Below are 126,134 nucleotides of genomic sequence, written 5' to 3'. Positions count from 1 at the left end.
GGTAAACAATGGTGTACATTAGAATGGGGCTGGCACTTGCAAATAGGTTCTGTCTTCATGTCATTTTTAGTTTGGGCTTAAGCCCATAGACTTTGTTAAAACATTGTGAACTTACATTTGAACACAGTTGGGTTGATCGTCGGGCCGAATACAAAATCGTGCTTTTTTTTTTTTGGACCAGCGAACATACAACAAACCAAGTGTGACTTATTGCCCAAAAAAAAAAAAAAAAGAAACCAAGTGTGACCTAAACGGAAAATATTGAGAAAAATTAACATAATGTAATTCGAAAATTAAAATCATGTATCAATTTTTTTTTCATTCTTAATCTTAAGGAAAAATTTCATTGAAACTTTTGACCAATTTTATTTTCAATCAATCCTGTAAAATTTTAAAACATCAGTTTAGTTCCCGTAGATCCCATTTGGGCTAAATTAAAATTAAGTTTTTGAAAGAAATGACATAAATAACTCTAATCCCTTCAAATAAAAATAATTGATGTAAGAAAATAACAACTGATGTAAGAAAAATTTGTAACTTTCATTAATAGTATAACATCAATATGAATAAAAATAAGTGAAACTAGTTGCATGGATAACTAATATAAGAAAAAAGAATAATTAATTTATAAAAAATGAACAAGTAACGTTAGGGGAATTTGGAACTGTAATTAATAACATAACATTGATGTGAATATAAATAAATGAAGTTAGGTGTAAGAACAACTTGTGTAAGGAAAATGAATAAATGTTGTATAGAAAATAAACAATTGATATAAAAAATTGGGGTTATTTGTGTCATTTCTCTCAAAACTTAATTTGAGTTTAGCCCAAATGAAAGTAGAGAGATCAATTGATGATTCGAAATTTCTAAAGGCAGACTGAAATTTGATAGGAGAATTTATGAAATTTTCCCTAATGTCAATAGCAGCTTCTTAATTGAAATATGATAAATGTGTAATTTTTTAGGAAAAGGCATAGCAGGTACACTAGCATTTAGGAAATGCCCACAAAGCATAGTCCAATGTCTTGTTTTTCCAATATCGTATTTCATGATTCGTCTTGTCGCAGCATTTAGGAAATGTCTTTATTGGCTCAGCCAATAAAGATGACAAAATAATATCTATCCACTTGACATCGATGAATTTCTTGTCCATGGTCAGGAAAGTTCCCAGCTAGTTTAATAACATTTTTAAATCATGTGGTTAGGAACTAGTGAGAGTAGCTTGATGTTAATCCAAATAAAGTTATACACTATGGTGCACTCTTTTGAAAACATCCTCTTTTGTTTTGTCCTCCCTTCATATTTTGATAGCTAATTTACATTTTTCTCGTCGTTGTACATAACTGTAATCGATTGCCTTATCGTTAACATCAAAGTCAACTACATCATTTATGAGTTTGTATTTCCACTCCGTCTATGATATGATCATCTAAATGCTGGAGGAATCCCAGAACTTCAGGATATGCGCGCGCGCACACGCACACACATTTATGATTTGTATATGGACATAACTTTAGAATAATAATAATAATAATAATAATAATGCCCATTTTCACCACGTCTGAACGATTTGGACTGGTTGGCTGCATTATGTAACTTTCTCGCAGATGCAGAATACGCATCCTTTTAACTAGGTTTATTTTAGCATCAAAATGCATAACGAAACCGCATCGAGGGGGCAAGGCTCAGTTAATTTCAACGAACACGTCTTCAACTACGTGACATTTTGACTGATTCACTTATTTTAATCCCGTGGATTGATGCAATAGATAGGGTGTGAAGCAGTTGGGATCACAATAGTTTACTAAACATAAACTCGATGCATGCATATGTAAATTACCCAAGTGGAGGGGGGATCTTGACGCAGCGTATTATAAAAATCATATCATGTATTCGATTCACTAGAGACTGTGATGGAGACAAAACTCGCAGTTATCTTTCCAGCATAATTAGAGTTTTGGTGATTCTGATATTGCTGTCTCGTTAGTGTAATTTCAGCGAATTCTACCTCTAGACAATGCATAATTACATATAGATATTAGTGTGGTAAGTTGCAAATGGGTTGGTGGTTGTATAAGATTCCTGAACCGCCCTTGGTGGGACATTTGTATTGGATGCGATCGATCGCAATTTGCTGCCAGAAACGTCTCGCTAATTTAATACTCACCAATACCCTGAAAAATAAATATGAAAGAGGGAGGGAGAGAGAGAGAATCTCATAGTCACGTTTTGATAGATGCGGATATGCGGTTGAAAGGCAAATAGCAAGCAGAGCAAGTGATTTATGTGAGCGTCAACTAATTATGATAGTGGGTTGACTATAAATATACAACTTTATCTATATTCAATTCATAATTATCACTGGAAAATGAAAGCTCGTGAAAAGCATCTTTTCTGGTTAAGCCTGTATCACGGACATGCGCCTCCCTCTTCTCCAATTCATACGGAGCACTATTTCATATACCGCTAAAAGTGATAAGAGTGTGTGTGTGTGTGTGTGTTCGGGGTGTCTCTCACACACACACACACTCTCTCTCTCGCACGTTTACACAGTGATTTTGAAGGCGAGAAGAGCAGGGACAGGGGCATGATCAAGATATAATTTTGACGTTTAAACTCAAGAAATATTGCCTAAACTTGGAATATTTTTTTAGTTGTTTTGTGCGAGGGGCCTTTGGCAACACAGATCCACGCACTTGAAAGTATGGGAGCTTGGATAAATCTGTTACAGGGACGGATAACTATTGTGAATAAGAAATAAAGTAATATATACATGCACAGGATTGAAGTTGTGAAATGTAATTATATTTTCCTGATCACCCAAAAGCGTAAGCACACGCGCGCACATACTTGGCTGCTCTTGGTAAGCCAATTGTGGTGCACATACATAGTTGCAATGTCCAGTGAATCACCTTTGAATTTGAATCTGAACCATCATGGGGGAACGTAACAGACGCCAAGTTAATTGCTACATTTGTGCTGTGTTGTCGATCATTACATGTCTGTCCACGTACCTCTCTGAAAAGTATTGTTCTTGTAATTATTCACCGATACCATTAGATTAATTGATGCATTAGTTGTCTGTATTGTGCATTAATACTGATCTCTTCCAATATATATAAGAAGTGACTGAGCGAGTCTGCATGTGAATCTCTCTTGCTATTTCTTTTTCTTTTTTTTTTTGAAGATTTTGTTAACGGGTGTGTTTTAAGAGTATAAATAGTGTGGCATAAAATTGAAAGTAATATTAATATTTCAAAAAAAAAGTAGAATGCCATTGTTATTTGTTTATATTATATAATCATCATTAATTACTTGGTTAACGAAGTAGCACTATTGAAAGTTAAAAATGATAAATTATAAAAACTAATGAGTTAATATACAATTTGAACCCTAATCTTTTAAAAAATTATATTTTGAATTTCGAATAATTAAAATTTGGATAATTTCATCTACACCATTAAATTTGAACAAACGTTTGTTAGTTTTTTAAAAATTAGGATCTATTTTGTGATTTTACTCAAATGAAGGTTGGAGAGAGAGGGACAGTGAAACTTGATGAAAATCACACATTAGATTTTAATTTTTTTAAAAAATTGATAGATATTTATTTAAATTTAATGGTAGGAATAAAATTGTTATAACTTTAACTATTTAGGATTCAGAACGTACTTTTTAAAAGTTTACAGTTTAAATTGTTCTGTTTAAAATTCAAATTGATATTAATCCAAAACTATTGATCAAACGAGAAAAGTCAAATATTGAAAGTTTGATAAAATTTTGGTTCGATACCTTTAATATGAAGAAGTAATACTGTTATTTTCTACATCTTAACATTAATGATCAGACATCGTTTCTTTCTCGTAATTTATTCTGGATTTAACATATATTTTAATTTAATTTAATGATATATAAACTTCAATACGTGATTTAATGATAACACGTGTGCAATATTATTTTAATTTAATAAAATTTCATTTTGTGAATCTTTTCAAAGAAAGTTTTTTTTTTTAATTTCAATACTCCCTCCCTTGTTGCTATATATAAGTATTTTTTTTTTGAAAAAAATGATAATCCTCTTATAAGTTTGAACAAAAAAGATAAAATTATTAATTATTTTCTTTAAATTTTCTCTTTCACAATTTTTTATGTGTAGAGTAAAAAAAATATGTATGAGTTAGAAAATGCTTTTTTTAAAAATACATTCAACAAAGACAGTTAAATTTTTTTTTACTTATTCTCTTTTATTTCGGTGCAATAGATTTTTCTGACCGACAATGCGCGTCTAAAGTGGAAAGTCTTGCATCTGGCTAACTGGCACACGCTATTTTAAAGGGACATAGGTAGGAGAGGAAGACGGGAAAAAGGGTAGTGTTTGTTGTGGTTGTGGGGGAGGGGGGGGGGGGGGGGGGTTTGACCTTAAATAAATGATGCAGATTAAAAGAGAGTTTTGTTCACGTGGCAATTAAAGCGTATCCATATCATCACGACTTCGTCATGAGATTCTTGGCATGCAGGCACCCTGAATCTATTATAATTAAATTATATTGAAAGAATTTTAATAAAGACTTTCTTGATTACATTCAGTTACATTTAAAATTATTAAGTTTAAAAAATTACATTACAATAGGAATATTAATTTAATATTAAATTTTTGAAAAAAATGACAAAATTACTCTTATTTAAATTAATATATTAAAATGTTTATTCACTGTTTATTATTTATTTTATTTGTTAATTTAATTATTAAATATTATTTAATTATTCTACTTAACTTATTTTTATTTTAAGTGTTTAAAGCATCCTAAGATGATTTATTGATTTCTATCTGTATGTTATTTATTTACTTTTACGTTGTTGTTTATTATCCTATTATCCTATTTCATTTGTTCGTCACCATACTTTACTTGATTTCATTTTAGAAAAATGAATAAGTTAAAGTAGGGTAATTAATAATATTTTATAAGTAAATAAATAAATGAAGTATAACAATTAACAAATGAAGTATGATAGTTGTGATATTATTTTCAATGAGAGCAATTTTATTATTTTTTAAAAAATTTAATATCAAATTAGTATCTCTGAATTACAGTAAATTTAAATATTTAAGGAATTTAAATATAAATAAGTATGGTCAAGAGGTTTTTAATTAAAATTCCCCCCGCTATAAATTAAGATTATTATCAATTGCGAAATGTATATGTTTTGATTTTATTTTACTAAAAAATCCTTCCCAATCGGCAACCCGCACGCATTACAACATCTAATAATTATTTCGAGCTATGACAAAAAAATGGTAGCAAAGTTTGGGTTAATATAACATGGTAAGTAGCAAAGTCAACGGTGCGTTTAAAGTTTTAACATGATCGACAAGAAAGAACGCATTTTGGAGAGCTAGAGACTCAATTCACGAGATTCTTAAAATTTTCATGATATATTAATTGAGTTTTTTGAGAAGTTTGCCAAGCAAGTACGCTTTATGCATGAGGCCACAATTTTAAGTTTAATTTAATCTACACATCTCCTTTTAATCACTAGTATTTTTCGATTCGATCTTCATCATCTCTGAATTATTACTCTTCTGAATGCAACTCATCCTTGTCCCCTGCTTTAAATACCGTGGATCTGCTAAGTCAAACTGCGCGCTACCCGAAGAGAGAAGTGCCACACAAACAATTAAATAATATAAAAACTATTGATAATTGAAAAAAAAAAATGATTTGTTAAGTTATCAATGGACCATATATATTTAAATATATTATATGGTACTTCTATGTAATTCTTTGTAGAAACAATTTCACCTAACTCTATTACTTTCTATCTCAACCTTTTTATGATTTTCCTTGTAGAATTTTTTGCCGACAAAATTACAGATAGAATCATAAAAAAGAATGATATCCAAGATATTGCATTAATATATAAAGCATCTATAATTTTTAACTAACGCTGTTAATTAATAATTAATACACACACGCACACCAGACTTCACTATATAATTAATATTTAAAACTTCAAAGATGATTTTAAAATAATAAACAAAATTGTAATGCTCCCATCATTAAATAATTACGAGGGATTTTTTAAACGTCATTAAATATTCATTGATTGGTGTTGAATAATGCTTATATTTAATATAATAATAAAAAAGTTATCTCATTGTGTTGGATTAATTTTTATTATTATCAATTATATTTGATTGTTTACTTGTATTTTTTTTAAACTATAAACAAATATATTTACCTTAGTCCTTACATTAAGAGCGAGCATTTAATAGGCAGAAAGGTCAAACGGTAGTAAATATGAGCGCAGTGTCAGATGTCGAGTGTTTACTCAGGATAAGAGCTCGAGCAGTAATTAACATCCACCGAAACCATTTCCGAATTCCCACTATCTATATATAGTGCCTTAACGCCTCCATTAATCAAGGGAACTTTTCCGTGCTATTCTGACAAGTCGTCTTCTTCTTCTTCGCCATCTTGAGGCAGAGGTATAACCATGGCGTTCAACATAACCTCCATCAAAACGTCGTCGAATGGAGCCTGGCAAGGCGATAACCCCTTGGACTACGCATTCCCACTCTCATCATCCAAACTACCTTAATCCTCCTAGTCAGCCGCTCCCTCGCCTTCCTCCTCAAGCCCCTTCGCCAGCCCAAAGTCATCGCCGAGATTGTCGTAAGTGTTCTCTCCCGCTCTCAAAGATCGTATCCTCAGAAAATTAATCAGTTACGTTGATCATTTCTTTTATCTTCTTCTACAGGGAGGAATCGTACTAGGCCCCTCGGCTTTTGGAAGGAACAAAACATACATGCACCGTGTATTCCCTTCATGGAGCACTCCCATTCTTGAATCCGTCGCCAGCATAGGCCTTCTTCTTCTTCCTCTTTCTCGTAGGGCTCGAATTGGACTTGAATTCCATCCGCCGCAGTGGTAGGAGAGCTTTTACTATGCAGCCGCCGGAATTTCCCTTCCTTTTGTTTGCGGCTTCGGCGTCGCCGTCGTTCTCCGCAAAACCATCGACGGAGCCGATAAGGTTGGTTTCGCCCAATTTCTCGTCTTCATGGGAGTCGCGCTTTCCATCACCGCATTCCCCGTGCTCGCCCGTATCCTAGCAGAGCTCAAGCTCCTAACCACCCGTGTCGGAGAGACTGCTATGGCCGCCGCAGCATTTAACGACGTCGCCGCGTGGATCTTGCTGCTCTCGCCGTCGCTCTCGCGGGGGACGCCGGAAACCAGAAGAGCCTTTGTATCGGTCTGGGTGTTGCTATCGGGCTTGGTTTTGTGATCTTCATGATGGTCGTGATCCGACCTGTGATGAAACGGGTGGCCGGAGGTGCTCGTCGGAGCATGATGCCGTGGACGAAGCTTATATTTGCTTGACTCTGGCAGGAGTGATGATCTCGGGGTTCATGACGGACCTCATTGGGATCCATTCGATATTCGGGGCCTTCGTGTTCGGGTTAACCATTCCAAAAGGCGGTGATTTTGCTGACAGATTGATAGAGAGGATCGAGGATTTCATTTCTGGTTTGCTTCTTCCGCTTTATTTTGCTTCGAGGGTTGAAGACTGACGTGGAAAATCAGAGGTGCGGAAGCATGGGGCTTCTGGTGCTGGTAATATCGACGGCGTGCACTGGCAAGATACTGGGAACGTTCGCGGTGGCGTTACTGTGTAGGATGCCGGCGAGAGAGGCTCTGACTTTGGGTTTGCTCATGAACACCAAAGGACTGGTGGAGCTCATCGTACTCAACATTGGAAAAGAAAAAAAGGTCAGCTTCCTTATTTCCCCTTTGCTCCATTTTGACGCTTCCTTAGTTACAATTAAAAATATCTGGTATCATCATAATTGAGCACTCCAATTAAAATATATATTCGTTTCGCTTAAATTATAAAATATTTTTAAATAAAATTTTACATATTAATAAATTTTATTAAATAGATTTAATAATTTATTTTTTAAAATAAAATACTTTAAATTATATATTAAAAAAGTGATAAAAATTAATTAAAGAAAAAATAATAATATTAAATTAATGTATTTAATAAAATATTAATTTATTTAAAATGTCTTGTATTGTAAGATGAATTTTTTTAAAGTGTCACATAATTTAAATTAGTGAGAGTATTAATTACTTAGTAGTATGAATATGCTTAATTCAGTATTTGTGTCTGTGCTGCGCTGGCCGAATGGTCGATTGCCATGCTCTAGCCAGTTACAACTTGATTGGCCGCTGTGTCGTGGCCGAGAAACACGCCTGTTTCCCTTCAATTTAATCAACATCTACCAAGTACTAGCACCTTTTTTTCCCCCAATAACCTTGTCTATGATTTGAGAATAGTATCATTTACTACTGCTATGTTACAATAATGAATTCATATATTAATTATTTAAAAATTTATAAATTATGAGTTGAAAATATCAACAGTGCTGTAGTATTGTTTTGAATTTCATTGGCTTGAAATATTTTTACTAGTAGTGAAAATACAAAACTTCAAGTCCTCTTCATGCATTACACAAAACTTCAAAATAAATGTACCTAATCTTACTTATGATTTGTAACGAGGCATATCAATTTTAATTATATTTATATATATTGATATATTGAAAATTGGTAGTTTGTGACTGATTTGATGAATATAGTGGATTGAATTTGATGACGGGAGAAATTATAGGCTAACACGATGTGATCCATTGAGTTAAATTTGTTTTTGATTGCATCAAAATAATTGTACAATCTATTCTAAATATTACTTATTTTTAATCTTAAAGAAACGGTCTTGTATCGACAAATATTTAACCTTTAAAATTGATTAAAGAAATTGGTTGACAGGCGATCAAATTGAACTAATTATTAATTTATGGAGCCTGTCTTTTAGTTGTTAGTAATATTTTGCTGGTAAAATTAAAAAAAAAATGTTAAGAGTGAAAATTTCTCGGACTTCCGCTGGGAAAAAATAAATTTCGTAGGCATTCTTTTTATGGGGGCATATGAACTTTCACAAAGCGTCCTGAAGAATCATATGCAATCTACGTCCCCTTGCCTTCTTTAAGTTTTGACACCCTTTTCACTTCCTGTTATTAGAAATATTGGCTTGTTAGTAGATAACGCTGATTTTTTTAAAAAAAAGACTGGATTGATTAAGATTAAATTTGGAGGCAAGAGTTGAAAAAATCCATGCACGGAAATGTTTCACTGACATGTGCTATGTTTGAGCTGGGTTTTCCCTTTTCTTTTATGGAAGGATAATACTACCAAGCACCAACTTTTCTTATTTTGTAAACTTTTTTTAAATTAACGGGAAGCCATACTTTGCAAACAAGCGTTATATATATAGTATGTATATATGGATACACAATGATAAGTAATAACAATGCAGCTGGAGCTAAGTCACGTGCGCAGGGTCCCGGGGAGTGCACTATGCCAGTGGACGGCTCATGCTGCAAAGTCAAACCCCAAAATCCGCGCGGCTCCTTCCCTGCATTCACTTCCCGTCTCTACCACGCTTTCATACTCATCCATTGTCAGAAAACAAAGCAGGTGCATTGCCAGATCATGGCCAAAACATCTGGGCTGGGAAAACAAGTGTCACATCTTAATCTCCATTAAGCGACGGCATTCTATCCCATTATCTCCTTCCACCACTTCGCACAATGACGACAAAATAATAAACACATCCTAACAATAATCAAATTTTAATTTGTTTCTTGTAAATAGAACGCGACAACGACGTAATTATCCGTCCACTGTTTACAGGTTCTGAACGACGAGATGTTCGCCATCCTCGTCCTGATGGCTCTGTTCACCACCTTCATCACAACCCAACAGTGATGGCCATCTACAAACCCGCTCGCGATATCTCCTCCCGCACCCCCGCAAGCTCGGCGACCTCACCTCTAACTCCAAGAACGACGTCTCAGACGAACTCCGTGTCCTCGCCTGCGTCCACGGTCCCGGCAACGTCCCTTCCATTATCAGCCTCATCGAGTCCACTCGCAGCACCAAGAACTCCTCCCTCAAGCTCTTCATCATGCACCTCGTGGAGCTCACCGAACGCTCTTCCTCCATCATCCTAGCTCAACGTGCTCGCAGGAATGGCTTCCCCTTCTTCAACCGCTACCACGGCGCCCACTGGCACGACCCGCTCTCTGGGGCTTTCCAGGCCTACAGCCAACTGGGCCGGGTCGCCGTCCGGCCCACGACCGCGATCTCCTCTCTGACCACCATGCACGAGGACGTATGCCACGTGGCGGAGGAAAAGAGGGTCACCATGATTATCCTGCCCTTCCACAAACAGTGGAGGAGGATGGAGCGGGAGAATGAGGACAAAGGAAGTCACGAGATCATGGAGAATGTGGGCCATGCGTGGAGAGTTGTCAACCAGAGAGTGATGAGGAACGCGCCTTGCTCCGTGGCGGTGCTGGTGGACCGTGGATTTGGGGACGGGTACAAAACTCCAGGCCCAAATGTTACTGTGGCCCAAAATGTTTGCGTCCTGTTCTTTGGCGGGCCCGATGATCGCGAGGCCCTGCAACTGGGCTCAAGAATGGCCGAACATCCCGTGGTTAAGGTGACGGTGGTGAGGTTCGTTGAGGCCGAGAGGGATGCCTCAAGAAGCACCGAACTCGTGGTCCGCCACTCCCCGAGGCCGAGGAACATCAGCGACAATATCTACAGCTTCTCCACCGCCAAAATGGACCGCCAGACGGAGCAGGTAATCCAAATTAGGATGACAGTGCACATTTCGATTATTTTATTGCTAAAAGTATAGAAAATGATGGCAAGTATTTGGTGGGTGCAGGAGATGGATGAGGCGGCCGTGGCAGAGTTAGGAGCAAGTGGGAGGGAGTGGCGGTGTATATGGAGAAGGTGGGGAGAAACATAGTGGAGGAAGTGATGGCAATAGGGAGAGGCGGTGGTTACGATCTGATAGTGGTGGGGAAGGGGAGGTTTCCGTCTAGGATGGTGGCGGGGCTGGCGGAGAGGCAGGCGGAGCACGCAGAGTTGGGCCCGATAGGGGACATTCTGTCGTCGTCAGAGAACGGAGTGGAGGCATCGGCGCTGGTGGTTCAGCAACATGACGTGGCGCTCGCAGAGGAGGCCCCCGTGTCCAAGGGACACGCTGGCAAGTCCGACAACCAGGAGTCTTCCGGTGCCAGTACTGCCACGGAATCCTCAGTGGCAAGCCACAGTATAGTGTAATGACTGTTGTGAAATCTCGAGTGTTTTTTTTTTGATAAGGAAATCTCGAAGTGCTGTGCTTGTATTACATTGTATGTATCAGTATTGGATCATTTATTTTATTTATTTTTGACCAAAATATTGGACCATTATTATTGCTATTTCTGGAGTTGAAAATACAAATAGAGCTCTCGACCTCCATTGGTTAGCCACATAGATGACATGGATTCCTGGAAGCCCAAATTCGCCTTTTCCCAAAATCTCTACTTATCGTTAACCGGGTTGAGAGTTGCAAAAACAGTTAAATCTGTGATGGTGCATGTAAAGGTTGCTCATATTGACGCCCTGCTTCTCCTTGCAAGGTAACCAACGCTTTCTCATTGATCTGGCAGAAATATGGGCTATGCAATATATAATCCCTCCGGTCCAAGTTATAAAATGATAAAAAATTTACAACTATTTTTTTAGATTATCCTTCAATTAACGTCAAATTTAATTATTTTATTTTATATAATTTTTAAAATACAATTAATAAGAAAAAATAATAAAATTCCTTGAAATGTATAAATGATAATTTAGTTTCTTAAATGCAATAATTCTCCTAAAGTCTCTAAGGACTTTTCTGTCATTAATAAATTTATATAAATTATTAAATTATCCTTATTGAAAATAAATGATTCATAAGTTTTGTTTAAATTTATAATTTTTCTTTTTATATTCACAATAATGTAATAGCAAATCACAACTTCACATATTAATTTCTATTTGATATTGCATTATTGCAAATATAAGAAAAAAGTTATGAATATTTAAATAAAATTTGTGATCATTTATTTTCAACAAGAATAATTTAATAATTTATATAAATTCATTAATGACCGAAAAGTCTTTAGAGACTTCAAGAGAATTATGGTATTTTGAGAGATTAAATTATCATTTACACATTTTAGAAAAATTTTATTATTATTTTTTCATTAATAAAGTATTTGTGAAAAAAAATTTATGCTATTGATTTTTTTTGCAAAGTGTCCCATTTATAAGTTCTGAAGTTGTTTTATCTCATAGTCCTGTTGGGTCCCAAAAAAATCTCATAGTCCTGTAAATCTTGGCCCACAACTTAGTTCAATTAAAAGTGTGATGTAAATTTGCATCAGCGATGAAGTGGGAACATGGGATTCGAATATTTAAAGTGTATCTCGAAGGGACTTATTCCTCAATGTGTAGGTAGAAAGAACTTGGTGCGAATTACATTAACATAGATTGGGAAATAATTGAAGGAGAATCGACTAATCAAAAGCTTTGGAGAATTAAGAATTGAAAAAAATGCAGAATTGGAATTGAGGAGGGGGCGGCGTGAAGACAGAAGACGTGGCACGACTCACGAGTGGCTCCGAAATATTCCACTGCTCTTTTTGACACCAATAACTTCGTGGGAAAAAGACAAAGCATATTCATCCCATTTATGCTCCCATCCCAACACTATAAAAAGGTGCCAAGCTAGGACATTTTTCAACAATATTCTAGCCAACCTCGATAAATCTTTATATATATATATATGTATGTATGTATGTATGTATGTATGTATGTATGTATTCTTTGTTTAAGAGACGTTAACTTCCTTTCCATTCATCATAAATTGTCCGTGTGCATTTGAACAATATAATTATCAAACATGTCAGAAATATGAAGTTTTAAACAAGAACAAAGGATTATTAGGCTCTCTTACCTCAATTTACCTATATACAAAGATGTAAGGATAATTAAAAAAAATATGTAAGGATAATTAAAAAAATATATTTTCATTATTGAACTAAGTTATAGAGTGATAAAAAATTAAAATAAGAACTAAATTTTAAATATAAAGTAAAAAATAATCTGAGTAACGAAGTATTTGAGTGAGTAGTTAGTTATTTGTTATTGCTTTTTTCCTTGTTTGGAACTGTGTGTATATTGTTGGCTTGAATTTGTTGGTTTCACAAAACTCGAAGCTTGTATTTCAAAATATTCGCTATGCATGGCACGATTTCTCGAGATTTAAAGCACATTCAAGTAACGGTCTTCTTAACTCAGCCGCTCAAAATCTTAAGAGTCATGTTTCCTTCATAACTTAGTGCTTGCTTAATCTAAATAATGATCTTTCACACTTAGTCATTCTAAATCTTAAAGGTTACTTTAGCTAACTCAACATGTGCCTAGCTCAGAAGCTTACCTCGAAATGGATTGAGCCCTGTCTTTAATGAATGATTTATTGGACTTGACGTTTCTTCTTTATTCCTTTGGACTTTTTTTTTGTCGTTTCATTTTAGGCCCAAACATTTTGTATTTTAACAAAGATGTATTCAAATAATTTGTAATTACATAATTTTATGCTCAGGTTCAGTGAATGAGTTTTATGATTATAGCAATACAAGAAGTAAATGTCATATTTTTTAATTATGAGATCAAATTTTCAGAGAACCATCTTATATTGTAAAGTATAATGGTTGGTTACTGTTAATCATCTTTAAAGTATAATGATTGATGACTATTCATCTATAGTTCTTTGAACAGTAACCAACCATTATATATTTTTTTAAATTTTTAGAAAATATAAACTGTAAATTAATTTCTTACAAAAATTAATTGTATAAAATAAAGTAAAAAAATACAAAAATTAATTTCTAGATTACATAAATTGTATAACATAATATAAAGCTAAGTGACAAACTATAAAATAAAATATTTTATTATTTAAATTTAAATTTTAACTATGTGGGGATAACACACGTCTGTAAATAATAAATTATTTTTTGGTATTTTAAAATGCATAAAGTAACAAATTTCTTGGTTTTATTTATAAGGTAGAGATAAAAAAATTTTTTGATCCTATTTGTAAGTCACATTATTAAATTTTTATTATAAATTTTTCTTTTTAACCTCCATTGAATGTTGGAGAGAGAAAATATATTATTAAAGTATAAAAATTTAATAAAGAAAAAGTTTAGAATGTAACATCTTAAATTTTCAAATTCTAAAATTAAGGATTTAATGTGGTTTAATTGGTAAAATAATAAATAACTTAAGCTTATCGAGTTTTTAGATCACTAATAGGCCTATTGGATCAATTGGAGCAGCCTTGGATTGAGCTTGGATGGTCATTGGGCCATTTGGACCTTAAGGGAAGGCCCGATCCATGTTTGGTTAGACTTGACCATCCACTCCGGCGAGCAAACCCTTTTGCCATGGTGAATGGAGAATTTCATTAAGTATGTTGCAAGTTAAAGAGGAGGAGAGAAGGGAAAGGTGAGGCAATTTGGTTGTTAGGGCTTTGACTTTAGATCACTTTAGAGGCTTTCTAAGTTGGAGAATTACTTGGGTAAGCTTCCTAACATTTTCTCCTTCTTCTTATTTAAATTTTCAAAGGTGATGGGTATTATGGGATGATGATTTTGTCTCCTCTTGGGTTGTAACCAAACCCATTAAATTCTTTAGGACTATGGGGAGCTAATTTAAGCTTCTATACTTAGGTTTGATGACTTGGATTTTTAGTCTAGGGTTTAGATGAACCTTAAGTTTAAATTGAAAGTTTGGGAGTAATGTGAGTTGTAATTTAGTATTATTTAAGTTTATGGATGTTAAATGGAATTAATAAAGTTTGGTAGGAGTATTGGTTAGGCTAAAGATGATTTTTTGATAGTATGAGTAAGCTAACTTAGCTAAAAAGAGGGTTTATTAGCATTGTAAATTAATGATTAGTGTTTAACCTTGCAAATTAATTATTGTTTGGATCCTTTTGAACTGGTAGAGGCTAAGGAAGTAGTTAACTTCCATGGGTAACTCTTTTGTGGTGGAAGGGTTGAGGTATTAAGATAATCTAGTTTTTTTACTTGTTTATTTAGATGGTTATGAGTTTGCAAAATTATATTCCACTATTTTTAATTAGTAATGCATTACTATGAGTTTATTTGGGATTTAAAAATCCATGTGAAGTGGGATATATTTGAAAGAATGTTTTTAGGTCAAAAGCCTATATATACATCTATATATTTGTAAAATTGATTATAAATTTGAAATACTAGTGATTGGTTTGGAACTAGTTATGACACAATGTGCCTATGCTTGTTGTGACTCATTGTAGAGCATGATTATGGTCAAAGGGTGAGAATTTACCTTAGGGGAATAGTAATGTATGAAATCCATATGGTACTTATTGGCATTTTGATGGCCTTAATACTCAATATTTCTTATTTGAAAGTCCCAACATGTAACATCTCAAAATTTAAACTAACACATTCAAATAAATTAGAAATTAATAGGGATTGTTGTGGGGTTAACTTTTGAGGGCTTTATCCTATGTCATAGGTTTTTTTAGAAAATGAAGAAAATAAATGAGGTTGGTGGAATTAAATTAACTTATTTAAAATATTGTTCTGACTAAAGATATTTTAATTTTAATATTGTACAAATTTTATTTGAATAAAAATATACAAAGTTGGTTTAACCCTTTGAATTTAGGAGGGAATAATAAAAATTAATAAACAAATAAATCAACATAAAAATGACATAGAAAAAATAGAATGAAACAAATAAAAAATAGATATTAGAATAATAAAAAGGTCAATAAAATGCATTAAAAAAAGGTAAATGATTATAATTATGGCATTTGGGCCAATTGGACCATTAATATCTTTGGCCCCTTACACACACACATATACATGTTTAGTTTCGATACTCAGCGGATCAGTTTAAATGTATTTTTTAATTAACAATGAAAAATCTTTGCCATTAACTACATTTTAATCTCAACCGTTTATTCATTTTTTTATTTGATTAAATTTTTAATAATACCTTAGGTGGCTATTGGGTTTGAGAGTTTCTTAAACCAAAGCTCCATTATCGTTTCCCTTATCAGCATCATCACAATCATTAGGTTTTGTATCTCTATCTGGGCCTTCTCCATTAGATCATCGCCAAGGGTAGCCTTTTTGGAGAATTATTTCATACACTCTAAGTATTTTCATATCGATTTGGGTCTTCTCTATCAAATCGTCCCCACCTCGATGAGCTCTCTCTCTATGGCACCACCTTAGCCATATACATCGCCTCCATTACCGGTTACATTTTTATTGTACACTTATCATTAACCTCCTCCTCTTATTCTTTATATTCACTATCTTCTAATTTCATTTTTGTTTCATTCTTCAATTCAACTTCACTAAAAATGAAGGTCGAGTATGGCTCTTAATTTCTCTTGTAGTCTAATCCTGTTGCTTCTTTCTCATTTTGTTGGTTCTGTGCATAATTTTCAACCATGGCGGGCACTTGTGAATTGACCATTTGTCATTTGTAATTTAGGATTTAATTAGCAGAGAAGGCCCATTTCTTGAAATTGCTTATATCCTAATAGTTGGATTGACAATATTGATGTGGTTGCTTGCTATTATTACTAGCATTTTGATAGCTATTTTCTCTAGCTTTTTTATTTGACTTTATGCATCTGTCATCGTGTTTCAGGTTTGATCTTTCTTTTGTTTTCATTCCAGAAGCTATGTAATTTTTCCTTCACTTCATCACTGAACTAACTTTAAAACTTACTTTTGGGTGAAGGAAAGATCCTTTTGAAGAGGATAGCCTATGTGATTTTAATGGTCACTAAGTGTGATGAGTATACAAATGAGTGGCTTTATCTTCGTAAGGGAACTATCTTTTCAAAGTAACCATTCTCTTAATTAGTTTATTCTTGCATTTTGTAGTGCCTGGCAATTTGTTCCCTTAACATTATCAATCAGTTTGCTCTCAGCTAGGCCCCAATACCAGAAGAAAAAGGTTGCACACTCATTAGAATTTTCAATGAAAGGTAATAGTATGGTTGGCATGTCAGTTACCATTATGAATTCATCTACAATGTTTATGCCAAACTTAACTCCTTCAATATCAATAAGAGAGACTATTCATGAAGTGAAAATGTTGCAGGTATTTTAGGTTTCACCCTCTTACTTTCATTTTATGGTTAAGGCACCCATAGTCATTATTCGGTCTAGAATATTAGGGAGGCTAACTACTGAAAAATTGTTTTCCTAATTTCACTACTATCAATTGAATTGTTTTGGAGGAGAAATTTTCAAGTCAAATGATAATCCTTTACAACTACTATCGAGATATTTTATTGACATTGTTTGAAAATTTAACAGAATATCCAATTTAGTTCATGCTTTTTCACAGTACAATAATCATTGATATTGTTAATTGGTTCACCTAAATACATTTGACAAAATATATTTAGTAAGAGTAGTGTGATGTACATTCCCAAAATAGAGAAGATAATGTAAAGCTATAAATGAATAAGGATGGCAATTAATTTGCTTTATACTGGCTACAAGATAGATGTTATTGATAGAGTTGGGTAGAAATATGCAATGAAGTAAAGTGAGGACCATCCCATAAAAAATATACACAATTGTTCCATAATTGCATTACAAAGGATTTAAAAGCTGTTTTATGGTTGTGCTGGTTGTAGAATCAATGTGCTACCAAAAAAACAAAAGCAAAATAAAGAATATGTAAATGCAATATGCTGATTTGAATAAAGAATATAATGTTGGTTGTAGAATTGCTAGGTGACACGAATTGTGCAATTTTGAGTATGTAAATGTTGTTAAATATATATAGGCCAAAGAGGCAAATATTATAAATTGTACATGACATTATGAAAATGAATAAAATCATGTTTTCGTGCAAATTGTGTATCACTTTTTATATTTATTACCTTATGAGTAGTTTTTCATAAGATTTATGGCTTTAAGTGATAGAATTTCATTACTTTGCATTCACATTTACAAATGTTAGTAGCTGTGACATCAAAATGGGATCATAATATATACCATTTAGTAATAACCAATTTATTAATTCATACCACTAGTAATCTTGTAAACGACAATGATTGTAATGTAAAGGGTGAAAAAATATGTTGTGCTATAAGCATTGCATATGAAAATATTGAATCTTGTATTTTTATAAGTTGTGTTGGAGCTTTCAATTAAGAAATTATTGAAACTTGAGTTTGTATATGTTTCATTTGATCAAACTTTCTTCTTCATTTTGATGATAAGGCCTTTTCTTTTCCTTATATGCCTTCTTACATAGTGAAACTTCTTGATAGTCCTACAAAAATAAATTCAAATACAAAATAAGTAATATTTTCTTTTTATCTTATATATAAATTAAAACTTACTATCTTTGATACAACTTTTCTTGTTGTTTTTAAATTCTTCTCTTTCTAACCTTTCCAGCATCTCTTACTTAATCAATCATGTAAGCAATATAAAAAAATAATGACTCTTTTTCATCATGTGCAATTAATTTTATAGAGAATTGGAAATCCCATTGTTCTTGAAACATGTCAAAAATTATAGGGATATAAACTTACACAAATTAGCATAAAATAGGTGCATTTTGATCAACCATTCTCAGAACTTTTTATCAAGATTTGTACTTAAGTTTCACTTCCTTGTATCACTTCTTTGCCACAATCTTGTCAAACTTTTTAAAGAATTGCTTGATGTCTAATTTTGGCTTTGCACACCTCTTCATATTAGCATTCATACTTTCACTAATCTGTGTACTTCTGATGCCTACTGTGTATGTTTCCTTCATATAGCACCAAGCCCATTTTCCCTTAATATCATAAGTAAAGTTCAACCATCTATTTTCATAAATATTATAAGAAGATAATAATTGGCTCTATGCTTTGCCAAACTTCTCTATATCAACATAATTAGACACACATTTCTTGAAATCAGTTAAAAAATGTAACTCATCTTTCATTAAGTTTCCAAAGTATTTAACACCATTTTTTAATAATGCCAACAACACAAACAATCTTTTATATTAGGAAGAATTTCACGTAATACTCTTGCCATAGCTTGATCTTAGTTTGTAAATATAGTTTAAGGCTTTTTTTTATATATGAGCATCCAAAAATGTTTCTAATAACCATTTGGAAGACTCAATTTTCTCATCATACAATAATATTGCTCCAAAAATGACCATGCTTCTATGATGATTGAAACTAAAAAATAGTGCAAGAGTCTATGATTTTGAGCTAGTAATACAACCTCACTAAAATGTGTATAATCTATTAGCATGTGAACATCAGCCCTAAAAACATTATCGATATGTTAATTTGGTTCTAATTGATATTTATGGTAGAATATTGAATTTTTTTCAATTTGTTTATGAAAGTATTCAAGTAGACACCCTATCACACCAAACTTCATGTGTCTTCTCCTTTTCCACATCAAGTAATTATTTGCATCTGTCATTGTATAACCAAGATTTTCTTGACCATTAGTACATGTACTCATTAAGTCAAAAGTAGCTCTAGGTTCAAGTCCAGATTATTCTGCAAGATCCATTTCATTAGCTTGAGCTTTTTATATATTTCTCTAACATGGTAACAAGCTTATTGTTTCTTCTGTGTGAAGCGGGTGATTGTATTCTCTATCAAACATAGTGATTATGAACTTTTGGCCAACATGAGATGCTACCATTCTTGCCTTATACTTGGTCCTTGTCTCCAGTCGATGTGTAGAAGTATATGACTTTTTTTCATTTTTTTTCTCTGTAAACCTTCCTTGTAATATAAACATCTATATGTAATAATACTGGCTGGATTTGTTTGCTCTACTCTTTGTAGAAGTACCTTTTTTGACTTCAAATCTAATTTTTTTACCATATTCTGTCTAAAACTCCTATGCCTTATCCAAACTTTCAAACTCTCTCCCTATTCTGGGTTCTAATTCATCTTCTTCTTGTATGGTTCCTGTAAAGAATAAAAAAAATATTATACATTTTCATTAAAAACATAATTTTGCAAAACATACAAGATTATGGCAAATAAATTATACATTACTCTTCAAATATTTCATATTAGTTCTTTAAATAGCCACACACACGCACGCACACGTCTATATATATTCTCTTGTTTCCTCCATATACATATACACAAACATCTTTCTTCATATTCTCTTTTATCCTTCGTATACATATACACCATGGTGCTAATCAATTGCTCCGCATTAAAATTGAACGCCATATAAAGAGAGCAAAAGTTGAGAAAAGATAATTAAATAAATAAAGGGAGGGTAATCAAATTTAAAATGGGTCTTTCCAAACCTTCTCTTTTCCCACAATTATTTCTTTTTCAATGTCCAACTCAACACCAGGCACAACTTGTGATTGGTGTTAGAGATAAGGGGAGAAGATTTCAAAAGTTAAGCTCCATTACTGGATATTTTTAATATGCATGATTTGATATTTTTTAAGGCTAAATAAATTTTTAACTATTTTTTGAGTATTTTCATTGATTTTATTTTCAAATTTGTTACAGTGAAAAAATTGAGATTTTTTATAATTCTAAATTTATGATATTTTTAAAATGGAGGAAGTTTTGCTTGATTTAGATGGATGAAATTGAGTTGTTGGGAGTATACTATTATTGCTAGAACAGTGGGTATGACTTATTTAGATATTTTATCTTAATTTTTATTGATTTGAGTAAACCTTAAGTTGGAAATGAGCAATGTGAGAATTATGTTAGTGGTTAATGGATTTAGTTGGACTCATTAAGGTCTAATAAAGCTAATAGAACTATTAGATAGCAAGATTATCTAATAAATTAAAATTTGAAATTTTTGAATAAAAATTGGTAGCTAAGAAAGTGGTGAAATTAGTATTGTATTGATGTTTTTAAATTGTATAATTGTAGACTAAACTCTTTTGAGCTCTTGGAGCATTTAAGAGCTTGAAATTGGATTGAATCATTAGGTGTCCCTTTTGAGTAACTTAAGAGGTAGAGATAACTGAGAACTTAAATTCTTTCATGTGCATGTTTTAAGTATTTTTAGTATTATAAAAATTATGCAATGTATGTAGATGCAATTTTGATGTTTTTAGAAAATGTGTCGAGTAGGTATATGTTAATTTGTTGAATAATGTGGGTGAAACAAGTAAGTTATGCTTTATTGTAAATTATAAGAATGATTAAGAACTCTTTGATTATAACTTATGAAGTATGTCTGTATATATAGATGAAATTGAGCATTTTGATTAGAAATTATGATTTCTTGGCATGTGGAATTACGTTATGGTGCATGATTGATATTGTTATACATTATAGCATGATTAAAAATTAAAAATGGGTGGGAGTTCACCCTAGTTAGGAGATTATTATATTGTAAATCCATATGGTATGGACAACACTTAGGTAACTTCCAGTATTGTATAGCTGTGGCACAAACTCTGACAAGAGTTTGGTGTGATCCTGGCTTAGCTAACGATGCTATTTTAGGAGTGGGTATGTGTTATAGGCAATAACTATGACACCTTGTGAGAATTTGATTAGCAGGGGAGTCCATGGTTCAAGTTAGAGGGTGGTGATTTTTGGTCAGGTTATCCCTCTAACATTGGAGAACTTGGGCTAGTCTAGTCAGACGAATTGGTCCTGTTATGAATTATAGCTCATAGACTCAGTTAGAAGGAATAAGGAGAGGATAAAGAGGAAAATTAATTGATCGTGCATACTCAAAGGTTTTGTTTAAATATAATATTGTTAATTATTGATTTACATGCCCTTAATGCTTATGCTTGTATATGTTAGAAGTTAGGATTCTTTAATTATTGATATGTTTATCTCACACCATGATTAATATTTACAGGTAACATTTCGGGTAGTGGATAAGGGAAGGATTTGGAGGCTTTAAGCAAGATTGCACCTTATATAGTCTCATTTATCTTTGTGTACTAGGATATATATATATATATTTATTGCCAACTTAAGAGCATATTGCATTTGTGTTTGCAATTGATTTTGTGCCTATGATTTATTATTTACCTAGCCTTTTTGTGAAGCAAACTTATAAGAGTTTATATTTGGGATAGTGAATTATTGTGGATTAATTATTGGATAGGGGATGTCTTGCCATTGTTGTCAATTTGAGTCTTATAGACTAGTGATATGGCTCATAAAATTGTGATTAACACTTATGTATGATTTTAATGATGATGTTCGTGATTAAAATGTGGTTTGAAATATGCCATTTGACTCTCAAGAATTGTTTGGTTCGCTTGTTAAATTGAGAGGTCAATCCCTATACTGTGGTTTAATCCCCACTAATGGGTTATATTTTGCTTTCATTTACCATTAACTCTGATACAGTGCATTTGTTGAGCTCATTGGTTTTGAAAAATTAATTTTATTGGGATCTCATTTTCAAAGAGTTTTATTTCATCTTTATTTTTAGTAACCATGGTTAAACATATTCTACTATGATAATAGTTAATCTGGATATTGCCTTAATTACCATGGCAGTAAGGTTTGCTTAGTGGGTTAATTGTTTGTGGACATCACACAATACTATCATTGTGATAGATTGGGTATATGACACTGTAGATATTTAGAAAAGGGAGAATCTGTAGTCTGAGAATAGGTGAAGGCACCTTTAACTGAGCCATTGTGTTGATGTGTCATAGCCACTGCTCCCCCTGATGAGTTCACTGGGGAAGAGATAGGCGACCACTTGATCCCAATGATTGTAGACTAGTAAATAATTGAGAAACTGACAATTATGGATGATGAGAAGGAAACTGCATTTGACCTTGACATTCGAGCTGCGGCATTTATTTGATTTAAAAGGCTATAATCTTGAAGGAAGGAGGCTAGAAGTACATGGTATCTCTTCAATATAGACCAAAATATCTCGCAGATTGTTTGCTCCTTGCTTTTCTTTGAATGGAGATTTTGATTGTCTATAATTTGCAGAATTAGGTCTTTTAGAACCTTATTTTTTAGGCATATGTCTTGTATATTTAATCTTACTTCTTGTCTCAATTTTTACAAATTGAATTGGGTTATTTGATTTATTTTGTTCAAAAGTTTAACCTCCTGTGAATGATTGTCAATTTATTAGTGTTACTCAATTGAAGTTGTTTGGGGAATTGATTGATATATGAGAATGACTGACTATTGAAAATCATGATATTGAGACAAAGAACCCAATTGAGTTCTTGGTCAGGTTTAGCAAAGGAGGTGTTGAGGATGATCCTGATCCTAAACTCTTTACCACAATCACCATTGATAAACTTGTTCTTAGTTTAAAGAGTATTTAGCTTTTGAGTTCCTCATCAAAGGTCTAGAAATTTAGTTTATTTTGAAACGTTCAGGCATTGACTTTCTATTTTTAAGGTTTGCTTACTGTGGTTGTTTGCTGTGAAGAAAGTGATCACCAAAACTTATACCCCTACTTAATACATGCAGGACATTAATGAATTGAGGGGAAATGGTATATATCAGCATGTGGGCCCCTTATAAAGAAGATTGTTGAGGAATTGAATTCATTAAAGAAGATTTGACAATGGTCCTTATTTCGACCTTATGTGGGTTGTACTATCCTCGTCCTAATAATCTCATAATTAAAACTAAATCCCAAGTAATTAAGGAATGAGATTATAGTAATTAATAAAATACTAAATTTTTCAATGGTTAGCAAAATGGGGATCTCAAGTTTACAAAACTAAAATTTGCAATTAGATAAATTAGAGTTTAGAAATATGCGAAAGTATGAGATCATTACATATGTGAGTACATTTGTTTAAGAATTTGAGACAAGAGAATTTTCAAAAATTTTGAGGTGTGCGCTATGGCTCGTGGAACATGTATTGCGGTGTGTTAGCCTCTCTGACACGCGCCGGGCACCATGCACCGCGGTGCAATTGCATGAATTTTGACAGTAAATTCTACTATCAGTTTGATAGCATTAGGGGCAACTTTCAATGAGCTGTAAATCTTCATCCAACGTCCGATTGACACAAACTAAGTGTCTATAGAAAGCTCTTTCTGAGCTCTAACTAATGGCATTAGTCTCTAGCCTAAATTCTTTTTAAAACAGTATACACTTTTTAAAAACTTACACTTTTATAATAATTTTTATAAAATCAAGTGTCCAAACCAAATACCAAAGGCTAATAACTACTGACACCAATTTGATCACATACAAATCATTAAGATTAACTCATGCAATGCACCATATCACATGAAATACTTACAAATCAAATTTTCACCACTCAACCCCTTAAACTCAAAAGCATACAAGGGAGAGTTTACCATAATTTTCATCAAATTCTCCAATTCATCTCATAATATACTATACTGTTACTTGCATTAGTATTTTAACTCTATCACAATAACACATATTCATCAACTTACTTCTTAGGGCCCAAAATACACTTACCATTTACAATTCTCATAATACAAGTAAGGAATAAATGAGAATTCTTAATTAACAATTGAAATTATCAAATACATATAAATACTTAAAATAAAAAAGCCTAATATAATAAGATCGCGGTCCTAAGCCTCTGGGTGTTTTTTTTGTCCATACTTCTTGAGCTATTCCCTGAAATTAAAGATAATAAGATGAGTATAATTACTTAGTAACCAAGGTCCAACTAATCCATGCTAATGCATGTTAATTAGTTTTAAAAGCATAAGGCAATTAATTTCAATACTTTAACCCATGTAAAATATTTAAGAATAGATATTCACAATTTCGCATACTTAATAGCATTTACTTAAGAAACAATACTTTTTAGTACTTTTCATATAAAGAGAGGTGGTTACACAATTCATTGACAAATACATTAAAAGAAACTAAGACTCAACTCTGGATATTATTATTAGGGACATAATATGGACAACCATGTGCTCTTACTCATTATATGCATGATTACACCTCCCTTATATCTTCCTTATTCCTCTGACATAAAACCGTGGGCTATATAATTCAATAGAATAGTTTATATTCCATGACTTTCCTAGCCTAAATACTTGTGAGGGATTACATGACCAAGGCACACCCAACTCACTTATGGAACACAATTTCCCCTATTTCTCACATTATAGGGTGTCATACACCCTAGACTAGCTTCCTCATTGAACCGGTGGATAGCTAGTTAGGTTCGAGTCTCTTATTGAATCAGTGGGACAGTTCCTCATTGAACAAGTGAGACAATATAAATATAATCAATCTGGTAAACCATCACACAGATGGGCCTTATCATGTGGATTTTTATCATCTACTCCTTCTCCTAAGCGAACTCCTGCCTCTCAAGATCATGCAATGCACATTCATGCTATAATTTACACTTTATACAATTCATAGAACTTCACATTATTAGTTTCATTGAACTTTATTATTACACAAGTCATTAAACTTTTTAAACACATTTTCATGGAAATCCAAACCAAATAAATCATTGAACTCTAATTTTACAATCACTGTACTTCACACTTACAAAGATTTATGTTACTTCTCAAATCACAAGACCATTGAACTCTCAATAAATATAATATGAAAAATCCACCGATTTTGTTCTTAAAAAATCTCACATCACAAGGTATAAAACTCACAAAATAAATCTAGTGAATTTTCTAATAAATCAAACCACACTTGCATTTCATTTTAATTTATACATTTTAATGATCAATCATAAATCCATAACCTAATAACCATATAAAAGTATAAGATAAAATTCCTCCAGTTAACTTAAACTTTTGAGAGGTTAAAGGTTTCACCCTTCAATTACTCACTCTTAAAGCTTCTAAAAAACTTAAATGGTACTAATGATAGTTACTCTACAAGTATTTACCATACAAAACATCAATATTCATATTTGAGCTATTTTTCACTAACACATCATCATTTTTTAATACTCCAAATTTATTCTTGGCTCATGTAAAAGTACCCATAAGGCTTCTTTGCTTCCTTTAACCCTCATTAATAACATTGAGCTCTTAAATGATTATTAATAAAATCACATTATTTTCAACTACTAAATTTATGAGAATTTCAGATATTTAATGTCCTCCAACTATCCATCATTATAAAACTATAAATACTAAATTTACTTAGCTCAATCTACTCCCATTAACTTTATCTAAGTTAATAGGTTCGAACCTATAGCTTTTATGGATAAAAATTACCATTATCAATCAAATCCTAACTTTTACCATTAAGAAAATGAAAAAGAGAGAAGGATTTAAGTAAGGAAGCTTACCTTTGGTGTTTATGAGCTCCAAATTATGCCTATAATTCAGTTTCTTCAAGCTCTAACTAAGTTCTTTCATTCTATTCATTTTACTCTTTCTCTTTTCTATTTCTCTCGTGCAAATATGAAATTGATATATCAAAATTTTGGCTGTGTGCCATGGCGGACGTTGCCTTCTGCCATGGCGCATGGCATAAAGGAGCCCATTGGATTCAAATCTGCCTCTGTGCGTCATGACAAACTGACCATGCATTGCGGCATGTGGTATAAAGAGAAAATCTTTACTTTTTCTTCCTCTTTCTTTGCTCGAGTAGCTCGCCATCGATTCAAACTCACTTATAGGGCTGAAATCACAATAATTATAATAAGTTAAACCTCTCTAACCACACACCTCATTAATATACATAATTAGTCTATTTGAGCTTAATTAACCTGATTTGAAATTGAGGATGTTACATGGGTTTGAGTTATGTGACTGCCATAACATTGTACAAGTATTGTTAAGTGTCGTGTATAAAGTGGAAAGGATTTTAAGAACAATGATGAAGAAGATGTGGGTACATTCAAGTTCAAATATCCCCTGGTGCTGTGCTAGACCTAGAAAGTGCATTTACCGTTTAAATGATTTTGGTTGTCCAAATACAAGGTCTAAATTTTGGAGCTAGTCCAATAGTCCTTTGAGGAAGACAATGAAAGGCTCTGGTTTAACATAGATATGAGTATGTTAAAGATATCTTCATGATGATTTCGCAATTGAAAATATTGGTCTAGTTGACCAAATTTGTAAGTGATCTAGTTGATCAAAGTTGTTAATATTCCAATGGTTGTTATTCCCTTCGTAGTGTGGTTGCAAGTTGACACTTTGAAAAGTTCAAGTAGTGTCAACTTGAGGGGGGATGTTGGAATATTATAAAGGAATCTTATAAATGATTAGAGTTAATCACTAGGTTTGGTGGTGACTCTAAAAGTCTATATAAAGGGCATTACATTGTTAAGTTGAGTAAGGGAGTTTAATCCCACTTTCAAGAGGGAGGTTAACATAGATCTTACCTCAAGTTAGTCCCTAAAATAGGGTTTGAGAATCATCCAAGTGGGCAAATTAGTATGGTAAATCCTTCAAGAGAAGGATTAATTTCATTGTCAATATCACATCATTTTCATTAATCAATAGTTCAGTTTTCTCTTCATCATTTTCTTAACAATAATCATTAAATTTAAAGGATGAAAAAAATATAAAAGAATATATCATTCAAATGTTTTGGGTGTAATATGATTAATTTTTAGATAACACTTATATTTATCTTTAAAGAAATGTATTTTAATATAACATATATAATTTAACTGTCAATTAACAACTCAGTGAATGAAAATAAAATATTAAAAGTAGAACGAATGTTTATATTTTATATCTATTAATTTTAAAAGAGATTTATATAAATTTTAAAAATAAAAAAATATCTATAATAAAGATAAAATAGAAAGAGTACAACATATTTTATTTTAAATTAAAAATGTATTAAAATAATTTTTAAATTTTTATAAATTATTTTTATTTTTATCCTTTATATGCCAAATGTTCCTGTACATCGTGCGGGATTAAATTTAGTTGTATTTAAATATAAAATCACAATAAAAGTTATACAGCCCGCTTCACTTTTTCACACACCCACTGACGCGCACGCACACAAAAACAATTTAATTTAATGAATTGATTGGCCATGTGGCTGAAATCAGTTGGGCAGAAAACATGTGGCTGAAATCGACTGCAATGGCATCCGGTTATTTTCCGCCCGAAAAGGAATACAATATGTTCGCCTATGGACTAAGTTATTTAGAACTTTGCTCGTCCAACTAATGTTCTCTGTTGAAACATGACTACATAGAAGGGAATGTTGATGTCGGGCCATGGAAGTTCGAATTCGCTTGACCATATGAATGCTCCCTGTCAAAGCCAGGGCACTACTGTCAATTCCCTTATCATCACATTTAATCCATCAAAGTGAAGAAAACACTGCACAGATCTCGGATATTACTCAGGTCGTTATTATTAAAATAGTTCTCCCTCCAATATAGCACATTATCCACTTTTAAATTATAAGACTTAGTTCAAGCATTTATATTGGTTCTAAATATATGGCCTTATTTTTCTCTGTCTCCCTCGTTTATTTTTTTTTTCAAATTATTCTCATTAATTTCAAAAAAAATTCCCATTTTTTATCCCACATGTTTAATGATCTCTCTCTATAGGAGTATTTTGGGAGAAAGTGATAAGCATATTTTTACACAAGGCTAAAGTACATTTTTAATTTTTTAATTTTATATAAGATTTTATTTTAGTATCTTGATTTTATAAAGCATTTTTTCTAATACTTTGATTCTCATCAACAACAAATTTCTAGATTAAACCATAATGTTCACATATTAAGTTTAATATTTTTAATAATAATAATTTGTATAAAAAATAATTATTTGAAACTATAAAATTAAGGGGCGCCAAACTAGAACTTTATAAAAAAAATTAGAGAACCAAAAATATAATTTAATCTTTACACAACAATAACAAACAATCAACTTAACAACTAATTTATTAATACCCTATATTTGAGACCAAAGCTGCTTAGTGCCTATTTGGATAATCTTTTTAATCAATTTTAGGGTTCAAAAACCATAGTCTTATGAAAATATATCCAAACACCCTTATTACATGTTAAAATAATCATGTAATTAAAACCATCTTTTTCTTAAAAAAATCCAAACACCCATTATATATATATTAAAATTAATTATGAAACCAAAATTATAATTTTATTAGAAATATCCAAACACCCCAATATATGCAAAAATTAATTATAAACCGAAAAATATGATTTATAAAATAATTTATATGATTTTTGAATACATTTTTAGAAAAATATAATTGAAAATATAAATCAAAAAGCAGTTAATAGTAACTTATAGAATAATTGTAGTTTTGGGTTTATAATTAATTTTGGCATGTATGGAAATGTTTGGATATTTTTAAGAAAATCATGATTTTGAGTTCATAATTAATTTTAGTATGTATAATGGGTGTTTGAATTTTTTTTAAAATATTATTTTAAATTCATAATTAATTTTAACATGTAAAAGGAATATTTAGATGTACTTTTACAAAACCATGATTTTACTTGATTTTCAATTCTAATTAAAATAATCTTATCAATCAATTTTATAAATTAATTATATACCTTATAACACAATCAATTATATTTTAAATCAATCATATTACTTAATTTTTATAATTAATTACACCTAACTGAAATCTAAATACACTCTTAGTGACTTCATAGTTTATACTTTGAGGGCGGTGACGATCAGTCCATTTGCATGACATTGTTTCAAGTTTCCCTACAAAATGCTGCATATATATGTCATATAGGGACAACATCAAGGTTTAAAATGCGTTTGAACTTATCTATGCTTTAATTAATTATAGTAAGTTAGATTACTCTTGTCACTTTCTTCTTACATCTTAGCGGAGGGAATTTATTTGCAGAAAAAAAAAAAAAAAGCTCCACTTGGTTATTGCGTTAGTGGAAAACCGCCAGTTTAATTTCCTTCACATGGAAGCATATATATAATAACTAACAATCATATATTGGCCACCTACAACTACTACACATACATTATATTTGAACACCGTATCTAAGTTAAACAATGATATATATTCATGCATATGGTGATTAATTACAGATATTTTATTAATATATACACGTCTATGAAAACGCTAGAGAGTAGAGACCGTTGAAATTAATGCGAATTATTCTCATTTTATAATCACAGGATTTAAATTTTTTGAAGTTGGGATTGATAAATTTCTGTAATTTTTTTTAAAGAGAGAGAGAGAAGATTTTGTATTTTATCAAAAATAATCAAATGGGCAAAAATACTAAACAAGGAAAACTTATATTTAAATTCACCGAACCCAACTTCAGAAGATTAAATCTATAATTATAAATGTAATGTCATATATGCAAAGATGTGAGCTATCTAGCTAGTTCCGTTTACAACCTTTATTGAAGTAAGCACTTAGGAATTTAAATTTGATAAGTGACTTAAATTAATTTACTCAATGAATGCTTTCAATATAGTCATTTGATTTTATCAATATTTAAAAATTATTAATACTTTAAAATTTCAGAACAACCCCGCGATCAAGGCAACTCCTCACGGAAGTAGATCCTCTTTGCGTTCTGTAACTCCGCGTCCAAGCGCGGCTGTGAATCATGACCGTTCAAGCTTACCTTACAGCTCCAAAATTGCCACATAAGACATAATGTAGCTTAACATGCACCGTCCATTAAACAGGCTTGATGCAGATACTCTCCTCCTCCCTTTTTCCTCCTTTCCTTCTTCTCATCCCATCCCCATCCCTAGATAAGAAATGAATTCTTCAGAGTTAATTAATGAATAAAACAATTATCATATTTGAAAAAATAAACAAAAAACTTTAAACTGTTAAAATGTGACTTGAACGGTAATGAGATAAATAAAAAATATTATTCATGAACAAATTTGATCATAATATACAACTTTGAACTGTGTAGGTTCAATCTTAACTGTTTAAATTATTTATTTATTTTTATATGATATTATGATAATTATTTTATAAAACAATTAAATCTAAACCATTTGTTTTGTTATTTAAGGGTGGAGATGAGATGAGAAGAAAAAAAGGAGAAAGAGGGTTATGAGAGGCTCTTAATCTCCTCAAATATGTTGTCCCTTCAAAAAATATGAGCTTGGATATCTTTTGAGTATTACATACCAAATCTTTTATAGCCATTCAATTTTGGAATCATTGTTATCATGCCACATAAGACATTTATTGAATGAGTAGATTTAGATTATTCATTGAATCTAAATCTTACTCTAAATCCTTGATATCATTCTATCATCTATTCAAAATTATATGTATTGCTTTTTTTTTCTTTCTTTTTTCTTGGTGTAATGCTTCTTTCTTTTATATACGCAAATAGAACATGTGTGTGTGTGTGGATTATACACGTCAAACCCAATCTATCAATCTCAATACAAAGCTAATGGCTTGAGCGAGTTCATATTTGTACCTTGTAATAATCCACACGATTAATTTGTAAAACAGAAAAGAACATTTTAGATTCCAGCAAGTATAGGAATAAATAATTGACCACTGATCAAAGATATGAAATTATTTCCATGGAGTATTGTTGTGGGATTTGTCAACATTGTAGGAGACTGATCAGGCTGCCAATAATGCATGTCATGATATCCATCCACAGTGAACTCGCACAAGCTGAGTTTGAGATGTTCATCCTTACTCTTTGGGGAGAAGGAGGGGGCCAATATATGATTAATCCCCACCAACTTGATCATCAGTGCATCCTTTTTTCTGTTGATGTTGATATCAGAGTAATGAGGCGCCAGAAAAATGGGCGGGCTTAGCTTTTAAGTGGATCTGTTTATTTAACTTATATTCTTGGCCTTATCTTTATTCTCCACCATTTTCTCATTTATCTGCACTATAACATAACAATACAACACTACACGAATATTGCGCGACTATTTGGCATGTTCCCAAACTCATCCACTATAAAACCCACTCCTCCTACACTTCTCATTACTAAGTAGCCCCGCCCATATACAGGTTTAATTCCCCGAGTGATCATACTGAGATATATATATATATATATATATATTACACAGTCATGACGGTCAACATGACCACCATCAAAACGTCGTCGGATGGAGCTTGGCAGGGCGATAACCCTTTGAACTATGCTTTCCCATTGTTGATTGTTCAAACCACCCTCGTCCTCTCCGTGAGCCGCTTCTTCACCTTCCTCCTCAAACCCCTTCGTCAACCTAAAGTCGTTGCCGAGATTCTTGTGAGCGCTCATTAATTTCCTCCGTATATATACATATTTTTCGCACTGTTTTAATTAATTCTCCTTTCGGTCTCACTTTGCTGAGTAAAATACCATTGAGAGACATACACTTGCGCTGCCACCATTAATCAATTTAATCTTACTGTACTATCTCTAATCAAATTGTTATGATATAGTTAACTATGACCCTTGCTTGGTCAGAATTAAATCAGTGCATGAACTTCTGAACTAGGACTAAAAATGTATATTTGTGGATTAATTTGACCTTGATTTATACATATGCGTGTACCTGTGCACCCAAGATGCTGATGTATATTATAATTTGTACGTTATGGCAGGGTGGGATTTTGCTTGGACCCTCGGCTATTGGCCGCAACAAAGATTTCATGCATCTCGTCTTCCCGTCATGGAGTACTCCGATACTTGAATCAGTCGCAAGCATTGGCCTCCTCTTCTTTCTATTTCTGGTGGGCCTGGAGCTTGACCTCCGCTGCATCCGCCGCAGCGGCAAGCAAGCTTTGAGCATCGCCGTTGCCGGAATATTCCTCCCCTTCCTTTTCGGAGTGGGAGTCACCTTTCTCCTCCAGAAAGTCATCCATTTCAACGGCTACATCCAGCACCTCATGTTCATGGGCGTCTCCCTCTCCATCACCGCCTTCCCTGTTCTCGCTCGCATTCTAGCGGAGCTCAAGCTCCTAACAACCCAAGTGGGTGAAACGGCCATGGCAGCCGCGGCCTTCAACGATGTTGCCGCCTGGATCTTGCTGGCCCTCGCGGTAGCTCTAGCCGGTGGAGGCCATAAAAGCCCGTTGATATCAATCTGGGTCCTCATCTCCGGCGCGGCCTTCGTCATCTTCATGCTACTCGTCGTCCGGCCCATGATGGGCTGGGTGGCCCGCCAGTGTTCACGGGAACACGATGTCCTGGACGAAGCCTGTATATGTTTAACTCTTGGAGGAGTGTTGCTTTCAGGATTCATGACTGATCTCATAGGGATACACTCAATATTCGGGGGCTTTGTGTTCGGGCTTACAATACCAAAAGGAGGAGAATTTGCAGGGAGGTTGACAAAGAGGATTGAGGATTTTGTGTCGAGCTTGCTGCTTCCGCTGTACTTTGCGTCGAGCGGGTTGAAGACTGATGTGGGGAAGATGAAGACTGTGGAGGCGTGGGGGCTATTGTCGGTGATCATATTGACGGCGAGTGCAGGGAAGATTTTTGGGACCTTTTTGGTGTGTATGATGTGTATGATTCCGGCGAGGGAATCTTTGGCTCTTGGAGTGTTGATGAACACCAAAGGCTTGGTGGAGCTCATCGTTCTCAACATTGGCAAGGAAAAGAAGGTGCGCACATCAACTTTCTTATCACATATAATATACATGCATATCAATTGTTTCACCGGAATTTGTTGTTGATAAAACAAATATTACTATGAGACTTCTTCGCTTATGTCGCACAAGTTCCATCTATAAAAATTAATTTTTGCAAATAGATGATGAATTTTTTTAAATTGATTATCATAAATAATTACTTTTTAATTATTTGGTCCTTTAATCTTTAAAATACATGCAATATGTTACTTCTGCATTTTTGAACGGGGTCAAGCACCGGTGAATTTACATTTTTTTTTTGACCACATATTGCTTGGAATAAATTTTACACCTGTAATAACTTTGAAGTCGTAATATTGTATTAAACTTCAGATGAAAAATATAAGATATAATTGAAACTGATCTTTCTAAAAGTGACTGCGCGTTAAATCGGTGAGATACTACAGTTAAGTACCTTGGATATGGGCACATAATAACGAAAGTTAGACAGTATAATTAATAACACGAGTAATGAAGGAGAGAACAAACATGCGCGCGCGCTTTAATTTGCTTTTGTAATGTAATGGGCATCAGAAACCTGTTTTTCAGCTTGTGCTGTCATTTTCATCTTGTCCAATTAAAGTTTGATTATTATCATTATGGATTCTAGATGCCATAAGTGATGCACCGATCATCACCAAATTTCAGTGCTATAGGCGGAAGAAAAAGAGAAATGTTGAATCTGCATACTTTTTATCGATGAATAGTTTATGTTATCTCTTACTTAAAACTCAAGGCCTTAACAGGTCACTATACATGTAGTTGGCCAAAAAAAAAAAAAAGGCTCAGATTGTAGATTAATGTGGGAGAATATATAGCATCTTATATAGTAATGGGGGCCAGAAAGATGCTACGCTACAACTCATTAACAAATGACAAGGTGATTAAAACATGTTGTCCCCTGATTTTAATTTGTCAAGTAAACACATATATTCTTCGGAGAATATTGGGATATGGTAAATCAAAATAGAAGAATCAAATGAAGCGAACATTTCTTAACGAACAGTTTTCAATCTGAAACGTGCACGATATTAACTATGAAATGCCCAAACCCATTTGCTATAATATTTGCTAATTACTGGTTATTTTCTTTTCGATTAATGTTACAGAACTTCACCATTGTTAATTTGACGTAGCAGGTCCTTAACGACGAAATGTTCACCATCCTGGTGCTCATGGCTCTTTTCACAACCTTCATGACGACCCCGACCGTAATGGCCATATATAAACCCGCACGAGCAGTTGCTTCTCAGATCAGCCACCGCCACAAGGCTCGCCAACTGCCACCTCTCTCCGACATGCAAGAGGACCTTCGGATTCTCGCATGTATCCATGGACCAGGTAACATACCCTCCCTCATCAACTTCATCGAAACAATCCGAGCCACCAGTAGATCCCAGCTCAAACTCTACGTCATGCATCTCGTCGAACTCACCGATCGCTCTTCCTCCATCCTCATGGTTCAACGCACCCGAAAAAACGGTTTCCCCCTCATCAACCGGTTCCGACGAGGACCAATGCACGACCAGATTGCGAGCGCGTTTCAGGCACATGGTCAAGTAGGTCAAATCACCGTGCATCACTTGACAGCCGTCTCTGCATTATCAACCATGCACGAGGACATTTGCCACATCGCAAAAGCGAAAAGGATTGCCTTCGTTATATTGCCCTTCCACATGCGTTGGAGAGGAGACGATGAGGATGCAATAGAGAACATAGGACAGGGATGGAGAGAAGTGAATCAGAGAGTGCTTCAGTACTCACCATGCCCTGTTTCAGTTCTGGTCCACCGTTGCGGGTTGCGTTGTCGGCCGGAGCAAGCAACACAGGCCGGTACCACTGGGGCCGTCAAGAGGGTGTGCATAGTCTTCACCGGCGGACCAGATGGTCGGAAGGCTCTAGAGCTGGGAAGTCGAATGTTAGAGCACCTATTAATAAGACTCATTGTTGTGAGGTTCGTTGGTGATCACAGATCAAAAGCATCCAATTCCATTGCGGAAACAGAGAAGGTAATATATATATAAGTTTTCCTACGAGAGGAACAAGAATGTAAACATTCTGACAAATTTGATGGTCATGAAAATTAATATTACAGGAGCTGGATGACGCGGCCATGGCCGACTTCAGAGCTAAGTGGCATGAGAGAGTGGAAGTCATACAGAAGAACGAAAGCAACATGACAGAAGAGGTGCTGGCAATAGGGAAGGGAATGGAGTACGAGCTACTAATAGTGGGTAAGAGTCAACAATGCGTGGGATCAACCATGGAGGCTAAGTTAGAAGATTCACAGATGGAGCACGCGGAGTTGGGACCCATTGGAGGTCTCTTGTCTTCTGTGGATCAGGGCATTACATGCTCAGTGTTAGTCGTGCAGGACCAAGATTTCGCAGATTCAAACGAGACTAACTTCAAAAAAGTAGATAGAGAGAGGAGATCCGTGATTACAGAAGCGATTACAACCATCGAGTCATCTGTTTAGATATATAGTGTGTGTGTGTGTTTGTAGACAAATAAACTCCTACCTGGAGATTTAATTTCTATAATCTATGTATTAGTTTCACGAACTGCATGTGTGATTCTTATTTTTTTTTTTTTCTGGCCGATGACCTACACGCATCCATTTCGATTTTAACCAAACACCATCATCGTGTTTATTTTACCTATCAAAAGACTCCTGCACCAAAATCATAATAAACAAAATTCCTAATACTTTAATTCAACAGGATTGTAATTTAGCTCGAATAACTAGCCAAAGCACCTTGTCAAAAGGGAAAAAAAAAACAAATCTGATAAGGTAACTAATGAATATTTTCGATTTTTTATCTTTGTTAATCTTGAGACAGCCCAGAATATTGGATTTGCTTCATCTTTTCTTGGAATGATGTCTTTCTAAAAAGGAAAAAAAAAAACAAAACATAAGGGCCCTACCGGGTTCGAACCGGTGACCTCTTGATCTGCAGTCAAATGCTCTACCACTGAGCTAAGGACCCTTATCTGTGTGGGGGATATAATAAATTATATAGATTTTATATTCCTAACCTACTTCCACAATTACATATCACAAATTCTAATCAGCGGGGCAGAACATCATATTCGAAAGTACGAAGCTGCCAAAAAGTGTTAGGGCTACGTGCAGCGGATTTTTCTCTGTTCTCAAAGATATGAAAGAGGTAAATGGCACTTTGATTGTTCTTATTCTTAAAAATAGATCCCCCTTGAATGGTAAGGGATTTTAGGCAACATAATTTATAAAATTATCACCAAATAATCTCTAAAACGTTAGAGCACTACCACAAAAAAAATTCTACAAGAGTACTTATATTTTGCCTTTCAGAGCGCTTGTACGAGAGTACTTCATATAGCGCTCTTGTATGTTGGCTTATGGGAGTGATTTTTCTAATAAGCACTTTAGTATGGATTAACTTATGAGCATACAAGAGCGATTTTATTAAAACTTGAGTTTTCCTACCTTATATTATTTCATCTAACTAATACAGTTTTGTCTCGGAGAAACATAGTTTAAATAATATTATTGTGATCTAAGAGGTTGTTGATTTTATGAGTAATATGAAAGGGAAGAAGGGCTTCATGGCAATTAAATTTGATTTGGAGAAAGTTTACTCTCTGGTGAATTGGAATTTTGTTATTAATTGCTTACATAAGTTGAATCTATCGAGATTCTTAGTGGATTCAATATATTTGGCTATTTCAATAGCTAATCTCTAGCTTCTTTGGAATGGAGAAAAATAAAATATTTTTAACTCATCCAAAAGGGTGAGGCAAGGGGATCCCATGTCACCTTATTTCTTTGCGATTTCTATGAAGAAATTGGCTCATCTCATTCAAGAAAAGGTCAACCAAGGAATTTAGAAGCCTATTCACTTGAATAAATCTAGTCCTCCTATATCACATCTATTTTTTGTGAATGGTATTCTTTTATTGCGAAAGCCTCCATTCAACAAGCAAGAATTATTTTTGAGCATTTGAACATATCATGTGTTGCTTTAGGTATGGAGGTTAATGCTTTCAAAACTAGTATGTTCTTCTTTAAGAATGTCAACCATAATAGGTGTAGCAAGCTAAGCTAGTGTTTGGGTTTTATAGAGTCTATAGATCTTAGAAAATATCTAGGTGTTCCTCTCCTCTGATGCTTACTATGGCAACTTGGATAAGGTAAGGTTTAGGTTGGCTAAATGGAATCTGACATCTATGTCACTTGCAAGTAGAACTACGTTGGTCTCATCTGTGATGACAACCATTCTAAGTCATGATATGTAGACTTCCTTTTTTCCTGTTAGTTCTTATGATTCCATTAATTGTTGCAATTGTAACTTCATTTAGGGCAGTATGGCGGAACATGGGACAATTTATCTCATGGCATAGGATGATATGTCAGCTCAAGAAATAGAGAGGTATGGGTCTTCATCTTGTAAGGTGTCAAAATCATGCTTTGTTCATAAAGCTTGGTTGGGGACTGATTAAGTAGAGAGAAAATTTATAGGTACAGGTGTTATGAAGCACATATAAATGTGGAAATGATGTCAGTCTAAAAATTAATCTTAAGCACTTTAGGTTGAATATTTAGGTTGGTATTAAAGCTATCGAGAGAAATTGCAAGTTGGGATGGAGGTGATTGATAAAGGTATGCAATGGCAAAGGGAGAAGAGTGGGTTTTCACTGTGAAGTCTGTATATGATATGATCTCTACCATTGAGCCTCAATTGGACTCTTGCTAGGGGAGAATTTAGAAGGTAAGAGCACCTTAACAATGCAAAACCTTGCTTTAGCTTACATATAGAGATAGTTTGCTAAAATTTCTCCTAAAAAAGAGAGGTCTATGTGCTGATAATAGTGTGACCTTTACAAGATGGGAAGGAAGGATACTCTTTGTAACATTTCAAATTTTAATCTAATAGTTAGAGTAATTAATTAAGTGGTTAATTAATTAATTAGGGTGATTATAAGTTAATATTAGAGTTTGGATGGCTATTTAGGCCTATTAGACACTATATGAGGCTTGTAAGGGGCTTAAAAAGGTTATTGGATTGTGTTAGGCCATCTATGGTGGCAGATGGTATAGTTTGTTGCAACAGACATGAAAAAAATTGAAATCCTAATTTTGCAACTCATTCAAGCAAAAAGGGAGAGTTTTTAAGAGAGAATCCAAGCATTTGAGAAAGTACTCTGCTATAGTTTCATGGTAGAGTGAATTTAAGGTGATTTAGGGCCTTTAAATTATTGAGTAAGTCTTATATACTATTCTCTAACTTTATTTATGTGTTTTCTACTACCTTTGGGTTGGGAAGCTAATATCTGAACCTAGATCCAAGTCTTAGCCATCATTGGGACTTTATTAGAGTCTATGGATGCTATTAACTGTATCTACCTTTGGGCTTGTTTGTTAGCAACTTTAATGGCCATTAATGAAGGGTTTAAAGTTAACCTTAATGATAAATAACTAAGTTTATGCTAATGAAGTTAGTTAATAGTGTTTATTAAACTTAATGGAAGTTAAATAAGTTAGTGAAAATGAGTTGTTGGGTTGTTTTTGCTTAATCACATTTAATGAGGGTTTAAGGCTTTAATTGTGATTATGGTTAATTGGTGATGATTGGTCATCAATGTTGTCTATTAATTATTAATTGTAGATTGACTGTTTGGAGCTTATTGTGTTTGTTAGGAAGCTCTCTCAACATTCAAAGTGTACTCTTGGGGTGATAAAATAAAAGTAGAGGTAACCAGGAGTTAAGTTATTGTAAATAATTATTGTTTGCAATTATTAGTTGTATATTATTGATCGTGACAAATATAATGATGTGGATATGTAAGTATGTTGGTATTGATTATTATGAATTGTGTGACTTGTAATTGTGAGCTTGTTTGATGATATGAGTTGTACAGAATGATGGAATGAAGTTCATGTGGTTGCTAAGCATGATGTGGTGATGGCATTGTAACTGATGTAATCTTATTGAACACGATTATGGTTATGTGAATTTATAGCCATTGGTGCGGGGATGTGGATAAAAGATTAAGTGATTGATTATCATAGCATGATATTAAGAATTTAAGTATAAACACATAATTTGATAGGGTAATCTTGTGCATGAATAAATTTGTTAAATTATACGATGATAATATGTCATGGAGCATGAGCTTATGATATTAGCATGAAATTTAAATATTAGTTACTTATCTTTGGCCTGATAGTATGTGCTTGATTGTGAGATAAGTTAATCAAATTTACATTTGTGAAATGTCATTAAGTAACATAAGCATGGTGTATGATCATGGATAGGTGAAAGTTCACCTACATGGGTAAGGGTGTTATAGAAAAATTCATGTGGTGTAGTCTCCATTGAGATTTGCTCATGATGGCTAGCATATTTGATTACAATGCATTTATGTCTATTTCCCCTAAGATACAACATATGTGAGCATGCTTGCTTGGGATCACTAGTTTCCTATAGGAACCATGTAGGTCATGTCAACTATGATACCCTAAATTTAAGAAGGAGGAATTCATGATCAGAGAATGGAGAGCGAGTACCTTGGGCGAGTAACCTTCCACAATTAGAGAGTAGGCCTAATCCAATCACACAGGTTGGTCTTATATAACTTCATAGCTCATGGATTCAATCATAAGAGATAAGGAGAGGAATAAGGATGGAATACATATGATCATGCATAATTATTATCATTGCATTTATGTCTTGTGATTAATGATAAATAGTCTGATGATACATGTTGAACATTGAAGGTATGTTAATTGTGATTTCTTGCCTTATGTGTTTGTATTTTTCACACTCTTATGTGCTTAAATTTGTGTGCCTGAGTTATTGAAATTATATAATATCACTCTTGTTGTTTAATACTTTTTTAGAAAACACTAAATGCGAGGCTAAAGGGGAGCATCAGAAACTAAAGATGCTTAACTTCATTTGTAAAGTTTTTATCTTCTTAGTTTGTATAATTAAATACTAATTACTGCTAACATTAGGGGTTTGCACTTGTTAGTAGGTCTATTGTCTTTGCATGAGCCTAATTGGCATCTTAGACAATCCTTATTATGGCATTACTATATTTTTCTGTAATGTAAACCAATCAAGCAACTGTGTGATTAAATTATGATTGTCAAACAAATTGGCAAGTTAAAGAGTTAAGTAAGTGTAGTTGATTACGACTTATGTTGCTTATAGTTGTGATGACTAGTGTCAGCTAGTTTTAGAGGGGAGATACTTGATTGATAAGTTGTAATTATGACAAGCATGTTAGCCCCAAGCATTCCAGGATCCTCATTTAGTATCAAATTGAATTGTAACTGAAGCCACTGGTTAAAGTTCTTAATTATCTGCATGTGGGCAGTTAGACTACTTTAATCGAAGGCTCGGGTAATTAATTAGGCTATTTGAAAGTTTAAATTAAATGCTATTATTATTATGTTGTACATGAGGTTGCATTATGGCATTCCGCCATACCATTAACCATGACAAGCATGCACTTTGCCATAGCAAATATGTGATTTATGGTTGGCCATGGCTAACTGTTTCTTTTGGGGTTAGTCTTTGCATACGTATTTAGAATTTAAAAAATGTCCATTTTGCTCTTGTTGTTTTATTTTCTAATGCTCAGCGTAGACTTTCAACTATGCCTGGGTTTACTAGGTTTCTTCAAGTGCCACTAGAGTTAGTTCATATTGTGTGTCATGATTGATCCAAGACAGAGCATATAAAGGGTATTCAATTAGGATACTCTTTGAATTTTCTTGTTTATTTTTAAAAAAAGTGTTAGGACACTTATTATAAATTGGAACTAACTATCATGTCTATCTTAATTTATAAAATAAATTTATATATAATATTGCTATCAATAAAATTTATTAAATACACTCGTATAATTTTATTTTTTAAGATAAATATATAAATTTTAAAATATCCTTAATTCAATATGATTAAAAAGAGAAAATAATGAAGAGGGAAAGTAACATTGAAAAAGTACATTCAATTAAACTTTATTTTTATTAAATTATCTTATATTTTAAGATATTAAAATTATCTCTAAAATTATTTTATAATTTGTGATGAAAATAATATACACATAAATGATTAAAAAAAGTGGCAAGTAGGAGTTTAAATGACATGCTTAGAATCCTAAGGCAGAGCCAATTATGAGTGGTATGGCGTGATTGGATGGTGATGCTGAAAGTCCATAACATCTGTTCCTGCCTATTTAATGCCCTACGTCCCGTCACATGGAAGGAGGGATGGCATTTGAACAACCCTCAATGGTGAAGAAGCCATTTTTGACCGCGAGATCCACCCTTTTATTTTACTACCAATCCACACCGCTAGCTCCACCGGTCCGTCTCTGTATGTTCTTCAATTTATGACGTCCATATTACCACAATGGGATTTGAAGAATTCTGATCCCATAAGCCATAACCTAACTTAACTCTGCTTCCTTCCTACCTTCTCTCGTCTCCTTCTCGACCCCACGTATTTGTCTTTTTCACTCATAGATGTCCTCTTTGAAACCACACCTACATGCCTATATATGTAGATGTGTTCTCAGGATGTTTTGTGTCATTGCTCAGAAAAAGAAAAGCTTTGAGAAAATTGTTGTGCTTGTGGGCAATTGCAGACAATGGTCGGTATCATGTCGTTGATAACAGGGTGGCCAGGCCCGAGTGGGTTTGGTTCTGCTTCAACTGCAGAGAAGGTCACCGAAGGAATCGATGCCTCCAATCTCACTGCCATTATTACAGGTCTGTTTCATTGTAGAAGTAATCCTCCCCTTTGAAGAAAAAGACAATAATAACCGGTAATGCAGGAGGAGCGAGTGGAATTGGCTTTGAGACAGCAAGAGTTTTAGCTCTTCGAAAGGTGCACGTGATCATTGCTGCAAGAAATATGGAAGCTTGCAAGAAAGCTAAGAATCTTATTCTGCAGCAAAACCCGTCCGCTCGTATCGATATACTGAAGCTCGACCTTTCCTCGGTCAAGTCTATCAGAGCATTTGTTGACAACTTCATCGCTCTTGATCTTCCACTCAACATATTAATGTGACTTCCAGTACTCTCTCTTCAGTTTGGGTTTATTTCTTTTCAACTAAAGCGTTGGTCTTTCGTTTCAGAAACAATGCTGGAGTTATGTTCTGCCCTTTCCAACTCTCACAGGACGGGATTGAGATGCAGTTCGCAACAAATCATATCGGTAATGTCTCGTAAATCATGCCCGCCGTTACTGGCTTTCAATCTGATTCGTAGTGTTCTCTCTTCCCTTTCACTTCTCAGGTCATTTCCTGTTGACCAATCTTCTTCTTGACAAAATGAAACAAACTGCAAAAGCCAGTGGAATCGAGGGAAGGATCGTGAATCTGTCTTCAATTGCCCATAACTATAGTTACCCAAAGGGAATTCGATTTGAGAAGATCAATAATCGAAACGGGTACGTTTCACTTTCAATATGATACTGCAAATGAGTAATTTTGCTCACGGCAGTGGTGGTAAATCCATGAATAAGTAACTAGAACACCTTAATCACATTACCAGCTGCGTAGAATCTACTCGGATGATTGAAAACAGGCATTATGTTTATTTTAAAGATAAATTAAAAGGATTTAAATCTTAAAAACAGTCATAAAATATTTTTCACAATGCTATTACTTTTCAGTTACTGTGACAAGAAAGCATATGGGCAGTCCAAGTTGGCTAACATCCTTCATGCAAATGAGCTAGCTCGCCGCCTGCAGGTTATGCTATTAGTGTTTTTATCAGTTCCATTTAGTTTCTGTTCAGAGTTGCAATGATTTTTTAGTTTCGACGTGCTCATTGTGAATTTAGTCGTTTATTTGAGTTCTTGAAATCATGTGCAGGAAGAGGGGGCGAACATTACAGCCAACTCAGTCCACCCAGGAGTGATAATGACTCCTCTCATGAGACACTCCTCCTTCCTTATGCGTATGTTTATGTCTCCTGCATCACCAATTAGATGGGTGCATGGCTGCTTTTCCATTTTTGCTTATTTTTGTCTAATGCCATTGTTGTACAATCTGAACCAGATCTTCTGAAAGTGTTCACCTTTTACATATGGAAGAATGTCCCACAGGTAAATTCAACATATTCATCTATGTAATTTTAAAATTTTAATACACTAGAAGTAATATCTTGGTTTTGATTAACGTGGCAGGGGACAGCCACAACATGCTATGTTGCTCTGCACCCAAGCATGAAAGGCGTGAGTGGGAAATACTTTCAGGATTGCAATGAGCACAGGCCAAATTCTTATGCCAGAAACCAAGTGCTAGCCGCCAAACTCTGGGATTTCAGCAACACGGTCATCAATTCACTTTCCAAGGCTTAGCTTCAATCCCACTTGCTGTTCGGTGCTTCATTGGAATTATCAGCTCTCCCTATGAATAACATGCCCCATATAGTTTACAACTGCAATTGCTGCCTTTCCATATCGTTCATTGAATGTTTTTAATATTTTCACTTGTAAGTTTTTTTTTTTTTTTTACTGTTATTTGTGCTTCATGTCTCTGAAAAGCAATCTAATACCATAATAAATTTACTCCTTCATAATTTCTCCACCTCTTCTTATAAGATAACTTTGAAAAGATTTTATGTTTTTATTTATAAGGAGATCTATAAAATCTAAATAATAATAAATGTTCTTTTTTTTTTAAAAAAAAGACCATTAAATAGTTTGCTTGGTTTGTGTAAGTAATCTTGTGAGATTTATCCTTAGGATAGATATGGATATTCAGTCAACTTCTATCGTAAAAATTCATTTATAAAAGGTACCGGAAGCAAAGAACATAGCACGAACTCTGTATTTCGATTCTTGACTGTATAGTATATTTGAGAAGAAGAATTGGAATCTAACTAGTCAAAGAAAGAAGATGAAGGGGGTATGAAAACGGATGGATCCGTTAAAGTGATTGATGTCATGTGTATTTTTTTTAAATAAAATAATTTAAAAATATTCACATCAAAATGGCTGGGCAGGACGCGGGAGCTTCAATAGTGCTTGCAAATGCATTGACGTGAACCGTTCACATAAAAAGAAAAATTGTCAGAAAAGAAAATGAAAAAGAAAATATTATTCTTCCTTATATGTGGATGAGCAGGAGAAAATAAGGTAGAAAAAAAAAAAGAGCAAATAGCATAATGACTATGATACTTTTATATCAAAATATGTTATGTTTCATACAATTATTTTTACAAAAACAAATTAAAAAGAAAAATTATATTAAAATTAGCTTCATAAAAAATTAAAATCAATCTGTTTATTAAAAACATATTATTGTATTATTTTAAAACCAAATAATTTACTAAAAATGTATTATTTCTATTTAATATTAAAAGGAGATAATTTATTAAAAATAAATATAAATCATCCATAAAGTACAGTGGGACATCGTAGCTTCTGACAGAGAAAAAAAAAAGAAGAGCATGAGAGAGGTGTTTTGCATAAGAGAGAGACAAAGTGCAAAGATGGGGGGAAAAAAGTAGAAAAGAGGTCACACAAGAAATAATAAATTTCTTCCCAAAATCTTTCCATACATGGAGAGAACTTGGGAAGAAAATATAGAGTCCCACCTTCTATTTTCTTTCCTACTTTTCCTTCCTCTCATTTTTCTTTCCTTATCCAGAGGAAAATTTGCTTTCTTTCCAGTTTTTTCCCTCGTACTTTCTTTCCTCTCACATTTTCTACTAAAACAAACAAAGCAGAAATCCATTTACCGGTGGATGAAAATGATTCCTAGGCCACCTTGAGCGCTAGGAACAGAAAGCTGCCAAACGATAAGCTCAATGAAGCAAGCATAGTTAGAAGCATTGCCTGCAAAGAGAGGTGTAAGCTCAGAAAGAACACCATAGCAATTGAAGGCTGAAGCGCTTTGCCATATCTTCAACTGTGCAAATGCTCCTTCCTACTCCAATGCCAACATAAATACTCATAAAGATGTGCATGCATGTTCCAAATGAAGATCAAACATGAACATCACAATCTATCATTTGGAGAGAAAACAAGTGTATCACGCTTTAAACTTTACCGAGTCATGCTTGAAAAGCATTCCTAGCAAGGCACTCAGTTGTGTGTTTAAAACTCCATCACCGATCCCCAACAAGGCAGCCCAAAAAAGTAGGTATAGAGTATTGAGTTCTCCACTAGCCATGCTGCATCGTGAGTGGCAATGAGCAGAATTGGCATGATATAATTACAGGAAACAGGAAAATATCAGAGACTTCAAATTCTAAATAACAGATTTTAATACGGACCTTATATCTAGTAGAAGCAAGATAAAAACAACTGCCTGGACAACACAAACTATTGACGTAATTGATGGGAGACCAGAAATAAGTCGACCAGCAGCCAGAAACACTGACATAATTACGAAAATTAAGAAAAAAATAAACAAATACTGATACATCTAGTTAAAAGTATATGTTAACATGCCAAGTGCTAATAGAAAAGGAACACATTATGTCCTTCATCCCCTGCTCTTCAAAAAAAAAAAAAAATTGCCTGTATTAATATGTACTCACCCAATTAATTAGCTTCAGGTTGCCTCTACGGAGAAACCATCAAATTATTACATTTTCATACTTACTATTCCATCAAATGCCCCATATACAGCCATTGCAATACCCACGCCAGAAACACCAAGTGCTGGGATTACAGCATACTTGGTAAATTCAGCCCTATGACAGCAACCATATTTACATTAATAAACAGGATATAAAGAACCAAAAGACAATCAGAAGATAAAGAACCACTATGGGAAGAACATGAGAATGGATTCCTAGTATGCACCAAAATTACCACACAAACGCTTGTTGTAGCCCTGAGTAAGCAATTAAGGGCACGACCAACAACATCCTTACATCAGACAATGCACTGGCAAGTGATCTGAATAGAGACTTTATGGATGAATGAACGCTAACACCAGCATCTGATGGTTCATCATCTTTCATACTATTGCCACTCCTTATACTCAAGAAGCACATTAGTATAATACCTAAGATTATCATACAATGAAATACAGGGAACAATGAATTTGTGTTGCTGGTGCTTCCATCCTGCAGTGATAGGAAACGAATTCAGTAAGTTTTATGAATTACTTAATGCTCAGTTGTGTTTGTACTAGAAGCGAGTGTTTATTGCTTGAGGGTAGAAGGGAAAACCCAGCTTACATTTACATATTCTTTAAATCTTTTACATAGTGTACACATTACATATTTTCAAGGAGCATAAATGAAATATGTAAGATTTCAAATGAACAAGATAGCAGAAATATACAGCAATCTTTACACAAGTATATCAACACCATAAACCTGAACGATCATAGCACTGTATTCCTTAATCTTTTTTGTTAAATCAAAATCAATCTCAAAAGTAGGTAAGTGTATGCCTACCATTATTACTTTGATGTGGGAAAAAAAAAATTTGGACCGAGGGTTATGCAATAAGGACACGAGGCAACAATTATGAACCCATAAGAGAATAGAGACAAAAGGATATTTGGGAGAGTTGTGCCAATAAGTAAAGACCAGCCCAAGAAATGACAAGCTGTCCATTTTTCAGAAGAGCAAATGTGAGGAGATTGCCGACGAACTGCAAAACAATGTTTTATACATTAAGACTTGTCTACAAGAGGAGTTGCTTCTTTATTTGTTTTTACTAGGGAAAAAATAACAAATTTATTCAGCTAAAGTAGGATCATAGCCTGGTGTAGTGCATGCATTGCCCAAAATACCCCAACGAAGCCACTGATCACTGCTGGTTCATGCAAATTCCAATGCCTGGCATGATCGCAGGCAGTGGAAGAGAGATATGTCCCCTCAAAGGTGAAATAAAGATCAACAAAAGCAAATGTAACTCCATGAAGAATAAGGAATTTACAACCTTGACATGTTACACCTGTCCAACAACCCATATTATTGAAGCACTAAACCCAATATACAAAGAGGCTGGAACCATCGTATAGGAAGAACTCAAATAGTAAAAAGCTCATTATAATAACATCATTTCAGCACACATAGTCATGAAGCATCACAAAAGCTATGCCAAAAAACTATAAATACAATACAAAATGAGCTACAATTCGAACAAGCACTGAATTATCCATTCTTCTACCGGCATTGATAAAATAAAATAAAATTGGTTAATGGATTCAAAATAACATAAAAGATTGTTAGTTTGAGGGCATGTAACAGATACCCGCTCTGTTACTTGGAAAATAATAATTGATTTAGCCACCTAGACTAGCTCAGGTGGCTAAAATAGTGTAGGTGAGAGAAAAAATCTAAAATTCAAACTCTCACAATTAAAAATAAATAAATAATAACCAATTTTAACTCATCACAATGTCACTGTCAAAACTCAAAGGAATTCCTTCCTACACAGTGCTTCTTTCAACTTTTTGTCCCGCGCAAATTCGATTTTGGTGAAATGAGTTTGTTAGCTCAAAATAAAAGTTATTTTTCAATAACAGTAGCTCCACCATTACTTGTAGTAATTAACTTTCACAAAGAGCTTATTGATTACCATACTTTTCAGGTGACTTGTTATGCTAAAAAATATGCAATTTCATCCTAAAACAAACTAGAGGCGACTTCCATGTACTGCGTAAAGTCGGATATAAGTTGAGTCAAATTATATTGTTCAAGTCTTGTGCGGCTATTGATTATTTCATTCACCGCGTCCAAAGTGTTGCGTCCGCAATATGGACCATGCTTTTGAGTTTGAAACACCCCTTCCTCAGATAGTCTAAACAAAAAGATAAGGAGAGATTACTAATTCAGCTTCAAGTTTGCGGCTACGAAAACCCAATGACCAGTTGTCCCAAGAGCCACGGCATTGTTTGACCCAAATACTCGCAATATCAAAGAAGAAACCGCGGAGTAAAATGTGAAGGATAAATACAATATCCCAAGTGAAATTGTACCCAGATTTCGCTCCTGGCATGAAATCAAGCCAACAGAGTCATGAGAAAACTCCAAATCAGAAACAGATTCGCAATACAGAATATCAATTTTGAACTGAAGAATGTCACCGGACAAAACCACTTACCAAATGGACGAGGGATAACAATTCACAGAGACTCAGTGTTTAAAGTACTTCGCAAATTCTGAGCAGCCCCATAGGCAAGAAAGATCAGTAAAAATGACAGACTCAGGACACACATCTCTGGGGTAATCCTTGGGCGTTTGAGGTGGCGGAGCATTGGTAACGAGTAGTGCCTTTTCCTCGTAAGTCACTGGAGATGCCATAGCTTGCAGCTCGCGATCCAAGTTATGGCAGGAGGAAATTGAAATGGAAGGATGTCCGATCATAACCCGACATTATGTTTGGCGCTGACGGCAAAGTTAGGGATATTTTATTTCTGTTTTTTATTTTTTTGTTTTTAAAAATTAGTTCATAAATATAATTTTTAAAATAAAATAAAAAATGTGTTTGCTTATATTAATTTAAAAATAAATTGATGACAATAGTCATAACAGTTAATAATAATAATAATTTATTATATAAATTAATTAAGATAATTATAATTCCTAATAATAATATGTAATACATTTTGAACATAAGAAAAATAAAATATAAATAAGTTGAAGTTGTTTCTTTTTTTATCTTTAAAAAAATTGAAAATATTTATATAAATAAATTTTTGTTTTAAAAAATAAAAATAATTTTTAGAAAAAGAAAACAAAGATACTCTAAATAACCTCAAAAATTGGAAATTTTTGTTATTCTCACAACATCATGATGATTAATACATTATTCTTATTTTAAACTTTTACTTAAAATATTAGTGCTTTTTCCCTTGATCTATATTGTCTAAATGAATATTCTCTTATTTTATGTTAGTAATTTGTAAAATAAAAATTGATAGAAATTATTGCCCAAATACAAATTCTTTGACTATTATTATTATTATTATAATAATATAAATTGTGAATATGATTTGCACAAAATCCTGAGTTTATCTTTGGCCAAAAAAAAAATCTCGAGTTTATGATCCTTGTTTAGAATATGAATATGGATATGGATTTTTTTCCCCCCACAGATTTCACATATACTAATATATATTAACTAAATTATTAAATATATAATTAATCTTTTTTATAATTAATATATTTTTATTTGTTTACACGTGTAACTTCCGTGACACCTCATGGAAAAACGGCTAAGGTGGACGTCGCCGGAGCGCAGTGCAGCCACGTTGCATGATATTACAGGCTGCTTACCTGGGTCCCATCACGTTTATCCATTTGTCTTCTCGTCCCTTCCGAAAGATTGTGACGACAATTTTATATTTTGCTTTTTTCCCCGGAATTTTAATGAAACTCATCGCTCCTCAGCCTCCAAAAGTTAAATCTCGCCCGGGAACCAAGCCTTTCGTCTGAGTTCGTTGCCGCCGTGAGCGTGGCAAATCAAACCCTAACCCTATCGCATCCACGTTTATCATTCAGATCTAATCGGATAAAGGACTTCAGTATTCTTGACGAATCTCAGATCTGTAAATATAATTTTGGATATTTAGTGGTTGGAGTTGGTGTTAAGATATCCAAGAATTTCATGATTGTTTGGAACTGAAGGTCTTTTTGGCTTTGAATTTTATGATTTCGATTGGTATATGGTTAGAGGTAGGTTTCTTCTTAATCCTTTCCTCATCCTTTATGGCTTTCCCGAATTGAATTAAAACGGTTAAGCGGTTGTTGATTATGAAAAGGCCCATTCCAGAACATGATTTGCTCGCATACCTTGTAACCTGTGGTTGTTGTTTTCATCTCGATCTTAGTGTTTTTTAGCGGGATGCATCCGTCAAAGTTATTTTCTAATATTTTCTTTATGCTCAGGCGATAACTTGATTTGATGCTCAAGCAGCCCCGGACAAAGTCAAGTCAGCAACAATTGAATTAGAACTTGTTGGATTTTCTTCTTGAATGCTGTACCCCAGTATCACTTTGCTGGTTGCTACCACGTTGGGATTCCTAGAGGGTTTTATTCTTTGATGGGAGACGGAGCAGTTTGCGTCGAATCATTAGCAGATAGAACAGGTGAAGACGATGAGTTATCAAGAACGGACCTGAAGAGGGACTGCCAATGTTTTACTGATACTGAACTTGACCCCTCCCCTAATAAGAAACAAGCGAAGGAAGTCTCAAACGACGACGTGCGCTCTGAGGTTTCCAATCCCAATATTTCTTCAAAAGAGAATGTTTTAGCTTTTCAAGATATTAGTAGCCAGCCGAGCGAGTTGGCAAATACTAATCAAGCAGAGTGTGGGGAAGTAACGTCTACTTGTTTGGAGAATTCAAGCTCGGACGAGACCTTGAGTGATGGCGGGGGTGATCATAATACTATTTCCCAGAATGATAAGGGCGCGAGCAGTGCTGAAATGACGTCCTGTGTTGTACTGGAAATTCCCAAGCATGCCAGTGCATCTGGAATTAGAAAGATTACTTTTAAGTTCAGTAAAAAGAAGGAGGACTATGACTATCAGTCACTTGCTAGTACTGATAGGAATCCTTACGACGATGAGGCTTTGTTAAGTTCTGATTATAAGTCGGGGATGTTAGATAGCTCTTACGGGATGGAATATGTTCAAGCTGGTGATTTCAACTCGTACGCTCGAAATATGGAGTTGAAAATGTCAAAGAAGGTAGTTCCTAGCTGTTATCCTACAAATGTTAAGAAGCTGCTAGCAACTGGTATTCTTGATGGAGCTCGAGTGAAGTACATTTATACTCATGGCGCAGGAAAGGTAAAGCATGCATTTATATTTATCTTATATACTTGTGCTGGGTATAGATGGTAAGAAGGAAAAAAGAGAGGAAAAGGTTCTCGTGTGAGGTAGTTTTCTTACATTCTTAAGCTGTTGTCAGATCGAGCTGCCTGGGATTATTCAGGGTGGTGGATATATGTGTGGCTGCTCGCTGTGCAGTTTCTCCAAAGTAAGCTATGTTCATCAATTCAATTTATGTTTGAAGTTTTTGTCCTATATCTACAGATGGATGATTTAATGATATGCACAGGTTCTAAGTGCGTATGAGTTTGAGCAGCATGCTGGTGCCAAGACTAGACATCCCAATAATCACATATTCCTGGAAAATGGAAAACCAATATATAGTATTATACAGGAAATAAAAACTGCTCCACTGAGCCTATTAGATGAGGTTATAAAGAACGTTGCTGGTTCATCTGTCAATGAAGAGTCCTTCCAGGTTTGGAAAGGTGATGATAAAATTTTTGATTAAAAAAAATAAATCATTCACATGTATGCTGGGCAAATGTACTATTTTTTGTATTAGTTTATGGTTGACTAGTCAATGATGTAGTCTAAAATGCTATTTTTGCAATGACAAGAATTCTATTCTGGATATTCTTCTTGCCAGATATTTAAATTTCAAATTAACCAGTTTGGCTTTTGCCTTTCATGCCTATCTAATGTTGCATGTGTGAAATTTTATCATCGTGTTGTTCTCTAGCCAATTCGGCTTTGCTCATCCTGTCATATTTCTAATATCTTCTGATTGAGTTCCGTCACCCTTCGATGCTGCAATGCAACTTTTTATAATCTTATCCATTTTTTCTCTCATTATTTTAAAGGTTATCTTCCCTTGCCTTGCACACATCGGAGGTTTCTTTTCTTTTTTTCTTTTTAATCCAGTAAAAAGTGCATACGTTTTCATTTCTTTTGCTATATTTCGCTGTGCTCCCGCATACTTTGCCTATATTTTCTTTACTGCTTTTATCCTTGTTAAATTATTTTTATAATATATTTTCCACTTTTTTCTATCTTGGCCTCTCTCTCTCTCTGTCTCCCTCCCTCCGTCACATGTCTGCTTATATCTTGTTCTTTTCCTTTCTCTAAATAGCCTCCTTGTCTCAATATGTTGGTTGCCATGCTGTCTACCATGGAAACACGGTAGTTATTGGGTTTGTTGATGTTGACTGCCATAAGCCATCCTTAACAACACTGGCTGAAAGGTCTTTTACCTGATGGAGCGTGTTAATTGGTTATATAGAGTTAACACCTAATATGGCCTGTTCCTTGAGGTATTGGCATTACAAATTCAAAGCCCGAAATGGCTAGAGATTTAGCATAGACTGCAACATGCATGGGAAGGCACCTTAACCATTGGGACGGAGATTTTTTGTGGCAATAATAGAAGTTATTATCTTTTGTCCTTAATTATATATTTAGATTTAGATTTTTCTTACTCTTTTCTTTTCATGGATTCCGCAGCAAGTCTTTTGCAAAGCAATGGGCAGGTTGGGGCGGACAATTTTTGTAACTCCAAGCTTGTTGGCCTGCCTCATACAAACATAAGGTAAAAAATGAATAAACCAAAGAAAAACTTATTATAATCCAATTTCAATATATATGTGTGTGTGTGCTAGATTTTCTTTTTGGAGCGTTTTGTATGAAGTTTTAATTTTTTTTTCTTTCTTGTTATTCACTCTTATTCCCTTTTATCATGGAGGATAGGATGATTATTTCATCTTGTTTAATTCCTTTTTTTTTTTTTGTTTGCTTATTTTCAATCTAGAAATCATGTAGTAAACAAGGCAAATCTGGTTCTATATCTTTCTTCTCACGAAAGAGTGTTTTGCTTTATGCTAAATAAAATTTTAATCAGGAAGGGCACGGTATGTTCATTAAAGTCTCCTTGGCAAGAATAACATCTCATGAATTCATATGTGCTATGTTGTTGCTTGGCTTCAGTTTATTAGGCTTGTGAGTTGTGAGTGAATACAATTGCTTGTGTTTTTAGAATATGACCCATTAGCAGCCATTTCCTTAATAAAATATTTAGTTATCTAGTTGTGGCTTGTGAGGTCAATGCATTCTGGTTTGGGACTTGGCATGTTGCATTGGTTTAAACAGAATTTTCATTCCTCATTTATGAGATTTTTGATTTTTTATATTTGACCTACTTAATTTCGTTGATAGTTTTTCTGTGGCATCATCCAGATTTCCAGTGACCAGATTTTTGTCCTCTCTACTGAATCTGTGGAATTTATACTTCCTTTGTAATTTATTATATTAAAATATGATGTTTCAGTGAATTTGTAGATGGTGTGAGCTACATGTCTTGTTCAGATGTGCTGAGTCCTGTTGAGCAACAAAGTCATGAAAAGCAGACAACTGACGAGAGGAAACATGTGAAAAAGTTTGTTCTGCCTCCTTTCCTCCTGTGTGCGCGTGTGCGTGTGCCATATGCACATGCACTGTGTGCATGTGTTTGTGTGTGTGTGATTAGTCAAACCTGATAGCTGGTTGTTGAACATGTGCTTTAGTGACATTTTAGTTTTTATGGTCGATTAGATGGTAAAATGTGGATGACCATGCCAAACATGTTTTGCAGATCAAGCTCCCATACTTCTAACTTGGGTCTACAGCAAAAGAAAAATGTAGATGGTTGCAATAAGAGAAGGTACTTTTCTGGTTTTAAGTTTTAGATAGGGGATAGCTTGCTTGGAATTCTCGTCTCCTCTAGTTTCCCCTGTGAATTGTAATACAAATTTGTACTTTTCTCAGGGATAATGATTTGCATAGGCTACTTTTTATGCCAAATGGACTACCAGATGGTGCTGAATTGGCTTACTATGTCAAAGGACAGGTGTTGTAATATTGCGTTCTTGATAGTTATCTATTACTGATCTTTATTGTTTTCAATGATTGAGCCGTCTAATGTGTGCTTCAGAAACTACTTGGAGGTTACAAACAGGGAAATGGTATAGTTTGTGGTTGTTGTGATAGAGAGGTATGATCATAATGTCCCTCATAAAGGGAGAAAGATGAACATTGATTTCTATAGATACCAGTTTGAGCTTATTATTCTCTATAGGTTTAAATTTCACATCTATTCATGAACAGATAAGCCCTTCCCAGTTTGAAGCTCATGCTGGAATGGCTGCCCGACGTCAACCGTGAGTAGGCTTTGAGCATCTATGTAGTTAATACTTGATGAACTGGTCTACTTTTCTTCATTTTGTTTATTCTTCTTTTACTTTTTCAGTTATCGCCATATATATACTTCCAACGGATTAACACTTCACGATATAGCCCTCTCATTAGCAAATGGTCAAAACCTTACCACTGGAGATAGTGATGACATGTGCGCTATATGCGGAGATGGTGGAGATTTGATTCCTTGCAATGGATGCCCTAGGGCTTTTCATGCAGGTGGGTATGCTACATTAATATTGTTATTTTTAGTGCATAGTGCATGTTCTCATCTTTGCTATGCATTATATTAGTTTCTTTACTTTTTATCTGTGATCTTTTTCTAATTAAAATGTTAACTGTTCCCTGGGGCATCCCTTTTGGAATAATCAATGTCATGGTATATAAATATGTTGTTTAATTTTATTTTGGTGTTCTTAAGTGCGCACTAATTTTGGTACATGAAGTAATCACCAGCATTTTCCTGCTTTTTTTCTTTGGAAAGGAATAACACATGAGCCTTTCCATCTGTTTTCCTCTTTGGTACAGATAAACCTTTCCATCTGTTTTCTTTTGTATGTCAAAGAAATTGAATATCAAGGAAGAAGGCAGTATATCTTAATTGCATGTTATTGTGTGTTCTCTGTCCTGACGTCAAACCTCTTGCTCATGCATTTTTTCCGTATTAAATTAATGTCTTTTTCAATGCAGTTTGCTTAGGTTTACAATGTGCTCCAGAAAGCTGTTGGCTTTGTCAAACTTGTAGAGATATTGCTGGTTGCAGCAGAATATCTTCTACAGCAAGGCCAATTAAGATAAGGTTGACCCGGGTTGTTAAAGCACCTGAATTTGAAATGGGTGGTTGTGTTGTTTGTAGGTAGGTCATTGTATTCTCCTTAAAGAAATTATTGAAATAAAAAAATTTGACAGGTATCTTAGGATTTATTGAGCAATGCTATATAAATGTAGCGGCATGACAAATACAGGTCCAAATTGTTTACAGTGCCTCTTATGGTTTGAAGCTGTATTTATGGGATTATATTCATGTATTATTTCTTATGATTTCTGAACAGGGAGCATGATTTTAGTGTCGCTAAATTTGATGAGCGAACAGTTATAATTTGTGATCAGGTATGGCGTATACATGATGAAAATTTTATTAATTGTATTTTGGTGTCTCTTTTAAGTTCAGTAAGCATGTTATTGGTTGTTAACCAGTGTGAGAAGGAGTATCATGTTGGGTGCTTGCGGGACAGTGGGCTATGTGAGTTGGAAGTAAGTAGCAAATCTTGTGACAATTTTTTATGATACTTGTAATTATCTTTAATTGTATCTTTGTCTCAGGAATTGCCCAAGGACAAGTGGTTTTGTTGTGATGACTGCAATCGAATATATGTGGCCCTGCAAAATTCAGTTTCTGCTGGAGCAGAGGTTATACCACCTTGCTTGTCAGTCCTAATAAATAGGAAGCGTGAGGAGAGGGGCTTGCCTATTGATGGAGGAGGCATTGATGATATCCAGTGGCGAATTCTAAGCGGAAAAAGTCGTTATCCTGAACACTTACCATTACTTTCACGGGCAGCTGCAATTTTTCGAGTGAGTTTCCATTATTGGAACCTCTGTTGATTTAATTTCGGTTGTGATATTTGATTTCATATGGGCACATGCCGTAATGTTATCATATTTGCTCATGCTGCATGCTATTAGCTTCTATAACTTGATAGAACTGCTTTATGAGCGTTAATTTTATGTATAGGTTTAAAATCCTTAAAATGTTACATGCATGCATGTGTATAAAATTTTATACCTGTACATGCATATGTACAGTTGTAAAATTCATAAAATAAAATTTTATGTTGTATGAACTGGAGATGTACTCGCTATATTTAGTGCACTGCAAATTCAAAGCTGCACCAGCTCTTTGCACTGTGAACTTGTAAATAGGTCCTAGCCATGACTGAAATTTCACCTCAGTAATGAGTTTCTATTCTGTTGACATGACTTAAGTTCCATTGGACCTATAAGTACTAGATAATATATTCTATACTTTCTGTCATGCAGTCCAGGATGCTGGTTCACATTATTTATTTAGGTGTGACCCCGGGGTTTATTTTCTTTTGAACTGCACTGTCAGTCTATTAAAAAGAATGTTTTCCATGATTTGTCTTAATGAGTTCTTGTATTGGGATGTATGAATTTGCAGGAGTGTTTTGATCCCATTGTTGCAGTCTCTGGTCGTGACTTGATTCCTGTTATGGTCTACGGGTAAGCAACTTGTTTATTTTATGTTGTTTGTTGATTGTCATTGATCTATTCTTTTGATACAAGTTGATTTGCTATTCTTGCTGTCTGCTTATGTATTTCCAGGACATTTCTTGTTCTTTGTTTCAGTAAGGGTAGTGCTTCATTTGGCTTTTAATAATGATTTCCAGGAAGACAGTGAACTCCATAAGAATTAGGTTTTTTAGGTATGTGCATTTGCTTCCACACACACACGCACACAGCCGTCCAATACACAGGTATTGGTTTATGATGTATGTATGTGTAAGCCTATTTTTATGAAAAATACGGATGAATGTGATGGGTGACTATTTTTCTAACAAGTATCCACTTATTCGTAGTTTTTTTTTTTTCCTTATGCTTTTTGGGTCAACAGTAACTACAGTTGTTTGTAAGTTGTAACCATGTTTATACATTGCCTTGAGGATTTCATATCAATCAATGCTTGGGTTTCATGACCCATTCTTGACATATCTATTGATAAATAATATAATTCTGATTGTTTTGCAGGAGAAATATTTCAGGCCAAGAGTTTGGGGGGATGTATTGTGTTGTTTTAATAGTGAAGTATGTAGCTTTGCTTCTTGTATTTTTTTTTTTTTTGGTGCAAAGGCTTTTCCTTACTTTTTGTTTTTTCTGGCACGTCATCTATTGGGCATCTGTGACATCAATATGAATCATATTGCACAGATCTGTTGTTGTATCTGCTGGGCTACTTAGGATTTTTGGACGTCATGTTGCTGAGCTTCCAATGGTTGCTACAAGTAGAGAACATCAAGGAAAAGTGAGTACTTCGTTGCATGATCAGGCTTGATCCAGAATTGGAAAACAGTGAATTATAAATGCTTTCTACTGGCTACTTGCTTCCGTAATCCTTTACTTCCTTTGATTTTAGAAGGGAATATATATGTGGCAAGGATAATCCTTCTTTAACTTATTGTCACATTTTATTTAGGGCTATTTTCAAGTGTTATTCTCTTGCATAGAGAAGCTGCTGTTGTCCCTGAAGGTGGAAAAGCTGGTGCTTCCTGCAGCTGAGGATGCTGAATCAATTTGGACTAGAAAACTAGGCTTCCGAAAGCTGACTGAAGATCAGGTAGATTATTTCTGCTTTTACAGGTCATGAAAAGTAGATATTTACATCTGATTTCCTAGGAATGTGATGAATTTGAGTCATTGGTGTAGAATAATATGAAGATAGGAAGTAAGGAAAAATGCGTTAATATTTTTGTTCATGGATATTGGCCACCTTGTTCAAACAGGTTCCACTATGAATTTCCTTGGACGTGAATGTTTGATTTTAAGATCTTTGCTAGGGTAATGAGTTACCGTATGCTTGATTACATTAGAAAAACTTCAGCGAGTTTGCATTCAACTATTTGCGTGTTAAGGTATTTGTGTAAGACGATTGGCGCAGCTAAAACGTGTCTCAAATTTTAGTTTTCATCTCATTACAGTTGACAAAAATACACTGTCATGATGGCTCGTGTTCAGAACGTTTTATATCTACTCATTTGATCTTGAAGAAACAATAGCATATATTTACGCGTCACTAACCATTTCAAATATATGATATTGACCAGTTATCCAAATATCTGAGAGAGGTACAGCTCACCCTCTTCAATAAGACTTCGATGCTGGAGAAGACAGTGCAGGTGGCGATGGAATGATGCTGTAAGCCTGAATCTGGTGTTGTAACCACCTGTTGGTTATTTATTCATTTTTTTAGTGTCATTCCTCGCTGTAATTTCTGTTACTCTCTCTCCTTCTCTCTCTCTCTCTCGCGTTTGAAAGGGAAAAGGGGGGAAAGGAATTGGGTGGTGACTAGGTTTAGGTAGGCAACCAGCTACGTCTTTGGTTCTTATTGTACCATCTAGTATAGAAGAGAGGGTGAAAGATGGCGAAAACGTAACGTCGCTTGAAAGAAAGTTGAAAAGAGAGCGCATGCTGACCCCGCCTTTTTTAAAAAAATTGGCATGCATGCTGGCTAAAATTCTTTTGTATTATGAATTTTTAGTATGTAGCTTCATGACGGTCTGATTGATGTTCACGATGCATTAGTAAGCTGCAAGCTATAGTACTGCCAAAGTAAGTTGTAGATTTATCTTGCTGGATGTAATGACTCATCCCTGCTTGACCATTGTAAAAAGTTCGGGCCCTTTCCTCATAATTTAGGGCTTCTGGATCTCCGCGTTGTGAAGTATCATAGGTCTACGATTTCAAATAATTTATTTTCAAGGAGTAATTTCACTTCTAAATATGTGTAAACGTGAGATTTGTTAAACAAATTTTGTACGTTATGATGATTAATTCAACGGCAGTCAGCACTTGGGTATCTTCTCATTATTTATAAATATCGCCCTTTTTTTCCGAATAAAAGGGATTGAATTAACTCATAAAGAACTGTGCAGAGGTACCCAAAATACGGAGACAGAAAACAAAAGGAGCAAGATTACATCAAATGGATAGAAGTAGAGAAGGCTTTAATTGTGACATTTAACAATTGCATGGATCCTAATGAGAAAAGACACCACTGTGGGGGCATCATTGGTAATGATCCGTAGATTCCTGGCTTCCCAAAGCTTCCAGTAGATAACACTGATTCCTATCTTCCATGAAGTGTCCAGTGACGGTGATTTAAGGATGTTCAACAACCAATCACTAGTGCCAAATTTAGAAAATTCCTGAAAGGTGTCAGCTGGTGGAATTTTTCTCCAAACTGTAGCAGAAAAGGAGCAGTCTCTAAACACATGGTCAATACTTTCTGGGACATGGTGTGAGACGCAAATAGTACAGCCGGGGTCATGAGTCATCTTCCTTTGGAATCTCTCTTCATTGGTAAGAAGTTTGCCTGAAGCAGTAGCCATAAGAAGGTGCGAACCCGCTGAGCAACAGGTAGGTTCCAAATAATTTTTCATTTGTCCTCCTAAGCATTCCAACCTAAGGATTGGTAAGCAAGATAGGCAGATTTGACAGTAAACTTGCCCTGAGTTGTTAAATTCCATGAGCAAGAAGGTCCCACATCAGAATAAACATCAATCGTGGTCTCTCTGATTTTAGTGAGAATAGAGTGAGGTAGATGATCCTGAAAGAGATTCCATTTCCATAGTCCAGTGTCATCTAAAAGCTCAGATATTGTCTTTGACTAAACCAAAGGGTCAATATCAGCATATGAGAGAAGATTAAGGGGTCCCAAATCCCCTATCCAATAATCCCTCCAGAATTTGACTTGTTTGCCATTGCCTGGGTTCCATTTAACATGTAGCATTGTATCATCCCAAACCCCTGTAATGTTTTTCCAGAGACGAGAGGATTTCGGTTTATGTTTAAAGTAGGAACAAGACCTCTAATCTCATATTTCCCTTTCAAGACTCTAACCGGAGCAGGTCAGGTTCAGCTACTAACTTAAAGGCTAATTTTGAAAGAAAAGCTTTATTTTGAGATGCAAGATCTAGGAGGCATACCCTACCATTGTGAATGGGTTGACAAAGCTCCTTCCATTTCACCAAACTGATGCCACGATGATCTTCATTATAACCCCATATGAATTTTCTGACAATTTTTTCAATAGATGAGCAGCAAGCAGAAGGTAGTTTAGTACTTTGCATTGTGTAAAAGGGAATAGTAGAGAGGATCGATTTGGCGAGAGTGATCTGACCAACAAGTGATAAAGATTTGCTCTTCCACCTTGCCAATTTCTTGTGAAGTCTCTCTATAATGTAGGTATAAGTTTTGGAGGTGACTCGGCTACTAATTAAGGGAACTCCAAGATACTTGCCGAAGGCATCCGTTTTTTGGAATCCTAAGGAATTGGAAATTGTATTACCAATAATAGCATCAACATTTTTGGAGAAATATATCTGAGTTTTCTCAGGGCTGACTTTTTGCCCCCGAAGATATACAAAAGTCCCTTAGAACTCCATCTATAACTTTCACTTGAGCAGTAGAGACTTCCCTAGATAGCACCAAATCATCTGCGAAGAAAAGGTGCGAGAGAGGGATTCATTGCTGCCCCAGTTTGATGGGTTTCCAATTTCTTTATTAACTTCAGCCAAAATAGCTTGGGAAAGATGTTCCATACACAACACAAATAAAAGGGGAGATAGGAGGTCACCTTGTCTGATTCCTCTCTTAGGAAAGAAAGGGCTAGAGGGCTTACCATTCCATAAAATTTGCATAGAAGGGGTGGAGATGCACTTGATAATTAAATCTACCATTACATTTGGCAGTCCCACATCTCAAAGGGTCTCCTCAATAAAATCCCATCTCAACCTATCAAAAGCTTTTTCAAGGTCTACTTTAATGGCCATCCAACCAATTCGTCCAGATTTTTTCCTCATGGAATAGATTACTTCTTGGGCAATGATAATGTTGTCTGTGATATTTCTACCTTTCACAAAACTGGTTTGGTAAGGCAATATAATGTCAGCCATAATTTCACTAAGATGATTTATAAGGACCTTGGTAACAAATTTTATAGGCTACTGAGCATAGATTGATTGGGCGAAATTCCTTCAGATGTTGGGGGTGCATGTACTTTAGGAATGAGGGTAATAAGAGTCCTATTCAACCAAGGATCAAGAGGTTTACCCAACCATAGCTCAATAATAAAATTGAATAAACTTTGACCGACAACATCCCATTGAGTTTAAAAGAAGAAAGCATTGAGCCCGTCCGCACCCGGAGCCTTGAGTGGTTTCATATCAAAGAGGGCTTTTTTAACTTCTTCAAAAGAGATGGATTTAGCCAAATAAGCAGCGGATGAATGAGAGATTTTTGGGAATGCACCTTTGAGCTGATATGGCGAGTAAGTGTGGGTCTTCAGAGTATATAGGTCATTGAAGTAGGCAGTGGCAAAATCTAAAAGCTAAGTCTCATTAAAAATCCATTCACCATCATTCAATTTAAGCTGGGTTATATGATTATGTCGCCTTCGAATGAGTGCTTTGGTGTGAAAGAAGGAGGTATTCCGATCCCCTAAGTAAGCCTAGACGAAAGAAGATTTTTGTAACCAGAGCAATTCTTCTTGCAAGCATAACTCCTCAAATTCTTCCCTCAATTGGAGATCGAGATCTAGAAGATGAGAAGAGAGAGGTGAGGATTCCAATCTCTTTTGAACACCGAGGATTCTTGTGAAAGATTTCTTTTTCTTTTTGCCTATGCTACCGAAAGACTTAGAATTCCAGATCGTGGCTTCAGATGCAAAGGCTTGAAGGTTGTAGGATAAATCTCGAGATATGTCCTAGGTTTCATAGACTAATCTTGGAAAGTCAGGGTGAGTGATCCAACAAGCAAAAAATTTAAAAGACTTGTGATATGGATAAGAAGTAGGTGAACCAAGATGAATTAAAATGGGCTTGTGGTCAGAACATATCTTAGGGAGGTAATCAACCCAATTGGAGCTAAAAGTATCAAACCAAGCCTGGTTGCAGAGAGCTCGATCCAAACGAGCCAATAAGGTGCCTCTCCTCCAAGTGTAATGTAGGCCATTAAAACCATGTCAATCAGCCCCATATTATGGATGAAAGAATTAAAAATGGGACAACCACGAATATTATTCCCAGAACCCCCTGTTCAATCTACAGAATTCAAGACGGCATTAAAGTCACCAGCCATAATCCAAGGAGTAGAAGTTGGAGGAGCTAGATTAGTGATGTCCGCCCAGAGAAATTTACAAAAACGAGATTGGGGGCTTCTATAAATAGTTGTGAATAAGAAATTTCGCTTGTCTGTAAAGAAACAAACTTCCATATGGATAAACTGAAGTGATTAAATAGGACATTGATGTGGACATTGTTTGTCTAAAGGACCCAAATCCCTCCTAAGAAACCATGAGCTTCAATTCTGTGAGAGTGAGGAAGCTCGATTTTTTTAATGACTCTATCTGCTTTATTTCCTGATTTTCTGGGTTCAACAATGACAAAAATGTCAGGATTGTAAGAAGAAATAAATGATTTCATAGTGGAAGGAAACTTTTTGTCAAAGGCTCCTTGACAATTCCATGTAAAGATAGACATAAATAAAGGATTTAATACTCAGAGACTGAGTTAAAATCAACATCATCAACCAGCATAGCTATGTCTTCCTCATTGAGCTGTTGAGGCTGCTCCTCGCGAATTCCCCTTGCAATCTCTTTCAACATTCGCACTGAGGGGCAGGGGGAACTCCCTATAGATTTCTCCTTAAAGTTATGAATTTGAAGCCCAGAAAAGAGGGGAATCCCTTTTGGATTCCTAGGGTCCGGTGGCTTAGGCTGAGGCTCCATCTGTCCATTTAGTCTTGAAATGGACTGTGTTAGTGATTTGCGGACCTAAAGGAGAAGTTGGGCCAGGTTCTTGCCGGGCTCTATATTGGGTTCTACCATCTTGGACAATGAAAACCTAATGAGATGCCATGTCCAAAGACGTGGGAGCATAGGTGGTTTTATAGGCTGGGGCATTAAAAAGACACTCTTTGCTGGGCGTGGACCCTAATAAATTCTTTTGTTGTTGTTCCCCTGCAGCCTTTTTATGCTCCTTTGTCTGCTTTGGTTTATGTCGCAGAGAAGAGGTCTCACCATAAGTGGTCGATCTGGGTTGATCATACACCTCTTGCCTTTGCTCTTCCTTTTCTTCAGCCAAATGTAATGCATAGAACCTTGAGGACGTGGTAATGCCTCTCCCATTAGCAACCTCGTCACGCCGCTGACTTCTATCGTACCTGTCATTTCTGACATACCTGTCCCTAAGGATAGGTGCGTGCATCCACTCACCATATTTAGAATGCTTCTTAGTGTTAGAGCTTACCAGAGGAGCAACGGTCACTGCAGGTTGTCGTTGCGCCAATGAGGGAACCTGTTTCTCCGGGCAAAAGTTTTCAAGATGACCGTAACGACCAGAGTGATAACAAATGAGTGGGAGACCTTCATATTCAACATAAATTTCCTCACCATCAACCTGAATCTTTGACGTTAGAGGTTTATTGAGATCAATAATGACAGCAAGCCTTGCAAACTTCCTTCTATCTCCTGAGTTTATGTTATAATCAATACGAATGACTTGACCGAAAATACTACTAATAGAGCGGATGATACTCTTATGATAATATCTAGCAGGTAGCCCAGGGAGGCGGACCCAACCAATAACCTGATTAATAACATGATCTTGAGGCTTAAAGGTGGGCGTCTATGGCTGTACCGTTAGGTAATGACCATAAATCATCCATGGCCCAGTAAATAAAACTTTCTGGAAATCAAGTTCATCTTGAAATTTCACCAGGAAACATTCATCATCCAAGTCAGGAAGTTGGAATTGCCCGAATGGTTTCCAAACAATTTAAAGTTGCATTCTCAACTGTCTGTAGGTAATAGATCTTCCTAACAGCTTAATAATCACAGCAAAGCCCATTTTCTTGTCAAGTACTCCTAAGACTTGAGATGAAAAACTTATCGACGGAACCCTATCGCGGACATCTATAACGACATCATCTTTATCGAGCTTGATATCATCATCCTCCTCAGGAACATCGTTAGCCTTGTTGAGCAGCTTGTCTTTGAAAGAAGGAACTGGGATTGCAGCTGGCATACGTTCTCCCTGGGACGTTTCCATGGCCATTTCTGGACTTGCATGCTCATCTGATGTCAATAGAACAGTAGTAGCGGCTTGAGTCTTAGGAACCATCCCCGGAGAGATAGTTGCCGATATGTGAGAATCATCATTTGAGGAGTCGGCATCAAAATCTGCATCCATATCGTCTATATCAGTTCCTTCATCACCCCTGATCTTAACCTTTTTCTTGGAACGATCATCATCGGGATGCGGTGGTGGTTCGTCTTTGGGGCAGCTTTCGAAGACAGAGCATTCCGCCATAGCTTAGTTTTAGAGAAGGTCTATTCGAAAATAGCCCTTCGCCCCTTTTTATAAATATCGCCCTTTGATTTGTATGCAAATGCCCCAGAAGTTGAAGTGATCTTTAGCACAATGAAAATGACAACAAAATTGGAGCAGGGTGTGATGCGACTGGAGTAGATTTTATTTTCACTGCGTTGGGCCCGTTTTCCTCAGGCGGTTGCCTGTAACATGTTTGTCTCATGTCCTTGTATTTCGTATTTTCGTATCACTTGCCCTCCAATTATGTACGGTGAAGTCGCAATCAGGACGTACGATAAATGATATTCCTATTCCTCATCCTTTCGCCTGATCTGTGTATTTTGAGGACCATTGTCCAGCGTCCGCCTTCCGCAAAGACTGCATTTCTTCCAAAAACACCTCGAAACTTGGTATCAGTTTAATAAAGACGTGCGAGACGTCTTACTTGCGAAAGAAATGGAGGAGGTTCAAACTCGTGATTTGAACCACCGAAATTGGTATATAATAAATGTATGGCAGTAAGCACACGAATGGACTAACAGGAGATTCCTTTATTGTGTAATCATCCCACATAGCCTCCTGATTCATTACGCTGGTCTTCAAACTTTTTTCTGGATATTGGAAATTAATCACGGTGAATTACATCTACTGGATAGTGTGGCAAGACTTTGAATCGGAAAGTTCGAAATAAATGAGGGTTGCTGAGTATGACACGAAAAACCAAAGCAGGCCACTTTCTGAATGGCACAAATTCATACACGAAAACAGAACCGAACTAACACATACAATCCGAAGTTTTCCAAGTTCCAGACTTGCTGGGCGAAAGAAAATGTTTATTTACGCACAACGGGGAAATAAGAACAGTCGAGACGTGGCTTACTGGGCTTCTGCAACTGAAAAATGTACTTTGGTAAGTGAATTTTTTAAGAAGTTAGTTCCACAATAGGAATCTTGCGAACAAACATCAAGAGCATCAAAGCCAGTTGACGTTTCTATCACTTTATCACGAGAATCCGGCAGCTTGTAGCACAAATCAGAAGTCCCAGAAGTCTTGCGAAACTGCTTTTTATCCTTGCCCCCTCGAGAAGAATTTCCCTTCTGACCTTTCTTTCCATTTTTCTTATCATTCTTCTTGTTCCTGGATTTCTGCTGTTTCCTGTTTTGAACGGTATGGGATAATGATGTAGGCACAGGATCATACACATCAGGGGCCCATTTCACGGTCAATTTCATCTGCGATCCCCCCTGCTTCTCACGGCTACCTTTCATTGCAGATACAAGCTTCAAAGGAGTCTGGTGCACGGCATTAAGAAAATCAAAGCCATTAAGAAATAAGAAGTTTTGGCCAAAAACTTTTTTTTAGAAATACAAAACAAATGAAAAACAGCTGTTCTTAATACACCCATGTCCGTTAGAAACTTAGAATACGCGTTAGACTAATGGGCTATGAAGTGTCATAATGTTTTGGGTCTTTTTTCGGTCAAATAATAACTAAATAAGCATGATACTTTTCCAAATCCCAGAACAAACAAAAATGTCCATAAAATTCGAAGTATGTAATTATCCACACTGCGGTATAATCACACTCAAGTATTGTTCAAATAAACCACACTACACGTAAAACCCCAAATGCTACATGCAAACCACATGCTTCCACTTTACATGATAAGAACAACATTGTGAATTGCTGGATATAACTTCCATTTTCAATGTGTCAATAAATCAGAAATGCTTGTGTACATGCAGAAAGTACAACACTGCAATAAATGGTATTCATGTTGGCATCTAAAAGCAACTATCCAGATTTAATACCTGACTGAATTGTATACAAGTTAAATGCTTCACTCTGCTAGGATTTTCTTCAGTAATTCCCGAGGAATAGAGAGAAACATAAATTGCAAATTGAACATGAGAGGTTTCCCGCAATTTATGTGTCATCAAAACAATATGCAGACGTAAGAACATTGAGAACTTACAGGCAGAGATATTGATCGTGAGTAGGTTTGGCGTGCAGGCTGCTTACAGAGGGACTCTGTCGATGACATATTAGCCTTCTCATCTTCAGCATCTGAAGAGCTTGGAGGTAACATCATTGGATCAGGAAATGTAGCACATCTGTTCAAGTACTTCTTATTTAGTTCCGCATCTTCTTGTTCAAAACCTCCAGACAGACACTCCACCACATCACAGTTACAATCCCCCTCCAGATGATTTTCTGACTTCTGATCATCTTGAATATGCAATGACTCACTAAAACTACTTTCAAGGGTACTTATAAAATTGTTATCTGCAGCATTAGCTGGAGAGTGCAGGTCCATCGATTGCATCAAGTGCTACAGGGAAAGAGAGAAGGCAAATTATTATAATCAGAAGAAAAGAAGGAAAAAAAAAGAGATAATTACTCTGCACATATTGAAAAAAAAAAAAAACAAACAAGATATCACCATATGCTTCACCTATAGGCCAGGCAAATTTTTCTCCATAACAAGGAAGATATCAATGAGCTAAAGATGGTAAAAACGTAAAAATGTAGTGCAGAACAGGAAGGTCATGTGATGATGCTGAGCAAGACCACAAGCTATAGAGATTTTATGGAGAAATACATGCATAATCAATTCATAAGCATAAATTTCAAATGGAAGGATATATTAAATACGTAATAGCAATGTGGTGGTGAAATCTGATGTCAAGGTGCTTATACATGCAAAATCACATGAAATAAGCCAATCATCAGTATCATTAAGGTGGTACTAGCCAGTTTAATACAATATATTGAGCATGACCATAAGAGATGAGGTGATGATAGGTGGGCACTCTATTGTGTCTCCTGTGCTACCTGACCATAAAGGGCGACAACCTCTTATTCAACATAATTTTTGGACAAAGGGTCCACAGTCTCAGTTTTAGAAGACAATTCATGACTAGTAGCATCAGACTCCTCCTGTCGTTTCTAAACACAAATATCCTAGAGTAAGGAGAGAGGTCTACTAATGAAGCATTGGAGTAGTTTGTCAAACCTTCGTCTACTCTTGTACCAAGAACAAATATTTTACAACTAGGTTCCTAATTCCTGAAGAAATGAAAAATGTCGATTTTCTAAATGTCACTAATCAGTCAGACTACCCAAACCTTAGGACACTAGAAGGACTGAACAAGAAAGCTTTTCCTCAACTATGAAAGTTGAAAACAATGGCTGGGCCATGACGTACCAGTTTATACAGCAAGTGAAAAGTGAAAACAACTAACATACATCACAGATGCAACAGCAATAACTTAAAAGGTGAATTGAGAAGACAAAGCGGGAAGTTGTCGTTGAATTTGCAACCGATCGCACCACCTAGTGAATTAAAGATTAGGCAGAACATATACTCGATTCACAACAGAGAGCATTCAGCAATTAGTCTATCCCATAGTAATTATTCAAAAAAAAAAATTCAGAATCAAACAAGATAAGTCTACCGTGGGCATATGCAAATATACCTTGAGCGCCGGCTTTCAGATCAACAACGCTCAGAATAAAAAGTCGCCGCAAGCTTAGCTTTCACAGATATTGAAAGTGACACGAAACCAAGAAACCGAATAGATCGATCCTCGATCCCCAATCTCTATATGGATTCCCTTGCAGCTCGTACGTGCAAACGTCAAACGAGAAGAAACCAAAACCGGTGTCCACAAATAGGATGCCAAAACAAACAAAATGGAAATGAAAGACAAAAAAAACCTATTGTTAACTAAGATTACCACGCCGATCACCTTTTTCGAGACGTTTCAGACGATGAGAGGAGGATCCACCATGGAAATTGGTCAAAGAAGGAAAGAAAGGACGCAGCATTAGTTCAATGGGTACCGAAGGCATTATTCTATGCTCTTCGAAACCCTAATTCATAAACCAACAAATCAAAAACCTCTCCACCCTCACTATCAAACCAGCTTTGGATTGAAGATAACTGAAACCGCAAAGGAAATTGAAGGCCTCGACCCTGATCAATTCAGAAACTGAGAAATCAAGGTTGCTACTAATTAGACAGCAGACATCCCTTCGTCTGAAAAAGGAACGGGAGGAAGTGTGATCAGAAATTGGATTAGGATGACGGTGATGAAGGATAGATTCAGATTTCTTATTTATATCAGAGGAATCTTTTAGGTCAATGATCAAATTGTTCGAGAATTTGTTTGTTGAGGAGACCAAATCCGGAACGTACACGTTTCGATCATATAGTGCCCTCTTCCAGCGGCTGTGGGTGCTTCGGGATATTTTTGACCCGATCCACGTCATTATCGGTCTTGGTATTCTTTTTTTGTATAAATCGTCTTGCTTTTCAAACCATTTATACGAAACTTCTTATGTGATTAAACATTTTTCAATTACGAAAGCTCAAATGTGGTTGTTTTGTTACGTTTCCCATGTATACTGTTGAGTTTCATTAATTATTTATTTTAAATTTAAATTTATTTACTATATTGAGTTTTAACATCCGACAACAAGCTGAGAAAACTCAATTCGTGTGCTTCGAAGCCCCAACAACAAGAAAAAACAATTCGTGTGTAATAGCTTTTCAACGATTTTTTCATGCATAGCTCTAGTGATTGCCAAGGTTCGGACCCAATAACCATTGTTGGGCTTCATTACATATATTTGGGCCCAAAATAACTATGTACTTACTATGTTATAAAAATTTAAATTCTCTAAAGTTGAAATTCATAAATATTTTTGTGTAATTTTTTATTTTATCATTTTATTATATTTTATAATTTTTTATAAAATAATAAATTTTTTATATCTTTTTAAAAATGAAATTTTTAAATCTTAATTTTAAAAAATTTAAATGTTAATTATAAAACTACAGAAATCATTGATAAAAAATAAACTCAACATACTTCCTCTTTTTAAAATTATAAAATATTTTTAATCAAATATTATCCTCTAATAAAGTAATTATTTATTTTTAAATTAATACTGTAGTTTCATTTATACCTCTATTTAATAAGGTGTTCTATTCTTAAATAAATATGAAGTGATTTATTTATTATAGTGTTTTTGAAAAAAATAATAATTATACTTTAAAATATAAAAAAATACCTTATATTTTTAAACATTTAACCTCTCAAAAAAATACTTTATATTTTTTAATGAATCGGGTTTTAAATTAATAATCAAAACAAATTTAAGGGATGAACAGTTTTAACATTAATATATATTTATATATATCATTATTTGATTGGAACAAAACATTTTCAATATGAAAGTTGAACTGTCGAAGTATTTGAGATTTCCCCCTAAAACCCTGTGGAATTGTGGATTATTCTTTAATGGTATAAACTTGAGAGAAGGATGCAAGGGGGGAGGAAGGCATGATGCATGATGCATTTAAATTTAAAGCGGCGATTAGATTAAAAACAGAACTTATGTTAAACACTGATCACTTGATGGTTGAGATTCGCACTCTCCATCTATTTATATTTTTTTTTTTGCTTTTCATGTTCTTTTTCCTTTTTAATTAATTTATTTTTTCTTGCCAGAATCTATATTCATTCTACATCTGCTATGGACACGCGGCGTATCATCATTGGTTATCAGTGCAGCACACGGACTGCCAGTGTCAATATTTGAAACCGTAGATTCCCTTGAAATCCGACGGCTTACCATCAAGCAGGCGCAAAACCGGCGTGCCCCCTACCCCGCGCTATACCTGTAGTATAAATGCTCGACCCGATATATTGTAGTGCTTGCCCACGCAATTTTTTAAGATTTGCTCTGGAGATTAACTTCTCATTTTTTTCTCTGTTTCTGGGGCTGTGTTAGTCATTATTTAATTTTCGCTTCATGGATGCCGGTGGTAAGTTGAAGAAAGGCGCCGGAGGAAGGAGGGGAGGCGGTCCGAAAAAGAAGCCGGTGTCTCGGTCCGTCAAAGCTGGTCTACAGTTTCCCGTCGGACGGATCGGCAGGTACTTGAAGAAAGGAAGGTACTCTCAACGCGTCGGAACTGGAGCTCCTGTTTATCTCGCCGCCGTTCTTGAATACCTTGCCGCTGAGGTTAAATTTGGCCCCCATTCTATCCAGCTCGTTGATTGATCTTTCTGGTTCTACTTCTAGTGTTTTCCTTCGGAATTTCTACATACTATCTTAGGGTTTATTTGGGGGCCCAAAAAATTGAATCTGTCTGAATTTGTATATGTGGGAACAACAATTGGAGTGCTCAGGGATTTTTTTTTTTTCTTTAATAGACTAGTAAATTGAGTCCGGGAGTAGTTGTGTTGAAGTTAGTAATCTGCATGATGATCTCACATTCAATTATTATGTTTATAGGTTCTGGAGTTGGCGGGCAATGCTGCTAGGGACAATAAGAAAAATAGGATCATCCCGAGGCATGTTCTGTTAGCGGTGAGGAACGATGAAGAATTAGGGAAGCTTCTGGCTGGAGTAACAATTGCACATGGTGGTGTTTTGCCTAACATCAATCCTGTGTTACTGCCTAAGAAAAATGAGAAGGCGGTCAAGGAACCTAAATCCCCATCCAAAGCCACGAAGTCGCCCAAGAAGGCTTAAACTCTGTATTGGCAATGAAATTATTATCTCTGTATGTAGTCGATAGTCTGTATCTTTGTTTCGTAGGGATATTGTAACCGTTGTGGCACTATCCTTGTTTTTATTTCAAGTAAATGAAATGACAGCGCCTTGATCCTCAAGTTCCATCGTTAGATTCAGTCATTTTTGCTCAAAGCATGAGAGATGAGGGGCTAGCGTCAACTGGTTACGAAGCGAGAATTGAAAATTTGGAGTGATCGGAAGTGTCTATTTAAGTGAAATTTTTTCTGCAGAACAGAGAACCTCACTTGAACGGGTTCTTGAATTTTGATATTCAGCAACTGAGCCCAGTGACCTTTTCCTGTGTACTGAAGGGGCCGGGAGTTGAGTTCTTTATTACTTGGATAATTGCTTTGGAAAAGTTGGAATTTAACTTTCAATAATTTGTTTAAGGAATGGGATTCGTACTATTCACTGGAACTAGATGGTAATGGAGAAAGTGCCTTTGTAGTTTTTTGTTTGGAAAAAAAAGGGGGGGAAATTCAATCTCAAATAACAAAGACTATCGGAAAATACGTTTTCAGATGGTCCTTCTTGGAACCCAAGGGAGATAAATGCAAATCTTTGGGAATTGAAGAGGCCGAGCAAGTGAAGAAACGTGTAGTTGAACAAATCAACGATGGGACAGGAGTGTCAGGTGTGATAATATAATGCTTGTAAGAGATAATATGGAGATAAAAATGTGGTATATGAGACGTGGGAATTAGTCGACAGAAGTTAGTAACAGGAGCTTTGTGTGATTAATGTAGCACACCCAGAATATAAATGCTGATTATTTAAAATAAAACAAAAACAAGAGTTCTCTTACGCTAGAGACTTAGGGCATATCAAGCTTTTCTTGTCAAATAACAGACGGGGCGTGCAGGTCTGACTTGTCTACTTACATCTTTTGTAGTATTTTTCTTTAATACATTTTTATTGCACTCACAAAAAACCTCAGTCAGGTCTTGAATTAAGAAAAGAAAAATCAAAAGCATTCCCTTTTTCTTTTTTCGACTCCGTCCATGAAAGAAAATATTCCAAAAACCACATTGATAGTTCATTGTATTGAGGAAGTTGCTTACCAAAATACTACACTAACGGCATTATTTAAGGTGCATTTGGTTAGTGTTTGTTGGAGCGAAGGGAAGCTCTCCTCCCTTCATATTGCTCCCTTTAAAATTGGAGTTTTTGGGAGATGAGCAAGATTTTATGACTAACATGGTCTCAGTTTTCAAGTGATATTTTAAATGTCCATGTCCACTCTAATCCATGTCAAGTCTTCTTCATTCAATTTTACTGCCCCGTGACAATCACTAGTTGAGGAGGACGATGAGTCAAAGTTGCTAAGCTGAATTCTCCACGCAGCATTTATTTTGCTTCTCCGTCTGGCCTTCTTGGGTTGGGTCTCTATCATTTATTTTTTTTATAAAAATATTATTTAATTGGTTTAATTTCTTTTACACAGATATTCACAGTATACTAGGATGATAGTGCATTCTCAAAGTATACAATTTAAATTAAAGTGCAAAGTCATATTTTATATAAGGAATAATTAAAAAATTTAAACTAATGTCTAAGATTATGATTATAAATTAGTTGTTACCTCCCTTTTATCTCCTAAGCCAAATAATGAATCATTAAAAGTCCTCCCCCTCCCCTCCAATTAAACCAAATGGTGTAAGGTAAAAACACTCTCCTCCCCTTCTTCTCACTTGAACCAAACATAGCCTTAGGATAATAACAACTGCTTTATCATTGATGAAATTTTTAAAAATATTGTTAACTAAGATATCTCAATTAATAACTTTTAAAAGTATTCTCTTTAACCTTCCTCTACCCCTCTTAATAAGATTCAAAATTATCTGTTTTACTCTTTTAACAAGTGCCTCCCACAATGTTCTTTTTACATATCCAAACAATCTTAGACGATTTTCTATCATTTTTTCTTCAATTAATGCCACACACACTTTTTCTCATATGTGCTCATTTTAGATTTTATTTTTATATGTATGTCCGCACATTCATCTTAACATTATCATATTTGCTACTCTAATTTTATAGCTCAACATTCACTACCATATAATATAGCTAGTCTTATAACAGTTCGATAAAAACACTCTTTTAAGTTTATTAGGTACCTTATGATTGTAAGTAACTCTTTTAGCTTTTCTCCGATTAAACTACTCAAGTTATATCTTATATGCAATATCTCTATCATTTTTCCTATCATGTTAAATAATAGCTTCTAAATATTTAATTTTTTTTATTTGAGATATAATTTGACCTCTCAATTTTACTTCTAAATTACAACTGATCAACCTCTTATTAAAATTATAGTACAAAAGTTTTATTGTAACACACCAAAATTTTTTTTTAAAATAATTTAACTCAACCATAGTTGGGTTACAGCCACCCAACACATTTTTATATCAATAATTTTAATATAAAATATTTTATAATTGGCTTCAACTCACACACTATAGCATTTCAGATAAATTTTTACCTCCCACATGCCATTAGGCTAAATCACATTTGTCCATCCTTATACTCCCAACAAGTAAACTAAATCACATTTGTCCATCCTTATACTCCCAATAAGTAAAATAAGTAATTTAGTCAATTTTCAACACAAGCCAGTTATTTGGCCTTATAATCATGCCATTTTAACCAATCCAAAGTAAACCAAATATTAAAATTACAGTTATCCAAATTGTACTAAAATAGAAATAGTTTGAAAGGCATGATTACATTTATATATTCATATAATTGACAATAAACAAAAAGCCCTAATATTGGCAATATAACACATTATAAATCATAAATTAAATACCCAAAAGAGACAGTGGATCTATACCACAAGCCTCTGGGACTCCTCCACGTGTCACTCGTGGCTCTTCTCCTGAAAATTGTTAACCACACAATGAGACTCAAAAGTCCCAGTAACCAAAATTAATTTATGATAGTGTATACAAACAGTTAAGTGTGTGCTTACTAAGTGAGAATTAAAAATAATATAATTCCAACAAATATAAGAAATATTACAATACACACAAACAACCATCCTTATATCCCTTCATTAACCTCAAGCCGTAGCTCTCACTCGGTGCTAAATTACCCGACCAAAGGTAGATTAGCCCGAGCCCTTACAAGCCACCTATTGAGCTCCAATAGGGGCGTATCACGTGGCACATAAATACAACAACAATAGCAAGTCTCCCAACACCTCCCACAATAATCAAATAAATTCATAATAATATTGCACAATTATATAATATTACAAAATTTATAATTTTTTCAATAATCACCCAATTAACATGAAGTAACACTAATCACAAATTAAAAGCATGGTTACCTTGTGGATTTTTCAATAAATTATTCCTTAAAATTTCTCTCTCACCACAATTTTCACCAGTAATACAATCTACAAATAACATATTATTTATAAATATTAGTTTCAATTTTTGAAACTAATAAAATAATTCTAATAATAAAATTAAAAATATAATATAATTCTTAATTTCAATCTTAATACAAATCTATAGTTAATACTATTAAGTAAAATTTTTAACTCCTCTTTTAATTATCAATAAACATTAATAATCTAAAAATCAACTTCTAAACTAATTTCTATTATCAAAATTTTCTTTTTATTTCATAAATTCGTACCTAAAATACCAAAAAATTAAAAATTAAATCTCTAGCTTAGAATCATAATCCTATAACCATAATAATTCATTTCTCGTCCCAAATAATCATCTAAACCTCAATAAATCAACATATATTTTCAGATCTAGTTTAGAATTTGATCCATAAGCCACAGATTCAAAGATCATCAATAAATTTATACTCTAGAACATTTATTATACTACTGACAACCTCAAAAATTATATTTATTCAACATAAATTCATCCCTCTTCCAGATCTTAAATTTTCTACCACTACAAACTCAGAAACCAAAGAAGAAGGATGACTAAGAAAAATTTTTAGAACACTTACTTAGTCTTGAAAAGCTTAAAATCACACCCTAAATATCCTATTAAAAATTCTTACGTTAAAAATTTAGATATTTTGCACCGGCGACTCGCTTCTCTCCGCCTCAACTCGCGCGCAGGAAAAGAATTGAAGAAATGAAAGGAAACAGGTGAGTTTTATAAAAATTCAGTGGGTCTCACATCTTTTATATTATTTCTTCTTTCCTCTCTCTCCCCTTTTTTTTATTATTTTATGTAATCATGACGCGGCGCCAAAAGCAATTTGTTCTTCTTCTTCTTCCCCCTTTTTTTTTAATACGTTTTCCCTTTTTTTTATTATAATAATAATTTAATAATATTTTTTTATTTTTTTTTATTTTTTTTATTTTTTTAATTTTTTTAATTAATTTTTTTAGAATTATATCCTAAGTTAGATTTAATAATCATCTCTTACTAATTTTCTTACCTCTAAATATTATTTTTTTAAATTTCTATTAACCCAAATTAACTATTAAAATTTAAATTGGGATGTTACATTTATCTTACTCTTACTCAAGTGAAAACTTTTTTATAGTTAAACATAGCCTTAGGATAATGCATAAAAAAAATAAGAAAACTATTGTACAGTTTAAATTATAGACAAGTTTAATTAAAAAGTTTGTAGTTAGTTTTTTCAAATCTCCTGCGTATTTTCAAGAGTCAATGAAGTGTGGAATTATTAAAAAATTTATCAATAAAAAGAATCATTACAAAAATATGTTGATACTTTATTCTAATTTTGAAGTAACTAGCATTCACTCCCTATGTGCCGGAGCTTATACTTTATAGTATTATAATGAAACATATTATATTTCTTTTATATTCAAAAATAATTAAAAGTTTCATGATATATGAAAGAAATTGTTGTAGTCAATGCAATGTTAATGTTCTAGACCCGTGAAGATGAAGTATAGCTTTTTTTTTTTTGGATAAACTGAAGTAAAGCTTTTGTTATATGATTAAAACATCTATAATCTGATTTAAATAGGAAAAAAAAAATAAGGCCCATCATTTTGAAATATGGCCCGTATTGGTTCACCATGCATGATGAATGAAGATACCCAATTTAATGTTTACACTTAATTGGTTTAATTCCTTCTGCTTGATTCCAACATGGGTTAGAATTTTAGAGCTTATTTGGCAACACGTTTCAGGGACAGTTTTCTATTCTTTAAAATAAAAGAATAAAAAGTATATGTTTAATAATGTGTTTTCAAAAAATGTTTTATAAAATGAAAAAATAAAATATTATTTTAAAAAATAGAAAAATAAAAACAACTTTTGAATGTTTTAGAATTATTGTTCTGAAAAATAAGAAAGAATGAAAAAAATACCTGTTTTAATTTTTTTTATTCTCAAAACATGTTTTACAAAATACTAATTCTTAAAATAATAAAATAAAAATAATTTTAAACAACCCTTTATCTACTGTAATGTACAGAGAATGTTCATGATCCTTTCTCTAGTCCTATTTATAGGACAGAGAGAGAACATTTTTTGTTCTATTTATAAATTATTTTATTAAATTTTTATTTTAAATTTTTATTTAATTTTTATTGAATGTTGAATAGAGAAAATAAATTATTAAAGTGTGTATATTTAATAGGAATAAAGTTAAAAAATTATTAAATTTTAAACATTGTCAATGAGTTTTAAAATTTTTTTTAATTATGATAAAACATGTTAAAAATGTTTTATAAATAGAATCAAAAGAGTAACATTTAACATGATAAATCAATTGTATAATGTGGTAGACAATTCTCTTAATACAATGTCAAACAATATCCAATAGCATTAACTACTATTAAAAAAAAAAATTCATCAATGATCAAGGTGACTCGTTCAAGAATTAAATTGGTGAAGCCCAATAAAGGATTCGAATCATACTAACTACATGAGGTTCGTTGAATGTCCAAATTGCATGATAACACTTGCATGAATTCCTCGTCACACTACCACCTTTGATAGAATCATTGAATACGACAAAATCTTTTACAAAGGTTTGTTTCACCAGTTTTTGCACAATTCAGACATAGTTGCTTTTGACATTCATAAATGCAAACATAAGAGAGTGAGGGAATAGTCTGAGCAATTGTTCTCTAACTTCTTTCAATTATCTCCTCATTTAATGAGTTCAGAAGGCAATAAAAAACTAATGTTACTTTTTCATATGACAGATGACACCGCCTCCTTATATCAATACGGGCTTGATCGCCTAATTGTAATCAATATTATCACATGGATTGAAAATGATAAAATACAAGGGTCTCGAGGCTTTCAAATCAAAGGCAATATGCTGATGTTGTGCCACATTCGCGATCCGTCATTATGCGTCAATTTAATTTTATTAGTTTGTGTATAGATATATTTGCAATTGAAAAGATTAACCAAAATTTGTCAAGTATAACAAAAAATATTGGAAAGGAATTAACCCCTACAAGCTAATTAATCAGAATTCCTCATATGCCCAGATTGATATCTTGCTGCAACTTCCCTGTGTAACTCTGTGAGGTCTTCTTTCAAGTAGGATTCCCAACAATTATTATCAAACTATGTTAACTAAGTTTCACAGCCATATGTAGAGATGGACCAATTCTTGTATAACTTTTCTTAGTCACTCTGACTAAACTCCGATTGTCTACCCTACAAAATCAATGCTAAAAAATGTCATTACCAATTGCTCCATTAAACTAATTCTATCTGCTCACATTTTCCTTCTTCAGAGTACAATATATCAGTTTGATTCCATACCTAAAATATGTTGAAGGATCCTCACCTTGCCATCATTTTTGCTTCCAAAGCTCTGATTTAAGGGAAATAAGTCCCCTGTCTTCCATTTTCCACAATTCTTTCAATGCATCCTGCAACTCAAAACTTTGCATTATTTTTAATGCGTATAATAAAATAACTATTGACCATTATATGTATTCGCATGCATAATAAACATGAATTAAACATCCAGATGACAAATTATAATTCTTTTAGGTGCAAAAGTTAGATAAACTCAATAAACATGAGCCATAAGTGCAAGTCACTGAAATCTATATGATGTATGTGCTTAAACTTAGCAAATCTACCTCAAATACAAATATATTTTGTTCATATTTTCTTGAGGAAAAAAGTGAAGAGAAATTAATTACCAAGTTATGTAATGATCAAATATTACACATATTTTGTTCATATTTCCTCCAGGAAAAAACAGCGAAGAGAAACTTTTATATTTAGTGATCAGGTGAAGAGCAATCTATATGAGGTATATGCTTAAGCTTAATGAGTCTATCTCAAATACATATATATTTTGTGCATATGAAACAGAAGGTTCTTCTTTCAGGGGGAAAAAAAAAAGAAAAAAGAAACAGCGAAGAGAAACTAATCACATTGGGCTTGATTTCAGGAAAAAGTTTTTATTGTGATTCTGTGTGTGATCCTGAACGAGCAAGGATTGATGTGTTAGTACCACACGAAATGTAAGTGGCATAGTAGTTGACTCACCTTGCAATTTGCCTCCACTTAATCCCTGCAAGGAAATATTAAGGAGCAACTAATTATCAATGGTGAAGTGTCAGGTTACCTTGACATTAGTTTCAAATATATGTCATATGGAAAGGGAAATATGTGATGTCTCATTTCCAGATCAGTCAATGTTAAAATTTAAAAATATGCTCAGATTCTGATAATAAAGTATTTTTTAACGAAAAAAAAAGGTCCTTTTTTTCTCAAAGCAAGTTGAGCCACCTTCCTCCTTTCAATATTTACATTTTTCTAATACCTTCGCTGTTCTGCAATCGTGTAATGAACTAGCTTGCATTGCATGCATGTGAAACTTCCCTAAGCACAATAAGTGAAGAGAACATTAAGAGTTTGAGGTACCTTTATCTAAAGCTGCAAATATTGCTCAAAACGCTTAAACTATGAATTGAAAAAGCATCAACAGGGCAATAAGATTTGAATCTTAGGAGGATGTCTCGTTCTCCACTTACCTTTTCTTCTAAGATTTTTTCTTTAAATTTTATTTAAAACAGCAAGTGAAGTTCTGCATTTATGTTAACCTGACCAGATTCTATTTTATTCCTATTTTGCTCTTAAAATTGGAAGAGCTGTGCCTCTGTTGAGCCAAAATAGATGAGACACGTTATCTTCAATGTCCTTGTCATCATGCAAATTTGATATTTCTCAATTTTCATATTTTAAGGATCTACCGACTCAATAATTTTTTTTGGTTAAAAAACTAAACACTTGGAATGAGAAGTAAATTCTAACAGCTAGACCCTTAAAACCTGATCTCTTTGGTAAGAGATGTCATATAAGGTAGCAAAATGAAGGGTCTAATCAATAATCACAGACAAAAACAACCTGAGAAGAATAATATCTCTCCACACAATATGTATCTCATAGTTATGATAGAAATAACCATAAGTAATTACAAGTTCCAATCTCAAAGATACAAGCATACCCCTTGGCGTATACAATCTTACAAGCTGCTCTATAATAACTCCTTATTTACCCACTGAGGGTTGTAGGAAGATACATGTGTATTCCACAAGCCAGATGATCATCATTCTAAGTTAATGTGTGCCTCTCCAAATCATAAAAAAAAGTTTTGCAGGTTACATCTTCAACTATTCCTCAAGATGCAGACAAATAATACACAGATGGGGAAATCATCGTCCAGAATGATGCTAGGGAAAGATTGGCATTCATCGATGCAATGTAATTGGAAAAGCGGGGGAATAAAACCTGGTCTGCTACATGACTTGCAGCTTCTTAATATGTTCTGCAATCTTCTTGAGGTTTACTGCAATGTAATTAGAAAAGTAGGGGAATAAAACTCAGCCGGTATGACAAGGCTGTAAATATATAAATATCCATTGATTATTTACCAATATAATTAATGGTCTCCCTTTCGAAATTTAGGCCCTTATTTTTAAATATCATCAAGCGTCATTAATATTTATCATCATATTAAAGGATACATATATCTTGCTCTTTTTTAATATTGGACTATATTTATTTATATATGTAATTCATATTGGCACCAAATCTCTTACATTCCATATGCACCGTTCAATTATTAATCATAAACGAAAAACAAAGGCAAGAGTCTCAAAATCAAAAGTCTACCATTTTTTATTTTTCAGCATAGAAGATCGATCGCACCAGTCGTCTCACCCTCAGCTTCAGAAGTTGCGGTCTTCATCATCAAGCTTTCTCTCTGAAGCATTCATATAAAACACCTTGTTTGTTGTGAAAGCGAGAGAAGGTAATTCATAGGAGAGCCAATGTGGCCGTTGATTTCTCACCTTACAACAACAGAGCTCTCCAATGGACCGTGGATAATATAGTCCGAGATGGGTTTCATCTCATTCTTACAAATATGTCATAGAACTTGCAAAGCTAAGATACATCGTATCATTTTTTAAAAAAAAAAATCTTACGAATACCACTTCCCCACCCTCTCAAACACTTCTGACTAACATTTAGAACATTCTTGACATTCCCCTAAAGAACCTAGAAACCATGCCGAGCGTGAATTGAGAAGATACAATAAATAATGCCAAGCATAAATAACTAATGTGGAAGATACATCCCGTTCTCATCATAACCAGAGAATAAAATAACTAATTCGAAGCCATCGAATGATTTGAGAGATGTCCATCTCATGAGAAACACAAGAAACCAGAGGATATGGCTCATACTTTGAACTTTGAAGTCCCTTTCTCTACAATTTGGGTCTCCACTGACCGTCTCTATCTATACTTCATATCTTTCTTTTTTTTTAAAAAAAAAAAAGGTTTCGTGCTCAAAAATTATAGATCAAATTTTTAAAAGTTTAGAAATAGGGTGAATTCATATGAATATATAAAAAGTTTATTATTGATATATAATAAATTTATTATTAAAAATTTAAAAATTTATAAGTAGTATATTATTGATATACAACAATATATTATTAAAAAATATAATAAACTGATCTTAATATAAAATATAATAAATATTAGATTGTTTGCTTGATTTAGTTCATAACATAGACTATATTGCAAAAGCCTAAAATTATATTGACACGTTATTCTAATTTCAAAGTACTACTAATTATTTTGAAATAAAATCAATTTTTATAGTAACTGTTTCGAAATGTAAAACTAAAAAACAACAATAAGTAGAACCTTTCGCTTTTCTTTGATTAAAAAAAGGGGAGAATTATTCCAAAAGAGTCCCAATGAAAGATTGTATATATCTTTAAGTCTCTTGAAATGATCACAATATTCCGAACTCTCTAGGCCTCTCAATGTAAATATTTTTTATTTTTAATTACTAGATTGCCCATCACTCCATCCCAAACCTATCCTCTTCTCTTTCAAAGAGTAGAGTAAAAAGTTACATGAAAGAATATTTTTAAAAATGATCCATTTAAGAAGGGTAACTTGGGAAATTTTTTTTAGGCAATATCAATAATTTAATTTTGTCTTTTTAATTTTGATAAAATAATTAAAAGCGATTATAAATAAAATTAAAGGGATTACGAAATATAATAATGTTAGTTTAAGGATTACAAAATTATGATATTTATGACATATGTCCTAATTTTGATGAGTGAATCTGACTCTCCTAATTTTTTTTTTTTTGTTAAAAGAATGGTTTCTTTTAAGTTCTCAACCCTAAATGAGCAATTAATTAGGCCATATTTTGTTTTGTGTGTAAAGCATTTGGTTTTTGTGTAACTGACCAAGAAGACATCTGTACAGTGTGATGCAGTAAATTTACATCATCGGTCATATCCAACAATCTAAAAGCACCTGATTTCCCTTGGTCGACCATCTACTTTGGACCTGCTTCTAGGTTGTTGAACGTGGCAAAAAAATTAAAATACTTTCAATCAGCACGTAAACCTTATTTAAATGTTGCTAGCTTCAACTGTTGAGAATCCAAGAGCACTCGAATCACTTCGTTCCTTTCCGAATGGTTTGCGTGGTTACTCAGGAGTCACGAAAAAGTTGGAAAATAAGAATCGTCACAGAGATTGCCTTGGAAAATAAGAATGACTTTGATATGAATGCCAAAGGCCTGTTACAGGAAATAAAAGTCTTCAAGTTGAAGCTGTGCTAGATCTGAAGTTACAGAGAAGTTTAGATGTGCACTAGTCGGCAAAATTTCTGAATATCATTTGAACAAAAGTCTCACTCTGAGAATTGTGCTGCAGGAAATCAGTAAATTTTACACTACTGTTTAATCAATTACCAACTCATATATATCATATCTTTGGAGAAACTAATGCTTACACCAAGTTATTAATGTAGCACACCTATAATATAAATGCAGAATTCAGAGTTTCAGACTTATGGAGGAACCCCTGTCGGAGTGTAAGAAGACCCCTTGTTTCTTGGCATGTCAAGGGCATTATGCAACAGGCTTGTGATATTTTTTGCTTGTCGAGGAGGAATTAATGACAAAAGAGGTTTACTGAATCAACCACAAGTTTGGCACCCACCAAAGCAGGGTTTTGTTAGAACAGACACAAATAGCTCGGTCATGGCAAATAGGGAAGCAACTTGTGGTGGTAAAATTGAAGGCACCCAAGATGACTGGGTGACAAGATTTTCCTGTAAATTGAGAATTGTCCCACCAATGATTGCAGAGCTACTTGGGATTGGAATTTTGCCGGTTTCATAGTTTTCAGTGTGGAGCTTTTCACCAACTGTGGCACCGTGATAAACCTGATTACTAGGGTTTAGACCTCCACATATCCTTACCAAAAGATCATTGATGACACAAGAAACTTACTTTATAGAAACTGGAATGCCTCGCTCAACTATATGTACAGAGAACCTAATGATGTGGATGCTTGTCTAGCTAGGAAATGTCATGCTTTAGAAAATGATTTGTACATCTTTGATAAAAAATCACCTTTCCTACAAGGTTGTAGTTGACCATTTGCTGATTTTGTTTTCACTTGCAGTGCTACTGTTTGTGTTGTTATCCAATTTACATTCAACAAATAATAACAACAGCGAATCACGATTTTATTTGATTTCTAAAGCTGGCATCAAAATTCTTGGCTGCAACAACCATCAAGGGAAAAAGAAAGCGTTTTCCCATTCACTTGTTCTTAATTTTTCCTGAGCTTATGAAATAAAATGTACCCTCCAGTTTCATTCATAAAACATTTTTTTAAAAGTCTATTTAATTACATTTATAAATTATAATACAGCTTTTTAAGTAATATTTAAAAAACAGTTTTCAAATTATCATTTATAAAAAAAACATGACATTTTTTAAATTTATTATATAAGGATGCATTTAAAATTTTATACAAATTGGTAGAAATTATTTATAAAGACGACGGACGAAAGAAAAAAGGAAGCACGATACGATGACGCTTGCTATTTATTAAGGGGTCAATATTATATTATCGATTCACAAGAAGCCAGAAGGGACCGTCGGAATGAATGGAACCAAAATAACAATATTGCCCCGAATCAATGGCCTACTAGAGTCAAGTCATAAATATTAACTGGAATCAAAATTTCCTATTCTAGTTTGCACTTCAGTTCAGAATCTAATCTCACAATGTGAAGAGAAATCCTACAGATAATCAGTCATCAATTTAAGCTAACGCACAGCTCAGTAATAGATTACGCATGACTCTCAATGAACCAGGTACGAAGGATTTCTCATAAATAGGAAGAGGCCGAAAGATTGACCAATTCTATTCGCCATTAGAAAAGATTACAGCGATTGGATTACCGATAAAATAGATCCCCCGATGAGACCGAGGAGCCAACATAATTGGATACAACGCCGAGAAAAGGAAACATACTCATTCAAGAGAAAAATGACTATTCTAATTTTCATTAAGAACTGTTCAGAACAACGATTTTATAACCCTAAATTAGAGAATGATATCTAATTCAAATGATTTCATAGGTAACCCTAGATCTCAAACACAGAATCAACAAATTAAAACACGGTCCAATTACAGAACTAAGAGCTAGTAAATTTGGTGACCGCCTTGGTACCCTCAGAAACAGCGTGCTTAGCCAGTTCTCCAGGCAGCACTAGTCGCACAGCCGTCTGAATTTCCCGGGACGTAATGGTAGGCTTCTTGTTATACCTGGCCAATCGTGATGCCTCCTGAGCGAGCTTCTCGAATATATCGTTGATGAAACTATTCATGATTCCCATAGCCTTGCTAGAGATACCGATATCAGGATGGACCTGCTTCAAGACCTTGAAAATATAAATCTTGTAGGTCTCAGTGCTCTTCTTGATCTTCTTTTTCTTTTTGTCACCTCCCTCCTTTGAGATCTTCTTCTCGGCCTTGGGCTTCTTTTCCGCCGAAGTTGGTGCCTTCTCGGCCGGCTTCTTCTCAGCGGGCTTCTTCTCGGCCTTCGCAGGAGCCATGGATCAGGTTGGGGAAGAGAAGAACTCCAAAAGGGCGTCAGTGAAGAAATTTGGCTTGTTGCGTCGAGAGAAGGAATAAGCGGTAAAGCAAAATAGGCAACGTAGAGAGATTGGAGGGGGTCTACATATATAGGGATAAGAGCTGAATTCTAATTAGACAGTAAGGCTTGACACGGATCGATGGCATGTGAGTTTTGTCATCGTTGATTAGAATAGTAATTGACGGTTTAGATTTCACGCTCTCTTCAGAGGCCGATGCTTGCGATTGCAAATCCGAAAATGCGGCCCGTTTCAAAATACCCCTTCCGTTTTCAAAAGCTAACTATTTCGGCCCAATAAGATGTGGAAGTTTTACGCTTTTGTCAATGATCAGTGAGATTGCTTATCAAATTCCTCATATTCCTCTCTCTTTTCTTGACTCATTGAACAAATTGGTCTGAATGAATGGCTCCTATTCTGTCAAGTGTCAACGAGGGATACAAGAATCTTTTCACATCCTTTAATGCAGCTACTACTTATCATGATGCCAATATTTGATTTTTCTTTTAAAAATTAAATCTTCCTTACAAGACTTTACTCTTTATGTGAAAATTTATTCACGAAGCTATTTCTACTAATGACATACTTCATAAGAATCGTGTACTGACATCTATTCAGTGTGTTTTTGGTTGTGATTGTGATGAGTCCTTATAGCATATTTTATGTATTTGCCCTTTCATCGATGCCTTTTGATATGGATTATGCTCAATCTATCTTCAAACTATCTATAAGTTTAATCAAGTTGACTATATTATCTCCACATTAAAAAGCATTATACAGTGATAATAAGGTTCAAGAGCTAGAAGGAATCTTTCTTCCCCTCCACTTAATTTGGTTTGCAAGAAATCAAGCTCTTCATGGAGCTTTCAATTTTTCTCCATCTCAAGTCATCCAAGAATTTCAAGGACAATTAAGCTTCATCAAGAATGCCTGCCAATGGAAGCCTGCATCGTCCTTGTTGGTGACATCCAACTCAAAGGAGAATTTGATCAATTTCATTGCCAAATCACCACAAGCTTTTAGAGATGAATGGACTATTAGATCACAAAGTTAAAAAAGAATAGTATTTCTACGTGTGCAGCTCAAGTTCTTTATAATGGTAATGAGCTGAGCAAAATCAAAAAGCTTATCACAAGAATCCTCATACCTTTGAGCTTGCATCCTTAAGAGCAATTCTTTATTGGATTTACAATTTTATGGGTAGTCCCTACCCTCACAGTATGAGTCACATTACCATTTTTGCTCACAAGGGAAGCTTCAAGCCTCCAAAGGAAAAAGTTGACTGCTTTGCTCATGATATTCTTCAACTCCTTGGTTACTTTAATTTGCTTTTGATTAAGAAGCAACAGTTGCAATGACCAATTGATCATTTTCTCTGCAATTGTTTTTTTATTTTCTCTTGAATTGTAAGACTGCTTAGTACGCTTTTTAGCCAATATATTCATCTGACTTCATTTAAAAAATCAATGATAAATGAATAAAAGTTCAAACCCCATCCCTAGCATGGATGGAAAACATAGTCAAATCTTTATAATTTTATCGCAGATTGTTTTTAGTTTTTATAATTTTTTTTAGTATTTTTAATCTTTATAATTTTAATAATATTGGGTAATGTTTGTCTTTATAATTTAGTTGAAAACACTGTAAAGAATATATGGACTAAAAGCAAAATTTAATAAAACTATAAAAATTAATGATTATATTTTTTTCTATAACAATTTAATGAGAAGATGTTTACCCTTTGCTCTCAATATTGCATGAGAGATATTTTTTATTGCCAGCATAACTTATTCTTTATATTTAAATAATAATAATAATAAGAAGTGAATGAACCTCATTTAAGAAAAGGAAAACAAAAAGAGATGATCAGATGAATGATCTCATTCTCCAGATTCTTGTCGATTGAGGGAAAAAAATCCGAAGGCAGATCATTAGATCATTTAACTTTTTATATTTATATCTTATCTTATATATAGTAAAATATAAAATAAAAAACACTCTTTGATGAACCGTAGAATTAACAGTAATTATAGGACTCACCAACATTTTTTCTGTAAAAATTTGCTCACGGTTTTTTCTCAACTATTTTGCTACCATGTGTTTTTGTTGTGGTTATTATTTTTATTTTGTTAAAAAAATTAAAGCATGCTTAAACGAGACTACTAATATTAAAAAATTATTTTTATATCATATTAATATATTTTTTATTCATGTCGTTTTTAAATTATCTTTGAGTTTTTTTCACAGGTAATAAGTTCATAAATAAAATAAAGTGTTTATATTTTTAGTATGCACAAAATTAAAAAATTTGTAAAAAAAAATTACAAGTTTTTTTTATTGATCATTAAAATATTTATATTAGAAGCAATCATATTTGAGATATGGTAGGGCAATAAATGTAAGTGCCCCTCACAATGAGGATTCAAATATTAATTTATTATTTTGTAAGGGACTAGTGCATTTCATTATATTCAAATCCCATTGGTAAAAAAATAACAAGTTATTAAAAAAAAAACAACTTGTCACACACTTGGCATGTGGATAATAAATCTTAACAATGATTTTTTTAAAAGAAAATACAATTTTTTATATTTTTGATGTTTATAATATTTTTCTGCTTTGTTTAAAAAATTAAATCATATATGAGCATGACCATAAACACTTAATAAAATTTATATAGTAAGTTCATAAATAAAATAAGATGTTTATATTTCTTACATGTGCAAAAGTAGTAAATTGTAAAATCCAACAAGTTGTTATCTAAAATATTTATAGCACAGCCTGTGGTCCTTTAAAAAAAAAACGCAGCATATGTTTGTTTTTTATGAATTTTTTTTAGTCTGTTTTATGGTATAAAAATATGTAGACACAATGGATGAGCGTTTGACCTCACTTTTAACTTTATATTTTACAAGCTCTATTGATTTATTTCATATTAGTTTCTCATAAATGGCTACACTTTATACATATATTAATAATTTTGCATTTAGTAATTGATTCCCTTTCACATAAATCTCATCTTCTTTTTTATCATTTGTGTAGTAGTAGAATAATTGAATTTGACCTTAGTAGATTGATCAAGGATTGTTATTATGTTATAAATTTATGGCGACCTGCTCATATTTTGTTTAGTTATTGTTTGGAGATTATTAACATACCAGGCTTATCAACTCTATTTCATGGAGTTGGATAATTGTAACTTTGCCTTTCACAGGCATGGTGGTTATGTTAGAATTGAATAGTAATACACAAGGTGATGATAAAGCAATGGGACTGGAGAATATATATTTAATGATAATCAACAACTTCACCAATTATGCTTTTCTGGACTCAAATCATCGTTTAATTTTACTCCTTTCGTTCCAGATGTAATTAAAGTGTTTTTTTAAATGTGCCACAAATAAATAAATTAATTGATTTATATTTATTTTTAAGTGAAATGTTAAATAAGGGTAAATATAAAAAGATGATATTAATTTGAATACGGTTAATTACTTTATTGAAAGGTAAAATTTAATTAAAATATTTTATATTTTTTAATGGAGTGGATATGACTTATTAATCAATTTTTCTTTTTTTTAAGAATAATTAAGACTTTTTAAATTATGTTTTGTTTGAATTAAAAAGAGAGAGACACAAGAATGAGATTTATTATTTTTTCAATTTCACATGACTGGCTTTCATTTCTTTTCTTTCTCTAATTACTTTAGCTTATTACATGAAGGCATCTAAATTTTTTATTTTAATGCATGTGCTCTTATTATTCTAGAGAAGATATCCCAAGACTCAAGTAGCAAATACAAAAATCTATTTTATTATTTTTCATTCAACTCTTATAATAATATTTTATGCAATTTAAGATGTGTAGAATTTGCCCCAAAAAAAACAAGTGTTGTGGCCTACTAAAAATAGATTATTCATTGAATACAATATGAGAGTCACGTTTTATTAAATCAAAACTTCTCATAAAGATACCCACTTACATAATGTCTAAAGATAAATTAAAAAGAAGAAGAATTTCTTTATAATCTTGTGCATCACATATGGCATTTTCTACTTGTTTTTACTAATAAAATATTTTGAATTTTACTTAAATTGTTTTTAATTTCTCACTGACTGAATGATTTTTAAAAAGTTCAATGTTAACTTCAATTGCTATTAAATGTCATGACATAAAAAGATGCGTCCCGTTTGTACTTTGACATTATATTTTCGTACACGAAAACATTTTTTAAAATTTGCGACCCCAAAGTTAAATCATATTTTTCCTCTGACATTCGACATTATTCGAGATTGTACACTTTTGGCCAACACTCGAGGCTGTAAATTTAATAACTCTGAAAGGATGGTATTGATATTAATAATGATCTATATATGTTGAGGTCAAAAAAAAAAAAATAACAATAATCTATAGATGCAGTCAGCAGCGCAGGGCGAAGGAGGAAAAACGGAAGGAAGAGGAAAATAAGTAAACTGCAAAAAAAAAAAAAAAAAAAATCCATCAGAACGTTAAAAAAGCAGTCGATAGAAATGAAATGAATTTAAAAGTTAGTAGTTAGTACAGTAAGTAGCGGGGAATAAAGAGTACAGTAGCAGTGACTCCGGCGGGCGAATGTGTAGTTCATCGGGACGCTGGATTCAGGGAACCGTAATCCTCTACGTCCTATTGCTTGTTTCTCTATATTGATCCTTAGTTCTTTATTGCCCATTTACAAACTCTTGCAGTATGTGTAAGCTGCAAATCTTATCAGGTTTTGTTATTTAGCTAGTTAGTTTTGCTCTGTTAGGATATAGCAACAAAGCCTCGGTAGAGTTTGCTGCTGGAAAATTGACTAATGGCCTTCATCTATATCCTCAACTAGGTATCAATTGGGAAAATACCAGATCTATCACCTAATCATGTCACTATAAGTTAATTTCAGGTTTATATGGCTCTGTTATACTTCAATTCAATTAATTCATCATGCATCATTTCGAAAGCCCGCCACAGTTTAAAAAATAATGTAGTAATTCTGACACAATTCCTGTTACATGCAGCTGAAATGAAGTTTCTGGATTGGTACTTGAGGATTGGTGTCTTGTCAGCTTTGATTGGAGCCTCTACGGAGTTCTTCATGATCAAAACCGGCCTCCGTGTGAAAAATTTCCCTTCCATTATCTTTCGCTGCTCTTGCTTTAGCTACTCATTATTGACTTTTCAAATCCTATATTATGGCCTTTTGAGTTTTCCTGCTGCTGGCTATGGATTATTTGCTGAGCCAATATCTTGAGAAAAACAAATAACTTAAATTTTTACTGCTAAATATATGACTCCAGAATTTATGTGGTTCCATCAAGGGAAAGCATCTTGTTCATCCAATGAGAAGGCTTTCTTCTTCCTCCATTCCACATACCGCTTAACCTATTGATTCTACTTTAAAGAACTGATCAGGCAGTTATATCGATGGGAGTTTTTACTTCGTACTTCAAAATATTGGAATATTGGACATACCCCACTACACTATAAGCCACAAAGAAGAGAGGAATGAAGTTAGAGAGACACGGACATGAGGAAATTTAAACAACTTGAGACAAATGTTCTTTTGCTGATAATCTCATACCAATCAATTTTTTTTATTTTAATTGCATACAAGTGTCCTCCTATTAAAGACAATCTTACTTAAGATATAGTCATAATCGAATATTAAATGTGAATACCTTTTCAAACAGGAATTCGAACCTTAATTCGTTATATTGTAAAGGATTAGTCCCTTATATTAAATCAAACCCTATTAGTAGACCAATTAATATTGAGTAGTAAGTGAATGGCAGAACACTAATTGTAAATGGATTTCAATTTACAATAGTAGTTCTTGCTCCCATCGAACCATTTCTCTCTATGTATTTGAGAGTCTGGTTTAGAGATCTCTTGGGTTGAGATATACATCATAAGAGGGAATCTAGTTGAAAATGTTAGAAAGCATTTTACTTGTTTGAATTAGGCATTCCAGAATCTGCTTCAGCTTCACGGATCTTAAATAAGAACTAGATTGATGTTTATGGGTGGTTTAATTGTGTTTTGGTTTTCTTTGAGTTCGTGGTGTGTTCAGACTTGTCCTAGGTATTTGATATGGTGATGGCTGGTCGTTAATAGTGACTGTAAGTTTTTGGGAGCGATAATATATCATGAGTTGAAAGCTGATAATGCAATGTGGAAGACATGCTAGATAAATTTTGAAATCTTGCAAAATGCTCTCAACTTTTCTATAGGATTCATTAGAAGATTATAGTGTGCAGTGTAAAATCTTTCAGACAATTACTGAGCCGCACTACCATAGTTTTCGATGGTGAGCAACTAAGCATCATATTGAAGACGGTGGAGAGACTGCTTTGTTGAACTTGTATATTTTTCTTACAGATCTTATAAAGCAGAATAGTTTCTTCCTCTTTATGCGCTGCTCCTAAATTGTATATTTTGTCAACGGATTTGTTGAACTTGAGTACTGAAATTTCTGACTTGCACTGCCGCCATCAGGTTCTGGAGTTTGGATAGGTGTCTTCCCATTTCATCAGTGGTCGATATTTTATCCATACAACAGTTGAAAAATTAAACCTTCCTCCATGGATAGCAGTTTATACTAGTTTAGTTTTACTCACTCACAGACTTCATTAGCTTCTCTCGCTCAAATTGCATGCCATAACCAATCACATCTTTCTCATTTTAACAGGACAATGTAATTGGCCTCTAAAGCACGTTGATTTAACAAGTATTCGAACTTTATTATTATTTTTTTCCATTTTTATTTGCGCCATGTAGATGACAAAGTAACTGTTTTGGAGTCAGGAAAGTCCCCAGAAGCTCAGACAGTTAGAGAAGCTCTCAATCCTTTGAGAGATCTTGATCCAAAGGAAACGAAAAAAATCTTGACTCAAGCTTGAACCGGTTTTCTAGGGAAACGGGTACATTGTGTGATTTTGTCTCTTTCCTAAACTCCTGTCCAATCCGGGAAGATATATGCATGTTTTGGTACGATATTATTATGACTGAATACCAGCAATGCAGTAACTTTGTTCTACCCCGTTAAATATGTCGAGGAACGCTGAATCCTCCTCCTCCTCCTCCTATTATTGAGTGAAGGAGCCAAAAACTGATACATCCCTTGTTTGGTGTTCCAGAGTCCCAGATAAAATAGCCAGCTACAGAGCGTTATTTCTCTGTTCTATAACCTGTGTTAGGGGAACGCACAAATTCAGCTTATCAGTTTCACTTCGTAGTTCCAGTTAACAATAATCCGCATATTTCTTGTAACGTGGAAGGAAACCTTTTTATTACCTTCCTGGGTTTTGGCTGCAGGAGATGGATATCGTAAGATGAATTTTGCGTGTTTAAGTATATGGAAGAGGTGCCTAAGATCAAAGAATTCAGCGTTAGCTCCTGTGACTAATAGTTCCACGCTTGGGTTCAAGTATTCAACTACTTTTACATGGTTTCACCTTCACTCCCTCAGCAGTACCGGACACTCGTATTATCTACAAGGTTCGGCACATGTGTCGGGGTGTCAACACTAATTTTGTGAACTTTCCAAATTTATTTCTTTAAGTAGCCATATGATGCAGTGTTACGCTTAAGTTCCCCAAGCAACAAATCGCCACGCTGGAAATTAATCATACAAATACAGAGGCATTTGAAAAATGAAACTCAAAACACAGAGCAATAGCTGCTCCCTTTCTGGAATATGGTAGCATAAGGGCATAAAAAATCCCCGCCCACGAAACTCCGGGTTCGAACAGATCAGGCATCCAGGTGCAACCGGTCAGAACAGCTAGAATTGGATTGAAAAGGGAAATCGACAAATTGCTGGTTATTGATCAACTGATCAAAAACTATTTCAGAAGAAAAATTAATGCTTTTACATGCTTCCTATATATCCAGCCTATTTTGAAGCTTCACTATAGACAGACATGCGCTTAAATCTGGGACTTGCTCTGTAATACACGAAGAAAATCAATAGACCATAATTTCTAATCTTCGCTTCACAGAAGAGGGAGATGCTGGCTACAGCCTCTGCATGCAATCATAAAGATATTCTTACCTAATACCTGTCAATTTTAGCAGGGAAACCGTAAGAGAAATCAAACACGGATGCATAAGATATTAAATTCAGTTGCAGATATGCACACCATCCAAGAAAATAGACTGAAGACAGTGAAGAACACTGGATACGAAGAATAGCAAGAGGCTACTCCACTGCAGCATCATTTAAAATGATGTTGAAGCACAGAGGACTTGTGCCACACGTCCTCATTACCTGTTCCTAAAGAATGCTCAAATTAACATATGACAGCAAGTAGCAACGTACGCAAAGGACTGAAAACCTATTGGTTGTGTAAAACAAGCTGTCAAGAGAAGCACATTCTCAACTCAGTGGTTTACCATCCAGGAAGTTGCCAAGATTCTTCCAACATTGTGACATAATCCAGCATTTGAGAGAAAGAGGAGAACAATATTGTAATTTCAAACCAGATGACCATTCCAAAACAATGCATTTTAATGTGTTTTCAGGAGGGAACATAGACACATTGCATATGCAGACAGCTGGATTAGGCAGACAGCTACACGCTTCTGTCTACATACAATGTAATCATCTGAATGAATTTAGACGATCTGAAGTGTGGGTCAAAGTTTGTTTTCATTTGAAGTCAACATTAGGCACGTAGCTCTAAGCACTCATTTTTTACTCCAAGGTAAGTTCCCACCAAGTAAACAGTAAGATGCTAAAGCAGGTCATTCATTAATGGGGGCGTTCCTGTAAAACTCTCTTTCAATGAATCCAAGTCAAAACATGAATCATACAGTGCCAAAGTAGAAGGCACACTCATGCTAAGCTTTCATCAGCATCTAACTATCTATAATTCTATCACATTTTAAATTGAAAGCATTAATGTTAAAGAATTCAGAATTCCTTGTTAATTTGTTATGTTTTATTATTCACCAGCCATTGCACCTTTTCTTATGTTTACAAAAAATAATAATCTGCACTGAAATAGCAGCAGCTAACAACTACCATTTGCAACGAAAAGTGAAGAGGAACTCAAATCTTGGTTGACTGTTGAAACTTAACATTCCATTTACTACAAAATCAGCAATAAGTGATATAACCTTCCACCAAGTAATACTTGACAAGGCCAGGAGATCCAAAAGGTATTCTTTGAGTGGATTTAAAACCCAGTAGCTTGATAAATAATTTGAGTTGTTTCATCAGCAAAAAAATTAATAACATGCCAAGATAATATTTACCTTGGTTTAGACTTTACATGATCTGTAAATGGAGCCATTGGACCTAAATAAAACAATTCACAAACAAACTCATCCTGAAAGCAACTAGCAACCAGATATAAGCACATAGGACTGCTATGTATAGCTCCAGAATCCAGATCGAGGTACTTTCTTCCACCACATGTTTGAGCTATCAAATATCATAAACACAGGAACCAACTGATTTTAACAGGGACGATAACGCTTCTTGAGACTGAGACAAGGCATCTGCCCTGATAGTTTCAGCCATCAAATAGAACCTTAAGGTGTAAAACTAGATCACCAGAATGATCAACTTTAGTCATACATACTCCACTCTATGGTAACAGAGTCTAGGCAACGAAACCTTAATCTTATAGATTTAAAAGCTAAAAAAGAAACAGATTTTCTAACAAAAGAAACAAATTGACAAGCACTATCGTACTACGTTTATATTTTGGCAATGATAAGAAAAGGGATTCAAAACAGACCTTGGAGAACCAACGTTCATGTTTCGATGCAGAATACGACCGCCGCTCGAATCTCCGCCGTCAATTAATTCCCTTAGCCCCAAATTCCCCACTTTCTCTTCCTTCTCCTCCTTGTCGTCTGCTTCCTCAACACCACTCCCTGCTCTTGCCAGCAACCTCTCGAAGTAATTCCCATATATATACTCCGGCGTGTAGCCGTTTTCTTCATCGAACAACATTATGTGGCCGTGCCACTCCCACACTCGATAATCCGAACCCTTTTCCTCGTGAAACCCGACGCAGATGTGGTGCTCGCCGATTGTAATGGCCTGGCCCGAGTTGGGCTTGAGCGAATCAGTCTTCCCAGAGAGAATCACCCGTATGATCTCCTTCTCGAGCTTGGATTCTTCCTTGGCGAGCTGGGATTTGTTCTCGTCATTCTCATCGTCATCGGATAGGTTATTGGTAGCGTCAAAAAGAAGGTCCTCAAAGGATTGAGAGAGCAAGGGATTGTTTGAAGGGCGTAGCTGAAGCCTGCCCATCAAAGATTGCAGTAGAAGGTTGTCAAAGTTGGCGGTGTTGGGGAAGGAACTCATGGTGTTTGATGCGGGTTCTGACTCGAGTATCCGAGACCAAAGATGGGGGCCAAGTTTTTTTAAGGGTTTAAGAAACAGCGGCCTCTGGACCTCACACTATCACAGTCACTGCGAGGGAATGGGGACGAGGGTTTGCCGCTTGGGGCTTTATATAATATACAGGGAAAATAGCGGCCAATGGTTACTTAACCAAATTTATACTAATCAAGAATCGGTTGATTTTAAAAATTACATTACAGTTTCTTACTGATATTAATTTATTAGATTAAAAGATCAAATTGCTCTAAAAAGGGAGAAAAAACCATCTTCACTATCGCCGGTGCCCCTTCCACCGGTGGTATTTGGTGGCCGGTCACCTAAGCTTTAATGCTAATGACATTTCTATTCAATAATAATTGATTTAGGTGGTCCCTCCCTTGACCACCAAGCCATTTAATTATATATAGCAAATGTAAAAAATAAAAGTAATAAATCAAATTTATAACTATTTTTATGTTATAACATAATAGTATGTTATTAATTTTTAAACGACCCTTATTATTTTATTAATATTACTTATTAATCGACAGGGACAATTACAAATCAAAAGGTTTAAAATTTCATGCATTTTATTTGTTAAAAGTTTAAATATATTATTATTAATCATGAATATGTTGTTGTTAAAATCTTAATATGCATTAAGTGTTACAAATATCAGTTGCCATTCACAACTTTTAGTGTTATATTCACAATATTTCTTCTTAAATCTGCAAAAATGCCATAAGAAATTGTAATTTATTAGTACCATACCAAATTGACTAAATCAGCAAAAATAAATTATCACTCTAACTCAATAAATAACAACTTTTATTAATTTAAATGACAAAAAAACCTTAAAAAATCACAATTATCTAAGGTTTTGTTGTCAGTTATATAACCTTGATAGACTATCCAATATACATGACCTATAACTTGCATCAAAATATCCTACAACCCTTTTGATAAAAATATATGAAGAGTTGAATCTTCTTCCATGCATAAAATGTTTAAGCTATTTCATATTCACAATCCAAAAAAACATTAGTCATCCTTACAAACTATACAAGATGAAAGCCGGCTAAACTCACAAAATATATACAAAAAAGATATTATATCCACATCATATCCTAGCTTGAATTAGGATTCCTACAGGTCTTACGTGTATGACCTGGTTGATGGCATGATGAACAGTGATAAGTCTTCTCGTTTTGAAATTATTACTCCCTTCTATTCATGACCTCCCAAGAGGACAATTGATCATTAATGGTAGGAGGAAGATTTGGCCCCTAATATTTAGAATGTTGTAGTCATTTGGATGTGGCATGTCTATTGTAACAACAAGAATCATGCTAGAACAATATATCTTATCTTTTATAGTGATTTTGTAACAATTTTTAACATAATTATACACATTACCATGTATTAGCTTGATAGCAAAGCAAGCGTGTGGATACAGAATCCCTAACATTTGCCATATTGTATAGATGTATTTACATAAGCCAAGATCAACATGTAAGTCTCGATATACAATATGTACAAAAACCTTACTTCTTCCATAATGTTCTATAGACATTTGTTTAGCTTTAGCTATATGGTCTCTTAGTTTTGCCTCAATCTTTGGACTAATACCATTTCTCTAAATAGAGAGACCTATTTTAGATGCATGCATCTTGTGAGCTACCATTTCTCTATACTCATGAATCAATTGTGAAACACCATGCCTTCTCTCAATGACCATTCATGAATTAAATAACTCTGCAAGATTTGTAGTTATATTGTATCATCTTTTATATAGAAACTTCAATAAAGACTACCTATCAATGTCCCCATAATTTTCAAGCCATTAAACCAATTATGGACTGAAATTTCTCATGTTTTTCATTGCTTCATTAAAGTCATGCTTAAGCCTTGCACATGCGATGCCATTAAATAATTTTAATGCATCATTCTTGCTCTGCCCACTAGTCCTTCTCTTACATTTATTAATTTTAAAAATTTTGTACTAAAATTCTTCTTAATTTGATGATAACAAAATGCATGTTACTTGCCTCCGAATATAGCTTGAACAATACCTATTATGGCATTGTGTCGATTTGAAACTATTGTTAGTTGCATTGAACCTATTATTTCTTTCACCATGTCCAATTTTTAAGTGTCTCCCCTTTCAAAATGACATAAGCAAGAGGAAACAACTTATTATTAGCATCATACACAGATGCTGATAACAAAGTTCCCTTATAATGATCACTTAGATGACTATCATCTATGTATAGTATGTGTCTTGCACCATGCATGAACTCCTCTATACAACAGCCATAAGCTATAAAGAATGACTCAAACCTGTTACTATCAGCTACCACCTACTTAGCAACTGTTTTTGGGTTTGTTTTTACTAGTTACAAATCTATAGAATTAACATATAAGATTGGTAGGGTCTATAATGGATATCTTTCAATGCCTTCCCTTTAGCTCTGTATGCTTGTCAATATGTCAGATTAACACCATATTCTGTTTGCAACTCTTTTCTGATGCTATTAGGATGCTTGTCTATATAAGACCTCACATCTTCAATTACAATAAATAATGTTAGACTTGAACTTGTCCTACAGATAACCATCAAACTGTCTTGTGTATAATGTGTTTTTATTTTTAAGCATCTTCACACGGTGCGATCTTCCAAGGGCAACCTTTAATGTCACATATCACTCTTATCTTCTTTGTACTATTGTTCTTATATTTATATGAAAACTTATGGGTAATGCTATATTTATACAATGCTTTTCTAAAAGCTGTGGCATGGGAAAAGGTCTACCCAACACCTAATAACAAATCCCTCAACTTAGAATAATTAAGCTCTAGTATTAGTGTAAATGCACTTTGTACTCCACATGGTAATGTTAGAAGTTCTCTAAAAGTTTGATAGGTTAGACATTCTTTGTAACAGCATGGCCTCCGGCCCCTTACGCTAGCGAATACGGTGTTGGCATGTGTCTCCTCACGGGCCCACTTGTGACTTTCTCCATAGTAGTACATGGGTTATTCCTTACCCCACCAAACTTAATGATATCAGGATTGGCCATAACTTCCTTAAGGTAGGAGAGGTTGGGGGTTCGATCCCTGAGAAAATTTCAAAAGACCTCTTTAATGAAATGAGGAATAACCCATGTACTACCATGAAAAAAGTTGCAAGTGGGCTGTGAGGAGACACGTGCCAGCACCACATTCGCTAGCGTAAGGGGCTCGGGCCTGTGCTGTTACATAAAAGGCCTTTTATGTAACAGTTCTCCCCCCACCCCATCGAGAGTCTTTTAAATTGAAACCTTGACCACTCACGCAACGGGCCCAGCTTTCCCTAAGGTGGTATTTGTGTTGTTCCTCACCCTATCAAAGAGGTCTTTTAGAGCCTTCTTAGACTCGAACTTCCAACCTTTACCACCTTAAGAAAGTTGAGGCTAAATCTGGTACCATTGAGTCAAGGTGACTGAATGGTACAAGGGTTGGCCATAGCTTTACTAAAGTAGGAGAGGTTGAGGGCTCAATCCCTGAAAAGGTTTCAAAAAACCTCTTTGGTGGGATAAGGAATAACTCATGTACTATTATGGGGAAAGCATTCGCCAGCGTAAGGGGCTGGGAGCCGTGCTGTTACATAAAAAGGCCCAGCCGTGCTGTTACATAAAAAGGCCTTTTTATGTAACAGCACGGCTCCCAGCCCCTTCGCTAGCGAATGCGGTGTTGGCACATGTCCTTTCATGGGCCCACATGTGACTTTTCCCATGGTAGTATATGGGTTATTCCTCACCCGTTGAAAGAGGTCTTTTGAAACCTTTCTAAAGATCAAGCCCCCAACCTCTCCTACCTTAGTGAAGTTGTGGCCAACCTGGTGCCATCAAGTCAAGGAGACACGTGCCATTATCGCATTCGCCAGCATAAGGGGCTGGGAGCTGTGTTGTTACATTCTCCACCACTTTTAAAGGCTATATGTTCAAAAATATGATCTTAAATAGTAAGAAAATGAGAGTTTGGATCTGAAAGTGACAGAAATTGATCCATCCTATATTTACAATCCATCCAACTTCATGTGTCATTTACATTAACATTAACAATTATAACTTTAGTTATTAAAATAACAATTATCCTATAACAAATGACAACTTTGTTTAGAAAAATTAACATAGTAACTTACACTGGTGCTTCCTCAATTATTGCTTCTCCACTATCATTTCCTTTACAACCTATATGTACATCACTACTTCTAACATTATACTCAAATAAAGTAGCAATTCCACCATCATCAACAAGGTTTATAAGGGTCCTTTCATCAAAGCTCACAGTGTATTTCATGTTACTCAATTTAGTGTCAATGCCAAAAAAAGATGATATCATTATTTTAAATTCTTCAAGTGTCATCCCCTCTCTTATCATTTTTACCCTCACACTCCCCCATTATATTGCATTTTACCTTTAATAGTTTTTATAAATTGTCCCCCTATGTGGAAATAACAAAATAGTTCTTTTTTAAAACTATAAGAATGAGAAGAAGCCATTCTCAGGCCACCCTAAAACAATGAAATAGTCATTTGTCAATGTGTCTATTTACTAAACATCATGATCACATATCTGTTATGTTATATCCAACAGCAACTATTCTTTTTATATTTACAACTGTGTATTAGTTATTGACAACTTTGGTTTATGCACTTACAATGCAATTAAAAATAATATATCATTTATTATTTATCCATGTGGAGTCATCACCCATGCCTATGTTATTTAGCCTTATGCATGAAAAAAAATGAAAACCTCAATCACTCATGCACATTAACTTACATCAAGTTCCATTTTCACAGATGGGAGAAGAAATTTTCAAGTAGGAGAAGAAATTTTTCCACGCACAGCAAAAGAAATTTCCCTTACCCCAATACGAGTTGATAGAGGAATAATGATTGCTTATATATCTTTGTCGTTATCCACGTATAGTAGCTAAAGAAGAAGAAGAAGAAGAGAAGATGACGACAATGAAAAAGAGAAGAAGAAGCAGAAGCAGAAACACGCACTAATTATTTGTGTTGAGGCTTGATATTTTTATTTTACTCAAGGGCAAAAGTGTCATTTATTTTAATTCTTTAATGATAAAAAAGTCCCTTATGACTCCAGAGAAATTATGTCATTTCGTGAGACCAATATATCATTTAGATAATTTAAAAAATTATACTGTCATTTTCCCTTTTTTATATTGTGATTTGTTCTACCTTATTTATGATTTCTTATTGAATTTATGTGCTGCCTTTATTCAAAATGAGATAGACCGTAGTAATTAAATATTACAAGTTTAATATTGTTTAAAAAAACATAGCATTCAAATACTATACTATTCATTTTCATCTATTCAATTTAATAAAAATAAGAGCTTTTGCATATATAACCCATTTTATAAGACTAAAACCAACAAACAGCTTAACATTTATTATATTTTATATTATGGACATTTTAATATTTAACTGAACTTTATATGATAAAACTACCTTCTTTGCAAGTAATATGACCTTCTTTCAAATACTTTTTTTTATGAAAATTTTCTTTCAAATACTCGACGACGAAAGAGAGCTTCATTTAACCCTCTTTTGAGGAAAAAAATAACGAGGTTAAGAATCTCCATATCAATAAGATTAAATGATAGTAATAAGTTTTCAATGATATGGTTTCTCAATTATATATTGTCATAAATCATAAACACAAAAAATAAAATTATTTGCCTAAAACAGATCAAATAAAGTCCATAAAAAATTCTAGATATCTTAGCTTATCACAAAAAATTAAATACCTAAATTAATAAATTTCATTTTTCATAATACGTAATGACAAGATTAAGCATTCCTATATCTACAGGATTAAATGATGTTGATAAGTTTTTACTAATATAATTTATCAGTGATATATAATTGTATATCATTGATATACTATTGCAACCAGAAACACGAAAAAAACATAATCATTTGCCCAAAAAAAAAATTAAACACAATTTGTAAAATTTTTTGGACATCTTAACATATTATAGAGAATTAAATACCCCTCTTCAATGAAAGTTTTGGGTTTACATTCATCTTTGTGCAATGAAACCTAGCAATAAGACTGGTTTGTAGAGGCACAAAATTAAACTACTCATATTAGGATGTCTCTTGTAAAAGAGTGCATTTATTAGGACAACAAGAAAGCAATATGTGAATGTCACCTTGATTCCTCCAACCACCAAGAAAGGGAAGGAATTATTGTAAAAGGGAAAGAAATATGATAGACGTGTGTGTAAGAATTTAATTTAGTTAGTTATATGTTAAAATCATTTAGTTAGTTATAGGAGATATATTCGTGGACTGATTTATACAAAGTATTTTAATAATATATTTGTTCCATGGAAAATCACTTCTGATTAATTTTATGAATAGGTTATATTTTAAAATATTCAAAAACTTCATCCATAATTTATGAAAATAGTATTTTTCATGGCCATAAGGCCAATTTACTCATAAAAATATAATTACATAAAATGAATTTGATATGAACATTGTTAGAAAAAAAAAATAACTTTAGATTCATGCATTTTACTCTAGTTTTATTATATTTTTTACACTTTTGTTTGTGATAGTCTAGGTCTCTCCATGAGCGGTGTTATAGAGATTTAAAATATTGACAAACAAAAATATAGGAACTTGAAGTATTGAAAAAATGTATAGGGACTCAAAATTATGTTTTTTTATATTTTTATTATTTGGAAAAGACAAATGATTTAAAATGGCGTTGATTTGGAGCACAGAATTCACCAATTTTTTTTTTTTGAATTAAAAGAATAGCCGCTAATAGCTTGAGATTACAAATAAAATTGAACCTGTAATCTCTCAATTATAAGGGAGTTTTTATGCTATTAGACTATAAGGCTATTAGCTTTAGAATTCACTAAGGCCATGTTTGGTATGATGGAAGAGTTTTTAATGGAATCGGAATCGGAATTGGAATTGGAATTGGAATAGAATTGGATTTAAAAGTATGTTTGGTATAATGATGGAATCCTGATATAATTTTAATAAAATATAAGTATTTAAAATAAGAAAAGACTAAAGTGTCCTTTTTAAAATTAAAAAAAATTATATTGGAGGAGAGAGAAGGGGCAAATTGGAGAAAATGAACCATGGAATTGGATTCCATGATTCATATGATGGAATCCAATTCCATCAAATTTCCTTGAATCCTGATTCTAAAGAATCATAATTATTGCATACCAAACACACATGTTAACAGATTCCATGTCTAATTCCATTTCTTTCTCCATGATTCCAAACTACCAAATGGGGCCTAAGCTTGACGCCACCTCAAGCGCCGTTCGGGGGTTCTTTTAGGCATTTTCACTTTTTCTTTCTCAGGGGGTCAGAATAATTGGGGAACAGATAATGGACGCCAATCACAAACAAGAGAAATAATCTGACGGCAAACGGCACTCAGGCGAGTGCTTAATAAGGGAAGGGGCCCAAAGCTATTTTGTTTTTCCAATTGCACTTTTCAACGGCCGACCGGTGCTGACGTATCTGGGACGCTTTCCCTCCTCCTCCTTTTTCTCCTCAGATCTCAACTTCATCCTTTCTTCTTCCTGATCCGGTATTTTTCTTCTTCTTTTTTTCTTTTATTTTCTTTGTTCATTTTCCTTTACTGATCTTTCCTCCATTCATCGTTTTCATTTTCCAATTTTCCTTGCTGTCATTATTTTTCACTTACGAACTGAAGCATCCTGGAATAGGCTTGTTCTCTTTCTTTCTCCTCGCATTAATTTCGATGGCTGCTCCACCTGCTAGAGCCCGAGCCGATTATGATTATCTCATAAAGCTCCTCCTGATCGGCGATAGCGGTAACATTTCCTGCACTTTTTCTTTAAGTCCTTCGAATTTTCGTTCCTTGTATCGATGTGTTTGGTTAGTGTTGGAAAACCTTGCAGTCTTCTGCCGAGATTTGATCCTTTTTTTTTTTTTTTATGGTGGTGCTACTATCTTAATCTCGGAATGTCTTCCCTTTCTTTCTCTCCGCCCTAATTATATTGGGATCATGGATATGAGAACGATTAGGGCGTTGTTTGCTCCTGATTTAATCATTCGCCGTGCATTTTCACTGGATTGTGATTTACGACTTCCTCATGCGAGAGAAGGGAATAACCCATAGGTTTTGTTAGCAGCCGTAGCTTCTTCCTCATTTTTTTTAAATGATGGACGCATCTTTGTTTGTGATTTTCATCTTGAAATTTAAGATGGTGGTTCCCACTACTGCTTATTGTTCACTGCATTATAATGTATTACTTTACCCTTGAACTATAAGGCGGGAGTCATAAAAATTATTTGTGGTAAAATGGAGGCAAAATCTTATTGGCAATCGAATTACAGTAGTCGCTTATAACTCTTTTACTGATTACTGATTTGGAGGTCATAAAACAGTGATGGCCCTTGAGACTTATCCTGTACTTGTTGCATTTATCAACTAGAGGAACATATATTACAGAGTTATCTTTGAATTTGATTGCTTTGTTCATATTGGCAGGTGTTGGTAAAAGTTGCATCTTGTTGCGTTTCTCAGATGGATCTTTTACAACCAGTTTCATTACTACCATTGGGTATGAGCCTTTATTTCTCTAATCACCTTCATCATTTTGCTGCTGTTGTTTCTTTCTTATTGTGAGAAGCTGTTAGTTGAGTACTGGTATGGATTGTTCTTCTTCAGCATTGACTTCAAAATAAGGACAATAGAGCTTGATGGCAAGCGAATTAAATTGCAAATATGGGATACTGCGGGCCAAGAGCGTTTTCGAACAATTACCACTGGTCAGTGTTTGAGATTAAGGTCTTATTCAATATATGTAACTGGTGTTCTTATATGATCCATTTGTTTATCTAGCTTAAACTTCTGTAGTGGACTATATAAGTATTCTCAGGTCTTAGTAGGTGTATGAGTCAAAAGTTGCTTAGAACTATCACTAATAGGAGCTAACTCATTTTGAATTTGTTTTGTTGAGATGTTAATTGTTTAGCTAACTCCTTTTTAAGTAGAAACTACTATTCTTTTTCCTATCACTACTAGGATGGTAATAAAATTGATGACTTTGTTCTTTAGTTCTGATTGAATAGCTATCTTGGAATAGGTATCTGGGTAGTCAAGTTTAATTATTATTTTTTCTATCCTTAAGCAGCATTCCTTTAATGAAGATTATGTAATAGTCAAATATTGAAGAGGTTTTTCAGATGATGCTTTTGTTGGTGGAACTTGACAACTTGCTTGATAGCACTAGAGAAATTTTATTGTCTTTGATTGTAGCAGGTATCTGTTGACTATTACTGATAGAGAGAAACTAAGAGAGTTAAAATATTAAGTTTTTTAACTGATTTCTGGCTTTAAAATACCTTAGGCGAAAGATGTAAAAAAGGGTGCTAAGACAAGTACTAGGTGCTAGAGTGAAAAAGAAAGTCCTATATAAACGAAGGATAGATCCATGTAAATATGGAATAACATTTGACAAAAGTCTGGAAAAATATGGCACACACATAATCTTTTGAAATAGGAATAACTATTTTACCCCATTGCCTTAAATCTTTAAGGTTGAGCTGGACAGGGCTTCTAAGGTTGGATTTTATAGCTTCCCATTTCATCCTATAACTATTTTATATTTTAGATTGGTTTTGTGTAAGCTGACACTTTTCCTGTTGCCTGCAAATATTGAGGCCCTGAAAGGGCAAGCCTGGAAGTACAGAAAAGGTGTCAAAGGTGCTCACCTTACCATGCCTTGTTGAAGGTAGTGGCTTTTATGGTTTGAGAGGTGTTGGCCATGAATGGCGCCTTAGGTGCTGAGTCAAGTGCCTCTCACATCATTAAAAATGCTTCATTTGTCTGACTGTATATGGAACCTTCTACACGCACGCACATTTGGCCTTAGGCCTTGTTGATAAGTTCTGGGTATTAATATTTGAATCTTCAACGTTGTTCCACAATTACTTGATTTCTAAGCATAAATCCTTCAATGTTTTTTGGTTTTATTTTAACATTGTATGCGATTCAGGAATTTAACAGAATAACTGATGCTCTGTCTATCACATTTGCATGTCCATTATTCCATAGTTCTGTTATCCTTCCATATGCCTAATATGTTAATCCTCTGTCACGAGTATTTAGTTCTTCTTTTGCAGCTTATTACCGTGGAGCCATGGGCATTTTGCTTGTGTATGATGTCACTGATGAGTCATCTTTTAACAGTAATTTCTTCTTCCTCTTTTAGTTTTCCCTTCAACTTTGTATGTGTTGATAGAAATGTATTAATTTTGTTAAACTTCAATTCTTCAAGTTGAGCATTTTGCATAACTTCAAGTTCAAGTGCTTTGAATGGATTTTAAGTTCTTCTAAGTGTGGCATTTTGACTGGTCTCATGCCCAGACATTAGGAATTGGATCCGTAACATTGAGCAACATGCTTCTGACAATGTTAACAAGATACTGGTGGGTAACAAGGCAGACATGGATGAAAGCAAAAGGGTCTGGCCCCTTCCTTACGCTCTCTGTCTTTTTGGGTATGCTTGTACCCGTGTCGCATGCACATATATGGCTTTTCATGCTCTTCTTAATTTCCAATTCTTTCCCTTAGGCTGTACCAACTTCAAAAGGTCAAGCCCTGGCAGATGAATACGGCATAAAGTTCTTTGAGACTGTAAGTTGCTTTTGCTGCTCCGGTTGAACTTGCATGCATGTATTTGTTGATCTTGATGTGATGCTGGGGTTTGGTTCTTACAGAGTGCGAAAACAAATTTGAATGTGGAGGAGGTCTTCTTTTCAATAGCTCGGGACATCAAACAAAGACTTGCAGATACTGATTCAAAGGCTGAGGTTTTTATCTTAACTGCTTCCCTTATCCTGGGATTATCATTTGATTTCTTTTTTGACCATTATTGGAAGTGCATTTTGGATTAATCGACTAGATTTAATTACTTAGTCGTCATCATTTAAGTTTCCACTCGATTGTTTGCAGCCCCAGACAATCAAGATTAACCAACCAGACCAGGGAGCAGGGGCTGCTCAAGCTGCCCAAAAATCTGCATGCTGTGGTTCTTAATGTAACGCTCTGAGGGAAGACATTCTTCAGGCAGCAAATTTGACCAAGGAATTTTACCAAACGACTATGTCAGTAGTGCTTCTATTGTTATTTTACATCTTGCCTCTCGTTGGGTGTGAATGATAGATCCTTCCTATGTTGGGAAATTAATTATCAGTTTATTTATTGTTGCTTTGGTTCATTTCTTTATTTTTCAGGTGCTTTAATACACAGCCTCTACTTTCTGAATTAAGAATCACGGCCTGCTTATGCTTTCCTACCACCATTTAGCATCTTTTTGTCATACCCCATGTCTGTCATCTTTTGCCTCCATCAATGCTTTAACGTACACGCTGTAGTGGCTTTCTTGGATGGGTCTTCGTATGAAAGTCCAAAAGTGCTTTTTGGAAAAGCGTTTTTAGTGTAAATTCTAGTTTTGAAAGAAGAGATTAACGTTCCCACTCCCCCGGGTTTTTTCCCCCGACAAAAATTGATTCGACAAGGTATGTGGTAAGATCGTGGGAGAATTTTAACTAAGGATTATAGATGTGATTTAATTATTAATGAGTTTTAAAAAATTTAAAATTTTAATTTAGTTTAAGAGGATTAAAGTAAAAATAATTTTAACGATGAAAATATTAAAGTATATATTTACTTATTAATTTTGTTGAAGATATAAAATTAATAGTTGTTAATTTTTTTTATTTCACTTATTAATTTATTAATGAGTTAAAAATTACATCAATTTTTCAGATAAACAGTAACATCAATTGTTAATGCGCCAATATCAATTATAAATTACAAGATTTGTTAATAATTTATAATTAATATTAGTAAATTAATTAATAAAATTATCAATTTAACAATTGATGTAGTTACTTGTGATTGAACAATTAATGTTCAAATCTTATATAATTATTGATAGGTTAATTAATGTAATTTATAATTCATTGATAAATTAACAAGTAAAATAAAAAAATTAATAATTAATAATTTTGTATCGGACAAATTTAATAAGAAAAAATATTTTAATTTTTTTTATTGTTAAAGTTATTTTCACTATTCTCTTGGACTGACTTGAAACTTCATATTTTTTTGGGACTCATTAATAATTAAGTTACATTTATGGTCCTTGATTGAAATTCTTATTAATCACATGACTTGCTGCTTGTAATTTTTCTTCCTCATCGTTCGCTGAGGTTGGATAAACCCTTCGTTTTGTGCTATTACTCTATTGCGTGGGCTGGCTATTTATGTCGCATCATGCTAATGTGCTCTGTCATTAAGATATTCTTCCTCTGGTTCTTCGGCGACAATGGATTCCGCCAAAGCAAACACCTGGTGGTCTTTAGCAATCTCCTAGCTCTAGTTAAATAGTTATATTCTACAATCTACATGGCTGTTCAATTTGTAAACTGATTGGTCTTTGATTTATTTAATGAAAATGAATGAAAAATGAAAAAAATTTTTAAAAAAAAATAACATAAAAATCTTTTTAAAATAAAAAAATGATAATTTAATCTTGTGAGATGTGATAATTTCTTTTAAAGGATTTTTTTGTTATTAAATTTTAGAATGAAATGATATTTTTACTCTTATATAAAACACAAGAAAGACAATCCAATCAACTTGTGCTTTCAAAATTTTCTCTTGGCCATTTGCGCTTCATCTTCGCTTTCTTGTTTAAGCCTTTGCAAAAGCTCTCTCTCTTGGAGGAGAGAACAAGTAATTCAAATTCAAGACTTCAAGAATAAAAATAACACGAGTAAATGATAGACAGACCTTCTTCCAGTTTATGAACATTCAATTCATTAATTCACTGAGCCCTGGAAGAAACGAAACACTTCCCAAGGTAGCATTTTCCCTCAATCTAAGCGTACTGCAAAACCCAGTAACATGAACATCAAAAACTCAAAAAAAAAAAAAGATTCGAAATTGGGAAAAGCCAAACATATTAGTTCAGGTACTTACACCAGGGCACGTTGAGAGCTCCGAAATCGGATTCAAGAACATCCGAAGCCAATAAACCGACCCGAGAAAATGGGGAAGAAGAGGACGCACACATTAAGCCACTCGAACTAAAGAGCAAGGAAGAAACCGATCAGAGGAGGGGAAGCAACGAGATGGCAAAAAAATCAGTTGGAGCCAAGACAACTCAATCGGGAGAGGTGATTGGAGGCCCTGGTCGCGACTTGCAAGAAGAAACGGTGGTGCTTCCTGACTTTGGATTCGTCATCGTCGGCGGAGGCAGAGGCGGAGGCCGCGGAGTTGTCAGGTGAGGGGTAGTGCGTCGCAGAGCGAGGACTCTCTCCAGCATGGTGGACGAATGGACGATGAGTTGATGACGCCATGACGGTGAGGCTGCTGGAAGAAGAAAGCTTTTGCTTAAACAAGAAAAAGGATGATTTGGGATTGATTTTCCTTTTCTAGGTCAAAAATGTCATTTCATTTTAAAAGTTATTGATAGATAAATCCTTAAAACTTAGAAGAGATTATTGCATCTCACAAAATTAAATTATCATTTTTTATTTTAAAAAAAATTATTTGTTATTTTTTTAAGAATGAATTAAATGTAATGTATTTTCTCGCTGTAAAAGGATGAACTCTCTCCTCTGAAAATTTACATAGCAACTAATTTTCATTTTTTTTTTTTATCGTCTTTCTTTTACGTCGGACTATTGAAACCTTTTTTTACCCCTTTAACAAGGATAGCCAATTTACATCCACGAAAGCGACCAAGAAAATTATTTTTTCTCGTACCAATGGAAAACGATTATATGTACCTTAAAAAAACAATTTTTTTAATATTGTTTACCGTAGGATCAAATTTGATTATTATTGAGTTTGATTGAAGCAAAGATTTCTAGTGCTAATTTTTTCATACATTTTAATTCTTTTTTTGGTCAAAAATACATTTTAATTCTTAATCTTATTTAAAAAAGGGAATTTTTCAGTTTAAACCCCTGACCAAATATAATAAAAAAGAGAGTTTTTTTAATGTTTAAAATTTCACAACAATGTGCACAAACAACTTCTCTATAAAAATAATCACTTCAACATAGGTAATAAATAATTACAATATGTAAAATTTTATAATTTTTTTATCATGATAACAGTACTAAAAATAAAATTAAGTGAAACTATTTATACGAATAACTCTTGTAAGAAAATTAACAACTTCAGTATAAGAAATAAATAATTTTAGTACGGAAAATTTACAAGTGTCTTTTAAGTTTTAACAAGCTTAAGCCATTAAGGATAATGGGATAATTTTAGTTTTTATTTTAATTTCATTTCACTATCTTTCATTTGCAGTGAAATTTTAAACTTTAGGAGGCTCTTTTTTTTATTATGTTTGTTCAAGCAGTCTAAACTAAATTTTTCTTAAAAGAAACTGCGTGCCTTTTACTTAATCGAACCATACATTTATCAATTTGCTTGAGTTACCAATAGTGAGTTTGCATTTGGCAAAACTTAGGTGTAAGATTGGAAATAAGTTAGATCGAGTTAGATTTTGATCAAATAGGCCTAAACTTATAAGGTAAATCAGATACTTGAGCCTAACCTAAAATTTATATAAGGCTTTTTTTATTACTTAGACTTGAATATACCTAAAGTTTGGCTTGACTTGAAGCCTATTTAAAAATTTACTTAAAAACAAGCTTTTTAAATAGGCTCGCATTTTAATTTTAAACATCTCAAATATATTTTAAAACTATTATAATATATAATATATAACGTGATTTATCAATTATAATATATAATAATTGAAATGACTCACCAACTACAATATAATATAACAATAAAATAAGAACATTAAGATTAATATATAAATCTAATATGATTGAAAATATAATTAAAAATAAAAAAGAATATATTGATTAAAAATTAAATAGTGAAACCAATGCGTTTGTGATATAGTAGATAATATATATATATATATATGTATGTATGTATGTATGTGTATATGTATATGTATATGTATGTATATAAATAGGCTGACTTGTTATGCTTGTAGATTAGGCTTTGAAGAAATAAGCCTAACTTCAACTTATTTAATAAATAGATTAGATTAAATTTAAAGTAGGTTAGGTTAGAGGGCTCTATTAAGAACTTGGCTTATTTCCATCCTATTTAGGTGCTTCAAAATTGAGCTTTCAACCAATAAAAATAAAGTCTAATAAAAGAGGTTAATTTTTTATAATTTAATAAATTAAAATTAAAATTTTTATTATAAAAAATATTTATATTTAATATTCAACAATATTTTAAATGTGATTACTTTTTTAATTAAAAGATATCTGAAGGAACATTGAGCTTCCGTCCAATACTGTCTTGCCAAAACAAGATTAAGCCGTGGAAATATCAAGGCACAGTAGCATGTTGACCGACTTTGATTTCTTGTGGGCTCTACATTCATTACGTGCAGCAAAGGTAACTTTCAGAAAAATTGGGATTTGAAACAGGATTTGATTTATCCATGTGATGAAATCTGATGCACTGATTACAGCGCCACGACAAATACCAAATACTTTGATACTACTTGTTGGCCAAGATGCTGAGCAAGAGACAGATGAGGCGTGCAATGTCTAATCGCGAGCATAAACCAGCAATGTTCAATTTAGATACGCCATTTTTCATCGGGAGAGAGAGAGAGAGAGAGAGAGGGAGAGAGAGAGAGAGAGAGAGTTCATTCAGTTTTTTAAGGGAAAATTGGCAAAAATAACGGACGCAGGATCCCTCCCTTTCCCTTTTCTCTTTTTCCTCTTCATTTCCTTAATTTTAACGGTATAATTTGTATGGCTCTTATCTCACTATTTAAATTAAAGTATCAACTGTAATCTAACATCATTATTATCTAAACAATTTATCTTTAAAAAAATTGCTTTGGTTCGTGCATGAAAAAACAATTCTGGAATTTTTCATTAAAATGAACAGTGTCATTTAAAATACAAATGCTATTACATTTTTTTCAAACTATTTAGTTTAAAATTTTATTTTTGCATTTCAAATTAAAATTATTATAGATTTAATCATTATTTTTATATTTATTGTATTATTTATAAATAAAAATATTAAAAATGGAGAAATATTAATGTATACATATAAATATATTATTTAAAAGATTAAAAAATATATTATTTATAAATTTTTAAACCTGTTCCTACCAAAACAATTAAAAACTGTTTTAGTGAGTATTGAGTAAAACAATTTTTATGTTTTTCTGATGCAATGTTCTTTCGGTAACATATGATCTTGCATTGATAAATAATATTTTTATATACATACACATTAATATTTTCCTCACTGAAACAGTTTTTAAAATTTATAAATTGATTGAAAAAGGTAAAAATTAGTTTTATTCAATGATACAGTTTTAATTTTTTTGGTAAGAACATTTTTTCACAATTTATAAATAATATACTTATATATGCACATTAATATTTCTCCATTTTTAATATTTTTATTTATAAATAATACAATAAAGATAAAAATAATGATTAAATTTATAATAATTTTCATTTGAAACACAAGAATAAAATTTTAAACTAAATGGTTTGGAAAAAATGTAATAGCATTTGTTTTTGTTTTCAAATGACACTGGTATTTTAATTAAAAAAATTCCAGATTTGTTTTTTTATGCACGAATTGAAGCAGTTTTTTTAAGGATAAATTGTTTAGATAATAATAGTATTACAACTGATACTTTAATTTGAATGGTGAGATAAGAGCTACACAAATTGCACGGTTAAAATCAAAAAAATGGAGAGGAAAAGAAGAAAAGAAAAAGGGAGAGACCCTACGCCACAACCTACCCATTGAATGAAAAAAAAAAAAGGCAACACACATATCCGAGCCAGCCTATTTGCAAAATTTACACGCGGGATGGACTATTAGCTATTCTTAGAGCCAGTTGTCCTAGCTTGTAAATAATTATTTTAAAAAATTTGCAAAAATAAAAAAGACACACCAAGTAAAAGAACATTACACATGATTTACTAAATTTCAAGGCTCAAACAGCATGCATTTCAAGATGTGCAGATGAGACTAAGTGTGAGGTCTCTCCTTTCACCTTTTCTCCTTCTCCCCTCCATTTCCTTCATCATAACCGTTCATTTTGTGTGATTCTGTGTGGCTTTCATCTGACCATCCAAAATATCTGTTGTAATCCACTATCGTTATTACCTAAACAATTTGCTTTAAAAAAAGGTTTTGAAATTTTTAATTAAAATAAACACAGCATTATTTTGAAAAAAATGTTATATTACATTTTTTCAAACTACTTAATTTAAAATTTTATCCTTGCATTTCAAATTGAAATTATTATGAATTTAATCTTGTAATGTTTATTTTTTATCTTTCTTGTATTATTTATGAATAAAAAATTTAAAATGGGGAAAATATGAATGCACATATATAAATTTATTATTTAAAAAATTAATATATATATATATATATATGTATGTATGTATGTATGTATGTATGTATGTATTATTTATAAATATAAAAATTGTTCCTACCAAAAAAATTAAAAACTATTTCAGTGGATAAGCTAATTTTTACGTTTTTCTGATGCAACATTGTTCTAGTAATATATGATCTTGTGTTTTCCATTTATGATTCTGATTTTATTTATAAATCACTTTTAACATTTTTTGTCAGTATTAAAGAAAAATTTCAAACTCATTAACATTATCTTAAAATTTAATAAACTCTCAATTTTGTCCCTATTAAGTCTTTCAATAACATATTTTCTCTCCCTAACATTCAATGGAGGGTAAAAAAAATTTATAATAAAAATTTAATGACATGACTCATAAATAGGACCAAAAAAATTCTTCAAAATACATATTGTTTATAAATTCAAAAACTGTTCCTTCCTTTAAAAAAACTTAAAAACTAAACCAATTTTTACATTTTTCAATCAATTTATAAATTTAATCACTGAAACAGTTTTAATTTTTTTTTGGTAGGAACAGTTTTTGAATTTATAAATAATATGTATTTTGAATTTTTAAAATAATATATTGATATATATACATTAATATTTTCTCCATTTTTATTTTTATTTATAAATAATCCAATAAAGATAAAAAATCAAATATTAAATTCATAATAATTTTAATTTAAAACGCAAGAATAAAATTTTAAATGAAATAGTTTGAAAAAAATGTAAAAGCATTTTTTTAAATAATGTTGTGTTTATTTTAATTAAAAATTCCAAAACCCTTTTTTAGAGCAAATTGTGTAGGCAATGATAGTAGTGGACTACAGTCTACAACTAGCATTTTGAATGGTCAAATAAAAGCCACACAAAAAAAATGATTAGGATGTAAGAAATGGAGAAGAAAAGGAGAAAAAGTCAGGGAGAGGCCTTGCGCCCCAAAAATGATCAAGTTAAAAGAGAAATTGTGTCTAAAGATCAAGTTAAATTTAAAAATCAAATTAAATATTTTATTTATTAAACAATCTGAACAAATGACTGAAATGCACTTCTGTTTAAACCAACGAAATTGAAAAAAAAAAAAGTTGCTTGCTAAACACGTGCACTTTAAGCAAGATTCCTTACACCTTAAACCAAAGCATTTACACCCAAGTCAAGAGCTTTATAATTAAGCCATAATACATGCACTTCAAGTCAAAAACCTTACATCTCAAGTCAAAAGCCTTGCACCCAAGTCAAATCTCTTACACCTTAAGCCAGATCTCTTACACCCAAGTTAGAGGCGTTGCACCCTAAGCCTTGCACAAAATTCAATCCTAGGATGCAAAGCTTCTAACTTAGATGCAAGGAATCTGGCTTAGGATGTAAAGTTTATTGCTTGAGTGCAAGGAATCTAGCTTGAAATGTAAGGCTTTTGACTTAGAGTGTAATGTTTCTACCTTGGGTGCAAGGGATTAAATTTAAGGTGTAAGAAATCTAACTTAAGGTGCATAACAAGCAACCTTTTTTTTCCCTTCAACTTCATTGGTTTAAATAGAAGGATATTTCAATCATTTGTTTAAATTATTTAATGAATAAGATATTTAATTTAATCCTTAAATTCAACTTAATCCTTGAACACAATTTTTCATTTAACTTGGTTCTTTTCATCAATTCTCCCATTTTTTAATTCCCAAAGAAAAGAAAAGAAATAGACATTTCATAGACGCCAGATAAAGGAGACGGTGTAGTTACTGTAGCCAAGCGTCCACTAAAATAATGAGAAAACGAAAAGGTAACCTGCATGCAATAAAATGGTTAGTTAATTAAACATGTACCCTCCATGAGATTCTTAAATTAGCAAGTTTGAATCAATTTCAATCAACTGGATATTGTTATTATATCGAAACGTACTTCATCCTGGGCGCATCGACAAAAAAAACGTAATAAATTAGATAAATTGGACCTTAGAAATTGAATAAATGCACTGCTCTTGGTATCTAGGTGAGCGGGAGGGTGAGACGTAGGCTGAATCGGAGCTTTGTCCCTTTCAGTCACAGAAAAGATTCGTCACGTTTACATTGGAAAAGCAAGGTCAAGGATCCTTTATTCCACTCTTTATTTTAATTGATTACACGTAAGTGATAACGCTCGGATGCAATATTATCTTATTTACTGTTCCTAAGAATCATTGGATACAAGTCAAAATTCTTGAGGAAGAAAAATTAATACCACGAATATTTCAAACATTATATAAAATAGATAGGGAAGGATTCATTAGTTAATATCGGTTCAACAGTTGGTCAAAAGCAGGGAGTAATAGTGGTTCACCTTTTGGTTCTAATTGCAGGGAACAGATGTTGCAGCAGGACCCAACGATGAGTAAGACTCCATTGATGAGCATCACAGCTCCACTGCTTGAGACTGAGGGGCCACATACGACGCATCAACACAGACTCAGAGAGAGAGAGAGAGAGAGAGAGAGAGAGAGAGAGAGAGAGAGATTTTACGCAATGAGTGGATGGCAATTCCCACTTGCTACCTTAAAAATTATGTAGGGAATGGGATCCACCAGGACGGTGGAGTGTAGCCCAATGGCCATGTCAGTGCAAACACATACTAAAAGCACAAAGAAACAACTACTAAAAAGCCTTCAAAAAATAAATAAAAAGCCACCAACTACGAAGTGGGACTTTGAGTGCTTCCCATACGCCCAAGTTTTCGAAAATTGATCCAAAACCCCAAAACTAATTACAAGTAAGGATATCAATATGTGCCAAGCATCCTTATTCATATTCATACGTCGCCTTCCGCTCTTAATATTTTATTACATTGCCACTCAATAATGCAGCTAGCCGTGTTTTTTCAGGAACCTTTTTATCCATATTTCTCATATCTCATCTCCACCTTAGAGCCAAAAAGAGTACAACTGAATTATACAAGAAAAAACAAAGAGCATATCAGCTTAAATTTTACGTCCCACTAAGGCTGTCATCATCAACCTCAATCATGGATTCATAATTTATACTTTAACCATGAATTCCCACTTCGCTCGAAATCATCTTTTAATAGTTTGCTTTTTCTTGCCTCAAGCTTAACCTGCAAAAGCATTCGAAGACCAACAAAACAAATCCCTAAAGAATCTGAGACAAGTAGCCAATGCATGAAAGCTATACCATCACTAGTAACATTCAACTATGCAAAAAGCACAGTAATAATTAAAAGCAGGCACTGACCTTTAAAAATCTGTGGATGGGTACCTGATCACTATCATGACTTTAACCAGCCTATTTGGTTGCGTGATATACCAGAGCTTCATAATCATAATGTACGTATCCAATACTTCTGATTCTGAAAGCACTAGGAGTCTAAGACGGTTCATACGTCAGCCCACTATATAAGCATGTGCCCTGTAAGTTAGTAGCATTCTTGTGGCTCAAGAAAAAGGTTAAGGTTAGAGCTCCAACGTGATGGAGAACCAGAAACCCAGTTGGTTTGAAAGAATGAAGCCATTCATGGCTGTAGTATTCTTGCAGACTGGGTTTGCAGGCATGGATGTTCTATCCAAGGCTGCATTGAACAAGGGGATGAGCAATTACGTGCTTGTCGTCTACCGTCATGTTGTCGCCTTTTTTGTCATCGTGCCTTTTGCAGTGATCCTGGACAAGTCTCTTTCTTTCTCTGTCTCTCTCCTTTTGTGTGTGCGTGCATGAGCATCTCTCAGTTTGTATGTGCATGCCTGAACTGAAACTGAAGTCATACTATATTTCTTTTCACAGGAAAGTTAGGCCAAAGATGACATTTTCAATCTTCATGAAGATAGTGGCGCTCAGTGTGCTAGAGTAATACTCCTTCCTAGCTATACACATACTCAAATCTATGAAAAACAATAAATCTGACTCTCTTATATCACTTCTTACTGGCAGGCCAGTTATTGACCAAAATTTGTACTTTCTGGGAATGAAATATACAACGGCAACGTTTGCCGCCGCAATGACTAATATCCTTCCCGCCATCACCTTCATCATGGCCTGCATTCTTAGGTGAGTAAAATTAGTTTCCACCCCTTTGTAGCGATTTTCAGAAATTTGGTAGCAAAGTTAATCAGATAGTCCGTATTGTACCCTGTGTGAGTGTTTGACTCCTCCATTCAATCAAATTCTATGCCCTGCCTAGGCTTGAGAAGTTGAAAATAAGAAGCATACGCAGCCAAGCCAAGGTGTTTGGTACTCTAGCAACTGTTGCTGGAGCCATGGTCATGACATTGATGAAAGGTCCGGTGCTTGAGTTATTTGGAACACATGGAAATAGCAGCAACAGCCACTATACCGGCAGGGCAAATCTTCAACACGCAATAAAGGGATCAATCATGATCACAATAGGCTGCTTTAGCTGGGCTTGTTTCATGATCCTCCAAGTGAGTTACTCTCCATCCTAATTAATGGGGGGAAAAAGGAAAAACAATGCTTTTGGTCTCTATATTTTGCTCAGGTTTTGTCATAGATCTTTATACTTTTTTTTTGCGTGTTCTAAGTCCTTATACTTTTCTCTATCTACAACGTTGGTCCCTATAATTTCAACGGGACATTGACATGACACAAACGGTGTTAAGATTGCTGACGTGTCCAATAACATCGTCTCTCTAAAATTATAGGGACTAACGTTGTAGATGAAAAAAAGTATAGGGACCTGAAACACTTAAATAGTGCAGAATAGTAAAACTCAAGCAAAGTGTAGAGATAAAAAATAGTGTTTTTCCAAAAAACAAAAACAAAAATCCCCACCACAACCTTTCCTTTAATTTGTTGGGTTTTTGTTGGGTTTACTGACACAGCTTCATCTCTGTTTTTCTAGGCAATTACTCTTGAAACTTACCCAGCTGAGCTCTCTCTTACAGCATGGATATGCCTGCTAGGATCAGTTGAAGGTGCCGTGGCTGCCCTGGTTATGGAAAGGGGCAACCCTTCGATTTGGTCTTTAAATTGGGACACAAAACTGCTGGCTGCTGTCTATAGTGTAAGGCCATCTAACCAACTTAGAAGAGGAACATGTGATGTAGAACATAATACAAAACACTATGCATTACGTTGAACACCCAATCCAGCACACACTTACCTCTCACTATAGGTAAGAAGTCAAAAGTTGCCAAACCGAATCGGCGTCCGATAGAGATCCTCCTCAATAATTGGTGGATGTCTACTCAATGACTTTCCAAGGCTAATGAACCAAAAAAAAAAAAAAACAGAGAGAGAGAGAGAGAACTAATAAGAGGTGTCACTGCAGAAGCTTAGCCACTAGATCATCATTATCATTCATAAACCATATAAAAACTGCCAGACAATAATATTAACTTGGTGTGTGTGTGAATTGTTAACTTAGCAAGACCGCTTAACTGCAATAAGATTATCATCACCCACCTACTAGGGTCATGATCTCTTGAGTAACAAGGCTATGGCTTAAATGCCTTGACTAAAAAGCTTTGTAACTAAACAAATACTCCCGTCGGACCACAATATAAGTCATAGTTAACTAGTTCACTATTTATGAATAATGTTAGTTGAAACCTTAAATTTTTAAAATATCCACATCTTTTCATTTATATCCTTATTAAATATCCTATATAAAAGTATTGATAATAGTAATTAAAATTTTAATACATGATTTTTTCAAAAAGAATAATAAATGAAGTAAGAAAAATTATCCAATGCCCTCTATTTTAGACCAGGTAAGGTTTCTAGAAGATGCATTCTACTGTAGTTTAGAGGGAGTATTTGAAAAGGATTGCTGAAATATAGTTAATGATTAACTATTTTCCTCTAAAAATTTCGAAAATAATTTGCATGCAGGGCATTGTCTGCTCAGGAATGGCTTATTACATCCAAGGGGTTGTGATGAAAACTAGAGGCCCAGTATTTGTTACTGCGTTTAGCCCCCTCTGCATGGTAATTGTCGCTATCATGGGCTCCATCATTCTAGCTGAGCAATTGTACCTTGGAAGGTAATTATGAAAATCAAGTGCCAATCACACAACTCACCTATTAGAACTCGAAATCCACAAATCTCTAAAAGTAAAAAACCTAAAAATAAAAAATCTGAAATTTTCCAGGGTGATCGGTGCCATTGTCATTGTTTCGGGTTTGTACCTTGTGGTGTGGGGTAAAAGCAAAGATTACGATTCACTAACCCCAATCCCCAAGGAGCACATACTGCCAGACAAGTTCAGCTCAGGTGAGGGAAATGCCCGAACTGAGCACTCCAAACATGAGGTCATCACTATCATCAATTTTGAAGCAGCAATCAGGACTAGAGAGGAACAAGTATGAGGAAGTCAGACTAGTAATCATCAAAGTTTCAGTTACCCAGGAGCAATCCAGCCATAATGCAGGCCCATTCTCAATGAAACAAAAGCAGAAGTATAGTTAGCTACTTGCTTGATCCTTCAATTGTGATGTACGTTATTAGAGGTTTTCAATGTAACAGTTAGAAACTCAATAAGGCAGAAGATAACCCACAAAAGAAAAGAGTCTAACTTTGCGTCTATACATTAGATTGCTGCAAAGTTAAATGTCAAGTATTAACCTGCAGCACCATGAAAAATCCAAGGTTCAAGACGATTTCCAGTTGATTCCTTTCGTATGATGCCGTAAAGTTCTCAAATGTATCAAGAAGGGAGATCCATTTTCCTTTTAACCTAAACGTTAATTGACTCTAATTCATTGAATAACAAGGCAATGCTGGCACGTATTGGACGGCTGAATGCAGCTGGCATTAATAACACTAATTAGCTAAAGGAAACATCTCTTCTACCAATGAAGAAAATAGAGAGGCAAATTTCAATCTTCAAATTTGGGTCCCAATAGTTCCAACAATATCCCTATCTAATTCAAACACTTGTTACATAAAACGCTAAAATCATGAGGTTAAAGACAAAGTAAAAAAAAAAAAAAAATCTAATGTTTTCGCTCTGCTTTCCACATTTTTCTCCATTATCCTCTATAAATCTTCTTTTAACTGCACAGTCATATGTGGGTCACTCTCTGGTAACCGTACAGAGAGAGCAAAGACCAAAAATCATCCTTCTAGAAAACAATAGAATTAACCACATGAAAAACAAGAAAACATGTACCAAATATTTTGTTCCATCAACAAGAACTGCATCGAATTCAGTTTACCTTCAAGAAATTTAGTGCCCACATGATGTTAAGATGCAAACAATGAATAGTAAATTTGACATTGTTTTCGTAAGGTGACTAATCTCACGTTGGAAAAAGATTAGCACTGAGTTTATGATTATTAGTCAGCAAAATGCATGTCCAAAAGAACACTAATGCACTAAAACTGAAGTTACCACCTTTCAACTCAAATAATGCTCCTTTACGACAGTTGCTTCATTTGATCTTGTCCACATCTGAAAGCTCATTCAGCTAAAAAGTTTTCTGGAGAACGTTAGAAGTATTATAGAGACATTAGTGCACAAACAAAATAATTGTATCAACAGAAACAATCACAACATGAGTTATTGTATGAGTAAAATAAAATAATATATTCTGCAAAATTATTATATTGGTATCTCTCCTGACTTCAGCAGAAAATGACACATCTGCCGAAAGATATTTATTTGGCATCTCTTTTCACAAGAATAAGTAAACAAACACATGTGATTGCCCCTTGTGATGGGTGTAACCCATTGATATGGTGCTATAAGTCCTAATCCCTTACGAAATATGTGATCTCTTGGCATAGAATTGTCATAATTTTATAAGGAGCAGATATCATATTTCCATCCTCCTTGCTAAATTCCTGATACATTGATGTGGTATTTGCAGATCTCTTTGTATGCTTGACCCAAAGATAAGCTGTCATCTCCCTTATTATAAATAGGTTCATTTACTATCTTCTCTGCCACAGAAATCGCCCATGGAGATGATATTGAGATCCACTTTGTCATAGATGAGAATCATTGTTCATATGAAACTCCTTCCCTTTCTTCTTATATAGAAGCAACTTGACAAAGTTTGATTAACATACTTATCATTGGCACCACTTGTAGGCACAGACACTACATCTCCATCCCCTATCAAAATTGAGGCTCGTTAATAGAGAATTTCTACCTTCCCCGCATATGTTACCTACCATTGGCATTGCTGGTAGAAATAGACACGATATCATCATATTCCTTCACCTTGCTAACTTAACTTTCCTAATTCAACCACAGTTAAGAACAGAAAGAGGATTTTCTAATGTATGGGATATAGAAAAACCAAATTACGGATTGCTACCGGAGGGATCCAAGCTATCTTCTCTTCCCACGTTCAACTAATCAACATCTGGAGATATGCTGCTTAAAATCTCATCTCCCGTTCCTTTCTGACAAACATATCCAGTACAGGGCCATCCACGAACCAGTATGAGGACGCTTGGACTCAATTCCAGAAGAATTGTCATGTGCCATGTCACCATCATTCAAAATGTTTTCCATTCAAAATTCCCGATTGTGCCAAGTCTGCAGCCCAAAAGAAATATTAAAAGAAAACCTTTTCTGAAGAGTTTCAAAGAAGCAAAATGGGGGGATGACACTGCACCTGTAACACATGTAGAAAACTATAATCAATACGCATGTTATTACAAATCAGAAAAAATAATCATACAATATTTTGTCATGAAAAATAAAGAGAAAAATACATTATGGGTAGCTAGTCCAAACACGCTTCATCACAGATTATAATGACACCTTAAATTATTTGACCATTAACAGTTAATCTAGGTGGCAAATTTGTCCACGTAGAAGTCCAGAACAAAACACCCCCAAGATAAATGCCTTTAACAAAACTTTAGAGTGATACAAGCAAACATTTAAAGAATAAAGCAGGAAGCAAACGAAATTTTATACCTAGAGTCAACAATAGTGTATCATTTAATAGGGTAAGAAAAGTTCACCAGTGCATTGATTCATGAGAGATAAAATGAGAAATAAAAAGATACGGCACAACCTTTCCATATTGTATTACAATAGTATTTAAGTAAAAAAAAAAATTCAAGCAATTTCCTTCCGTTCCCACTCTTTTCCTGAACATGTAAACAATAATGCTATATACCTGAACAAAAATTTCCTGTCTTTAAATTCTGACAAAGATTAAAAATGGGCAAAAGCTATGCAGCGGCGAATTTGCAGGGTTAATATTTTTGAGATTATTGAATGACGATTTTTAGAAATTAAATGGAGTCATCAATCGCCCATTTGCCTTTCCTCTGCAACATCGTTGCCGATCAGACAATTCTTTCTTTCAATAGTAGCCATTCACTTTTACGACATTGAGAAGCATTAAGCTTTTCCTCATAACCAAACAAATTGCTTGCCAATGAGCGCACAAAAATAAAATTGACAGAACAGAAAATGAATATCACATGACCGTTTCTATGCTCTTTCTATCCAAATGAAAGTGAAAAACCAAAACGTAAAACAGAGGGATTCTCATATTTCCAGACTCCAGAGTACAGCCTATTCCAATCAAACAAGGCAAATGCAATTACAGCGCGTCGTTTAATCTTCGTCTTATAGTTAGAAAGTAGAGGGCATGTGAGTTCATTGTTCCAACCTGTTCTATATTCATTGTTCCTCATCAACAACTGAGATGTAAACTTAAACCAGGATCGTAACAGTACATAACCTGACTGGCTCACGATCAATGGTGACAGAGACCTAATGAACATTGCGGGAATGTCTTGAGATCTATCCGATAGAGAGGTTGAGTTTGAGGAATTTGTTAAGGACGGGAATGCTCAGACATGATGCATTGCATGATCGCAGAGTGTGGGATGTCATCCGTGACGAAGTGTGCAGACGATAAGTGCGTATTTTGCCAGTAGGAGTGTGCCAGATGAAGGCAATAGCCAACGGAACAGCCGTCCACCCAGCTTCTCTCCATTTGTTTTTTTCTCTCCACTTCAGCTGTTAGATTCATTCATGAACGATTAAGATTTAATATTTTATAAAATTATTATTATATTTATTTTTTATAAAATTTTACATTTTAATAATAATTTTATTAAATATTAAATTTTAATCATTTAAAAATAAATTTAACAGTTGAGAAGAGGAGAGGAGAGAAAAAAAAATATAGAGAAACTAAGTTCCCTTATTTGCGGGTGCCGATGCCCTTCAATTTGGCTTAGACATGGCAAACTTCCATTGGACGACTACAAGCCTTGCAAATGGATCCTACTTGGCCCCATAAAGAAGATGGGGCATTAATTTGACCGGTACTACTTGCTTGGGTCCCAATGTTTAAGAGATTTCAGTTGAAGCAGGTTTAAAAAAAAAAGGATATGGGACTTTTAGTTGAAGGGGAGAATCTGTTGGCCATTGAGATGGTGATCTAGGGGGACGAACTAATTCATCCGTTAAAACGGGGACAAAATAGTACTAAATGCCGTGAGATGAAATCATTGACGGTTCTTGTACAGCCGGTCGAAACTTCTAAGAGAAAAAAATGCTAGTCAAATCCCAGCCAAAGCATAAATTTTAAAAAATATATTTACACGTTGAATTGAATATAGAATAATGATAATATAACTTAAGAAAGCCATCCACCTGATTGGGAAGAGATGAAGCAAACAATTGAAGGATTTGAGCCTGAAAAACTGCTCTCACCCCATTCCATCCCCTTTGCCTCGAGTTGATAGATAATTCAAACTTCTCACGAGTCAAGGTTAAGGATTTGTTTGGTTCAGAGGTAGGGGAAGGAGAGGAGAGGAGAGAAAATTTGCTGCTGTTCCGTGAGGAAAAATAGAGGAGAGAGTTTCCCCCTAAATTGGGGAATTGGGAGGGGAAGGGTTAATTTACCATGACTAATATGCCTGTTCTCCTAGTTACTTATCTTCATTTTTTTCATCTAATTCTATGTCACACATTGCTGGTATATCTTTAATACAAGCTATAGATTTTTGAATAGTTCTTGTGGTTCATTCATAGTTCACCCTAAATTAAATTCACAAAAAATATCAAACTTCAAAATCCTTTCCCAAAAATTTTGTTTGGTATGATAGAAAAGTTTTGAATAAACTTGAAATAGGAATTAAAATATGAACAAGGATAAAATTGGATTTTAAAATAATATTTGATTTGATGTGAAAATGAAATTCAAACATAATGTTAATTAGTCTATGTATTTTAAATAAGGAAAGACCCAGATGTCATTTTCCAAGGTTAGAGCTCGAGGTGAGATGAAAGGCAAAATGGTAAAATGAAAATCATTTGAAGAAATTATACTAATTCTATCATCACTTTGATGAAATCCAATTCAAAAAAATTTTCTTGAATCTAGATTCTTGAAAATCAAGATTCAAATGTACCAAACATTTTATCCAAAAATTCATTTCCAATTCTAATTCCTTCGTCGCATATCAAATAGGGCTAAAGACTCACAAACATGAATGCCCCTACATCCACGGACCAATCTATATCTCCTCCTCCTCCTCTGACCTACTTACATTATAATCCTTTGCATTGTCAGGCATACCTGCAAGAATCAAATGAGGAGAGGAAGAATTGAATTATTAGGGGAATGAAAAAGTGAATCTCTTCTCGTAAAGTACTAAGAGATGCCAAAGATGATAGTGATGAAAGCCCATTGTAGAGGCTATGATCCAACCTACCCTAAATCTCGCTCTAACACTCCTATAGTTATTAGGTTTTATATAGCTGCTCATTTTTTCGCTCATGTGACTCTCCTTTTCTTTCACAATCTCTCTTAGCCACCTCTAGTGTCAACTAGCTTCTTTGCCATAGCAATTGATTAAGAGTAATTAATAAGATCTAAGATAGATAGAATTGTTAAAAAAATAGAAAGAATAATTCTATTAAGATAATATAGGAAGAATCTCACTATATATTTATCTCAATATTCATGCTTAGGATAATCTCCAATGACTCAAAAGTCCTAAAGCCAGTTTTATTCATGATATCCTTGCTTTTAAATTGCTAGGCATATTTATAATGCTAAATACAATCTATAAATATTTGACTAAAATCTAAATAACTAAATACCTAGATAAATATCTAGATATTTTAATAAATTTTAAATAAAATCTAAATAACTAAATATCTAAATAAAATTTAAATAATATTATTAAATAAAAAATATATAAAGTAAATTGAAAATAATATTTATTTCTAATGTTTTTCTAACTTTTCAAATCACCCATTATGACTCATTAATCGGTATTCTATGAATACTTGTCCTTTAGAAATTTGCCTTGTCCTTGAGGCAAGATACAGGCAATAGCTTTCTTAGGATGTCTGGGGTTTTAGATGGGAGTAACCGGTAAATAGCAATATGTCTAATTTAGGCTCCAAAAGTAGGGTTGGGCTAAATAAGAGACCCAATATTCACCAAGTTTAGAACCTTGCAATCAAAGAAGGTCTTATGAAGCTTCATTGTTGCTGCAGCAACTTTTCCTAAACCTATAGTAAAGGAAGATTTGGCACTTTCTAGCACTATCTTGAATTCAATGTTATCCTCAAGAGAAATGATGAGTTTCTCGCCATGTTCAAGCTTTGAAAAAGAAACATGCAAAGTTGAACAAGGCTTGGAGTTTGTTGAGGTTTCTAAGGGATGAAAAAAAGAAGGTCACATCTCCTTTGCCTTATGAACAAATGTATTTCCAGTCAATAGTGTTTTATTTTGACTAGGTTGTTGCACTCCTTTAGGACCACGAGAGTTTGGACCTTAAACTCGCCATTCAATGCTAAACTCAAGTGCTTGCATACACTTCTAGGTTAAGGAGTTCTATGTTTCTAAATTCTCACATCTCCCTAACTCCTAAATGAACTTGGCTAGTTTTTATTTTTTTGTTAGTTGGCACAATTAGTGGTGCCCTAGTTGTCAATTCAAGATGTTAAGGTAAGCTGTGATGTAAAGAAATTGGTGCGTATCATAAGGCGAGGAAAAATGGTTACATAGGGATTTGCATGCTGAAATAGGTGGTGAGGATGAAGGTTTGGAAGGGGTGAATAGGTGGTAGGAACTTATTAAGCATCGAACAACTTTGATACTAAAGAACAACTTTGATATCAAAGAATATGATCCAATATAAATAGAAAGAAATAAAAAAGAAAATCTTTATTAAAACATGAAATCAGAATCTAACTTTATATATTAATAAGAGAATATATAATTGATAGAAGAAAATTGAAAGAGAAATTCTATTTAGATAATATAATATAGAACAAGAATTTTGCTGCCTACTTCTCTCAATAGCCACACCTAAAAGAATCTTCAAAGGGCTCAAAAGTTTTAAAAGTATGTTTTATTTATAATATCCCAACTTTTAAGCTGTTAAGTATATTTATGATGTTAAATATAATCAATAAATATACGAATAAAATCTAAGTAACTAAATATCTAACTAAATAACTAAATAAAATTTAAATAACTAGATATTTGGATAAATATCGAGATATCTGAATAAATATTTAAATACATTCTAAATAATACTCCCTTCATTTTAAATTATAAGACACTCTTAGAGAAAATTTAACTTCTCAAAATATAAGATACTTTGATAAAAATAAGGTTTTATTAATGACAGTTTTTCAATATTATC

The 126,134-nt window shown here is 34.0% G+C and overlaps 10 protein-coding genes, 2 long non-coding RNA genes, 1 other non-coding gene and 1 pseudogene across 25 annotated transcripts; 8 read left to right on the top strand and 6 right to left on the bottom strand.

Moving 5' to 3' along the window:
• Positions 1-6,439: 6,439 nt before the first annotated feature.
• Positions 6,440-11,399, top strand: LOC129305229 (cation/H(+) antiporter 20-like; annotated as a pseudogene).
• Positions 11,400-31,920: 20,521 nt separating this feature from the next.
• On the top strand, positions 31,921-36,104 carry LOC129305231 (cation/H(+) antiporter 20-like). Its single transcript, XM_054945224.1, has 4 exons — positions 31,921-32,170; positions 32,509-33,513; positions 34,680-35,549; positions 35,636-36,104. The coding sequence occupies exons 1-4, from the start codon at positions 31,991-31,993 to the stop codon at positions 36,017-36,019; spliced, it is 2,439 nt and encodes an 812-aa protein (XP_054801199.1). The 5' UTR covers positions 31,921-31,990; the 3' UTR covers positions 36,020-36,104.
• Positions 36,105-36,458: 354 nt separating this feature from the next.
• TRNAC-GCA (transfer RNA cysteine (anticodon GCA)) lies at positions 36,459-36,530 on the bottom strand. The gene has a single exon. It is a non-coding gene; the product is annotated as a tRNA-Cys (tRNA).
• Positions 36,531-42,114: 5,584 nt separating this feature from the next.
• On the top strand, positions 42,115-44,130 carry LOC129305232 (short-chain dehydrogenase TIC 32 B, chloroplastic-like). The gene is made up of 8 exons (XM_054945225.1): positions 42,115-42,304; positions 42,370-42,601; positions 42,673-42,752; positions 42,833-42,986; positions 43,212-43,290; positions 43,414-43,498; positions 43,600-43,646; positions 43,728-44,130. Exons 1-8 carry the CDS (start codon positions 42,184-42,186, stop codon positions 43,899-43,901), a joined length of 972 nt encoding a protein of 323 aa, XP_054801200.1. The 5' UTR covers positions 42,115-42,183; the 3' UTR covers positions 43,902-44,130.
• Positions 44,131-44,864: 734 nt separating this feature from the next.
• LOC129305235 (UNC93-like protein 3) lies at positions 44,865-48,869 on the bottom strand. 9 transcript variants are annotated; one of them, XR_008591928.1, is made up of 6 exons: positions 48,618-48,869; positions 48,342-48,505; positions 46,359-47,159; positions 46,091-46,246; positions 45,598-45,721; positions 44,926-45,474 (listed from the first exon to the last, which is right to left on the bottom strand). XR_008591928.1 is itself a non-coding variant. In XM_054945228.1 (3 exons), the coding sequence occupies exons 1-3, from the start codon at positions 45,973-45,975 to the stop codon at positions 45,306-45,308; spliced, it is 354 nt and encodes a 117-aa protein (XP_054801203.1). In that variant the 5' UTR covers positions 45,976-46,065; the 3' UTR covers positions 44,865-45,305. The 9 variants fall into 9 exon arrangements, 2 of the variants coding, with proteins under 2 accessions (XP_054801203.1, XP_054801202.1); XR_008591924.1 differs by having other exon boundaries at positions 46,368-47,159; XR_008591930.1 differs by having other exon boundaries at positions 46,156-46,246; positions 46,368-47,159.
• A 1,013-nt stretch (positions 48,870-49,882) lies between these two features.
• On the top strand, positions 49,883-58,966 carry LOC129305228 (uncharacterized). 2 transcript variants are annotated; one of them, XM_054945221.1, is made up of 20 exons: positions 49,884-50,191; positions 50,405-51,312; positions 51,434-51,502; positions 51,584-51,782; positions 52,798-52,882; positions 53,618-53,725; positions 53,921-53,989; positions 54,094-54,175; positions 54,260-54,319; positions 54,433-54,485; positions 54,575-54,741; positions 55,213-55,378; positions 55,575-55,632; positions 55,720-55,776; positions 55,846-56,097; positions 56,705-56,766; positions 57,292-57,348; positions 57,472-57,565; positions 57,737-57,877; positions 58,365-58,966. In XM_054945221.1, the coding sequence occupies exons 2-20, from the start codon at positions 50,560-50,562 to the stop codon at positions 58,449-58,451; spliced, it is 2,619 nt and encodes an 872-aa protein (XP_054801196.1). In that variant the 5' UTR covers positions 49,884-50,191; positions 50,405-50,559; the 3' UTR covers positions 58,452-58,966. The 2 variants fall into 2 exon arrangements, with proteins under 2 accessions (XP_054801197.1, XP_054801196.1); XM_054945222.1 differs by lacking the exon at positions 55,720-55,776 and having other exon boundaries at positions 49,883-50,191.
• Positions 58,967-65,336: 6,370 nt separating this feature from the next.
• Positions 65,337-68,749, bottom strand: LOC129305233 (uncharacterized). Its single transcript, XM_054945226.1, has 3 exons — positions 68,109-68,749; positions 66,605-66,961; positions 65,337-65,921 (listed from the first exon to the last, which is right to left on the bottom strand). The coding sequence occupies exons 2-3, from the start codon at positions 66,953-66,955 to the stop codon at positions 65,505-65,507; spliced, it is 768 nt and encodes a 255-aa protein (XP_054801201.1). The 5' UTR covers positions 66,956-66,961; positions 68,109-68,749; the 3' UTR covers positions 65,337-65,504.
• Positions 68,750-70,351: 1,602 nt separating this feature from the next.
• Positions 70,352-71,315, top strand: LOC129305236 (histone H2A). Its single transcript, XM_054945229.1, has 2 exons — positions 70,352-70,662; positions 70,936-71,315. The coding sequence occupies exons 1-2, from the start codon at positions 70,453-70,455 to the stop codon at positions 71,173-71,175; spliced, it is 450 nt and encodes a 149-aa protein (XP_054801204.1). The 5' UTR covers positions 70,352-70,452; the 3' UTR covers positions 71,176-71,315.
• Positions 71,316-84,024: 12,709 nt separating this feature from the next.
• Positions 84,025-84,697, bottom strand: LOC129306846 (probable histone H2B.3). The gene has a single exon (XM_054947608.1). It carries the CDS (start codon positions 84,603-84,605, stop codon positions 84,186-84,188), a length of 420 nt encoding a protein of 139 aa, XP_054803583.1. The 5' UTR covers positions 84,606-84,697; the 3' UTR covers positions 84,025-84,185.
• Positions 84,698-89,216: 4,519 nt separating this feature from the next.
• On the top strand, positions 89,217-90,114 carry LOC129307391 (uncharacterized). The gene is made up of 3 exons (XR_008592354.1): positions 89,217-89,292; positions 89,432-89,566; positions 89,682-90,114. It is a non-coding gene; the product is annotated as an uncharacterized LOC129307391 (long non-coding RNA).
• Positions 90,115-91,452: 1,338 nt separating this feature from the next.
• LOC129307390 (uncharacterized) lies at positions 91,453-95,112 on the bottom strand. 2 transcript variants are annotated; one of them, XM_054948331.1, is made up of 3 exons: positions 94,410-95,112; positions 91,957-92,030; positions 91,453-91,850 (listed from the first exon to the last, which is right to left on the bottom strand). In XM_054948331.1, exons 1-3 carry the CDS (start codon positions 94,982-94,984, stop codon positions 91,831-91,833), a joined length of 669 nt encoding a protein of 222 aa, XP_054804306.1. In that variant the 5' UTR covers positions 94,985-95,112; the 3' UTR covers positions 91,453-91,830. The 2 variants fall into 2 exon arrangements, with proteins under 2 accessions (XP_054804306.1, XP_054804307.1); XM_054948332.1 differs by lacking the exons at positions 91,453-91,850; positions 91,957-92,030 and adding an exon at positions 92,423-92,723 and having other exon boundaries at positions 94,410-95,109.
• Positions 95,113-102,457: 7,345 nt separating this feature from the next.
• LOC129306195 (ras-related protein RABE1a) lies at positions 102,458-106,391 on the top strand. Of its 3 annotated transcripts, XR_008592173.1 has the most exons (10): positions 102,459-102,646; positions 102,786-102,893; positions 103,574-103,646; positions 103,754-103,854; positions 105,211-105,276; positions 105,455-105,552; positions 105,662-105,724; positions 105,808-105,900; positions 106,043-106,194; positions 106,324-106,391. XR_008592173.1 is itself a non-coding variant. In XM_054946649.1 (9 exons), exons 2-9 carry the CDS (start codon positions 102,821-102,823, stop codon positions 106,124-106,126), a joined length of 651 nt encoding a protein of 216 aa, XP_054802624.1. In that variant the 5' UTR covers positions 102,458-102,646; positions 102,773-102,820; the 3' UTR covers positions 106,127-106,391. The 3 variants fall into 3 exon arrangements, 2 of the variants coding, with proteins under 2 accessions (XP_054802624.1, XP_054802623.1); XM_054946649.1 differs by having other exon boundaries at positions 102,458-102,646; positions 102,773-102,893; positions 106,043-106,391; XM_054946648.1 differs by having other exon boundaries at positions 102,460-102,646; positions 106,043-106,391.
• A 1,484-nt stretch (positions 106,392-107,875) lies between these two features.
• Positions 107,876-108,514, bottom strand: LOC129304641 (uncharacterized). Its single transcript, XR_008591743.1, has 2 exons — positions 108,077-108,514; positions 107,876-107,984 (listed from the first exon to the last, which is right to left on the bottom strand). It is a non-coding gene; the product is annotated as an uncharacterized LOC129304641 (long non-coding RNA).
• A 7,398-nt stretch (positions 108,515-115,912) lies between these two features.
• LOC129307135 (WAT1-related protein At2g37460-like) lies at positions 115,913-119,154 on the top strand. The gene is made up of 7 exons (XM_054948015.1): positions 115,913-116,196; positions 116,309-116,371; positions 116,456-116,572; positions 116,706-116,946; positions 117,384-117,545; positions 118,376-118,527; positions 118,636-119,154. Exons 1-7 carry the CDS (start codon positions 116,000-116,002, stop codon positions 118,850-118,852), a joined length of 1,149 nt encoding a protein of 382 aa, XP_054803990.1. The 5' UTR covers positions 115,913-115,999; the 3' UTR covers positions 118,853-119,154.
• The last annotated feature ends 6,980 nt before the right edge of the window (positions 119,155-126,134 follow it).

The sequence above is a fragment of the Prosopis cineraria genome, unplaced genomic scaffold, assembly GCF_029017545.1.
Source record: "Prosopis cineraria cultivar Desert tree isolate PC_DT_omini unplaced genomic scaffold, ASM2901754v1 PC3, whole genome shotgun sequence".
In the NCBI taxonomy this organism is placed as follows: domain Eukaryota; kingdom Viridiplantae; phylum Streptophyta; class Magnoliopsida; order Fabales; family Fabaceae; genus Prosopis; species Prosopis cineraria.
Note: the sequence above shows the minus strand (reverse complement) of the source record. Positions and strands in the feature narration are given on the sequence as shown.

Coding starts and splice junctions, on each gene's coding strand:
- LOC129305231 (XM_054945224.1), top strand. CDS start 31,991: ATGACGGTCAACATGACCACCATCAAAACGTCGTCGGATGGAGCTTGG. Junction 33,514..34,679: donor ACATTGGCAAGGAAAAGAAG/GTGCGCACATCA, acceptor TTGACGTAGCAG/GTCCTTAACGACGAAATGTT. Junction 35,550..35,635: donor CCATTGCGGAAACAGAGAAG/GTAATATATATA, acceptor TTAATATTACAG/GAGCTGGATGACGCGGCCAT.
- LOC129305232 (XM_054945225.1), top strand. CDS start 42,184: ATGGTCGGTATCATGTCGTTGATAACAGGGTGGCCAGGCCCGAGTGGG. Junction 42,305..42,369: donor TCTCACTGCCATTATTACAG/GTCTGTTTCATT, acceptor CCGGTAATGCAG/GAGGAGCGAGTGGAATTGGC. Junction 42,602..42,672: donor CTTCCACTCAACATATTAAT/GTGACTTCCAGT, acceptor CTTTCGTTTCAG/AAACAATGCTGGAGTTATGT.
- LOC129305235 (XM_054945227.1), bottom strand. CDS start 45,975: ATGTATCAGTATTTGTTTATTTTTTTCTTAATTTTCGTAATTATGTCA. Junction 45,722..45,823: donor TTGCTTCTACTAGATATAAG/GTCCGTATTAAA, acceptor CTCACGATGCAG/CATGGCTAGTGGAGAACTCA. Junction 45,475..45,597: donor TGCTTTTCAAGCATGACTCG/GTAAAGTTTAAA, acceptor GCATTGGAGTAG/GAAGGAGCATTTGCACAGTT.
- LOC129305228 (XM_054945221.1), top strand. CDS start 50,560: ATGGGAGACGGAGCAGTTTGCGTCGAATCATTAGCAGATAGAACAGGT. Junction 51,313..51,433: donor ATACTCATGGCGCAGGAAAG/GTAAAGCATGCA, acceptor AGCTGTTGTCAG/ATCGAGCTGCCTGGGATTAT. Junction 55,633..55,719: donor CAGTTATAATTTGTGATCAG/GTATGGCGTATA, acceptor GTTGTTAACCAG/TGTGAGAAGGAGTATCATGT.
- LOC129305233 (XM_054945226.1), bottom strand. CDS start 66,955: ATGCAATCGATGGACCTGCACTCTCCAGCTAATGCTGCAGATAACAAT. Junction 65,922..66,604: donor CACGATCAATATCTCTGCCT/GTAAGTTCTCAA, acceptor GCCGTGCACCAG/ACTCCTTTGAAGCTTGTATC.
- LOC129305236 (XM_054945229.1), top strand. CDS start 70,453: ATGGATGCCGGTGGTAAGTTGAAGAAAGGCGCCGGAGGAAGGAGGGGA. Junction 70,663..70,935: donor TTGAATACCTTGCCGCTGAG/GTTAAATTTGGC, acceptor TTATGTTTATAG/GTTCTGGAGTTGGCGGGCAA.
- LOC129306846 (XM_054947608.1), bottom strand. CDS start 84,605: ATGGCTCCTGCGAAGGCCGAGAAGAAGCCCGCTGAGAAGAAGCCGGCC.
- LOC129307390 (XM_054948331.1), bottom strand. CDS start 94,984: ATGAGTTCCTTCCCCAACACCGCCAACTTTGACAACCTTCTACTGCAA. Junction 92,031..94,409: donor ATGAACGTTGGTTCTCCAAG/GTCTGTTTTGAA, acceptor CTTTGATCTTAG/GCACCTCTTCCATATACTTA. Junction 91,851..91,956: donor TGCAGCCAAAACCCAGGAAG/GTAATAAAAAGG, acceptor CCCCTAACACAG/GTTATAGAACAGAGAAATAA.
- LOC129306195 (XM_054946649.1), top strand. CDS start 102,821: ATGGCTGCTCCACCTGCTAGAGCCCGAGCCGATTATGATTATCTCATA. Junction 103,647..103,753: donor AGTTTCATTACTACCATTGG/GTATGAGCCTTT, acceptor GTTCTTCTTCAG/CATTGACTTCAAAATAAGGA. Junction 103,855..105,210: donor TTTTCGAACAATTACCACTG/GTCAGTGTTTGA, acceptor CTTCTTTTGCAG/CTTATTACCGTGGAGCCATG.
- LOC129307135 (XM_054948015.1), top strand. CDS start 116,000: ATGGAGAACCAGAAACCCAGTTGGTTTGAAAGAATGAAGCCATTCATG. Junction 116,573..116,705: donor ATCATGGCCTGCATTCTTAG/GTGAGTAAAATT, acceptor TGCCCTGCCTAG/GCTTGAGAAGTTGAAAATAA. Junction 118,528..118,635: donor GAGCAATTGTACCTTGGAAG/GTAATTATGAAA, acceptor GAAATTTTCCAG/GGTGATCGGTGCCATTGTCA.